General features: G+C 39.3%; 1 protein-coding gene across 1 annotated transcript; it reads right to left on the bottom strand.

The window, feature by feature from the left end:
- Positions 1 to 240: 240 nt before the first annotated feature.
- On the bottom strand, positions 241 to 79,182 carry LOC124552570 (DNA (cytosine-5)-methyltransferase 1-like). The gene is made up of 12 exons (XM_047126892.1): positions 79,119 to 79,182; positions 67,208 to 67,404; positions 50,903 to 50,996; positions 50,658 to 50,809; positions 39,932 to 40,063; positions 39,652 to 39,854; positions 24,941 to 25,071; positions 17,545 to 17,675; positions 17,258 to 17,445; positions 14,071 to 14,296; positions 467 to 583; positions 241 to 369 (listed from the first exon to the last, which is right to left on the bottom strand). The coding sequence occupies exons 1-12, from the start codon at positions 79,177 to 79,179 to the stop codon at positions 274 to 276; spliced, it is 1,728 nt and encodes a 575-aa protein (XP_046982848.1). The 5' UTR covers positions 79,180 to 79,182; the 3' UTR covers positions 241 to 273.
- Positions 79,183 to 121,896: the final 42,714 nt, after the last annotated feature.

Raw genomic sequence — 121,896 nt, 5'->3', positions numbered from 1 at the left:
ATTAAAGAGTTCTGAGAGATACAAAATAAAAACTTTGAAATAATCAGGATGGAAAGAAAGTACACCTTACTGTTCACACCTTCTATAAATGTGTAATATCATCTTCCTTTCTTAATGGTTTACATAAATGCTGCAATTTTACACTTGAAAACTGCATTGACAGTTCCTTTGCAAATCCTTGCCTGGTCTATCTTGTGTCATCTTTAATGTCATAGTGTTTTATTATCAATGACACCTAAAGCAAAAATGTAATTAAATTTATAATATTCTTGTTCATTCGCTGCACTGTCTTGCTGTGTGAATTACCAAGCATTTTGCTATTTCATACCCGACAGCAGCACTCATTGGTGGTGGGACAGCATTTCCAACCTGAAATACAAAAGTATATGCTTCAAAACCATGAGCACGCACCCATGCATCCAGACACACACACATTGGAACATTCATTAACTCCATACTTTCTTACCTGACGGTACTTATCTGCTATTGATCCACAGAAAATAAAACTATCAGGGAAGCCCTGCACTCTAGCAAATTCTCTAACACTCATTATTCTTGACTGTTTTGGATGAAGAACCCGGCCCTGAAAATTGATAATGTGCAATAGACCAGTATAATTGCATGATAGGACAATATTTGATCTATGTTGTGATGATGTCAGGTGCTGAACATGAAATATTGTTTTGAATCATACATGTGAAGCAACAACAGCTTAACCTACACAACACAAGAGATAAAGGCCGTGGTCCATGGAATTCTTCTATTCCTAACATTTCGCCCAATACTACGTTGGACATCTTCATAGGTATGGCTGGTCCTCCTGAGTCCTGCTGACTGACGAGTCAGGCATTGGTGAGCGGCCTAAATACCGAGGAAAGTGGGCGTGGTCTAGCTTGCACTTAGTAGCAGAGAGAAAACTAGTCAAGGATAAAATGTAACTATCGATAATAGTCCGTATAAACATGAAGATAATTTTAATAGAAAAGAAGAGGCCTTGAAATTAAGAGAGATATGGACAGTGGCATTACAGAATCAATAAGTGATTTTTATCTATGATGGACTATTATCGATAGTTACATTTTATCCTTGACTAGTTTTCTCTCTGCTACTAAGTGCAAGCTAGACCACGCCCACTTTCCTCGGTATTTAGGCCGCGCACCGATGCCAGACTCATCAGTTGGCAGGACTCAGCAGGACCAGCCATACATCTGAAGATGTCCAATGTAGTATTGGACGAAATGTTAGGAATAGAAGAAGTCCATGGACCACGGCCATATAACCCGGAAGAATTATCAACAACAGTACCATCCGGTCGTGAAAGCCTTCATTGTATGACAAGAGATACTTCAAAAGAGCTGGAGGTTCAGCCTGGAGTTGATATACAGGATGATACATATATAAAACAGAAAACAAATAATCCTCAGAAATTAAAAACAATTGTTTTACACATGTAGCCACTTCCTTGTTTAAACTGAGGTGATCAAAGTCAAGGGATAATGATATGCACATATACTGATGGATGTAGTATCATGTACACTAGGTATACAAGGGAAGTGCCTGGTGAAGCTATCATTTGTACTAAGGTGATTCATGTGAAATAGTTTCCAACATGATTATGGTCACACGACGGGAGTTAACACACTCTGAATGAGGAATGGTAGTTGTGAGGAATGGTAGTTGGAGCTAGTTGTAGGGGACATTCCATTATGGAAATCATTGGAGAACTCAGTACTCAGAGATCCACACAGTCAGGAGCGTGCCCAGAATGCTAAATTTCAGGCATTACTTCTAAGCACAGACAACACAATGGCCGATGATTATCACTTAATGACTGAGAGTAGCGAAATTTGTGTAGAGTTATCATATGACAGACAAGCAACATTGTGTGAAAATATAGAAAAGTCAGTGTGGGACATACAACAAATTATCCTGTAGGACAGTGTGGCAAAATTAGACATTATTGGGCTATAGCAGCAAACAGTGCAACATCACCTGTGGTGCCTCTCCTGGGCGCAGACCCTGTGAAAACCTGTATCCAAGCTGTCAACAAGGCACTGTGAAGCTGGTGTTCATAATGGTGTGGGCTGTGTTTATATGGAATGAACTGGGTTCTCTTGTCCAACTGAACCAATCATTGATACTTTAGCTACTTGGAAACCTTCTATTGCCATTTGTGGACTTCAGTGTTCCCAACCAATGATGGAATTTTTATGGATGACAATCCACCATGTCACTGGGCCACAATCATTGTGATTGGTTTGAAGAACATTCTGGACAATTCAAGCGAATGATTTGGCAACCCAGAGCACCTGACATGAATCCCATTTATGGGACATAATCAAGAGGTCAGTTTGTGCACAAAATCCCGCTCCGGCTACACTTTCACAATTATGGACAACTGTAGGGGCAAAATGGCTCAGAATTTCAGCATGGGACTTCCAACAACTTGTTCAGTCCATGCCACATAGAGTTTCTGCACTATGCCAGGTAAAAGGAGCCTTCACTTGGTATTAGGAGGTATCCCCAACTCCTTTCTCCTGTTATCATACATGGAGTTTTAGCATTGTAAGAGTAACTGTAAGTATGACTCAGTGGCTAGTGCCACATATGAGCCCAGAAGTCTCGGTTTTGGTTGCTGGCCAGTACTAGGATTTTAATCTGTCTCTTATCACTTCTTTCATCTCTGAAATGTTTGTTGATGTGAGAAATGCCAAGGTGAACCAGGGTTTAGAGTTCTCATTAAACTGTCATATCCCCCTATAATCGGCAGTTTAAAAGCTGGAGGAAGGCAACAGGACAATGCCTAGTAGAGGATGTTCAAAACAATTTTTGGCTAATGAAAGCTTTGTGTTAGAGTAAATGACATATAAAAGAGCCACCAATTTTACCAGGTGTAGAAGTATGAAACCAGAACTTTGTTGCAATAATTACACACCTGTTGTTCGAAACTGATAAACGATATTTTATTCAAAATAATCTCCATTGCTATTTATATTTCTCCCACCTCTCTGGTGAAGAGAAACGGCTTTCTGCATCACATTCAACTGTTCCACAAGTTCCTGTTGAATTAGAGTATCACCTCCATCCAATAAGGCCTGCAATTCATTGTCTTTGAACTTTTTCAGTTGTTTCCCATGCTCATCAATTCTTGCATCAAAATCACCTATTTTGAATTTTTTGAACCACTTGAAACATTGTGCTTTCCCAAGAGCATGTTCACCAAAAGCTTCAACAAGCATTTGATGCAATTCTGCGCCAGTTTCCTTCAAATGATAACATAAAATCAGTGCTGTCCGCAGATCATTGTTCATAGGCACAAAACTTGACATGTTTACAGGTTTGAAACATATACCAGTGTACAGAACTTGGGTTACTGAGTGTTGACATTCATCATCAGCCACTACAGGAAGCAAATGGCACTGCAGATGTGGTCTCATGGGCCCTACACTGACGGCTAGCACCATCTATAGGGAAATTATGGTTTCATACTTCTACACCTGGCATATTACACAAAAATTTGTTTCCCATCAATTTAAGGAAATATTGAGATTTTATTGATATTACTCCAATAACTTGATCCACCAAGAGTGAAAATAACAAGGGAAAGTACATTTTTACAGACTACTGGACGTGGGACTCAAGCTTGTACAAAATCTGACTGACAGGTAAGGAAGCACCCGCAAGACATGGTCAGATGTCACTGTAACTTCATACATGTTGACACCATCAGCTGTCATGTAGCTTATTAGAGCTGCATCTCTGACAGCTAGAGTGGCCACCACATTGCATTACTGCTGTTCATGTTTAGTGTTTTCACCAGCCCTTGTAGGGTATATAAGGGAGGTGGGGGAAGGCAGGAGCAATGTCAGATGTTGAGTGATCGCTGTGGATGACATGAAGAAGCACTCATATGGATGTTTCAGCACGGGCTGATCTCTGGTATCTCAGAACCACTTCTGCTATTGATCTGTAAATTATTTCATGCACTCCATAATACACACTGTTGCAACAATAAATCTTGAGTGAATTGGAAACCTCTAAAAGGGAGTACTAATTTTTTTTTTGACAGTGTATGCTATTAGCTGCCTCCAGCCACCAATCTTCATGAAGTGTTGATTCAGCATATGTTTCATGAATGACAAAAAAATTCCTGAATAGGACATTTCAAGGTTGTTTGCTTCTGTACCACAAACAATTAGGGAGTATATTTCTGCTCACAACCCTTTGACTGCTACGGGTGTGCTCTCTGCATCCCAAGCTGAGTGCAGCTCTGTTGTAGTGGGGCTGCTTACTAAATACTGATACCTGTGATGAGTGGTGATGTTCTGGCCACAATGAAATACTTTAAGAAAACTATTCACTGAAACAATTTGAGTTTTGTACATCTTACAGTCCAATATCTTTGCTCAATAGGACTCAATTCCTTTTCATTATTCCACATAGTTACTGCACTGCAGCAAGTTAAGTAAAACATGTACACTACTTTAAAGAGTTTGCAGATGTAAAAGTACAGTGCATTAACTTTGTGTATGGTTGATTTTATCTCATACACTTCAATGTATAAACCATAAATAAGATATCAAAATTTTACTTAAAAATGAGAGCAAAATGATATCTCAGTTCATTCTCAAATTATTGATTTTTATATGTGATGGACAATTGCATGCAGTGTGCCCAGTTCTGTCCATAAGTACTTGCTGGCTGCTATGAAATACTTACCATTCAATTTTAAGAAAATTATTTGCTGAAAACATCTGATTTTTGCCCATCTTTTAGTCTGATAGTTTCACTCAAAAAAGGACTGAATTTCTTTTGATTATACTCATACGTCATAGTTACTCTACTGCATCAAATGAAATATTATTTAAAATTGAGAGCAGAACAATATGTCATTTATCTTTCAAACTATTGGTTTTTATATTTGACGGATAGTCGATGCACCCATTTCTGTCCCTGTGAATTGGGAATCATGTGGTCATAACAACTATTATTTCATAAACAGTTCAAGATATCAAAACAAGGTCTTTTGCAAATTATAGCACACAAAGAGGCACATATGTTACATGATAGATAATCAAAACCTTTTTATTTGCCATGGTGTGAAGTAACTTGTCCACAGCCATGTGAAGTTAGTGGTACAGGACACATAAACATGTCAACAGTGCTTCAGGAAACCCCAGGGGCCATGCTTAAACAAGTCCTCATCATCTGGGGGACGACGGGGCATGACGAGTTAACTTGTTCATAAAGGTGGTTTTACATGAGTGACTTATTGATCAAAATCAACTACTTGAAGTGTGTGCACCTTTTGTACTTGTGTGCAAATCAGCAACCAACCATGATGCATGTGTGTCTGTGCTGAATGTGGAGTTCTACATTTCTGAATATGCTGCACCCTGCACTTGTGCAGAGACAGGGGATTTAGGAAGCGTCTGCTAACACTGGGAGTTACAACCTATTCTGGTCGAGTTCAGTCCTATTACAGAAATGGATTTTGTGTCTTCTCAAGCTTTACTGTGTTGTTTTTGTGGCACACTGAAAAGTTACACAATGTCCTGGTATTTTTTCCAATTAGTGTTCTCCTACGAGAGAGATAAAACATCTGAAAGCAAAAACTATTTACATTTTACAAGGAAAAAACTACATTATACATAAATAAGAAAATAAATAGCTAAACATGTTTTAATGAAAAGTATTTCAACAGTGAAAAAGTCAAAATTATTGGACAAGAAAAATAATTTTGTTGTTGTTTGACACTTAGCAAGAAAATGAGATACAAAGGATAAAGCAAAGATGTGTTATTTACTGCATTTTACATATTGTCTGATGTGTTGGCAAGCATATATTTTCTCAAGCAAATAAATGTACGTGTTCAAATGTTTGGATGATACTTCTTGCCGGCCGGTGTGGCTGTACGGTTCTAGGCGCTTCAGTCTGGAACCGCGTGACCGCTACGGACGCAGGTTCGAATCCTGCCTAGGGCATGGATGTGTGTGATGTCCTTAGGTTAGTTAGGTTTAAGTAGTTCTAAGTTCTAGGGGACTGATGACCACCGATGTTAAGTCCCATAGTGCTCAGAGCCATTTGAACCATTTTTTTGATACTTCTCCTACTCTTCAGTTCTCAGGAATGTGAAGAATTTACCACACGACCTCTGACATGAACTTCCACTATCAATTCTTCTTTGGTCATTAATAACCTCTATTGTCACAGCTCTTTCCCACATTTTGTTACTACGGTTGATATTTCTGTAAAAAGCATAATCCTTCATAACCTCACTTTCTCCATTCACATGCCAAACTCCACACCAGACAGCTTTTACTACACCGGCAATTTTGGTGCCAATGTGTGAAAGAAAATGACCACTCAACACAGATGAGACTCAGTAAGGGAATAAAATGCCAGAGGTATTGCAGTTGACACGTTTGTCTTGAGTAATCAACTGAGACCAAAAAAAAGATTGTATAAAAGGGGCTTAACAGTTAAATGGGTAAGGGTCATACCACATACTGATGTTGAGAACGATAAAAATGAGTTTGAGATAAAATACAAGGTTTAATCTTTCAATGGTTTTTTTCCCTAATAAACACCTCTGCAAAATTCAATAAATTTCCAGTTTTGTCTTAGTAACGATATTGGTGGAATCACATTCTGAGTACTTAGGAATCTGAAACTTCATATAACTTTTATCTCGTGACACCTTTGTCTTTTAGACAGCTACTATTTCTAGTACCCAGACTCAGACAATCTTCATTCCTTTAATATTTTCCTACTAAATTACATTTTTCATGAACAACACAGCTAGGTTCCTTGCGTACAAAATTGGAATAAGTCTCAAATTATTAAATACACCACTGGCTATTAAAATTGCTACACCACGAAGATGTGCTACAGATGCAAAATTTAACTGACAGGAAGAAGATGCTGTGATATGCAAATAGTTAGCTTTTCAGAGCATTCACACAAGGTTGGCGCTGGTGGCGACACCTACAACGTGCTGACATGAGGAAAGTTTCCAACAGATTTCTCATACACAAACAGCAGTTGACTGGCATTGCCCTTGTGAAACATTGTTGTGATGCCTCGTATAAGGAGGAGAAATGCATACCATCTTGTTTCCGACATTGATAAAGGTCGGATTGTAGCCTATTGCGCTTGCCGTTTATCATATCGCGACACTGTTGCCCGTGTTGGTCAAGATCCAATGACTGTTTGCAGAATATGGAATTGGTGGGTTCAGGAGGGTAATACAGAACACCGTGATGGATCCCTTGTATCACTAGCAGTCGAGATGACAGGCATCTTATCTGCATGGCTGTAACGCATCATGCAGCAGTGTCCTGATCCCTGAGTCAGCAGATGGGGACATTTGCAAGACAACAACCATCTGCACGAGCAGTTCGATGATGTTTGCAGCAGCACAGACTATCAGCTCGGAGACCATGGCTGCGGTTACCCTTGTCACTGCATCACAGACAGGAGCGCCTGCAATAGTGTACTCAATGACGAGCCTGGGTTCACGAATGGCAAAACGTCATTTTTTTTTTTTTTTTTTGATGAATCCAGGTCCTGTTTACAGCATCATGATGGTCGCATCCGTGTTTGGCGACATCGCGGTGAACGCACATTGGAAGCATGTATTCATCATCGACATACTGGCGTATCACCCGGCATGATGGTGTGGGGTGCCATTGGTTACACATCTCGGTCACCTCTTGTTCACATTGACGGCACTTTGAACAGTGGACGTTACATTTCAGACGTGTTACGACCCATGGCTCTACCCTTCATTTTATCCCTGCGAAACCTTACATTTCAGCAGGATAATGCACAACCACATATTGCAGGTCCTGTACGGGCCTTTCTGGATATAGAAAAATGTTCGACTGCTGCCCTGGCCAGCATATTTTCCAGATCTCTCACCAATTGAAAATGTCTGGTCAATGGAGGCCGAGTAAATGGCTTGTCACAATATGCTAGTCACTACTTTTGATGAACTGTGGTATCGAGCTGAAGCTGCATGGGCAGCTGTACCTGTACATGCCATCCAACCTCTGTTTGACTCAATGTCCAGGCGTATCAAGGTCGTTATTACGGCCAGAGGTGGTTGTTCTGGCTACTGATTTCTCAGGATGTATGTGCCCAAATTGCATGAAAATGTAATCACATGTCAGTTCTAGTATAATATATTTGTCCAATGGATACCTGTTTATCATCTGCATTTCTTCTTGGTGTAGCAATTTTAATGGCTAGTAGTGTATTTCACTTTTATACACATTACTTTTTACACATCTTCCCTCAGACAAACTTCCTCTCCTTTCCTATCAACACTTTAGCAGAGACTGAGAAAGGAGTATTGTGGGAGTAACGGATGTGCTGCAAGAATAATTTCCATTTGCATAGTTCATAAAAGCCGGTACTGTGGAGAAGGATCTAAATGGCACAGGTTGTGGATTAGCCATTGAATTGGAGCATGTTATGCTTAGCTGCATTTTCTGTCAGTGGGTGGTCAACCCTACTCTAGGTCACAGTTTGGCGGTGGCTATTCATTCAGGTTGACAACTAGTTGCACACAAAAAACACTGTGCAGAAATTTCAGCTGAACAGGTACACACTGTCTGTTCAAAAAGTTTTGGGATTGATTTTATTCTTGCTATATACACAAAATGAGTGCAGGAACTGTGGTGGCAGGTTCAACTAACAAAACTAACAACTGTAGACAACATAAGTGCATTCAACCAGTCAGTTGTGATCAGTCAGTGTTATGTACTGAACATGCAACCTTACTGTGTCAACAATGTTCTGTCACAAATCACAAAAGAGAAATGTCTGCACAAATTTGTCTCGTGTACCTTGACTGCTGAACAAAAACAGTGATATGTAGACACCTGCTATGACCTGATTGAAATACAAAATGCAGACAGTTATCTGGTGAAGTCACATTACTCTAACCACCACCTAATTTTGACATTACTGTGCAATAACCACTCATCAATGGCAGGTAGCAGCACTATCCTTTCAACAATTGTTACAGGGTATTTGCTTTCAAAAGTTTCATGCCGTACATGCCAGTGGCCACATGTCCGATGGAGCATAAAACATGATTCATCTGAAATGGTCACCTGTCACCATCCAGTGCACATCCAGTTGCAGTATTGACATGCAATTCCAACTTTCATCACCAACGAACAGTCATCATAGGTACATGAACAGGGCACCTGCTGTGGAGGCCTATATGCAGCTATGTTTGCTGAATGTTCTGTGAGGAGACAGTGTTGGTAGCCCCTCAGTTCATCTGGGCTGTCAATTGCTCAATAGTTACACACCTGATCACCTGTACACTTCTCCAGAGCCGTCGTTCATGCCTGTCATGTATGGCGCATCGTGCCTTGGTTTTCTCAGTGCCAGTTTTGGATGGTGGCCATTTTTCCATGCACAGTATACTTTAACCACAGTGATACACTAAGAGTTTACAAACTTAGTCATTTCCGAAATGCTCCCACCCTAGGCCCGAAAGTCAATTATTGTGCCTTTTGACGTCAGATAAATCATTCTGTTTCCACATTTTCCATGTCTGCTGATATGCTTTGTGTAGCCTCCACTGGTAGTGCTGTTACTTGCCATTGACGAGTGGTTATTGCACAGTAACATCAAACTTGGGCGATGGTTAGAGTAATGTGATTGGATCAGGTAATTGGCTGCATTTTGTATTTCATTCAGATCATGGCAGGTGTCTACATACCCCCGGCTTTATTCAGCAGTCAAGGTACTTTCTTTGTTTCTTTCTTGGGCCTTTGTCCCACTCCAACACGGGGTCAGCTCTGTTATGACGGATGTGGCAGTGCTAATTGCAGAGGGTGGCCAGATACCCTTCCTGCCACCACCCCGAACCCTCTGGGATGGAAGTAGTGTACCCCAGCTGTCTGCATCTAGTGTAAGTCATGAAATAGTGCGAACGTTTTTCATATGTATGTGAGTTATGTAACTGAGGCAGAACTTGGGGACCAGCCCAGTATTCACCTAGCAGGATGTGGAAAACCACCTAAAAACCACATCCAGGTGGGCCTGCATACCAGCCCTCGTCGTTAATCCACCGGGCAGATTTGATCTGAGACCGGTGCGCCTACCCGAGTCCAGGAAGCAGCGCATTAGCACTCTCGGCTACCCTGGCAGGTCCAGCAGTCAATGTACATGGGACAAATTTGTGCAGACATTTCTCTTTTGTGATTTGTGACAGAACATTGTTGACACAGTAAAGTCACATGTCTACTACTTGTGGCATTTCCTGCATGATCTTGTCATTCTGAAAGGCACAATGGATCAACAAAAGCATGCATCTATAACTGATGATCACGTCCATCCCTACATGCAGTTCATTTTTTTCTCAACACAATGGCAACTATCAGCAGGACAATGCAACATGTTAAACAGCACGCAGTGTATGTGCATGGTTTGAAGAGCATCTGGATGAGTTTACTGTACTCCTCTGGCCACCAAACTCAGCCGATTATAACTCAGTCAAGAAACTGTGTGACTACCTAGAGTGGGCCGTTTGCACTACAGATCCTCAACCGAGAAACCTATCACAGCTGGCCACAGCAGTGGAGTCAGCACGGCTCCGTATTGCTGTCGGTGCTTTCAGAACCTCACTGACTTTCTTACTGCTTGTCTCACAGTGGTCCACACTGCAAAATGTGGTTATTCAGGCATTTGAAAAGTGGTCACATTAATGTGACTAGACAGCACATTTTCTGGAAAAAAAATGATCACAGGTGACAAAACACAGTGTTACAAATACTAACAAAGAGATAGAGGGGCTGGTCAGTACTTACCTCAGCTCAGTACAGCCTATAGATACACAAAACAGAACAGAAAATTTTTATCCAAGATTTCAGAACTTGGTTCCCTTGTCACAGGAAGTGGATTCAATTACTGACAATCCAGGTTATGAAGCAACAGGGGAAAGGTAAACAGGGAGGGTAGCAAAGAAGGTGCATGGGTGCCAGAGGGAAGCCAAAGATATTCTACTGTAAGTACTGTGCCAGCTTCAAACCAAAGAGGTAAACAGGTATATAGTATAAAGATAAACACAACTATGTAGGATGAAAAGATGCATGAATCACTAAAGAGGAAAGGGAAAGAGGAGAAGACTGAAGAGTAAATGGGAGTGAGGTTGGTTAACGTAGGTTCAGTCCAGGGGGATGGCGGGATGTGTTGGTGTGCAAGTTCCCACCTCCGCAGTTCTGAGGGACGTGTTGGATGGGAGAAGCCAAATGGCACGTACAGTGTAGCATGATCCTAGGTCCCTAGAATTATGCTGGAGGGCATGCTCTGCTACTGGATATTGGATATCTCCTAGGCAGACAGTTTGTCTGTGCCCGTTCATGCGCTCAGCCAGTTTAGTTGTCATCATGCCAATGTAAAAAGCTGTGCATTGCAGGCATGTCAGCTAATAAATGATATGTGTTGTTTCACATGTGACCCTGGCTCGAATTGTGTATGTTTTACCGGTAGCGAGGCTGGAGTAGGTGGTTGTGGGGGGGGTGCATGGGGCAGGTTTTGCAGCGGGGTCGGTTACAGGGATAGGAACTGCTGGGTAGAGAAGGTGGTCTGGGAATATTGTAGGGTTTGACAAGGACTTTATGGAGGTTGGGGGGGGGGGCGACAAAACACCTCTCTGGGTGGTGTGGGGAGAATATTGTCAAGGAATGATCTTATTTCAGGACTTGACTTGAGAAAGTCATATGCCTGGCGGAGTAATTTTTTGATGTATTCGAGGTCAGGATAATATTGGGTGACAAGAGGGATGCTTCTGTGTGGTCTTGGGGGTAGGAACATTGTTGTTGGATGGAGAGGAATGTATTGCTTGGGAGATACATTTGTGGACAAGGTCTGCAGGATAGTTGTGAGAGAAGAAAGCACTGGTCAGGTTATTGGTGTAATTGTTGAGGGATTTGTCACTGGAGCAGATACGTTTGCCACGAATACCTAGGCTGTAGGGAAGGGAGTGTTAGATGTGAAATGGATGGCAGCTATCAAAGTGAAGGTACTGTTGTTTGTTTGTGGGTTTGATGTGGACAGAGGTGTGTATGTGAGCTTCAACAAGATGAAGGTCAACATCCAGAAAGGTGGCTTGGGTTTTGGAGAAGGACCAGGTGAAATTCAGATTCGAAAAGGAGTTGAGGTTATGGAGAAAATTAACGAGTGTTTCTTCACCATGAGTCCAGACCACAAAGGTATCATCTATAAACCTATACCAGGCCAGGGGAAGCAGCTGTTGGGTCTTCAGGAAAGCTCTTCCATGCGGCCCATGAAGAGGCTGGCATGCTATATACCTCTTTACTTCTGTATGCATCCTCTTTGGTTTGAAGCTGGCACAGTACTTATAGCAGAATATCTTTGGCTTCCCTCTGACACCCATGCCTCCATTTTTGCTACCCTCCCTGTTTACCTTTCCCCTGTTGCTTTGTAACCTAGGTTGTGAGTAACTGAATCCACTTTCCCTTCTTCCCCTTTTTTCCCTCTCTCCTCCTTGACAAAGGAACAAAGTTCCGAAAGCTAAGATAAAAATTTTCTGTTCTGTTTAGTGTATCTATAAGCTGTACTGAGCTGAGGTAAGTACTGGCCAGCTCCTCTATCTCTTTGTTAGTATTTGTTTCACATCTTTATATGAGATTTTCCATAATCATTTAAAAGATAGTGTTATCGGCATGAACCAGGCACGAAACAATATAGTGCAGAAATTCACATGAATGATTAATGCTCTGATGACATAACCAACATTCAAGCCAATCTGATGGGAGAACTGAACAAGATCACAAAGAAGGCCTTTTCTGACTGTTTCTCATGGTTGTATATACATTCTGTGCATTGTAGGGAAGTGTGGGCAGACAATGTAGAAGACATGAAGCATTAAAACCATCATCTCAACATTTCTTTACTATTTTATTAACCCAGTCTCATAACTTTTTCAATTGATGGGGTATGGCATTGTTCCTTTCAGAGGTGGCCTTGTCCCTTATGCAACACGATAGGCCTGTGATGCGAGAGGAATAGAATGAGCTGAGTAAGTGGGTCTTCCACAGCGATATCCTCGACTGATGTAGCAAGGGGTTGGGAGTAGAAGTGGCACAGGGATGGAATGGGTGGGCGTAGAATGCCACTTTAAAAGGGGTGGTGGTCAGAGTTGAAGGAGGTCACATGTTGGACAGAGGAGGGCCAGGTGAAGTGAATGGGCTCTGATGGCTGGGGAACTGCAGTCCTGGTACTGTGTGTTTAACCAGCCTAATGTAGCTGCACGTGCGTGTGTGTGTGTGTGTGTGTGTGTGTGTGTGTGTGTGTGTGTGTGCTCAAGCTCATCTGAAAGCTAGCAAAGTTTTCAGCCTTTCTTGTGTGTCTGACAGCTACTTAATCCCTCTGGAATTTGATGAGTTGTTATCTACATTCCTAAATTAGTTATATATCATTTTACAAACTGTTATTTTTATATAATTTTTCTTAGTACATTGCATTATTTCTTTGCATGTAACTGATAATGGTACATAAGCCGAAACTGCAATAGTACAATGAAAACAGTTACAGCTAAAAACTGAAAATGACATCACTTAAGAATTTATAGAGGCTGCAGATGCTTATTACAAGATGAAACAAACTTAAACAATGAAATCTATCTAAATAGATTGATAGGTGCAGCAGATGGATGACTAATTAGATCATCAGCCCTGTACATCTGATTCTGTACATTTATACCAGGCTTACATTAATTATTTTCTCCATGAAATGTCACATAATATCCCAAAGTATGGCATATGAACACATTATGCACACTTATTAAAAATTCTAGTATTATTTCAATGAATTCTGACTGGATTTCAATGCTTTTTATTTATGTACCAAAAGCTTAATGGGAACTTGAAAACTGTTGCAACTGACCATCTTGAGCTAACTTGACAGAGCAAAAATACCATCTATGTTGATTTTTATGGTTATGATAAATGAAAAAATATCAGTCACAGCACACAAACAAATAAACCAAATAAAATGTTTACTGAAGTTCAAAATGTGTGATACCTGTATTCCTGATGGATCTGGATTTGTTGTTATTGTGCTGAAGAAACCATTCCAGTTTACACGGCCAAACCTCCCTCGCCAGTTGTTGTGGTCATAGGCAGTGTGAACATAAGACCAAGGGATGAGTGTGTTATTCTGCTTGTATGCAGGATCACATTCCTTGCCTTCAGCACAAGGACAAACACCACGCATCTGTCCACTTCTTGGGTCATAGTTGGTATACATGCTGCAAGTAAAAGGAATATTTTGGACTAAAGCTTAATAAACTGCTTATAAATCAATTTTATTATTTTTATTTTTCATATGCGCACGCGCGTGCATGTGCGAGCGCGCCCGCACACACACACACACACACACACACACACACACACACACACAATGTCTCATTATATAAATCAAGTTGAACTTTCCACTGCACAGTACAATATCACAAATTCCCTATTTGCGAGGTACAGTAGCATTCAAAAAAATTATACAAAGTTTTTCACTCTTGCGTGTCATAAATCCTACAAGGTGTACAACTTTGCTTCTGCTGTTTTTCCCCAACATTTGACGCTTTAATGAAACAAATTGGTTACACATGTGATTTTACATCACTGGCCAGTACTTTCTCCCATCTTTCGGGCAGTATATGAATCCCATGTCAAAAAAATTGTTCATCTCTTGAAGGGATCCACAAATCGATCCAATTTGTAACTTCTTCATGAGATCGGAAGTGTAGGTCAGCCAGGCCATGCACCATTGACCTAAACAAGTGATAGTCAGAGGGAGCAATGTCTGTAGAATATGACGGGTTGGGTAGGACTTCCCATTTTAACATTTCCAAGTATGTTTTGTCCTCTTTTGCAATGTGGGGTCGAGTGTTGTCATGCTGCAAAATCACTTTATCTTGCCTCTCGCTGTATTGTGGCCATTTGGCTTTTAATGCTCTGCTCAAACGCATTAATTGCATTCGATAACAAGCACCAGTGATTGTTCCACTTCGTTTTAACACCTCATAGTACATGACGCCGAGCTGGTCCCACCAAATGCAGAGCATGATCCTGGAGCTGTGAATATTCAGTTTGGCTGTTGACATGGAAGCATGGCTGGGATATCCCCATGATTTTTTGCATTTAGGGTTATTGTAATGAACCCGTTTTTCATCCCTGGTCACAATACGATGCAGGAATCCCTTCTCTTTTTGCCTCTGAATCAACTGTTGACAAACACACAAACGCCGTTCAATGTCTCTTGGTTTCAGCTCACACAGGACCTAAGTTCCTTCTTTCTGAATCATGCCCATAGCCTTGAGATGTTTTGAAATGGTTTGCTATGTCACTCCCACATATTGTGCCAATTCTTCTTGGGTTTGATGTGAGTCTTCACTCAGCAATGTAGTTAGACCGGGAAAACCGAGGTAAGTGCCATTGCCAACAACCTAAAAAGCAGGCTAAGGGCTACGATCAGTTTTAGTTGAGCATATAAGACCAGAAAGATGGACTGAGCAGTATGTGCTGGCCCACTGGTGAGGTTAAAGTGGGCTGAGTGGCACAAAGCTTTATAATTGTTTGCAGCGAGTGGCAGGGATTTTACCCAGACTGGAAAACGTAAGAGACTGGAAGACTGTCAGAGTGTTAAGCACCTAAGGTCCTTAAAAATGTATGAGAAATGTAGCACCTGAAAATCCATTTTTGGTTGCTACGCTCCAGCCTGAGGACTTCTTTTATTTTAAAAAATCAGCTGATATACATATTAACACAACAACAATAAATATTTCAAAATTTAGTTTGAGTCAATTGTCATCAAGGCAAGAACAATGTTTAGTGAACTTGAAGAGCAGAGCACCTACAAGATTTTCATGAAAGGAATTACCACTGACATAATAAATAACTTTGTTTTATCATCACAACAATGTAAAAACAACTTGTCAGCTGAAAAGAATGTGGATCTGCTACAGATGCTGCAATATTTGAAAGTAGCTAATAGCACATTTTTTGAACACTAAATCAATTTAAATTGCTTTGTGCTCTAGAAAATGAAACCAAGAATTAAAAATAATTTAATCTCAGGACAGTGTACCTACAAAACATATCTAAAATTTTTATTATTGAAGAAAAAAGAAACTAATAGCTGTGTGAAAGATAGATTGCTGCTCACCATATAGCAGAGATGTTGAGTCACAGACAGGCACGACAAACAGCAGCCAGAGACTGTGGTCATGTGTATTTAGCTGTGTTTGCGTGTGTGTGTGTGTGTGTGTGTGTGTGTGTGTGTGTAGTTTGGAAGGAGGAAATCTGGCAGAAAGCTTATGTGTTTAGTAGTCTTTTTGTTCTGCCTGCCTGTGACTCAACATCTCCAATATACGGTGAGTAGCAATCTGTCCTCCTCATAATATTGTCATTATTTCATCCTGGAGTTTTCATTATTTGCTTGAGATTTCTTTCATTGGTATTTACCTCATTTTTGCTGATACCTTTACGGTATTTAGCATGTTTGGCATTTTCCTGAATAAAATACATATTTTCATTGATAAAAGAGAGAGAACTTCAAGCATATCACAATAGTTGTGTGACTCTTTACTGTAGACAATAAATAAAAAATAATGTTGAGGTTTTTCATTAAAATATTTTTGTCAACACAAAAAAAACTGAATAACTTGGAATCAGTTTTCAGGAAAGTCACTCATCTCAAAAACAATCCTCCTTAAAATGAGAGAACTATTTTCTTGTCATGCTCTGACCAGTGGCATTATCCCCATGCATGCAGCAAATGTTTCTGGCTGCCTCTGCTGCTTTCACCCCTCTATTGAACTCAAACAGAAGAATATGAGGGAAATGTTTTGATTGCTGCAGCCAGCTCTCCATTTTATAGTGTCAACATCGCCACTCATCCCCAAGTGACAAAATGACAATATGTAAACTCTTATAGGGACAGTGAACTACATATAAAAAATGACAATCCATAAATAAATCCATTGCAACCAGAATACCAACATGCAAAACTAAAATGTTATGAACATTATGTGTCAACCTAATACATAATTCCTTAATTCTTTGAAATTAGAACAAAATTAGTTACATCAGCATAACTGCAACCTACAGTTGATTACTGAAAATAAAGCTTGAAGTATGTAAGTTAAAATGTAAAAACGTGACATTAAATAAATAGGCAGAATGTAACAATGTGAAATAGCTGTGCATCTTACAGTTCCTTCAGGTAAGAGCCATCACAAAGCCGCATGGCAATATTCGGCAAATCCCTCCAGTCAGCTCCTGCATTTTTAGGGATATTTGCAACACGTGCTTCATTTAGAGGGTTCAACTTCTTGCAGATGTGATCTCGCAACATCATCATATGACAAAATTGCACCTTCTGTTTCTCATTGCCACGGACCTTACAAGTAATGCAGAAAAAATTACAGAATGTAGTAAGAGGTAATTACAACTCATAAAATATTCTATACATTTTCTTTTCATAACTAACAAAACATACCAAACGCTGGAAATGTGTCAGTGGTCTTTTCTTGTAATGAATTTCACATTTATCATGCCCGTTTGGAATTTCTGGAAGATCAGAAAGAGCATCACGCACTGTTATAGTGCGCATTGGGGCTGAATACATCCGATTACAATTTGAGTAGTACTGTGAGAAATAAAGAACAGAAAAGAAGTTCTACACACAGAAGTAATACAAATAAACAGATAATATAGAACAGATCAACAAGATATCAGTTTTATTAACTGTGACACAATACGAGAAGTATCAAAAAGACAACCTCCATCAAAAATGCAGAACAGAATTCAAGAAACTGAAATAAAATTTAAAAAACTGATTCAGAATGGAGTATTAAAAATTGCTGTTGAACATGGATGGAAGCAAATGTCAGCTTACAAGGGGACTGTCTTCCCTGAAGAGTCAGATGTGCAAAGTTTTCTGTGCCCTTGTTATCTATAAATGAACAAGTGTGTTGTTTATTAGTGTCATGTCACAGAGTATGATTCAGATCATGCACAGGGATGTAGTTTTATACATATTATGGCATGTGTTGCACAAATATTTATTTGTATTGTATTTGCCTGAGGTACACCTTGGGTGGCGTGGAGTTTGCCGAGAAATGCATTTGCATCACAGTACATACGGCATGGAGCCACCAATACCGTAAGAACTGCTGTATAAAGGGCCCCCTAGAATAAGGAATGACTAAAATCATTGCCATTTCAGTGCTGCCTGTGTTGTTGACCTGACTTACTCTGTTCATCTGCAGTGATTTTTTTCGCTGGTGCTGTTTTGTTCTTGTTTTGTCTATTACAATTGTAACTTTAAGTGAACAATGTGCAGCTGTGAAATTTTGGTTTCCAGTGAGTAAAAATGTTTCAGACACTGTTTTAATGTTGAAAAAAGCTTAAAAAGTTGACACTAATAGAAAAACTCAAGTGTACAAGTGGTTTACACAATTTAAAAATGGTGACATGTCAGTTGATGACAACCTTGTTCTGGATGTCCGTCAACTGCCCAAATTGACAAAAACATTGAAAAAACATGAGATCTTGTGCTCACAGACTGCTGACAGACAACTGATCAACTGCAAGAGATCAGTGGGTATCTTGATCCTCGGTTCAGTGAATTTTAATGGAAGATTTGGGAATGAAAAGGATTGCTGCCAACTTTGTTCCTCGGGTTCTGACTGACAATCATAAGGAACATCGAGTTGAAAAGTGTCATGCTTTGAAACAACAGCTTGAAACTGATCTAGATTTTCTGTCAAAGGTCATTACTGGTAATGAGTCCTGGTGGTATAGTTACAACCCAGAAACAAAGCAACAGTCAAGCCAATGGGAGACATCATCATCACCCTGTCCTAAAAAAAATGTCGTCAAGTCAAATCACACAACAAAACAATTTTTTCATGCCACAGGAATAGTTCATTTGGAGTTTATTCCCCCAGGTCAGACCATCAATCAAACATTTTATTTGGAAGTTTTAAGAAAATTGTGCAATAGTTTTCATCAAAAAAGACCTGATTTGTGGCACACATGAGACTGGTTCTTCCACCATGACAATGCACCTGCACACACACAGCCATCCCTGTTACATAGTTTTTGGCTAAAAATTGCATGGTTCCATGGCCCCATGCACCTTACTCACTTGACATGGCTTGGTGCAACTTTTTCTTATTTCCGTGCATGAAAAGGGGAATGAAAGGACACCGATTTAACAACATTGAAGAAATCATTTCGGTACCCCGTCTTAACATTTAGTCTTATAGGTCCTTTGAGGTTCACATTGTAACCACAATTGAGTATAAATCTGAAAGCAGAGTTGTGAATTTATGATATTTAGAACTGAAATCACATTTGTTACAACAGCCAGACTAGAAGTGCCTCCTGGAGGGAGATTGCTACTATGTAGATAAGCATCAAATATTCCAGAATATGTATCTATTATAATCAAGGAGGGGAAACAGCAACAGATGATTCATCATTTTAGATATCTTGGCAGTGTTATCTGCAATACTGGTTCTATAGACAAAGTAATCACTCAAAGGATTCAAGCAGGTAGTAATTTCTATCAAACAGGCCCAATATGAAATGAGAAAGTAGCACTAATGTGTAACAGAGGCATCTATGAAACCTATTGGTAGTGAAATATTGGCCATGAAAAATATAGAAATTAGCAGAATTCAGGAAGCTGAGATGAGTTTTGCTCGTAGCACGGTAGGAAGAACATGGAGGGATGGAATCCAGGCTGAGGAAATCTGTAAACATGTTCAAGTTATAAGACTACAAGACAAAATAGCCTTGCAGGGGCTGAGATAGTATGGACATACGCAACACATGTACGCTAACAGGCTACCGAGACTAATGTACAATCTAAGACTCAGATATAAAAGATCAAGAGGGCAACCAAGATTTGGGTACAAGGATATAGGAAAATCTGACATAAAGCAGAGAGGACACAACTGTGACAGCCTCAAAGAATGACAGAAGTTCAAGAACCATAACTGGTCAAGACACCTCAGATGCTGACCCATCAAATAAGATGCAATCAACAAATTGAAAAACCATAAAGCACCAGGATCAGATTGCATAACTGCAGAATTGGTTAAAAATGGGGACAGAAATTGGTCGAGGTAGTTCGCAAAGTGATAACTGAAGTATGGAACTCAGAGATGATACCTGAAGAGTGGCAGGAGTTGATTCTGATCCCAATTTTTAAGAAGGGCGACAAAATGGATTGTAGTAATTATAGAGGGATATCGCTATTACCAGTATGTTCCAAAATTTTCTCGAATATCCTGCTAAGTAGGATTACATCATATGCAGATGAAATTGTGGGGGATTACCAAGCTGGCTATTGAAGGGACAGATCAACTATAGACCAAATATTCACCCTGCGTCAAATTTTGGAAAAGAAGAGGGAATACAATAAACCAGTTCATAATCTTTTCATAGGTTTTACAAAAGCATATGATTCAGTATTGCAGTCAAAATTGTACCAAATTCTTTTGGAACTTGGAATACCAAAGAAGTATGTTAGACTTATAGAAGCAAGTTTGAAAAACACAAAAGGTAGGGTATGCGTGGGGAAACTGGAGTCAGAAGAATTTGTGATAAAGAATGGACTTAAGCAGGGAGATGCCCTGTTTCCGCTACTTTTTAATTTAGTCCTAGAATATATTGTACGAATGGCAGCAGATAATTCAGAGGGTGTGGAGTTAAATGGAAATATTAAGATATTAGGGTATGCAGATGAAATAAATTCATTAGCGATAGGAAAGAAGCTGTAACAGCAAATGTGAATGCGTTAATCAAGGCTTGTGAAGATGTAGGCCTAAGGATAAGTGAAGACAAAACTAAATACCTGGTTACTACTAGAATGCCAACAGCAGTAGATCAGGAAATGTTAAGAGTTGGAGACATGCAGTTTGAAAAAGTGAACACATTTAAGTGTCTAGGCGTGGACATCACTTCGAGAAATGAGATTGAATCCGAACTGAAGAAAAGATTACGGGCGGGGAAATGCATGCTACTTCTCACTGAATAGATTACTTTCATCACGGATATTGTCTAGGAGTTTAAAGATTAGAATATACAAAACTATTATTCTACCAGTTATGCTGTATGGGTGTGAGACTTGGTCTCTCACAGTGCAAAATGAAAAGCCGTTTTGAGTATTTGAAAACTAAATTTTGAGGAAAATTTTTGGAGCAAAAAGAGATGACATTAGCGCAAAATGGCAAAAACTGCATAACAAAGAGGTTCACGAACTCTATTCAACCCCTGACATAATCAGTATTATTAAATCACATAGGCTGCGATGGGCGGGTCACATAGCTCGAATGGATGAGGGCAGGGCAGTGCGCAGAATACTGGTCGGGCAATTAGAGGGGAAAACGTCCTGTGGGGAGACCGAGGCATAGATGGGAGGACAATGTGGAGGATGATTTGAGGAGCTTAGGTATTGAAGGTGAATGGAAGGAAATAGCCCAAAGACAGGGACAGATGGCGAAAATACGTTGCTGCGGTAATGGACTCTCAAGTCCGGTATGACCAGTGAGTGAGTGAATGATCAAATAAGATGGAATGACGTGGGATATGGTGAGGACCAAATTTTTATATTGATACTATAACTAACAGCGACAATTCATGGGTATGTAGCAAGGTGGCGGAGCCTCACTGGCCTTGCTAAAATCACACTGATTAAAAGCAGTGGTACATCAAAAACAGTAAGAAGTCCAGTTCTTCATTCCTTTGGCTTTAAAAGTATGCCCAGCAGACTATTCTCTTTGCCTTTGAAACAGAGCTAGTGTCATTTATGTTTATTTTTTATTAATTTATTTACAGCACGTTTTATCACATTTATGATGCAGGACTTGTCAAAATACAAGATAGTATACAATTTTAAATCCAGATATGTAGAAAATACAGGCACTTATAAGTTATGATATTACATGTAGACCAGTAACTTTCTTATCAACATATCTTGACTGTAATTGGTTCAAATGGCTCTGAGCACTATGGGACTCAACTGCTGAGGTCATTAGTCCCCTAGAACTTAGAACTAGTTAAACCTAACTAACCTAAGGACATCACAAACATCCATGCCCGAGGCAGGATTCGAACCTGTGACCGTAGCGGTCTTGCGGTTCCAGACTGTAGCGCCTTTAACCGCACGGCCACTTCGGCCGGCTTGACTGTAATTAACTATCATTTCCACAATATTACTTATGCCTATTATCTATGCTGATTAAAGGTCCCATGTGCCTGACATAGTAGCTCCATTTCTGGCAACTCATAAGTATAAGATTCCTTTCTGTCTCAGTGTAATGAATTAATTAAGTTGGATACAAATGTGCAAACACAAGAGTAGAGAGTAGGTAAATGGGGATAATGCAGTGCAGTTTCAGTCTTGTGAGGGATGTGGTTACTGCACAGTGCTAGGATATAATGGCTAGTCTGATACTGTCTGCCACCAACTGCAAGGTTTGTGCACTTATGTGATTTTTTTCACTTTCAGAAGCACTCTGCAGCAGAGATCTTTCACCAGTTGTGCCCTGTGCATGGACACAAAATTATGAGCAACAGCATGGTCTGATGATGGTTCAGGATGAACCATATTTGTGATGAAGACCATAGTGGCTTACTGCCCCAGTGACACAAGAACTGAAGGAAAATGTGCTGCAAGCAATTTTGCAGAACCAGCACTTCATGATTTGAGAATTCTCTCAATTCCTGCAGCTGTTGCACGCAATTGTGCCCCAATAGCTCAGCTTTCAGAAAGTATATGCAAGATGGGTGCCAAGGCAACAGACAGATGAACACAAAACCAAACATCCAGTCACAGCAGTAGGCAGTAGAAGAGATCCTCAAACGTGTTGTTACTGGTGATGAAATGTAGGAATAGCATGGCACACTAGAAACAAAACAACAGTCCTTGCATTGGCAGCATTGTGGTTCACCTGTGAAGACCAAATCCAAGCTATCTCTGTCAAAAATCATGTGCACTGTCTTCTGGGACCAAGGTGGTGCCCTCCTGGCAAGTTTTTACCATGAAGGGAGACTGCTATTGCACACCAACAATGTATAGGACAGTAGAATGGTTAAAATTTACATAGACCCTGAGCAAAGCTATCTCACTACATTACAGCAATGTCAAGATGAAGTGGTTACAATGAAAACATTTCACCTTGGAGACTGTGTCAGGGCAAAACACAACATTGGCATTTCTGGTGAGCCAGGCAGCAGCCTACAGCAGAATGTAGTGGGCCAGAGCAACCAGACAGGGTCACATCACCTTTGTTATGTGACAAAAGAAAGGCTAAGGCAAATGCAACAAATGGTACCAAGAGCTTTTATGAATTATTTCTACACTCTAACAGACTTATTAAGCAAGCATGGCAGAAGGAAAACTGCTGATACCTTCATAATAGCAAGACCTATGATGTGGTCACAATGAATGATGTTGGGTAAACTTTAGCCTCTATCTCACTCCATAAATACCCCAGCAGTTTAGCTCATAAGGCAGTTGGTCAGAGGGATTGATGGCATACATAATGTTCACACTCGATTTCCTCATTGCAGAAAATTGACATCTTGCAACGCACAACTCTGTTGTAGATTTCCTGCAAATTACTGACAACAACAGCTGCTACTCAGAGAGATGGGTATCAAGCCATAATCACAAATCACCAAGTTCAACACCACAGTCTGCTTCTGTAACAGATGGGAGGACCTGGAGCTCTTTCCATCCCACCAGGGTCAAGACACCAGCGTTCCACACATTCCAGCAGGCTGAACAGAGCATTCCTGGATGGCACACAAATATCATCAAACTTCATGGCTAGACGGCAATTATTATCATGGTATAACAGACAATGAAGAATGGTGGTGAGCGGGGGGAGACAGAGCACCTCCCAAGTCAGTGTGTGTAAGTTACACACCCGCCATCACTCACTGCTGTGGCATCATGGTACAGCCAGTACTGGGGCCACCAAAACAGCAAACCACCAGTGTCACAGTGTGCAGTGTCAGTTGCCTCAAGCGGGGTGAAGGCCACTTATGATGCAATTCCTTGGCGGGCATTGACAGACAGTGCCAACCATGCGTCAAAATGCTACCTGTATGTTTATGGAAATGAATAACTAATTTTGAATCTTCTTTCACTGTGCCTACCAGTGACCACAGGTCACTACCATCCCATCAAGGAAAACAGGCAAGGAGCTAAATGGGAGAGTGCCTCGCGAAATAAAACCAACTCTACTTATGCCCTCCCAACAGTCGCCTTTCCCACTGTAAATGCTGGTCAGTGTTGTCAGACACTGAAAAATTGGGGGAGGACGGTCCAGAACAGGAGATGTGGGATGTTGACAAGAGGTGTTACACTTGTGCACAACAATGCAAGGCCCCGTGCAGCCAACATCACACAAAATGTGTCGAATCAGTTCAGAAGGGAGATCTATGACTGCCTTGCTATGGTCCCGACCCCAGCCCAACTGACTTTCATGTCTTCCATCTCGTGAAGCTTTTTCTGGCAGGAAAACATTTCAACAGAGCTGCAGACTGAAGTGACTTTGTGGCTCCACACATTGGTGACAGTCTCTTACAACATGGGCACACAACTGTTAGTGCAGCACAATAAATGCCTCAACAGTGGTGGTGACTATATTGAGAAGTACCCAGTGAATTCATGTAAATATTCCTATAAACATTTCTCACTTAGTGATGTTTTGGCTTTCTTTACTGGTCATCGGATTCTGCTTTACGGACACACCTTGTAACATGTTTATTTAGAGGTGCCTGTTCCAGGTATTCATCACAACGGAAATTGTGTTTTCAGTGTGATACCTAATGATAAAGGTCTTCTTTTTGCACTAACCAATATATATACTATGATTTAGTAACACTTACTGTCTGTCCATTTACTGCAGCGTTCAGCTGACACAAACTTTGACTAAATGCGTGTGTCGCTTCTGGAAAGCTAGGCAGGAGCTCTCCAGGGGCTGCGGCAAGGAGTATTACCCTGGAAAACAATATATTTACCTTAGTGCGATGTTAATTTTATACTGAATTAAAGACTTTGTGGTACTGCAAGAAGATTACTTAATTTTGCTTTACTTTTTATATAGTTTCAGTTCAACAGATATCAAATTTTTGAGTATGAGTAGCAAATTAAAAGTATTCATTTCTGTCACATAACATACAACAAATTACAGTCTAACATCAAACAGGTTGGAAGTCAGTCCTCAAAGAAGTATATTCACATGATTTTTGGAGATGCAAGAAAGTGAATTAATTCAGAAGCATTGAAAAAATTTGATGTAGCTCAGACTGAATCGGCTATGATACTTGGCCGAATGTCTGTTATGTCTTCATTTATATTTCAAGTGATTGGTTTATTACTGAAACTGTTTTATCACAAATCCTTTACAATTGTTATACAACATAACACAATGAAAAAAAAACAGATTTGCAAAATTATCAGCTAAAATTTTTACTGCCCCTGGTTTGTTTCTTTCTTGTCCAGCTCAATACTATTTCTGTTTACAGATTTTTTATGTTTCAGTCACAGTATACTCAACATGGACAAGTAAATGGAAAATCACAGAGACATATGTATGGACAAGTAAATGGAACATCACAGACACATATTATTAAACTTTAAAAAGATGAAGTTTTAAATTTATTCTCATGAAATGCTAAGAACTACTCATGGCATAAGCAGCAGACACATTTTGTCAGTTACTGTCATGATTATTATTGCAGCACTACACATCATGATGAATTTAGACAGTCATTAAACCCGATGCTGATTCCACAAAAGTTTACATCCTCTGTGCAGACTAATTAAAATGAGGCTACAATGTAGACCAAAATGACAGCTATTTCACAGTAATTATGAAAGGCATTTGATAATTATAGAAAGTAAAACAAAAATTAGGAAATACAGTTACTTTCAACATTCAAAACCAGTATATCATAACTGCTTCATTAGAAAACAGTGCAAGTAAGACGCAACATCAATTTGCTTTGAGCCTTCACTTGTATGTCAGGAAGATAATGTGAAGTAGGTAGCTGCTGCATGAATGACTTACACATACATTCTGATGTGTATAATATTCACATATAAAGAAATATAGAAGTAATTTCTGTAAGAATGACTTTGAGCAGGTTAACACTAGGCATAATTTGTTGTTAGTATACTTTAATAAGTTGCCTGTAGTGCCTGCTTCTGCCAGTTAATGCAGAACTTGACTCTTTCTAGATCCATGTACAATGTGCTTAGGCTATCAGTTTCCTCAAAACACTTCTTGTTTATCATAAACCTCAATAATATATGAATATATATTTTTCACCAGTACAATTTAAAAAATTAAATCTTTTGAAAACCAATATTTACCAAATTTAGCACAATAGTTATGTTAGCATATTTTTTCTGAACTCAATCACCTAATTTACACTGGTGTGCAAAACTAGGATGAAAGTAACTTTAGCATGATGTGTCCACTACAAAGGAATGCAGATCAACAAAACTTTGATTATACATAGGTATACATAAGGAGAAGTGCTACCCAATAGTACAGAAAATAACTGAAAGAAATACATAAGGAGACAAACAGAATGACACTTTTACTCAAAGACAATGATTTCTATGTATTACGGTCTCGTGGACATTACAAAACAAAAGGTGGGACATGGTCCTTAATAGTATGTATTATCTCCATGGGTGGCAATGCATGCTCTGTCATGTGCTCCCATGCTGTCCCTGAGGTTCCTAAGGAGTTCTTGTGGTAGGAAGTTCCATTCCTCAACCAGCATATTGATGGCTGGTGGATGGTTGAGAGAGAGGAAGAGAAGTAAAAAGGTTGTAGGTACGATGTGGAATAGCACGCTGTGTAGCTGTGTAGTGCTGGAATGGGAACAGGGGAGGTGGTAGGTGGGTGAAGGACAGTGACTAACAAAGATTGAGGCCAGGAAGGTTACTGGAACATGGGATATTCTGCAGGGAGAATTCCCACCTGTTCAATTTGGAAAAGTTGGTGTTGGTGGGAAGGATCCAGATGGTACATGCTGTGAACCCATTGAAATGAAGAACTTCATGTTGGGCAGTTGTTTCTCAGCCACAGTTTATTAGTGGCCATTCGTGCAGATAGACTGCTTGTCAGTCATCGTGCCAATGTAGAATACAGCACAGTGATTGCAGCTTAGCTTGTAAATCACATGGCTGGTTTCACAGGTAGTGCTGCCTTTGATGGGATAGGTGATGTTAGTAACTGGACTGGAGTAGGTGTTGGTAGGAGGATGTATGGGACAGGTCTTGCACCTAGGTCTATTACAGAGGTGTGAGTGATGAGGCAAGGGGTTGGGAGCAGGTGTTGTGTAGGGATGGACGATGATATTGTGTAGGTTTGGTGGATGGCAGAATACCACTGTGGGAGGGGTGGGAAGGATAGTGCATAGGACATCCTTCATTTCAGGGCACCCAGTATGCTTCCCCACGTGGCATTTCATCAATCCCCATGCTTACCCTGCTATCCCTCCCCCTCTCCACCCCAGCCTCCTCTTTACCCCCAACACCCAGACTGCTTCTCCCATCGTGCACTGCTGCTCACAATCTGGCCTCGGCAGCCAGAGACAGTGGTCATGTGTGTGTGGTTCACACTTGCATGAATGTGTGTGTGTGTGTGTGTGTGTGTGTGTGTGTGTGGGTGTGTCTATTGTCTATTTCAGAAGAAGGCCTTGGATGAAAGGTTAATTGTTTAGCAGTATTTCATTGTGACTGCCTGTCAGCCAACATCACTACATGATGAGTAGCAATCTATTCTTTTCATAATACTTTTATATTAATGCTTTTTAGTTAAACTGAGATTCAGAATGTCAGTTCATGGAATATAGTGTTCTGTGGTTACATGTACCACTGAAATGTGAAAAATCTGTTGCATTCGTTAACTTGTCAGAACTACTCTTACCCTCCATCACCAAAGTTAACTTCACTTAGCCTTGCACTCATTTAACAATTGTGCAGCCAACAGAACTGAATTGACATACGAGATAAATAAAAATAAAATGAAATAAGATAATACACCAAAAATGCATAAAATAAGAAGAGTGTTTACTGAACAGTACTGATGAGATTATTGCTGAACAGCAGTGTTAACACAGAAATATAGTGTGGAACGACACTGTAAACAGACAGCATAACTGGGTGAGAGCCACAAGATGAAAGAGTGGCTGCAGGCTGATACTTCACCCCAGATTGAGTGTGAAGGGAAACTAAGGAAACAAACAGAATAACACAGGGATTATTAAGTGTTGTGGGTAGTGTCAGTTCTGTATTCAAAGTGATAACAGAGAAAGATCTGAATAGAGAGAGAGAGAGAGAGAGACAGACCTTTCAAATGGGAACTCATGGTGTACCACATTCAGTAGTACTATGTGCAGATTTAAGGAACACTTATACATGTGTTAAAGATGACATCTATAAACAAAATTCCGACAAACTAAATGAAATATGCAAACAGGAGAAACAGATTTACACTAATGCAAGTAGGAAAGTGACTGAAGGTTCAGAAGTGTGCAAGGATTCATTCACACCACCATTGAAAGGGGTAGTCAAAAACAGTTGACAGTGTAGTGGACAGTTTTGAAGGGAAAGAGAGGGTACAGATGGTGGTATGGCACAGACAGTAGCAGCAAAATTAAAAGTTCTAGAGAAAGTCTGGCCCAAAAGGAGAATATAACTAGGCAGCAAAAATTCTATTAACAAAAAAAAAAAAAAAAAAAAAAAAAAGAGTATGATTACACAAATTATCTTACAAATTTTCTCTAAATCGTGTATCAGTGTGCCTCTTTACACAGTGTTAGGACTGTGTATGAAGTCTGCTCAAAAAATTCTGGAACTTTGTCCACAAAATTTTTCTACATTTACCTTTTGCTTATTGTGCACGATCTACTTTGAAATACTCTCCTCCACAATTTATACAGGGCTCCCAATGTCGTTTCCCCTCCCGGCAGCATTCTCGGTACGCCTCTTGCTGGATCATGTGAAATGCCATCTGCGAATATTATTTGTGTATCATTGCAAATCTTCATCCTTTCTATGGAGTTTTTAACTTTGGAAATAAAAAAATATCCACAGGGGCCAGGTGTGGAGGGTATGGAGGACATGGCAGCACAGTGATTTTGTTTTCTGTACAATAGTCAAGCACCAACAGGGATGAATGTGTGAGTGCCATCATCATGATGCAAGAGCCACAAATTGTCTCGCCACATTTCAGGCTGTTTCCTTCTCACATTTTCTTGCAGGCATTGCAACGTATCCAAATAGTATCATTGACCAGCACTTTGTCCCTGTGGCATGAAATCATGATGAACTAATCCTTCAAAGTCAATGAAAAGTATCAGCATGGCTTTAACATTTGACCTGACCTGGCAAGCATTTTTTGGTCTTGAAGAACCATTCCTGACCCATTGTTAAGACTGAATCTTGGTCGTGGTCCACAGACTCACATCTCATCACCAGTTATGACTCTCTTAAAGAACATCTTGTTCTCATTAGCATGATCCAAAAACTCTTCACAGATTGCAAGGCGAAGGTATTTCTGGTCTGGGCTTATGAGCTGTGGGATGAATTTGGGGGCAACACAATGCATTCCAAGATGCTGTGTCAAGATTTCATGACATGATCCGACTGAAATGTTACATTATTCTGCAATCTCTCAGACAGTCAGTCTTTGATTGGCATGCACAATTCCTTTGACGTTCCTGTCATGAGTGTCATCAGTAGACATTGAAGGGCATCCTAAACAAGGGTCATCTTTAACTTCTGTCTGGCCATTTGTAGCACCAAGTATGGCTAAAGCACTCATCGCTGTAGGCCTCCTGCATCATTTGGTGTGTCTCTGTAAAGGTTTTCTTGAGTTTCACATAAAATTTAATGCAAATGCATTGCTTCTCTAACTCTGCCATCTTGAAATTCACAAACTGTATGACACAACATACTACTCAATACAGCACTGAACAATAACTAATAGACATACAACAATGAAACTTCTGGCAGTTACACATTAAACACAGGTGTGCAGGGATGCCAAATGCATTTCGCTCCAACACATCATTGGCCCAAAATTCCAGAATTTTTTGCACAGACCTTATTTGCTGCACCATTTTCAGTTCTAAAACAGTTTCTGGTTATTAAGTGACCTTGGCGTGCATGCAGTTCAAACCTTATCAAGAGGGCAGTGTATTGCATGAAAATTGTGAAATTATTATCACATTTACCCATTTTTTGCCAAATTCCTCACTCAAAAAAATCAGTGTCATCTAATCTCAGACGGAACTGTTTACATTGTTTCATTCAACAGTAGTATACATCCAGATAAGGGTCAGTGCCATACTAATGTACCTGTGTCACCTCTCATCATAAGGTATGATGGGGGTAAAAGACGGTGTGTCAACAGCTGGTTCTACATCGTCAGTGTGAAAACAAGAGGAAGAATACATCACTGGAAGAGAGATGAAGGAATACTGTCACATCAGTGTAGATGCTACATGCTAAGTGGTTACGATTAAAGTGCTGGCACACACAGAAGTCCAGTGTGGGCTGTAATTGTTCTATGATAGCAGAACTAGTTAGATATTCTAATGCATTATAGCTGAACAGATTTCTGTTGGAAAAAACTTAGTTCAAATTTTGACCAGCACGTGCAGACCTGGTGGTTGGAATGCGAGAAAGACATATCAAAATGTTTCCATATGTAATGATTAGGAATGGAATTTGGGCAGGAAAAGTTAAACAAGTTAGAAAGGCATAATGTTTACTTTATTATTCACTGCTGCTTTCACAGTTTCTTCAGTATGAGCATCAGAGACATCAAAAAGGTGCTGTACAGTGCCAGATTTGCACCTGGTGGCCAAATTGGAATTAATTTTTCTCCAGCGTAAGTCAGTTCCATATTAACACTTTGGCATATCTACCAAGTTTCACTGCTGTATAATAATTACAGCACACAGGACCTACATGAGTAACTGCACTTTAATTATAGTCAACCAGTAATTACTCAGAAAAAAGCAGATGGGTTCTCAGGTCTCACTATAACAATCACATCAAAAATTGCAACATATTCTTTGGTGTGACGTCATAAGCGCGTGACTGCGTGTGAGATCGCTCTCTAAGTTTTCATCTATTTTTAGGTTTCAGATATATATTTTAACTGTTTTTGTGATAATATTTACTATATAAGTGACTTATTAGTGGTTTCTTTATTCACCTCTGCATTTCTTGTGTTGTGGCCTGATATTTGTGAGTGTTTCGTATCGAGCAACTTAACCTCTTACCCGTGTTTACATTCTGCGCTGACCAGTTGCAGCTGTAGCGGCGCATCGAAAGCTAAGTACTAATTAATTGTTTGTGTATAGTAGTTTATTTAGGAACTTTAGTAGTCTTCAACCGGTGTTCTTGGTGTTTTCCGGTGAAATAACTTCAGAAGAAATTTTTGCGAACTGCTTTCAGTTTCGTTACTGTCATTAGACGTTTGATTTTCTTTCTGTGTTAGTATTTTGTTATATTCTCATTTGTTGTTGATTAATACTGTCAATAATAGTAGTTACTTCCCTTGTAGAGCAAGTTTGTGATAATTGTAGTCAGTTTTTAACATCTTCTTATTGTAGTAGTGGAACTTAGATAAAGTTGTTTTCTTGTTTCAATAATTGTAAAATTTTACCATGAGTGAGAAGTGTGGGCTTTGCCATAGGTTCGTGAGTAGTGGATTGCGGTGTGAGACTTGTTCGAAGTATTTTCACTGGGGGGAATGCAGTGGGGAAGCCAGTGGGCATTCTGGTGAGATCCTCTCCTGGAACTGCAGGTTATGTAGCAAGAGTAAGTTGATAGAGGAGCAGGAGCGTAAGATCTGTGCCCTTCAGGTGCAGTTGAAAAACGCACAGGAGGAGCTAGATAGGATGAGGAGGGAGAAAGGGGTTGGGGAATGGGAGCTGGCTGTTGGCAAGAGATCTGCTAGGAGAAGGAGATTTTCAGATAGTTTTACTATTGGTGTTTGTAATAGATATGACCAACTGTCAGAGTCTAGTGGAGAGGAATCTCTAGTAGCTGTAGATGTAGGAAGTATGCAGCAGACCTCAGCAGTTACGGTGGCTAGGACAGTTGCAAAGTCTAAGAGAAAGAAGAAGGTTCTGCTGTTAGGTAGTTCTCATGGTAGAGGTGTAGGCCAGCAGTTGCAGGAAGTTTTGGGGAGTGAGTACCAGGTCACCAGCATTGTGAAGCCTAATGCAGGATTGGCTCAGGTGACTTTTAACATAGGGGGGTTATGTAGGGATTTTACTAAGGAGGATCAGGTAGTGATTGTGGGTGGGGCTGGTAATAGTATTGATAGGGATGGGGAGTATGACATAGATGGTGACCTGGAAAAGATAGCCACTCAGACTGGCAACACGAATGTGCATTTCGTGGGACTGTTTCAGCGTCACGATCGGCCTCATCTTAATACAGCCGTCAGGCGTAATAACATGAGACTTGGGGGTGCGCTGATGACAGAAGGCATGAGTCACATTTCAGTGGTGTCGGTGGAGTCCATCAGTAGGACAGGTTTCACTAGACATGGCCTGCACCTCAACAGGTATGGGAAGGGGAGGTTGGCAAAACTTATAGGTGACAGCATAGGTGGGGGTGGTGGGATCACTCATGGCAAAATTCCGGTAGTTGTGGGTGTTAGAGCTGTACCTTTTTTAGATTGAAGTCAGCTGATAGGTATTCCTGCTTAAGGGAAGTCTCTCTAACAAAGAAACCACTTTCTACAAAGCTTGGGTATCTGATTAATGAGGGAATTAGTATATTTCATCAAAATATACAAGGTATTAGAGATGAAGTTAGTGAACTGCTTATAGATGTTGACTCTGAAATTATTGGTATATCTGAACACTTCTTAAATAAGGAGATAATTCAGAGGCTTCCTTTACCAGGATACAGGTTGGCTGGCAGCTTTTCTAGGAGCTCTTTGCAGTGTGGGGGAGTAGCCATGTATGTGAAAAACGGTATCCCATTTGAGTCAATTGATGTTTCAAAGTACTGCACTGAAAAGGTGTTTGAATGTTGTGCAGGTGTGGTTAAATTTAGTGGAGCTAAACTTCTTACTGTTGTTATTTATAGATCCCCAGACTCCGATTTCACAACATTTTTGCTAAAGCTAGAGGAGGTTCTTGGTTCACTTTATAGGAAATACAAAAAGTTAGTTATATGTGGTGACTTCAATATTAATTGTATAAGTGATTGTGCAAGGAAAAGGATGCTGGTAGACCTCCTTAATTCATATAATCTTATGCAAACCGTATTCTTTCCAACGAGAGTGCAAGGGAACAGTAGAACAACCATAGACAATATTTTTGTTCATTCGTCATTATTAGAAGGGCATTCTGTTAGCAAAAAGGTGAATGGCCTTTCAGATCATGATGCACAAATTTTAAGTCTAAAAGATTTTTGTGCTGCAACACATGTTAAATATAGTTACCAACTTTTTAGGAAAGCTGATCCAGTTGCTGTACAGACTTTTGTAAACCTTATCAAGGAACAAGAGTGGCAAGATGTTTATAGTGCTGATACAGTAGACAATAAATATAACGCTTTCCTCAAGACTTTTCTCGTGCTCTTTAAAAGTTGCTTTCCGTTAGAACGTTCGAAACAGGGTACTAGCACAAACAGGCAGCCTGGGTGGCTGACTAAAGGGATAAGAATATCTTGTAGAACAAAGTGGCAATTATATCAAAACGTTAGAAACAGTCAAAATCTAAATGCAGCAGCCCATTACAAACAGTATTGTAAGGTGCTTAAAAAAGTTATTAGGAAGGCAAAAAGTATGTGGTATGCAGATAGAATAGCTAAGTCTCAGGATAAAATTAAAACCATATGGTCAGTCGTAAAGGAAGTGGCTGGTCTGCAGAGACAGGTCGAGAATATAGAATCAGTGCGTAGTGGGGATGTCCGTGTTACTGATAAGTCGCAAATATGTACAGTAATTAATAATCACTTTCTGAATATAGCAGGTGAACTAAATAGAAACCTAGTCCCAACAGGGAATCATATAGCGCTCTTAGAAAAAAGTGTTCCGAGACTGTTACCTGAAATGCTCCTCCATGATACTGACAAGAGGGAGATTGAGTTAATAATTAAATCACTAAAGACCAAGAACTCTCATGGATATGACGGGGTATCTAGCAGAATACTGAAGTATTGTTCCACGTATGTTAGCTCAGTACTTAGCCATATCTGTAACTTTTCCTTTAGGAGAGGTCGGTTTCCTGACTGATTAAAGTACTCGGTAGTGAAGCCACTTTATAAAAAGGGAGACAGGGATAATGTTGACAATTATAGACCTATTTCTATGCCATCGGTGTTTGCTAAAGTTATCGAGAGGGTTGTATATACAAGGTTACTGCAGCATTTAAATTCACATAATTTGCTGTCAAATGTACAGTTTGGTTTTAGAAATGGCTTAACAACTGAAAATGCTATAGTCTCTTTTCTCTGTGAGGGTTTGGACGGATTAAATAAAAGGTTGCAAACGTTAGGTGTTTTCTTTGATTTAACGAAGGCTTTTGACTGTGTTGACCACAAAATATTACAGCAGAAGTTGGGGGAGTAGCTTACAGTTGGTTTGCCTCCTACTTTAATAACAGAAAGCAGAAGGTAATCCTCCGCAATATTGAGAGTGGTAATGATGTTCAGTCCCAATGGGGCACTGTTAAATGGGGCGTTCCCCAAGGGTTGGTGCTGGGGCCACTGCTGTTTCTTATTTATGTAAATGATATGCCTTCTAGTATTACAGGTGATTCAAAAATATTTCTGTTTGCTGATGACACCACCTTGGTAGTGAAGGCTCTTGTGTGTAATATTGAAACATTATCAAATAATGTAGTTCATGATATAAGGTCGTGGCTTGTGGAAAATAATTTGATGCTAAATCACAGTAAGACTCAGTTTTCACAGTTTCTAACCCACAATTCAACAAGAACTGACATTTTAATCAGACAGAATGGGCATGTTATAAGCGAGACGGAACAGTTCAAGTTCCTAGGCGTATGGATAGATACTAAGCTGTTGTGGAAAGCCCATGTTCAGGATCTTGTTCAGAAACTAAATGCCGCTTTATTTACCATTAGAACAGTATCTGAAATAAGTGACATTTCAACACGAAAAGTAGTATACTTCGCATATTTTCATACGCTTATGTCATATGGTATTATTTTTTGGGGTAATTCTTCTGATTCAAAAAGGGTATTTTTGGCTCAAAAACGGGCTGTTCAAGCTATGTATGGTGTAAGTTCGAAAACCTCTTGTCGACCCCTATTCAATAGTCTGGGAATTTTGACATTGCCCTCACAGTATGTATTTTCTTTAATGTCGTTTGTTGTTAGCAATATTAGCTTATTCCCAAGAGTTAGCAGCTTTCACTCAGTTAATACTAGGCAGAAATCAAATCTGCATGTGGAATGCACTTCCTTGACTCTTGTGCAGAAAGGAGTGCAGTATTCTGCTGCATCCATTTTCAATAAGCTACCACAAGAACTCAAAAATCTTAGCAGTAGCCCAAACACTTTTAAGTCTAAACTGAAGAGTTTCCTCATGGCTCACTCCTTCTATTCTGTCGAGGAGCTCCTGGAAGAGCTAAAAAATTAAGCAAACTCCAGTGTTACATTCTTGATTTTCTTTATTTAAACTAACGACTTGTCGCCTGAATATGTTTCTTATATTTCATTTTATCTGTTTCTACAATTGTGTTATAATTTCATGTATTGACTCGTTCCATGACCATGGAGACTTCTCCTAAATGTGGTCCCATGGAACAATAAATAAATAAAAATAAAAAAAAAAAGAAACAGCAAACTAATAGGTGCGGAAGATGTGTGTGAAATCTCCACCAGCAATACAAATTTATTCACAGCGATATAAAAAAATACATCAATTTACAATGCTTACAGTCTAAAATGACCATCAGTTGAAAATGACATCATGCAGGTGGCTACCATTTTCCTTCAGATACATTTCAGCCTTTTATGGAAATTTGACATCACATCTTGCAGGACTGACACTAGAATTTGATTAACTTCCTTCCGAATAAGATCCTTCACTCCTGGATGGTGTGTGTGAGTCACATCAGAAGATCTGAGATTTCTAATGAACCCACAGAAAGTAATCACATGTCAGAGGCAAGGAAATGTCTCCTTCTCGAAGATGAGATGAGAAGGAAAGATGTTCTGTACTACATTAATGGAATGTTGCGAGGTACGGTTTGCAGCCCCATCTCATTGGAAGAATGCATTCACAGTTACAGGAAGGTCGGTGAACTGTCACACATGGAAATGGTTTGGCTTGTGAACACAATGTTCTGCATAACACCGAGCAAGGTGGCGCAGTGGTTAAACACTGGACTCACATTCGGGAGGACGATGGTTCAATCCCGCGTCCAGCCATCCTGATGTAGGTTTTCCGTGATTTCCCTAAATTGCTCCAGGCAAATGCCAGGATGGTTCCTTTCAAAGGGCACGGCCGACTTCCTTCCCTAATCCGATGAGACCGATGACCTCGCTGTCTGGTCTCCTTCCCCAAAACAACCCAACCCCCTCTGCATAACAGCATTGCCGCAGTTGTCTTCAAATAAATAAGGCTCTGTGATGTGGAATGATGATATGCCACACCTCATTATCACTTTCTAACTTTCATGAAATACAATGTTGAATCAAATATAAATCAATTTTTGTTCCTAAGCATCAACAATTCACAGGGCCTGTCTCATGCTTCTAGTATTGTTTGGTGGGACTGTTAGGAGTGGGGAGAGCCAGCCGTTACATACTCCCAACTGCTACATCAGCAACACTCATGATGGCAGAGCAACAGGTGCACCCCTCCACTGTGCAGCACATAACTATAAAATTTCTTGTTCATGAAGGAGTTCAAGTCCTCAAAATTTTCCAGATACTGACTTCATAGTTTGGTGACCACACATTGTCAAATACATGTGTGTTTGCCTGGCATAAAGAGTTCAGGTAAGGATGAGAAGATGTGGAAAATCAGCAATACGATCACTGTCCTTGGACCAGCATTAGAGAGGAAAACATTTGTGCAGTTTGAGACATCCTTCAAGGTGATTGATGGATGAGAGAATCATAAATTGCAGAACAGGTCAGGATAAGCTACAGGAGCTGTCAAGTGATCATCACAAATGATCTACAGTTCCATAAAGTGTGATCCGAATGGGTTTCTCACTTTTTGACCAAATATAAGAAGTTGAGATATTTGAAGGTCTGTCAGAGACTTACAGCAAGGTTTGCGAAAAAAGGCAATGCATTTTTGAGTTAAATTATCACCTGTGATGAAATGTGGGTCCTCCACTACACTCACAAATTTAAAAGAGGCAGCAAGGTATGAGTGAGGGAGGGGGAGACAACTCCAGTGTAAGCCAAGACTCGACTGTCATTTGGTAAGAATCTTTCAACTGTGTGTGTGTGTTCTCCCCACCACCCCCTTCCAGCCAGGACTCATTGATATTTTACATGAGCAATTCGCAAATGTAAAAAAAAATTGTAAATCTATGGTAAGATCTTATGGGACCAAACTCAAACCTCGATGGGGGGAGCCACGCGGACCATGACAGGACGCCTCAGACACCACAGCTACCCCACATGGCAATGTACAAATGATGCTGTGCACTACTGCATGCTGTTGAAGAAGTTGAGGAATGGATATCGACATAAAAGACGAGATGAACCAATTCAACAGGTCATCCTCCTCCATGACAATGCCTCATACTGCAGCTCTAATGGTCTTCAAACTACAGGAAATGCATTAGACTCAACTCCAACATCCCCCTTACAGCCTGCATCTATCATGCTGTGATTTCTGTTTGTCTGTACCACTTAAAGAAGCTCTAGGAGGGCACCAATTTCAAGATGATGAGGGCACAGTGGAATCCACTGGACAGATGGCTCCTGATGCAACCAGCTTCATTCTACAGTGCTGTGATAAAAAAAACCTTCCTTCTCATTGGAAAAAATTTATTTATATTGGGAGAAACTGTGTGGAAAAATAAACTGTGATTGCTTTTTGTTTTTCAATAACTGAATTTTTAAAAATAAAATCCCATTTATACTTGATTCACGTTAGTATTTCAGGTTTTTCCCATGGCCAGTATCTAATGGTTTGCTTGTTAACAAATCATAACAAAACTGGCCTCTTGACTTATGAGCAAATTGTTGCAAAGACCTGAATTGTCACTCATGAGTTCCAACCGTTCACAGCAAAAGTATAGTCTCGTTGGGAGGTCCTCCATATTCAGTTTTTGCACTATCCAAATTTTGTATGGGTTTTATTACAGTTCCTTGTGCAATATTTGCCTTACATTGCAATCTTATACATCAGGTTCCAGTGCACACTTGCATGCATAATGCGTGGGACTTCGGCTGAAGGCTTCTTCTACACTCTGGCTTCCCCATGTGATCTGTACTTCCGTCCTTCCTTTGCACCAAGTCACCTGCTTCCTCACAGTTCTGTACCCATATTTTCATAACATGTGCTAACAGGACTGAAGCACTACATGTGATCTTGTGATGAGCATGAAATACACACAGTGTGGCCACATAGCTCTTATTGGTTTTCTAAAATGTCTTCATTGCAACAGTGCGTTGCTCACCAGTCCACAATGTCATCTTAACTGAACATTGATATTGGGGTCAGTAGCAAAAGTTTGTTGTCCCAGTTTCTGATTCCTAATGTAATGTATTTCCAGGGTTGCCAAATTGCCCATTTCACTCTTGCACCTGTTAATTGTGGCAGCCATGATTCTTCATTGATGTCCATTTCACTTTCAGTAATTTCAGCTGTGAACTGTGCTGTTGGCATGATAATGATTACGAACAGTGATACCACAGATAGCTAGCTTAGAAAGTAAGCAAAAAAAGGAGGTGAAACAAAAATTAGTGTAAACCATTTCTTTGTGTTTAACAATCAATGAAAAGCACCAGTTTGCTTTTGTTCTACAATATTTGTGTTTGTGTCTTTGTGTTTATTTTATTTCTCCTTCTGTTATAAAAATATAGACTATCAGTAAATTGCATAAGTTTAGAACAGGTAAAATTTTAACTTGTTTAAGCAGATTATTTCTAAATCAGTAAAACAGTATGTAATTCTGATTAATCAGAAGATGTTGAAAATAAATTTTTCATAAGGAGCCTCTTGAAAAAGGGGGTTGTCTTATATTCAGGGTCTTCTTGCATTTGGTTAATACAGCATTCTAAATACAAATAGCTTACATTGTAGCCCATTCAGTAACTATACGTATTTTCTTCTATTTACAAAGGTGAAATTGGAGTCCTAGCAGATTTCATACCCTTCATTTTCTGAAGTATACTTTCTAATAGATATTTTATAGGAATGAATGTTAACACCAAAATATTGTCTGTGTACACTTACAGTAAATGCAAACTGTTTTCTTAATTACAAAATAAACGTTAAGAATTCAGTTTATTTACATGGGGAACTACTGTACTTAATTAAATTATGAGAATGTAACTACTCCTGCTATTGGGTGAGTATACTGACCTCTTTCTGCTCTGTGGCACACCAAAATTCCCTGCCTGAAGTACTGTGAATGTACACTGGTAACCAATCTCCAGCAAGGCTCTAAGAGTCAAGTTTAAAACCACACTCTGCTTAAATGCTACAAAATTGCGAACATTCTCCATGATAACAAATCTTGGCCGGTAATAATCACAGTATGACAGGAAAGATGCAACCAGAGAATTCTGAAATGAAAAGTTGCTATGTGATTTTTGGTAACAGATTTCGTGTACTTTACATAATACACTTTATATATACAAACCTGGAAACGTGAGTATAGTTTTTCGCTAAACCTATTCATTCCACTGAAACCTTGGCATGGTGGTCCTCCACATATCAGGTCAACTTCTCCTTTTTGTGGGAGCTGCTGACGTTTACTATTTTCTATGCCTCCCTGAAATGAACAATACTGTAAACATTTCTTTGTATCTTAGTGAAATGATATCCTCTGTCTCTGAAGTGACAGTGTAATTCATGCCTGCGTCCAGTGGGAAGTCTACCAAGAAGATTTCTTCTCCATAGATGAACTTCTTGTCTGGTTACACTAAATATTGGGTTAGTGCTTAAAAGCATTTTTCCATTTAACAAACATAACAGATACACGTAACAGACACTGTAGTCACCAATAATATATTCTCCTTCACTATTTATAACAGTCAGCCAGTGTTGGGGTAACTTTTCAATTCCATGGCTGTTAAAATGACATCACATGGTTCTAAGATGAGGCCATGATTGGAGGTCATTTTCATCCATGTATGAGCTTCCATGAAGGTTTTTCAATAAATAGTGGAAAAGGTTAAGCTCTGAAGGTACAAGATCAAATGAATAAGGTGGGTGCAGAGTGACTTCCCAAAAACTGCTCTATACTGTTTTTTATCAGTCTAGCTGAGTGCAGCAGGGCGTTATTGTGGAGTAGCATCACTTCACGCAGTCTCCCTGGTCATAGTTCCTTCATTGTGTCTGCAAGATGTCTCAGTTGTTAACAATAAATGTCAGCAGCAATGATTATGCCTTGGGGAAGCAATTAGTAGTGCAACACATCATCACTGTTCCATAAGATGCATAACATTATCTTTTGTGGATGCTGGCTAGTCGTTGTACAGGGAATAAAGTGAAATTTGTACATAGTCTTTGTACATGGATCATTGTGGATTAATGTGTTTAAATGATCATCAATTCCCGAATGTGGAGGGCCACAAACAGAAGAATATGGCAGAAATTTTCCGATTTCTCCATTTAGCACTCCATTTTCTAGCATCTGTAGCTCCACTCACCATCTCCAAATTTCAAAATGACAATATGAAAACTCAAATAGCAACAGATAACTACAAATAAAAAATGACAGTTGATAAATAAGCCCATAGTGACTGGAATATCAAGAGCAAAATAAAAATGCTATAAAATTATGTACCAATCTAATAAAATTGTGTGTTTCTGTGTGTTTGGGGGGGGGGGGGGGGTTATGCACTGGGATTGGATAAATATGTCTATGTAACAATAGGTAGCCAGAGAATCATTTAAGGGATAGAAATCACAAAAAAGTTACATATCACAACAAATTATTATTATTATGTGTATGACAAACTAACTGCCAAACATAAATAGAAGTATTTTGGAGATTTCATAAACAGATTTCTTTAATTTGGCCTGACATGTACTCATATATAGATTATTTGGGATGAAAGTATAAGTAAAAATGATGTGTATACTTCGCCCACAAATTTCATTCCTTATGGGAAGTCTTATGAATAACAAAGGTGAATACTACATGTCAATAATTGAACTAGCCCAAATATGGCTATGTAGACTGTGTTTCTTATGTATTCAGAATGTAACAAATGTTTTTGCAGAATGTATAAACTCTTGCAAATTTCACATACATTCACCTCATGCAGAAATAAACCTTCGGCACTCTTATGGCTAGGTCACAGATTGCACTTGGTGAAGCAATCAACTACCAACAGACTCTTAATTAATAACAAATTTAACTGGTCCTTGGATCTTTAAAATTACATTATTAAATAAACTTTTGTGGAGATGCTGAGTTGCAGATGGGCACAACAAAAAGACTGTCAGAAAGTGAGTTTTGGCCAACAAGTCCTTTGTCAAAAATAGACAAAACACACACACACACACACACTCTCACACACATGACAGCAGTCTCTGGCAGCTGGAGCCCGTCTCTGGCTTTTCATCAGTCTTTTTGTTGTGTCTATCTGTGACTCAGTATCTCCATGACATGGTGAGTAGCAACTATCATAGCAACTATCATTTTGAAATGGATTTTCCATTGTTTCATTTTAAATAAACTTTTGGCTATCTCAGAACTTCACTGGTTTCTGAAAGCAACATTGACATGTCAAAATGAAAAGAATTTAATGGACAGTTAGGACATATAAATTAATTGAAAATTCAGAATGAAATGCAAATCTCTACATCAGAACATACCACTACTTCTGAATAGGTATCAAGTTGTAGACAGACAGGCTGAAAAGAATGATTACAACCTGAGTTTTAGGGTGTAGTCCATCTTCCAAGAGCTATAACACACACATACACACACACACACACACACACACAGAGAGAGAGAGAGAGAGAGAGAGAGAGAGAGAGAGAGAGAGCGGGGGGGAGAGAGAGAGAGAGAGATGTGGAGTGTCTAAGAAGTTACAAACAAATGTTCTTTATTGCCCTTCAAAATAGTCGCCACCCACTACACACATTTCTGACAACGTTCGTACAGCTTCTGGAAACTATCAGCAAAGGCCTCCTGGGGAATCGATCACAGAACAGCTGTCACCTGATCTTTGATGGCATTTATGTCTGCACAACATTCACCTTTCATGGCTGCCTTCAAGCAGAAAAACAGGAAGAAGTCCACAGAAGCCAGATCAGGGCAGTACAGAGGGTGTTCAAGAACAGTTACCATCTTCTGCACCAGGAACTGGCACACACAGGTTGTGCAGTGTGCAGGGGCATTGCCATGGAGCAGCATCCATTTTCCAGTCCTGTGCCACCCTGGCCAAACCCACCAGATACACTGTAGCAAGTGGTTCAAAACAGACTGGTTAAACTAGCATTAATTGTTTTACCTGCAGGAACAAAATCCTTGTGGATGATGTCATTGTTGTCGAAGGAGGCAATCGACAGTGTTTCCACCTTGGATTCTTTCAGCCGGCTTTTGTTTGGTCATGCAGAAGACAGTGAATAACATGACATCGATTGTTGTTTTGATCCTGAATCAAACTGGTAGCACCAGGTCTCACCTCCTGTGACAATGGTGTTCTGAAGCAATGGATTTTGGGCACACATGGAAATTAAATCACCAGACATTTCCATTTGTTTTGCTTTCTGCTCATCTGTGAGCTTGTGGAGCACAAATCGGGAGCAGATCTCCCACTTACCCAAATCATCATGGATGATGGTGTGCACGGTGTCCTTGATAATGCCCAATTCCTCCACAATCAATCTGAGATTCTGTCACTGATCTTGTGCCAGCATTTGTCGCACTTTCCCAGTCTTTTCTGGGATGGCCAACCAAAATGTCTCTCATCCTAAGTTGCATTTAAACCATTCATAAACACATTTTCCGCTGACAGATTTCCTTCCGAACATCAGCACTAACATTCCATGTGTCTCCATTGCAGTCTTCCCCAATTTGTAACAGTAATTGATGTTTACTTGTTGCCCCATTGCACTGTGACACTTCCTCTCACACTGACTACGTGCAACTGGTCGCAGTCGTTTTACACAGCCAGTCACATGCAGTGTATCAATTCTCTTCAAGTCTCTGAAGACCCATGTGCATGCACATACACACATGCAATAAGTTACCGTTCAGATATGACACCATTCACTGAACTTTTTAGACACACCACATACTTCAACTCTGTCAGCAATGAAATCTTGTTGATGATCTGGCAGTCTAAATTCATGTACTCAGATTTTTGGAGGTAATGCTGTTATCTATAATGTAGTATTATCTGTAAAACACAAAATAATTATTCAAGCAGATCTTTATAACATTTCAAAACAGTGCAAAGTTTGACAGCTTGCTTCAAATGTTCAAAAATGTAAAAATTTTGCACTTCACAAAGTGCAGAAATATAGTATGACTATAATACTTATGATATGAAAGCAATAGATTGCTACTCACCAGAAAGATAAGACGCTGAATTGCAGACAGGCATGATGAAAAGACTGTTAGAAATGAGATTTTGGCCAAAGCCTTCTTTAGAAAAGATAAATACACACACACAGTCACACAAGCAGGAACAGCACATATAGAGGTGACTACTACCTCTAGCCACTCTAGCCAGATTGTCTGATTACATTAGAATGTGACTATGTCATCAACAATAAAATACATGGTGAAATCATTATCTATTTACTTATTTTATCACTATGACTGAAGAGATCAATAATGCAAGCAGGCCCTTTTGTTTTGCAATGAGACAACAGAGTGTACTACCAGCGTTCATAGCCAAATTATTTCACATTGTTAAAAATACTTTGTGTGCTAGCCTACATACCATAGACCATCAAATTACTGACTACTAAGAGGTAGCCAGTATTCAGGCAAAACTGGATCGGGACACGGTGGTGTAATGTTACCAACTGCCAGGCCTTGTACCTATGTTCTGGATTACATTCCAGAGCCCTTTGCAATGTCTTACAAAGTTAGAACATAGAACTCTGTTGATAGTGATCTGTCTGCTGACATAGGTTTCATACTCTCCCTTCACTCACCATCATATACAGCGAACATGACACACACTATATGCACCCATTATAAATGCTTATACTCAGCAGATATGCAGATATGCTTTAGATGTAACTCACAAACATCACATGTAAAGGAGCCATTGTGCATGGAGGAAGCATGTCCATTCCAAACAGGCAGCTGAGTAATGCCTCCCAGATGTCCCAGACAAAAACACCATAAAACTGTTTCTTCATTTTCTCACCAGGCATCGAATGTTTATCTGAGTTTGGTAATATACTGTTGCTGACACGTCTGTCAGTCTTACATGTCACTGAACATGTTGTATATCATCAAAATGTATCTATTATGTATGAGTGAAGCATAATGACTACATTTCAACAAAAGGTTCAGTGTGTTGAATAGTTTATTCAGATCAAATCGGATACAGAGATTCAGAGGAATTTTCAAACATTATACAAAGTGACAACCCTTGTGAATGTCAGTACGATGGTGGTACAGGAATTTTAGGTAGGCAGGAAGCATCGATGTGAAGCATCGTACTGGTTGACAGAGAACAAGTGAAACCGACACAAAATGGAAATGATTGGCCATTTGACATTAACACCAAAAATTTGTTCAGAGGTCATCACATGAGCTGCAAAATCCCTAGGGTGACTGTAAATGAGGTCCTTCTGAAATGTTTACAGATGTATCCACACTGATAGCAACTGTTGCACCCACTGAAACAAGACAACAAGCTATAAAGTATGCAATTTGCTGTGGATGTTCTTGAATGTTTAGTGGAGGATGGAGATTTTTCAAACAATCCAGCATTTTCTTGTGAAGCAACATTCCACATGTGTGTTAAGGTAAACATATACAATGTTCGTATTTGGGACACAACAATGTAACTGCCCAAAAGTAAATGTTTGGTGTTGTTTGAAGGTTCACTGCATTGTGGGACCTTTTTTTTCACAGAAAATAGTTAATTCTAACACTTATCATACTGGAGCTGTTTACATTACAACAACTGCCTGGCCACCAAGATGCAGTCACTTTCCCACAAGATGGTGCACCGCCGCACTGATCTTGGATTGTTCAAAATGTTCTAGACTGGTTGTTTCCAGGCCACTGGATTGGAAGGGATGGTCCAATTCCCTGGTATCCTAGGTTTCCTGGTATTGCACCGATAGACTTATTTCTATGGGAGTAGTCGAGGACAGAGTCTGGCAAACACATATCACCTACATCAATGATTTAAAGAACTAAATCACTGATGCAAGTGTAGATAGAGCTCAAATACAGACTGGCTGTTGTGGATGCCACCAAACATGCACATGTTGAAATTGACTGAATGGCATAAAAACTTTGTGAGATAGTGTGCCCCAAAAGTCAACCACAGTGTGAATATCTTAATTAGTTTGGATGCTACAGCACATTAAACTTGTACTGTATCTTTTCTTTTTTTGGAAATTGTTAATGATATAATTGTGAGCTGTACTAAAAATTATTCCATGAACAGTTTCCAACATGTCTTTGAAGACAAAGACCTATCAACTCAGCATGGTACAGAAGTAAGAACCACAACAAAGGAAATTACTTTTTTATATTATGAAGTTTATTTCTTTTTTATTTATTTATTTGTTTGTTTGCTGTCCATATAGCAATCAGTTTTCGGACACTGTCATAAATTTTAGTTCATGTATACAAAGGCTAGTTGACATACATAAGTGCATACACTGATATAAATAGTGAAGGTCAGAAATTATAATTTTTTGTTGCAAAAACAAACTTATGCTATATACACAATTTTACAAAGGGATATTACAACTTGAAATCTTCTGCCGAATAGCATCTTTTCTCTATTAATAAATGCTTAAGTTTATACTTTAAAGTGATTAAATTAGCTTTCTTGAGGTCAGATGGAAGTTTGTTATAAAATATGGTTTCTATTGTATGTGGACTACAGTCTGTAGTCTTTTTTTACTTGCAATTCTGTGAAATTTTCCCTTCTCCATATATAGTACCTATGTACATTACTGTTTGTTACATTATAGTCTCGATTTTATTTCACAAACATTAGTTCTTGCAGGACGTACATAGAATAGATGGTTAATATTTTTCATTTTCTGAAGAGTTCTCTACAAGGCTCTCTCCTGTTTACCTCAGCTACCACTCTTACTGCCTTTTTTGGTAGTCTGAAGAGCCTGTCTTCTTAGACAGTTGATGCCCCACCCCATACCTCGATACCATACTAAAGATGTGGCTGTATCACTCAGAAGTATATTTTTCTCAAGCTATCATGGATAGGTTAAAGTTAGATATAGTGGGAATTAGTGAAGTTCGGTGGCAGTAGGAAAAAGACTTTTGGTCAGGTGAATACAGGGTTATAAATACAAAATCAAATAGGGGTAATGCAGGAGTAGGTTTAATAACGAATAAAAAAATAGGAATGCGTGTAAGCTACTACAAACAGCATAGTGAATGCATTATTGTGGCCAAGATAGACACGAAGCCCAGGCCTACTACAGTAGGACAAGTTTATATGCCAACTAGCTCTGCAGATGATGAAGAAATTGATGAAATGTATGATGAGATAAAAGAAATTATTCAGGTAGTGAAGGGAGACAAAAATTTAATAGTCATGGGTCACTGGAATTCGAGAGTAGGAAAAGGGAGAGAAGGAAACAAGTAGGTGAATATGGATTGGTGGACAGAAATGAAAGAGGAAGCCGCCTGGTAGAATTTTGCACAGGGCATAACTTAATCATAGCTAACACTTGGTTCAAGAATCATGAAAGAAGGCTGTATACATGGAAGAACCCTGGAGATGCTAGAAGGTTTAAGATAGATTATATAATGGTAAGACAGAGATTTAGGAACCAGACTTTAAATTGTAAGACATTTCCAGAGCCAGATGTGGACTCTTACCACAATCTATTGGTTATGACCTGTAGATTAAAACTGAAGAAACTGCAAAAAGGTGGGAATTTAAGGAGATGAAACCTGGATCAACTGAAAGAACCAGAGGTTGTACAGAGTTTCAGGAAGAGCATAAGGGAACAATTGACAGGAATGGGGGAAAGAAATACAGTAGAAGAAGAATAGGTAGCTTTGAGGAATGAAATAGTGAAGGCAGCAGAGGATCAAGTAGGTAAAAAGACGAGGGCTAGTAGAAATCCTTGGGTAACAGAAGAGATACTGAATTTAATTGATGAAAGGAGAAAATACAAAAATGCAGTAAGTGAAGCAGGCATAAAAGAATACAAATGTCTCAAAAATGAGATCGACAGGAAGTGCAAAGTGGCTAAGCAGGGATGGCTAGAGGACAAATGTAAGGATGTAGAGGCTTATCTGACAAGGGGTAAGATAGATACTGCCTACAGGAAAATTAGAGAGACCTTTGGAGAAAAGAGAACCACTTGTATGAATATCAAGAGCTCAGATGGAAACCCAGTTCTAAGCAAAGAAGGGAAAGCAGAAAGGTGGAAGGAGTATATAGAGGGTCTATACAGGGGCAATGTTCTTGAGGACAATATTATGGAAATGGAAGAGGAGGTAGATGAAGATGAAATGGGAGATATGATACTGCGTGAAGAGTTTGACAGAGCACCGAAAGACCTAAGTCAAAACAAGGCCTCGGGAGTAGACAACATTCCATTAGAACTACTGACAGCCTTGGGAGAGCCAGTCCTGACAAAACTCTACCATCTGGTGAGCAAGATGTATGAGACAGGCGAAATACCCTCAGACTTCAAGAAGAATATAATAATCCCAATCCCAAAGAAAGCAGGTGTTGACAGATGTGAAAATCACCGAACTATCAGTTTAATAAGTCACAGCTGCAAAATACTATAGTGAATTCTTTACAGAAGAATGGAAAAACTGGTAGAAGTCGACCTCGGGGAAGATCAGTTTGGATTCCGTAGAAATGTTGGAACACGTGATGCAATACTGACCCTACGACTTATCTTAGATGAAAGATTAAGGAAAGGCAAACCTACGTTTCTAGCATTTGTGGACTTAGAGAAAGCTTTTGACAATGTTGACTGGAATACTCTCTTTCAAATTCTGGAGGTGGCAGGGGTAAAATACAGGGAGTGAAAGGCTATTTACAATTTGTACAGAAAGCAGATGGCAGTTATAAGAGTCGAGGGGCACGAAAGGGAAGCAGTGGTTGGGAAGGGAGTGAGACAGGGTTGTAGCCTTTCCCCGATGCTATTCAATCTGTATATTGAGCAAGCAGTAAAGGAAACAAAAGAAAAGCTCGGAGTAGGTACTAAAATCCATGGAGAAGAAATAAAAACTTTGAGGTTCACCAATGACATTGTAATTCCGACAGAGACAGCAAAGTACTTGGAAGACCAGTTGACTGGAATGGACAGTGTCTTGAAATGAGGGTATAAGATGAACATCAACAAAAGTAAAACGAGGATAATGGAATGTAGTCGAATTAAGGCGGGTGATGCTGAGGGAATTAGATTGCGAAATGAGACACTTAAAGTAGTAAAGGAGTTTTCCTATTTGGGGAGCAAAATAACTGATGATGGTCGAAGTAGTGAGGATATCAGATGTAGACTGGCAATGGCAAAGCTAGCATTTCTGAAGAAGAGAAATTTGTTAACATCGATTATTGATTTAAGTGTCAGGAAGTCGTTTCTGAAAGTATTTGTATGGAGTGTAGCCATGTATGGAAGTAAAACATGGTCGATAAATAGTTTAGACAAGAAGAGAATAGAAGCTTTTGAAATGTGGTGCTACAGAAGAATGCTGAAGATTAGATGGGTAGATCACATAACTTATGAGGAGGTATTGAATAGAATTGGGGAGAAGAGGAGTTTGTGGCACAACTTGACTAGAAGAAGGGATTGGTTGGTAGGACATGTTCTGAGGCATCAAGGGATCACCAATTTAGTACTGGAGGGCAGTGTGGAGGGTAAAAATCGTAGAGGGAGACCAAGAGATGAATACACTAAGCAGATTCAGAAGGATGTAGGCTGCAGTAGGTACTGGGAGATGAAGAAGCTTGCACAGGATAGAGTAGCATGGAGAGCTGCATCAAACCAGTCTCAGGACTGAAGACCACAACAACAACAACATGAACTTCATTGCCATCACACTTCACATTTTCAAGTTTATCACTAACACCTCTTTCAGCAGTAATTTCATTTGACTATCACTCATAAATGTGCATGATTTTTGTAGTGATAACAGTTCATAATATTTGTAGATGTTAGTTTTTTTCATATTCATATTTGGAACAGTTTGGCTATCATGTGAAAGTATACATGATTTTTTGATGGATCACATGGGTAGGTTTTTCACATCTCTCATTAGGACTTTAATTGTTAGTTGAAGACTACTTACATTATCATTTAGCTTTCTGGTTTGATCGCTACAACTCATGCACGTGCTACTTTTACTGGTATAATTTTCACTTTTTCATGTGAACACTAAGTGTGTCTATACAAGCAGCCAACAAGGTGTCTTCTCATACTGTGGTAAATTTATGCAGTTTTAAACTGATGAGATATAACTGTGTAATTGGTTAGTTAGTTTCATGTTCCAGGAATCATCTGTATGATAAATTATAATGATGTGGAATGAGCCAGTTTAGACTGACATTACACATTCAATTGTAGATATGGCTACATGCTGACCATTTAAAAGTTATTTTTTATTTTTTTTTATATATACAGATGTTACTTAGTAATTCCTATGAACAATCTTTTACACATTATAATAATAGAAATTCTTCTACAGAATAGATGGAGATATCAAGGAGAAACTTTTTCATCTTGTTTTCAAATTTTACTTTGCTGCATGTCAGACATTTTATATTACCGAGTAAGTGATCAAACATTTTGGTTCCAAAATTGTGCACCCCTTTTTGGCTAAACACAACCACACTGTGCAGTAACATATATATTTTTTTTTCTTCTAGTATTGTAATTATGTACATCATTGTGGCTTTTAACGAACTTTATGAAGGAATAAATGTTTGGCAAAGCAGTGGTTAAAACAGATGTCTGCAAGGTGATCATGGGTGAGTGCCACATATTATTCTTATGGCATGTTCTTGAACTATGGGCTTATTTTCTCACAGATGAAATACCCCAGAATGTTATTCCAGATGACGTTATTGAATGAAAATATGCAAAATGTGTCAACTTACTGATTTGTCCCTCCAAAAGATGTACTATGATTAAACGAGTATGTCTATACCTCTAAAACTCCAGTCTAATTATTTAAGTAGGGTACCTACACTGTTGAAATGTTTACTCACATTCATTACAAGCTGGAGCAACAAATTGCAGTCATCCATTAAAACAGTGCAGTGTGGATGATTACGGCTGAAGGCTTCTGCAGCAGCCATATCTTTTTCTACTGCCCAGCATATTTCAGCAACACCTGACTGCTGAAGACCATATGAAAGACCTAGTAGGAGAGAGAAGGAAAGGAGTTCATAATAAATTTCAGGGGTCATGAATGACATACTTTAGCTGCTAATGACATACAAATATATGCTACCTCCACAACCAGCAAAAATATCCAATGTTCTCAACTTCCTGTTAACATCTGGCCAGTATTTCACCTCACTTACATCCATCCTACACTGGCTGCCCTGCAAAACAAGAAATGGAAACAGATCTTATTAATATTGTCACCATCAAGACTTGATGCTTGCTGCAATGTTAATACACAATATTAGCCCTTTCATGGCTACAGGCATTTGTAGAAAGCCCAGGTGGCTATCGGCAAACACGTATACAGAATAAGTAGATTGTCCAGAGAGCTATGGGCATTCATATACAGGGTGGTCCATTCATAGTAACTGGGCCAAATATCTCGTGAAGTAAGCATCAAACAAAAAAACTACAAAGAACGAATCTCATCTATCTTGAAGGGGGAAACCAGATGGCGCTATGCTTGGCCCGCTAGATGGCGCTACCATAGGTCAAACGGATATCAACTGCATTTTTTAAAATATGAATCCCCCTTTTTATATTACATATTGTGTAACACGTAAAGAAATATGAATGTTTTAGTTGGACCACTTTTTTCACTTTGTGATAGATAGCACTGTAATGTTTGTGACTATTACAGCGCCATCTATCATAAAGCGAAAAAAAGTGGTCCAACTAAAACATTCATATTTCTTTACGTACTACACAAACATGTAATAAAAAATGGGGGTTCCTATTTAAAAAAATGCAGTTGATATCAATTTGACCTATGGCAACACCATCTAGCGGGCCAACCATAGCGCCATCTGATTGCCCCCTTCAAGCTAGACAAGTTTCGTTCTTTGCAGTTTTTTCATTTGACACAATATTTCGTAAGACATTTGGCCCGGTCATGATCAATGGACCACCTTGTATACCAGGCAGGTAGGAACACCTGACACCTAAGAGCACTCATGTACTCCTGGGTATGGGAGCAGGTAAACTTCCACAATAGAATAGTGCCTCGCTATTGTCAACATTTCATCATTCTGGATGCCAATGCTATCACTATCTGCTCTTCTTCTTAACATTGGAAAGCACTACATTTGTCACCTACTGCTGGTTCCTTTCTCCTTATGAGCCAATCTAATAAATATAATTTGGTTTTCTAATTTCCACAAGACAAAGGCACAAATATATATAATCAGGAGGACATGAATTATCCTAATGAACTGACATATTAGATGTGATTCTTAAAGCTTTACTGGTGTACTGAATATTCTGAGGTTTTAGCATTGCAGTGACTTCTTACCACAATATTTAGGCTGGTAACTGACCAGCTATCTTCAGGTGAGTGCCTGCCACTGGAGATTGCTAGCTCACAGTGTCAGCTTTATAGCAAAAAATGTCATGGAGACACATGCACATTACTGGCTGTCACAGGCGCATCCTCTATTGAAATCAGCACCCTCTCCCAATACTAATACTATTCCACCTGTGGTGCGCAGGCACATTACAACTGTGTGTCCACCCCATATCACAATGTGCACTTGTGGTGCTAGAAACAAACATCAGATGTCACCAGATCTGTCATAATGAATAAAATGTTTTCTCCCAGAAGAAATTAAAGAGATCTCGATGAGATCGTTTAGGAATTCAGTAATTAAATAATCTGTGGAAATATCTCTAACACTAATCTGTGGAAATATCTCTAACACAAGATCTCATAAATCGTGATGATGGCTTTCAACTGGACAAGGTTTGGATCCTGTGATCTCTTTAATTTCTTCTGAGAGAAAACATTTCTTCATAATGACCCATCTGGTGCTATATAATGCTCCCCCCCCCCCCCCCCCCCCCGCCCCTCCACCACCACGAGCACACATTCTGACAGAGGGTAGGCGTGTAGTTTCACCTTTACGCATGTGCCTATACACCACATATGGAACAGTATTTGCAGAGGGTGCAGGTTTTGACCGAGGATGCTCCTATGATAGCCACCAATGCACACACGTGTCTGCACCAAGTTTCGCTATAAAGTCGACACCGTGAATGAGCAGTCTCCAGTGGCAGACACTCATCTGAAGATGGCTGGACAGTTGCCAGCTGAAATATTGTGGCAATAAGTCAACATGATTTGGTGGCTCAGATGTTACAAAAGGAGAACAGTGCAGCAAAATAATAAAATATGCGCAATTTCTCAGCAACTCCTGCAGCCATACAAAACTGCAAATGGTATGCACTGCCAAGCAAATGAAGCTTCATTTCCTAATCTACAAAGTACACATGATACAAACATACATAATCTGAAAGGGCATGAATTATCCTATAGAACTAATGTATCAGATATTGAAAAAAGCAAACAGTGCAAGAAAAATATGTACAGTTTCTCAATAACACTTGATGCCACACAGAACAGAAGATGGTCTGAGTTTTGGGTGTCTTTGCCAGGTACTGCTCACTTTGAAGATATGTATCTTGAAATGTATTTGTCTGATGTCAAAGAAATTTTAATCGGTTACAGGCACATATGTTGGTTGTGTAACTCTCTAGCTACAGGATTTTTCAGTCCCAAATAAAAAAGTTCTTATAACCTTTCTAAAACAACTTTCTCTCAGCCCAGCATAAACTTATAATAGAAAGCTTGGATTAGTGTTGAAGCTTTCTTTCGTCGTTATCTGAAACTGCAACTACTGTGACCATACTGTGTGATACTGATTTTGTAAAGAGTATTGTTGCTGAGTGGTTCTATGCATTCTTGAAAGTGCTACTAGTCCACAGTGCCCATAGAGTACAGTGCTCCTGAGGTTGTGTCGGCTGGCAGCCCACCAGTCGCATAATATGTTCGCCCCCATCAGCCAGCTGGGCAAGCAGGACACTCAACCTCAACAGCTGCAAAAGGGTTAATATAGCTGAGATTGGCTCACAACTTGTCAACTAATGTGTGTGTGTCTCACAGTGTGTTGATAAACTGTAGTACCACTACATTACAGTGTGTATGCACACTATGTCTGAACTCTTGCAGCAATTGGGTAAAGCTGTGAGCAATAAGAATAAAGGACAGGCAATGCTACAAGCTGAGAATTTGGGTCAAGTAGCACATGCAGATAACAAAAGCAGCTAAAGTGACCACTCACATAAAGTACACTCACATTTTTTACGCTCAAATGTTATGACTTTTTGGAGAATGAAAATCTCCTCTATAAAAATCAACATGGATTCCACAAAGAGAAATCTTGCAAAACTCATCTCGCTCTGTTCCTCCACGACATGCGCGGTGCTCTCGTTAACACAGCTCAGGTTGATGCTGCATTTCTCGACTCATTTGACACTGTCCCACACTATATTTAGTGAAAAAAATACAAGCTTACTAAGTATCAGACCAGGTTTGTGACTGGATTCAAGACTTCCTCGCAGGTAGAACTCAACATGTCACCCTTAATGGATGAAAACCTACAGATGTAAAGGTAATTTCCGGACTACCCTAAGGAGCTGTTATAGGACCATTACTGTTCATAATGTAAATAAATCAACTAGTAAAAAGTGTTGGAAGCTATTTAAGACTGTTTGTAGCTGATTCAGTTGTCTATAAGAAAGCAGCAATGCCAGAAGACTGATGAATGATGCAGGCTCTGGCAGTTGATCCTAAACATAAATAAATGCAACATATTGTGAATGCATACGAAAAGAAATCCACTACTCTATGACTGCACTATTTTTCTGGAAACAGTATCTACTGTGAAACATCTAGGAGTAACTATCCAAAATGATCTTAAGTGGAATGAGGGTTGCCCAGAAGTAATGAACTGCATTTTTTTTCTCAGCCAAAAACAATGCCACAAATGCAAAGTAATTTTTTCATAATGCGGGTCTACAGTCATAATATATTTGTTTAAAGTCACTACCACCATCAATCATGATTTCGGCTTCAAAGTGCCATTATCAAGTGTTATAAATTGCCTAAGATGGCATACTGTCATATTAATAGTGTATTTTAATATGACAGTGTAAGTGTAAACGTAACACTGTAAATAAACAACAGTCTAATGGCGGTACTGACTTTAATGAAGCAAATGCAAAGCACTATGTATGTATTATTTGAAGTCTCCTGAGTGAGTGTGCCAAGCTTCCATCACTTCTAACAGATAGTGTAGCTGCAGGACAGTTTCAAAATGAAGCTTTTATGTGATGTACATTACAAGCAATGTGCCATCATTGAATTTCTCACTGTAGAGAAAAAAACTGTTGGGAATATTCACAAATGCTTATGCAAAGTCTATGGAGCATTTATTGTTGACAGAAATACAGTTAGTCACTGGGCACAGAGGGTCAGATCAGAGCAGCACATACTGTCATGGGATCATTCATTTGACATGAGAGGATTGCAGAGATGCTCAACAAATTCCAATGGAAGACACTACAAGAGACACACTGTGCATCAAGGAAAGGTTCAAATTGGAATCTAAGGAGACCACTTCTTGGAAAGAGTCAGACAATGTACTACTTCTGTGGTATCATCCAGAGATCACAATTCCACACCAAAGTTGGCAATGCGTATCTATGGTCGGTTGGTTGATTAGGGGGAGGGGACCAAACTGTAAGGTCATCGGTAACATGATCTACAGTGGCCGAAATTGACAGAGGAACAACACAAACAGCACAGTCCAGTCAAAGGGTAAGGGACAACATGCAAACAAAGAGTCAAAAGGGACATCAGGGCAGCAGGAAGAGGAAAGAACAGGACAGGGGTAGGTAAAAACAAGGAGACCAAGAGGCAAGGACAGACCAGCTAAATACAGATCACCGTGAGTGGAGCACCACAATTACAAAGGGGAGCAGGCCATTGCAGAGTGAAAAACTGTAGGTCAATCTAGTACGCCCAATACAAAGACAGAGTACGGTAGATACGGTAGATTCCCACCAGGAGAGGCAGAGGGAAGAATGTGAGATGGTGGAAGTCTCCTCGATGGCATGAAGTTTATTAGACAGGGGGCAGCCTTCCGAGCATCTGCCCACGATTGAGAAAAAAGGTATTTCATGTAAAGCCACAAAATGTGAATCAAAACTATTGACATTGATGAGGGCTCACTGCAACTCAAAATGACACGTGAGAGGCATTCCTGAAGACGATGCCTCCCCTCTCACCGTAACAGCACCCTCAAACTGAGGTTAATACAGTGCTGAGCATTTGAGAGCTCTGCCCCAGTTCGAGATAGTGTCATCAAGTAGAACAGTGACAATCGTTAAAGTTTCTGATGAAATGTACTTTGTAAATTCTACTCAGAATATCTTTGGCTTCCCTCTGGCAACCATGCCTCCATCCTTGCTACCCTCCCATTTTCCTTTCCCTGTTGCTTCATAACCTGGGTTGTGAGTAACTGAATCTCCTTTCCCTTCTTCCCTTTCTTTCCCCTCTCTCCTCCCCGATGAAGGAACATTTGTTCCGAAAGCTAGGAATGTAAATTTTAAGTTCTGTTTTATGTGTATCTATCGGCTGTACTGAGCTGAGGTAAGTACTGGCCAGCCCCTCTATCTCTTTGTTAGTATTTGTTTAATCCACAATTATGGTCAGATGAAAGTAGTATCACCTCATCACAAGAAATGCTGATGACGATCAGAGTTTAACTGGCTCATAATCCACACCAGCTGCCTGCCTGTTGCATGTGTCGTTTTTCTAAATTTTGCTGCTCTGCTTCTAGTCACTTGTATTGTGTGTCCTATAACATGTCATTTCACCACGTCTGAACCACCATGGGAAATGTCTCTAACCAATTTTCATTGTTTCACATGCAGCTGCTTGCTGTCAGCCAACTGATATCCTTACTACACAAATGAGTAGCATTGCCATCAGTAGCTGCTCCAAAATTTAACCTGTACCACAGTCAGGGTGAAGAATGATCAGACTACAAGAAGCAATTTTAAGCCAATTTCCTACCTAAAAAATAACAGATACGGAGTGCAATGCTTACTTTTTGTACACCGTTGGTCCTGAAGTGTAATGCCTTGCATTAAACTCTGTGGAGAAACTGTCAACAGCTCCTGGAACAGTGTTAATACAAAAATTCCCTTCTACATACTATTTAGATGATACTGTCATCACAGTTCATATGCCTCTTGATCATTTAGCAAATTTAGACTGTTGTTTAAAGTTCTTCCAGGAAGGATTGAACTATTTAGGTTATGTAACAAATGCACAGTGTAAACGCACAGCTACATCGTACTCAGCTGCCATAAGAGATGTTCCTGCATCCCATGATACTAAGGAGCTATAATCACTCATGGGGAAGTTCACCTATTACATAAAATTTATTCCTAATGCTGCACAAATTCCTGTTCTACTTAACTGGCTGCTCCAGAGTAATGCTCATTTTGTATGCTCCAAAGAATTCCAGGATGCATTACAGCAATTGAAAGAGGCATTGTTAAGTTGTAGGTGTTTGATTCACTTTGTCCCAGCTAATCCTGTCATGTTACCCGTGGATGCATCTTCTTATGGGATTTGTTCTTCTGAGAGACTTATTGCTTTTGCCTTCAAAACTCTTCACAAAGTGTAGTTTAACTACAGTCAGCCTAAAAAAAGAGGCTCTCATCATTTTCTATGGTGTTATGAAATTCCACCAGTATTTGTACTGTCTGAAGTCCTATTTGCTGACACATCGTCAGACTTTTACAGCCTCGTTCCATTTTGTCAAGCTCATCCCACCTTGGACAGCACAAAAATTGTAACATTGGGCTCTGTTAATTGTTTAATTGTCAGTATAAGTTGTTGTACAGGCCCACTGCCCAAAATTCAAATGTTGACAAGTGGTTTCGGTTAGTGTTAGATTCATCAGAGGAATCATACTTTCAAAGCTGTTTGCAGGATATTGAATGTCTCCAAAATTTTCCCCTTGATGTTCAGTGTGTAGCCACTGCAACTGCTTCTGTCTCAGCTCCTCAGGTTGTTTTGTAATACATGTGCCATGGGTGGTGATGCAGATTGAAAAGAATCCTCCAACCAGTGGCACAATTCTGTTTCTCAAATCATCACACACTTTTTGCACAAACAAGTGTTCTGCTCTTGCAAACAGAGAATGATGATGTGCATGTTGTGATTCCCCAATCCCTACAGTGGGAAGTTCTGCCTTTCTTGCAACAAGGTCATGGGAGCACAGTTTGTACAAAGCAACTCACCTGCCATAATTGTACTTGGCAGGGCATGGATGCTCAGATTGAACAAATGACCAGTTGCCATAAAGTTTTTGCAAAAAATCAGCCAGCTCTGCCACAACATCCATCCAGACTGTGACAGCACATTCACATTGATTTCACCCTCGGGCTGAGGTCATTATAATGTCGAGCTAGTGAGACCTCCACCCCAGTCTGAGACCTCAGTCACAGCAGTCAACATCATTGAATAGGACAGTGATGAAATGTACTTGATATGTGTTGTGTTTTGTACTGCAAGAGAACAGTTTGTTAATCTGTGCATCAAGTGATGCTTTGTTAGCCCATGACATTCATAAATTATCTAGTACTCCTGTGGCTAAGAAGTATGTCGAAGTTTAGTAAATCTTTTATTCATTTATATAATAAAATTAACTAATACTTCATGTGTTCTAGGTTGATGTGCATTCTCCCAGAGCAATCAAAGAACCCACAGTAGTAGTTTCACCTGATCGTAAAAATTTCCTCCCAAATACATCTCACAAACTGACCACAGTGAGAAAATGCAAGAAATTAAAGCCAATACATGATGATCATTCTCCACAGACACAATTGTCAATCGAAACAGGGAACAGGGGAACAGTCAGTGGTATGAGAAGTGCCATCCGTTACACACTGAGAGATGCTTTGTGGAGTACTGACGTAAATGTAGAATGCAGAACAATGATTTACTGCTGAACACAGTGTGGCACCAGTCATTGGCAGTCCACACTTTCCAGTCACGGCACCATTCCAAATGTAGCCATTCATGTTGTGGTGTTAATGGCAGCTTACAAATGGGGTGGTAATTCCCCAGTCCAGCTGCTTGTAGTCTCCAACCAGTGGAGTGGGACACCATGGACTGTTGCACAGAGCCAATGGAATGCACAGGTGTGAAAGGGTTACAACATGCTCGGTGCACGATACATCAAACCTTTCTAACGGAGATCGTATGTGATCAACCGAAATCTTGATGGTGGCGTGCACTTGTGTCCTTGTGCAGTCCGACATCGGGCTACTGACACACCTCAAGACCTGTAAATCTGAATACTGCACAATTCAAACAGCCAGCTGAACGGAGACCCACAATGAGGCCTCTTTCAAACTCGGCCAGGTGCTGATAATGCTGTCTCACATGAGTACATGGCATCTTCATACCCTTCACAGTGATCAGTCAAAAACATGTGACATTGCTTACACTCCTTATATATCTTACCAGGATTGATAACAACACTAAACATTAACAACGCTACTGTACTCTGGAGGATATTCTCGCTTTTGTAGAAAACTGCAGCTTTAACCATATATGTATCAGCCAACGGTGTGTACATGTACAAAGTCAGACCGAAATCCAACCATGTCATCTGGGTGCTCCTCTTTTTAACAGATAGTGTAAATAGTTTTTTACAAAAAACTGAGGCATCAGAGTTAAAGCAGCCAGTGGCTTACTCAAACACATTACACTGTGAATAAACATTGCCACAGTGGTAGTGTGGGAGTAATGCTGTCAAGCAATGCTTTTTAACAGTTGTGCTATGTAGAGCATTGTCACATGAATGTGCAATTTCTGGAAATGCTCCACTGTTAACAGTCTACATTTGTATTCTGCAAACCACTGTGACATGCATGGGAGAGGATATGTCCCATTGTACCGGTTATTAGGGTTTCTTTCTGTTCCATTCCCGTGTGGAGTGCTGGAAGAATGTTGTTTGAATGCCTCTGTGCATGCTGTAATTATTCTAATCTTATCCTCACAATCCATATGTGAGTGACATGTAGGGGATTGTAGTATATTCTTAGAGTCATCATTTAAAGCTGGTCCTTGAAACTTTGTTTACGAACTTTCTCGGGATAGTTTACATCTATCTTTAAGAGTCTTCTAGTTCAGTTTCTTCAGTACCTCTGTGACACTATGCCATGGATTAAGCAATCCTGTGAACATTACTGCTGCCCTTCTCTGTGTACATTCAAATATCCCCTGTTAGTCCTGTCTGGTATGGGACCCATACACTTGAGCAGTATTCTAGGATGGCTGGCACAAGTGATTTGTAAGCAACCTCCTTTGTAGATTGGTTGCATTTCCCCAGTATTCTACCAATAAACCAAAGTCTACTACCTACTTCACTCACAACTGACCCTATGTAGTCATTCCATTTTCTATCCCAACAGTGTTACACCCAGCTATTTCTATGAGTTGGCCAATTCTAATAGTGACTCACTGATATAGTAGTCAAAAGATACCACATTTTTTTATTTTGTGAAGTACACAGTTTTACACATCTGAAGATTTAAAGCAAGATTCCAATCTTTGCACTACTTTGAAATCTCATCAAGATCTGACTGAATATTTATGCAGCTTCTTTCGGATAGTACTTCCATTATAGATAACCTCATGATCTCTAAAAAGCCTGATATTACTATTAATATTGTCTCAAGGTCATTATATGCAACATGAACAGCAAGGGTCACAACACATTTCCATGGGGTGCACCCAAAGATACTTCTACATCTGATGATGACTCTCCATCCAAGATAACATGTTGCACCTGTACCACAAAGACCTCAGTCCAGTAACAAATTTCATTTGATACCCCATATGAATGTACTTTTGACAATAAGCATAGGTGTGGTACTGAATCATATGCTTTTCAGAAATCAAGAAATACTGCATCTAAATCACTGCTTTCAGTATAACATGAGAGAAAAGTGAGAGCTGGGTTTCACATTATTGATATTTTCGGAATTCATGGTGGCTGACATTAAAGAGGTTATTCTGTTCAAGATACCTTGTTATGTTTCAATTCAGAATATGTTCTAAGATTCTACAGCCAAAACATGTCAAGTATATTGTATTAAAACAAAGATGAGGCGACTTACCGAACGAAAGCGCTGGCAGGTCGATAGACACACAAACAAACACAAACATACACACAAAATTCAAGCTTTCGCAACAAACTGTTGCCTCATCAGGAAAGAGGGAAGGAGAGGGGAAGACGAAAGGAAGTGGGTTTTAAGGGAGAGGGTAAGGAGTCATTCCAATCCCGGGAGCGGAAAGACTTACCTTAGGGGGAAAAAAGGACAGGTATACACTCGCACACACGCACATATCCATCCACACATACAGACACAAGCAGACATATTTAAAGACCAACGTGGAATGTTTCCTTCTATTATACAAGTATATTGTATGATAGTTTTGTGTATCACTTCTACTAACCTTCTTGCTGAGGGATGTGACATGTGCTCTTTCCCAACCCCTGGCCATGATTTTTTGTCTGAGGGACCTACAATAGGTTACATTTAGAAGAGGGGCTAACTCAGCTGCAAATTCAGTATAGGATCTGAAGGGATTCCATTGGGCCCCTGAACTTTGTTAAATTTTAACAACACCTCTGACACTAATACTTATTTCATTCATCTTTTCAGTGGTGTTAGAATTAAATTGGCAGCATTTCTCCTGGGTTTTCCTTCAAAAAGGAACATTTGAAAATGGAGTTAAGCATTTGAGGTTTTGCTTTGCTGCCCTCAATTTCAGTTCCTGTCCCATTTGCTAGGGACTGGACACTTACTTTGGAGTCACTAATAGCCTTTACAAAGGACCAGAATTTCTTTGATTTTATGAAATGTCATTTGACAACATTCTGCCATGGTAGTCATTCAAGGCATCACACATTACTCTCTTGATAGCCAAATCTGCCTCATTCAGCATCTCTCTATCTTTAGCCCTATGCTAATTATTACATACTCTCTCTTTCTTTAGAAGTTTCTTTACAGTGACTGTATACCACAGAGATTCCCTCCCATTATCAACTGTTCTACTGGGTCCTTATCTGTCCAGTGTTTAGTCAACTATTCTTTTAAACTCGAGCCAGAGTTCCTCTGCATGCTCCAGCCCTGTGCTGAAAGTTTCCAGTTCCTCACTGAGGTATGACACTATTGAGTTTTTATCTCATTTTTGAACATATATATCTTTCTGGTTGTTTTGGTTGTTCTTTGTACTTTGGTAATCATGGCTGCCACAACTGTGTTATGGTCACTGATACCAGTTATTATGTGGGCATCCTCAAAGAGGTCAGGTCTCTTTGTTGCCAGTAGATCCAATATATTTCCATCATGAGCATTGTTTCTAACTATCTGTTCTAGATAGTTTTCAGAGAAGGCAAATAGTAATGTTTCGCAAGATGTCTTATCATGCTCACCACTAACTAAACTTTAATTTTTCCAGTTAACTGTTGGATGATTAAAGTCTCAACTGATAATTACAGTGTCAATGGGAAACTTATGTACAAGTGAACTGAGGTTGTTTCTAAAGTTTTTATTTACATCAGGTGAGGAGTCTGGTGGACAGTAGAAGAATCCAATTATCATTTTATCCCTCCACCGACACTGACTCTTGCCAAATCAGTCTCAAATGCAGCTTCAATTTCTATCTCAATGGATTTGAGTTACTTGTCTACTGTAACACATACACTCACCACCATTTCCCATTTGCCTATCCTTTCAATATACACTTAAATTTTCTTCAAATATTTCACTGCTGTCAATTTCCGGTTTCAACCAGCTTTCGTATCTCATATTATGTGAGCTTCATTGCTCTTCATGAGCACTACAAACTCTGGCACTCTGATGTGAATGTGTCTGCAGCTTATCATTGGGATTGTAGTATTGGAAGGCGTTTCTTTGACCTTACACTGATACTTCTGGGTTTCCTACAGTTACTGCTATCTGGATTCAATGAATCTAAAAAATCCTTGTGTGCACCCCACACACAGTCAGCTACCTGCGTAGCAGTCTCTGATGTGTAGTGCACACCTGACCCATTTAGGGGAACCCTATAGTTCTCAACCCTATGGCACAAGCCCAGGAAGTCACAGCATAGCTTATCACAGAACCTCCAAAGTCTCTTTGATGATTTGATTTGATTTATTTCATGTTCCATAGGTCCAACTGTGTTGGATACACAAGGACGTGGAACGAGTCAGTTTTTTACAAATACAATCTGATAATCTTATAGCATATACAGAAATTTGAGTACATAATTATATAAAAATTTATACAGTAAATTCTTTGGGCAGCGATATAGAAAAAGAAAATACATATTTTCTTAGAATCATTAAAACACTAAAGAAAACAGATACGGAGCACACACAGTTACAGAGCTCAGGTTAAATAAAATTCATAGTGGCATTATGTCAACTTGTATTATATAATATTAAAATATTACAATTTATTTAGTTAAAAATTCATCTAGACTGTAAAAAGCTTTTTGTAGCAAAAATATTTTTAGAGCTTTCTTAAATTCACTATTGTTGTGCTGCATTCCAAGTGCAGCTGCATTTTGGCTGGTGCAATGTATTACAAGGCAGTGGACAAATAACTTTAAATTAAGCCTGTTGATTATAAAACTTTGGACACAGCTGCTAAGGTTCAGTGACCATGTCAGAATTATATTAGAACAAATAAGCCCTCAGTCACAATTATTAAGTCAAAACTGACCAGGTTTCGATGCTACTATAAGCGTCGTCTTCAGAACCCTTGTTGCAACCCTTGTTCACTAAAGTACGAGCAGCCCTTAGCTTTCCGGCTTAAATCTTTTTTAATATGTAACTTGTAAGTATTGCATCCTTTTCCAGTCAGTACAAACTTTATTTTTTTAAGGTATTATATACCTAATATGTTTTAGAACAGTTAGCCTAATTCTGAAGATGACGCTCATAGTAGCGTCAAAATCTGGTCAATTTTTACTTAATATTTGTGACGGAGGGCTTATTTGTTCTAATATAATCCTGTTGATTATCTTTTAATCTGTGTTGAGCTAAAAAGTTGCTAATTCCCTATAAGAATTGAAACAAATACACAAAACAAATTTATATTAAGGCAACACAAAATTCTGTTCTAAAAGTTTTCTAAAATGTTTTGTGGTTAATTATAGTTGTTAGCAAACTGGAGAAAAAAGTAAATTTATGAAAAATGCTGATAATGTGCAGGGCTACTCCTCTTTAAGGGAAAGCTAGATGTAATACAGTGTATTAATTATAAAATCTGCTCAATTACTAAATCACAAATGTCAATTTTCTACAAATTGGTCATAGATCATGTGTATAGGACATTGGTAGCTTCCGAAAATTCTCAAAAATGCACATTTATTTTTGTTGATATACAATGAAATTCTGGGGTGATGTATTCTTTGGCAGAACTGTGAACTGAAAATGCTGAATTGCTATGAAATAAATTATGTATCCAACACGTTCGTATTGGTAACTTACAAAAATATAGTGTCCAAAAAATCTCAAAAATAACCTATTTCTCACATAATTGTACAATGAAATTAGAGAACGATTGTTCTGAACAAAGACAGGCCTACTGTTCTCAGAAATTTTAAAAGAGCACAATTAAGTTTAAGCCTATAAGTGAAAATAACAGTATGAGTTTATTGTAGCACTTGCAAACATCTGAAATTTCACAATATGTAACAGTACAAATGGGTATTGATACAATCAATGAAACATTATGCAGGAGCAATGCAAACAGTAAATATGCAAATCTAGAACTTCAAATCAGACCACGAGTCTTGTATGTCGTGTGCACATGGTCTCACACTTAGGAAACTTTCGAAGTCGGCTTTTATTTTCGCTTAGCTTGAATCTAGAACTTCAAATCAGCACATGAGTCTTGTACAGCTTGTATGCATGGTCTCACACAAAGGACATGCCTACTGCACAGATTTTTCACTTAGCTGATTCTGTGGACACTTCTACATTGACATGCTGAAGAAGAACTCCGCAGAATGAGTTTATCTCAGTCAAAATTGCTAAAATGTCAGCACCAACATAGCATGTCTTCTGCCTGTTGCAGCTAACAATGCTAACAATATTGGAGGGTTCACTATTACTAGTTTTACTCCCCATTCATCACGTGAAAATGATGCTGTTACTATGGCTAGATCTTCCATTCACTTTGCCTTGTAATGCAAAGAATATATCTAAGAAACAGCAATACTAAAAACAGCTGTACAGCTTTTGCTGAGACTTTGAAGAAGCATGACCATGAAACACCAAACATGGAACAGACATGAGACTTATTATGCAGAGCAATGGCAACAGAGAGCTAACTTACAACAGAAATTTGATATACAAAAAGGTCCTTGAACAAGAATGCAATGAAAAACCAGATTAATGTAAGCAATGAGCTAGTGATATTGTAATCTACTAAAACAAAACAGAGAGATAAAACAAAGCCACATCCAGGTACCTAATAACACCGACCCCCCTCCACTCCACTCCCCTCCCCTCCCCTCCCCTCCCCTCACACATCAATGCTATTTCCACCAATATACAGGGCCCAGAAGAATGAATAGCAGCATTTGAGTCACATAATATGGTGTTGTTGTCGTGCCTGCATGAAATAAGTATCTGTGAGCTGCTCTATGGAAGGGTGGACATTTGTAATTGTAGTCTTGCAGGGATAAGAACAATGAGCACTCACCACTGAGGTTTATTCAAAAAATAACATGTCTCCCATCATAGTGCAGTAACTCTTTTGTCACCATTTTGAGTTGAAATGACATGATAAAATTCTGGATCATTGATCAATTGTACAGTGAGTGCAACAATTTATTAATACTGTATCTAGTAGAAGAAGAAAATTCCAGGGCAATGAAGAACACAGAGGACCACGGTAAGAGTGGAGAAGACAAGTCAAGGACTCACCTGAAGGCCTCACCATTCTGCTGCCAGACACACCGTGGTGCCAACAATGCCAGATCACTCCTTGCACTTGTACAGAAACTAAAAAAACAAGATAAAGTTGTACAACTAACCTTCACGTGGAACTTTAATTACTGATGGCAGATGATGTCCATTTTCATGTAGACACTGGTGTAAATAAGCAGAGCTACCGGTAATGTGTACCATGTAATCAACATAATCCTCATCTGCTGCATGAGAGAACCCTGCACTGTGAATGTGTGACTGTGTAGTGCAGTGTGGCTTTGTTTGGCACCATGAGTCCATATTTTGATAAGGATCTACAGTACAGATTACTAGTGATGACTGGTTTGAATGAACAACAACATTCGGTTCCAACAGGAAGGGCCAACATGTCATTTGGCCTGCCCATCCGTGAATGTCTCATGGTGTCATTTTCCTGGTTTCCCAGTTCAGAGACATTCATTGGGCAGCATGATTTGAGGGCCCCTGACTTCTTATGGGGATACTTAAGAATGGAGTCTGCGCTCCCCCCCTCATATGGTGGCTGAAATGAGCAAAAGGAATGGAATGGAATAGAAAGGCAATCATTTGTATGGTGGTCTACCGAAAACCAAGTAAAGGGCATATATGATTTGTAATGGCATATAGTTTTCTTTGTTTTCAGTGTGTGTTTCAATAATTCTCTCAATTTACTACCAGTTTCTGTCCTTTTTATATACTACTATTCATTCTGTCAGACTCCGTGTAAGTACCAAACACATGTGTATTGGAGAGGACTACAGCGGGATGAAATGTCGAAAGATAAAGTATTGGAGAAAAGAGAAGATTGGAAGATTCAGGAGGAAGAAGAAGAAAAATTAATAGCTCCTACCCAAATTCCCCCTCTTTTCTCAATTCCTACCTCCCCCCCCCCCCCCCCCCCCCCCTCACCACCACCACCACCACAGAACAACAACAAACTAACTAAAATTGGAATGCATACATCCACCAAAAAATAAGAAAACGACAATAGAAGAACACTTTGTAGGAAGTAAACACAAAGATTATACACACGTTTTTAAAAACACACTTGTGAGAATGTGAAGCGTATGTAGGAAAGTGTGCATAAAAATTCATAGGCTAAGACATGCTGGACTGTGCAGGACACCACAGTTCCACAAGGGCACATGAGTAAAGAAAAAACTATATGAATTTGTAAGTGGAACCAAAAACTTTTAAAACCCAGTATAATCTGGGCACCAAAAATCTGTTTTCAATCAGACAGCAGCAAAAACCCTATAATATAGAAACACATTTAGCACTATTTTATCCTGTATCCTTTACATACATATATCAGGTATCAAAATATGTATGACATATTTCTGGGGATACTTTGAAATAAAATTACATCAACCAAGCAAAATTGCTTATATACTGAGAAGATTCTAACAATCAATTATGTGATTAAGATACAGCAGAACATATACATTATAAACAGTATGCTGTGTTATCTGTACCTTGATTCGCTTTCCAAGAAGGGATGCTTCTCCTCGAGGTGTAGGCCTACTGAATGTCTTTGTCGATGAATTAAAAGTTTCTGTGAAGTAAAATCTGTCTGGTCCTTCACATGACCACTTCATTACTGGTACAGTCAAGTTGTTACTGTACACCACACAGCATTTTCCAACAACATTTTCAAAAGACACTATGCACTCTATAACAAACACACAAAAGGTGAACAGTACACATAAAAAAATTCGTATGTATCTATGTAAAAAGGGACATAAAAATAGCACACTAATAATTAGATAATAATAAACACTCAAGCAGTAATCAAGAATGGGTTGCACTTGTGTTCTGTATGTGGTCTCATTTACAGATGAATCACACTTTCCCAAATTTTTTCCCAGTAAATTGATTTCAACCATTCACATTCCCTACTACCGTTCTTACATGCTTGATCCATTTCATATCTGTTTGCTACATTATGTGTGTGTGTGTGTGTGTGTGTGTGTGTGTGTGTGTGTGTGTGTGTGTGTGTGTGTATTTAATCAGTGTTACTGTGTCAAACAACACACAACTAATGCTGTGTCCAAACATTATGGGATTGTTTTTCCTACTCATCTGCATCAACTTACATTTTTCTGCCTTTAGAGCAATCTGCCAGTCATCACACAATTAGAAATATTGTCTAAGTCATTTTGTATTCTCCTAAAGTCACTCAACAATGACAACACCCTCCCGTATACCACAGCATCAATGATAAACATACATAGATTAGTGCTCATTCTTCAGATCATTAGACTGTTTATGTGTATGGTAACTAACAGCAGTCCTATCACCTATTCCCAGGGCAGTCCTGACAATACCCTCGTCTCTGATGAACGCTCGCCATCGAGGACAACATACCGTGTTCGATTACTTGAGATGCCTAAGAGCTACTCACATAGCTGGAAAGCGATTCAGTAAGCTCATAGCTCCATTAATAGTCTCCTGTGGGGCATCATGTCAAATTCTTTGGAAATCTTAGGACATGGAGTTCCCTCATCACCCTTCATCCTCCATAGGATATTGCACGATAAAAGGGTGAGCTGCGTTTCACACGAGTAATGCTTTCTAAAACCATGCTGACTTGTTGACAATTTTCCCATCCATGGAAATGTATTATATTCAAACTGAGAATATGTTCAAAAATTCTGCAGCAAACCAGTGTTAATGATAATTAATTTTGCGAGTCCTTTATTTTACTCTTCTTACATATAGTAGTCACCTGCACCTTTTGCAGTCGCTGGGACTTCTCACTGGATGAAAGATTTCTGATAAATGCAAATTGAGTAAGAGGCCAGTGGGAAAGAGTACTTTCAGTGAAATCAAACTGGAGTTCCATCTTTCAGTCCTTCTCCACAACAGGGATGCTTATTTCTATACTCTTCATACAAGTGTCTGTATGAGGGTAATATGAAGATACGTTTGTATGATCCTTCTGTGTGAATGAATTCTTAACTGCAAAACTTAAATTGGCTTTCCTTTTGTTGTCTCCTTCTGCCACACCAGACTTGATAAGTGACCGGATGTATGCCTTCAACCTGCTTAGCAATTTTACGTAGGACTGTAATTTTCTCGGGTGCTCGGCAAGATCTTTTGCTGAGGTATGATGGTGGTAGTTGTCTGCAACCCGCACAAATCTTTTTACAGACGTGTGTATTTCTTCTAAATTTTGCCTATTGCTACCTTTGAATTGAGAGCACAACAGTCTGTTTTCTCAACAATTTCTGAACATTGTTATTAAACCGCAGTCGGTCTTTTCTTTCTTTAATCCATTTACTTGGTACATACTTCTCCAGAGCAAGATTTACAATCTGTTTAAACTTTGTACATAATTCCTCTGTATCTATCATACTAGAACTAAATGGTGTCTGTTCATTTTCTGAGAGGGATGCTAACAACTACTTACCTGCTCTTTTTAGCCAAAATACACTCCTAGTCTTCTTAATGGATTTATTAACTGTAGTAACCCTCATTGGTATGATGACTTTATGACCATTAATCCCTCTCTCTATACTGTCACACTCTATACAGTAATACCTGTTTGAAGCTACAAGGTCTAAAATATTTCCGTAGTATGTATACTGTTGAACTAGCTGCTCAAGACAGTTTTCGGAAAATCCTGATGTTTTGCCTGTCAATGACTCCATCTGAGATAATACACTATGACCTCATTGTTGAGGAATTCCCAATCCAGTTACAAATTTAATTTGACATCCTGTGTGATCACGTTTCCATAATAATCACTGGTGTGGTACTCTGCTTGGATGTAAAGAAATATTACACTGAAGAGCCAAACAAACTGGTGAACCAGCCTAATATCATGTAGGGCCCTCGTGAGCATGCAGAAGTGCCGCAGCACAACATGGCATGAACTTGACTAATGTCTGAAGTAGTACTGGAGGGAACTGACACCACAGATCCTACAGGGCTGTCCATAAATCTGTAAGAGTACGAACGGGTGGAGATCTCTTCTCAACACCACGTTGCAAGGCATCCCAGATATGCTCAATAATGTTCATGTCTGGGGAGTTTGGTGGCCAGTGGAACTGTTTAAACTCAGAAGGACATGTGGGGTGTAACATTGTCCTATAAGAATTGCCCAAGTCTGTCATAATGCACAATTAACATGAATGGATGCTGCTGATCAGATAGGATCATATTCTTACATATGTGTCACCTTTCAGAGTCATATCTAGACATGTCAGTGTTCCCATATCACTCCATATGAACATTCCCCACACCATGATGAAGCCTCCACCAGCCTGAACAGTCCCCTGCTGACGTGTAGGGTCTATGAATTCATGAGGGTGTCTCCATACCTATACACATCCATCCACTCGATACAATTTGAAACGAGACTCATCCGACCAGACAACATGTTTCCAGTCATCAACAGTCCAATGTCAGTGTTGATGGGCCCAGGTAAGGCATAAAGCTTTGTGTCATGCAGTCATCAAGGGTACATGAGCAGGACTGGCTCCAAAAGCCTACATTGATGATGTTTTGTTGAATGGTTCGCATGCTGCCACTTGTTGATGGCCCAGCATTGAAATCTGCAGCAATTTGTGGAAGGGTTGCACTTCTGTCATATTGACCAATTCCCTTCAGTCACCATTGGTCCTGTTCTTGCAGGATCTTTTTCCAGCTGCAGCAATCTTGGAGAACTGATGTTTTACCAGATTCCTGATATTCACAGTACATTCATGAAATGGCCGTATGGGAGAATCCCCACTTCATCGCTACCTTGGAGATGCTGTGTCCCACCACTATTGCACCCACTATAGCACCACATTCAAACTCACTTAAATCTTGATAACTTGCCATTGTAGGAGCAGTAACTGATCTAACAACTGCACCAGGCACTTATTGTCTTATATAGGTGTTGCTGACTGCAGTGCATTATTCTGCCTGTTTACATATCTCTGTATTTGAAAACGCATGTCTATACCAGTTTCTTTGTCACTTCAGTGTACATTCATCTCATAGCTTGAGCTATGGTTTTGAGGATGCCATGTGAAAGATCATGGATTGAATCTTGTATAGCAATGTTTTTGCAATTCGAACCAGTGCAATGCAGGAGGTCGTTCTCTTCGAGGTACCTCATTATGTTTAAATTTTGAATATGTTTAAGATTCCATATCAGATGGATGTCAGAGATAGTGGACGGTAGTGTTTGTGGATTACTTCTGCTACCCTTCTCTAGACAAGTGTGGCCTGTGCTTTCTTCCAACCACTGGCTAATATAGGCGAAAACACAGCTACAAATTATATATAAAATCTGACTGTGCTTCCATTGGACTGTCTGACCTAATTCACTCTACATGATTTGATTTGTTTCTCAATGGCAGTGACTGTAATATCTGCATCATTCTTTTTTAATTAGTTTTTCTATGTTTGGATGATGCTGATACTGCAACTGTTGTTCAAAGTCATTCCAGTTGCTTAACTGATACATTATTAAGTCTATACAAAGTATTTCAGCCTTTATATTAGGTCACTATCAAGTGTATCTGACACTGACAAATGTTAATACATAATATGATAGGTATATAGATTCTTTTTAATAACACGAAATGAGAAACAATGCTTATGTATGTACAGCACAGTGCAGAAAGAAAATACAACGTATGTTACACTGTAGAGGTGCAACATCAAATGACAAAGTACAGTAGAAGTAAAGTGAATTAAAAAAAAGTTTTTTATCCAATAATGTCAAGAGAAAAATTGGTGTGTCATAATTACAAAAACTGTACAATCTGATATCTTAAAATTGTTAACATTGTTTAGCTTAAAGGGAGTTATCATTGCACATTTTTAAAATAAAATGCTAATAGTAAATAATAAAACACTAAAATTCAAGTAGATTTTAGAAATTTTCATGCCCAGTGACAAATTTATGCTCATTTGAAAAATGCCAAGGGAAAGACTCTTAACAAGCAATGCAGATTATGGAGCACCAATTTCCTGGATATCTGCCTCCAAGTTATTGTCAACTCCATTTAAAAATACTCTGCTACAGGTAGTAGCAGTTGTTTGTTGTATGTTTGTAAACATACTTCTGTAAGCAATCGATGATGCATACCAGCTGTGCTTGAGCTCTCAGCAGTTCCCGGTGAAACAAATTTTACTCGTTATGGATACCTTTAACCTCTACTTGGAAGCCTCATTCATTGCAACTATTTTACACTTTTATTAATTGCAAATAATTACTTCCAGTATTTAGTTTGAAAAACATGCAATTGTAACTCTGAAACATGTCAGAATATAGCTCTTTTACACTAAAGCGTGTCCACAGTTTTTCAGATTGCGCATTTTTTATAATTATGATATGCCCATTACCTCATGATGTCATTGGGTGGAAAACTTTTTTTAAAAAAATTTTGACTTTTACAGTTTTATCATTTGCTATTAGCATTTTACCTCTAAAACATACCATGTAATTTTGAAACATGTTAGATAACTTTTTTAAGCTAATCATATTAATAGTGTCAAAGTATCAGATTGTAGAGTTTCTGTAATTACAATGTGCCCATTTCATTGGGCATGAGACTTCTTCTGTTTCTAATCGTTTGACATTGCTTCTCTACAGCATAACATAAGTTGTATATCCTTTCTGCATTGTACTGTACATGTATAAGCACTGTTTCCCATTTCCTATTATAAAAAATGGAAATAATCATCACACACAGCTGGAAAAAAATTAGTACACCCCTTTGGAGGTTTTCAATTCACTCAAGGTTTTTGTTACAGCAGTGCACATGGAATACATGAAAATATTACATTTACAAATCAATAGCACAAGCAATCCTCATGTTGACACACTCATGTTAGTATGTGGTGTAGCCTCTATGGGTGACAATGCATGTGCTGACTCTGGCATCAAGTAGATCATACAGACGGTTAATACTGTCCTGGGATATGTTTCGCATGCCCACTTGACCTGTTCAGGAAATTCTACAAGAGTTGTTGGTCGACGAGTTGCACCAGTCATTTCTTATCCCATTGTATCCCAAATGTGCTTGATTGTAGACAAGTCTGGAAATTGTGCTGGCCAGGGAAGTTGCCACACATCTTGCAGAGCACATTGAGTTTCACAGGCAGTGTGTGGGTGAGAGTAATCCTGCCGGAATGACAAATCACCTTCCTGTTGCAAGAATGGCAAAGAACAGGTCTACCAACAATCTGCATGTACTGAACACTGGTCAGTGTCTCCTCTAAAACCAGCAAATGTGAACAAGAGTCATAGCTTGTTGTACCTCAGACCATAAGGTCTGGGGTGAGGTCAGTGTGTCTCAGATGAATGGACTCTACATGACAGAACTCACCAGATCTACATCGTACACACAAACAGCCGTCACTTGCTAGTAGGCACAATCTGCTTTCATCACCAAAGACTACAGCATACCATTCCATTTTCTGTTTGATCCTCTGAACCCACCAGTCAAGCCATGCACATCAATATTGTAGCATGGATGGAAGACAGGCCAGAGGTGTATGTGCCCGTAGCCCCACTGCTAATAACTTGTTTGCAACTGTTTTTGTTGATACGTCTGTGCTCACAAGCCTTCTTGTCTGTACTGTGGTAGTTGTACAATCTGCTGCAGCTGCCCTTATAATACAACAATCCTGGCGGGCATCTGCGCTGCATGGATGTCCAGAACCTTGTCTACAGGTGTGACATTGTTCACTTGACCACTGAAACCTGCATCATTGCATCACTAGTACGGCACGTCCAATTTGTTTGGCAATTCTCTGAAAGGACTATCCCACCACTTTGAAGCCCACAATTTGGTCTCTTTCAAACTCACTCAGTTGGTTGTAGGAAGCATGAGTGGCATGGCTGTTTGCTTGCTTCACATGTTTGCACCACACTGATCCTTCTGGTTTTGAGCATTTCCTATTAAAAAGTAGACACAGATTTCACTCCGGTAGCTATGCCACTATGCTATCTGTAGGTGGATGACACTGACACTATTATCAGTACATCTACCATTGCCCAGAAGGCATATGCCATCGTGAGATAAGTAGATGTCATTCTACCACCTGTACAGCCTTTGCAGTGTAATTGGAATTAACAAAAGTGTAAAATAGTTTCAGTGAATGAGGCATACAAGTCAGACATACAGGTATGGCCTCTAATGAGTAAAATGCAAATCAGCGGGAACTTTAAGAGCTCTATTATAGCTTGGGTGCACTGTCAATTGGTTACAAAAGTACATTTACAAGCAACTAGCTACAGCTGTAAGCTTACAGAATACCTTTAAAGCAAATTGTCAATAACTGGGTGGCAGATATCCAAGAAATTGGTGCTCTTTAATGTGCACAGTTCATTAAGCACCCTTTCCATCATTGTTTTCATGCGAGTGTAAATTTCACACGGGGCATGAAACTTTTTAAAATCTACTTGACTTCTACTGTTTTATCATTTACTTTTCACCATTTTGTCCAGAAAATATGCAATGTAATTTCAAAAAATATCAGATAAGTACTTTTAAGCTAAACTTTTTTAAGGCATCAGATTCTGCAGTTTTTATATTGCAAATGCCCATTTTTCTTATGATGCCTTTGGACACAATACTTTTTAAAATCCACTTGACTTCTATCATTTTTATCATATACATTGCTTCTCTACAACCCAACATACTTTATATATTCTTTCTGAACTGTACTGTACATATATGTAAGCATTGTCTCACATTGAAATGAAATGAAATGAAGTCCCATGCTTCTTTACAGAGCGTAGGGGAACTATGCGGGAGACCCGCACCGCCTTACTAGGCAAGGTCCTAATGGGGGTGGTTTGCCGTTGCCTTCCTCCGACCATAATGGGAATGAATGATGATGATGAAGACGGCACAACAACACCCAGTCATCTCGAGACAGGAAAAATTCCTGACCCCGCCGGGAATCGAACCCGGGACCCCGTGCTCGGGAAGCGAGGACGCTACCACGAGACCATGAGGGGCGGACTTGTCTCACATTGCCTGTTATTAAAAAAAAAAAGCATTTATAGACCCATCATAGTATGTATTAACATTTCGTAGTTTCAGATACACCTGATAATGGCCTAATATAAAGGCTGAAACTGGTCATGTGTGCTTAATAAAGTTCTAAATAAACAACTGGAGCTGCTTTTCATTAATGTTTTATTTTCACAAATCTAAGATCCCATACATTCACAGGTATGCAGTACTTGTTTTAAGCACCTTGTAACATGTGTTTTAGAAGCCAACTTGTGACATTGTATGTGGATCCTTCCCATTTGTTGGTTTTCTACACCCAGAAACAACTAAATTTTTTTGCTGATTTTTACTTTATTTTCAAAAAAATTATCTAATGGTACGTAAAATTTACATAAAAATCTCAACTAATTATTTACACTTAACTTCACTGGAATTTATTTTTCAGATTTACAGTATATGTTGACTGTTCCAATCAAACTGATGTAACTGACCTTCATTGGGGTACTTATAATTACAAATTACAGTTAATTGTATCTACAGTTCACTACATGCATAAAATCTGCGAACCAACCAATATATTCAAGAAATGTGGTCTACACTATTCAAAAGTTAAGCATTCCAAATTACCAGCAACTTATTTTAAATTACCCAAAACTAATTATCTTATGCAATAATCGAACTTATAGATTGGTCAGAAAATAAAAGGTACAGATATAGTTTCTAGACCCCTTTTATTGTTTTATATACCTTTTATTTTCTAACCTGTCTATTCCCTACCCCTCCATCCCCTACCTTCCCCTCACGTGCCACCCATATATAATGCACTTGCCTTTTGCTCATATTAGTTCTTGCATGATGTTTTATCCGTAATTCTGCTTTGCTACTATCCTATCTTCCATCTTTAAGCACTCTGGTTTTAAAACTGATTCGTGCAGGCCCCAACAGTCTGTCTTACCTCCTCATCATGTCCGGTAAGTCTCCCCTGACCTGGATTATGGGCAACTTTTCCATAGTTCTCCCCATTTCCTAAACCTCAACAGTCATTTTCCATCATCCCTTTCCCTTCTTCTTCCAACCCTTTTGTCAGAAGATGAAGCTGCTGGTTCTGGAAGCTTGCACATTTTATTAACTTTCATACAGGTTTTCTCCTACCGCCAATTGGTGAGTATATTTTTTTATCTATCCAATTATATTATAAAACTGGCAGTTCATGCATTGTAAGACCTACATTTGAGTGCACTCTTAGTGTTGATGCATGCCACAAATATGTTCGTTCTGTATGTGAAAATATGCACACCACCCACTTTGAATCTTGGGAATCCTAATAACTTTTGAGTGGACTCTACAAACTAATTAATGAACATTTTAAATGGACTGTGTTGTGATACACATTAAGTTTGGAATGTCATTGGTACCAGAGTGAGGTTTTGTTGGATACGGTGATGTTTATTAGCGATTGAGTTCATTGAACTGCCCCAGTGTATAGTACTACCAAATTACTGCAGGTCAATGCTTGTTACAAACTGCACTGATTTTATGTAAATGTGTTGGGTGTTTTTTGATGCTGCAAAAGAACAGTGAACTTCACAACTGGATAGTGACCTTAAGGTATTGTAGAGTCTATCCTGATGTGTGTGCTAATTAGTCCTTGTACACCAATGTGCCAAAACTTTGTGACCATGTGTTTAATACCATATTGTTCCACTTTTCAACCAAAGTACATCAGAGATTCTGCTTTTTGCATGAAACCTACAAATCCTTGAAAAGATTCCAAAAGTATGTGGCACCAAATGTCTATGCACAGGTCAAGCAATTCTCGCAAATTACGGAATGGTGGTTTGTGGGAAAACAGCTGGTGCCTGATATGTGTTCCAGTGGCTACAGATAAGGGACATTTGCTGGCCAAGACATCAATGTGAGTTCACTATAATGCCCCTCAAACAACTGTAGCATAATTCTGATCTTTCAACAGGGACAGTTATCCTGCTGGAAGATGTCGTTGCAGTGAGAGGATACATCAAGCAGGAAACGATCCAGGTGGTCCGCAATAAGCTGCTTTCATGGTGCCTTCGATTACCACCACAGTTTCCATGGAAGCCCAGCTCATTGTACCCCGTATAGCATAACTCTGCCCTCACTTGCTGGCATCTGTGGCACGGTGCATGTTTTTTGCAGCCATTCACCTTGATGACAGCGTATAAGGACCCAGTCATCGATCTGGTGCAACAAGAAATGTGATTCATTTGACAGGCTACACATTTCTATTGACCCACACTGAAAACTTAGTAATTCTGTGTCCACTGCAATCATAACTGATGACATCGTAGGGTCAACACAGGAATACTTAGTGACATGGAGCTCCATGTTCAACATTGGTCTGGTGTATTCTGAAACCCTTGCACCTGCACCAGCATAGTATTCCATCATCACATCTGTCACAGATCACTGCATATCCTGGATTATACAGTGGGGGATCCTCCAACCTCTACATTTTTTGGTGAGATGTGGTTGTCCAACACCATACCTCCTACTTGTTATTTCACCATTCTTCAACCACTTTCCATAGGTGCTCATGGCAGTTGTACACCAACATTTCAGAACTTCTCATTTCCAGCCACAGCACCATAACGATATGCTCTTTGTTAAAACTGCTTATATACAGGATTTCTGCAATTGCAGCCCATGTCTTCACTATAATGACTGCCCACTCATGGCTCTTCCGCTAACATTCTTTCCTTACTGTGACACGTGCCCACAACACCAGCAGGAGGCATTCAACCTCACGGTGGGCAGTGGTCACAGATTCTCTGACCTATACATTTCTTGATGAGATGTGGTTGTCCAATACCAGATGGCCTACTCATTATTTCACCATCCTTCAACCACTTTCCTTAGGTTCTCATGAAGGTTGTACACTGACAGGCGTCCACCCCGATAGCTGAATGGTCAGCGTGATGGACTGTCGTCCTAAGGGGCCCGGGTGCGATTCCCGGCTGGGTCAGGGATTTTCTCTGCTCGGGGACTGGGTGTTGTGTTGTCTTCATCACCATTTCATCCCCATCTGGTGCGCAGGTCACCCAATGTGGCGTCAAATGTAATAAGACCTGCACCAAGGCGGCCGGACCTGCCCCTGAAGGGGTCAAATGCTCATTTCCATTTTTCCACTGACAGGCAACCATCTTTGCCATTTCAAAGATTCTCATTTCCAGCCAAAGCAGTATAACAATGTGGCTTTTGTCAAAACCATTAATATCAGTGGATTTCAGCATTTGTGTCCTGCATCTTCACTATAATGACTGCCCATTTGTCTGCCCTTCATTTACATTCTTTCCTTACTGTGTCACATGCCTGCAACACCACCAGGAGGCATTCAACCTCACAGTGGGCAGTAGTCATAATGTTTTGGATTAAAAATTAAAAGGAAGGTCAGCATTGGCTGTAATATTGATGATTTATTGATAGCAGAATCGATTTTCAATCACATAGTGATCATCTTCTGTGCTGTGGTGTACAAATTAAACTCATAGGCACTGGTATCAAGTTATTATCAGTAACCAAAACTGAAAAACAATCACAAATAATTATTTGTGATTGTTTCTCAGTTTTGGTTACTGATAACTTGATACCAGTGCCTATGAGTTTATTATTTGTGATTGTTTCTCAGTTCTGGTTACTGATAATAACTTGATACCAGTGCCTATGAGTTTAATTTGTACACCACAGCACTGAAGATGATCAATATGTGATTGAAAATCAATTTTGCTATCGATAAACCATCAATATTACAGCCAATACTGACTTTCCTTTTAATTGAACATACATGGTTGTTGTGCACACAGCATTCCATGGAGTCGTCAATCAATAATGGTTTGGTCCATCAGTGTATATCTCATTAACTGATCATCACCTTAATGAAGTATGCTAAAGATGGATAAAATCGTTAATCAGTGAAACTAAAATTGATGAGTTCTGTGTATTATTGAGTAGAAACAATCTAATAGCCACAAAGACTTTTACAGCTTTGTTTCATCAGTGAAGTGAATAGCACTACTTAGGGGCCTCTAAGACAGGCAGCATCAGGTTAGATTCCTTCTGTTACTACCTCTATTTATAGCCAGCAAACTGCAGAACTTCAGGAATCAAAGATACATAAGTATATTTGGAATACCAAATGTGATCTAGTACAGTTGTCAGCAGTAAGGCCAAAGCATGAGGAGTCCTTATTACAGTCAGGGTCTATGTCTTAAAACAAAGTAACAGAGCAAAGTAAAAAAGACATAATTGTTATAAACAACAGATATTGGAGGATTCTCAGATAAATGGAGGGAGGAGCTAACATGCAACACTGAATTCTTTTTCTATGTTGTTTGTTATCACAATACAATGTGAAACTCTAACAAAAATATGAATTACTAACCATCGTCACTCCAATACAACTTGTTAAGATCTGCTTTTAAGACATCTTCTATTTCATTCATTACATTTTCTGGCCTGTAAAACATTTTTACTCTTAATTTAATATCCTTTGCACAGTTCTCACTATTTTCTACAAATATGCATGTAATAAGGCCAATACAGAATGGCTCAGGTGTGTCTTCATTGGAACCCTTAATGCCATCTTCCATCTTTCGATAAAACTCTGTGTAAATATCTTCATTTACCTTCAACAAATAGAAATGGATATTGTAAAATACATTTAAAATGATTCACTTTCTCACTAATAGTGAAAAACATGGATTTAAAGTAGTTTACAACAGTATGAAATGAATCCCAATGAAAACATAATTCACTTTCAGGATATCAGAGCAAGTGGCAGTAGTTCTTTTGTAAATTCTTTACAAACATACAGGCTTGTCAGAAACAGTCTGAAAAGCTTGTAAGAGTGTTGCAGGGTAGGTTGTGCTGAGAAATAATTGTCAAGGAAAAAATTGATATCTTGCACTGTTTCTAAGTTAATTAACATTGATATTAGTTAATTAGGTCATTGTGCATGCAAATTTGAGCTGCCCACCAGAGATGGTGTCATGAAATGTGTTCTCCAATTGGTTTCCTAAAACCACAGTAGAGAGCGATACAAAAACTGGACGTGGGACGGCATTAAGGGCTGAACCCGAGCCAAAGGCAGAGCTGTCTCATGTGCATAATCTACACTATGAAAACAACCCACATTAATTTAATTTGGTGGGCCACTTGAATTTGTGCACAAAATGGCCTGGTTGGCTAACTTCAATGCTCGGGACATTCTACCGTGCAACACACTTACCAGGTTTTTAGACTGTTTCTGGCCATCCTGTGTAAAGGCACAGCAGAGTTTAGCTGTTATTTGATATAGTGTTACTCAGCCACATTGTTATGGGCTTTGAATAGCTTCAATATATCCTTGAACTCTGCAAACACTACTTCTATCACAGACCAGTCTGCAGGTAATCAAAAGAAGTTGCCTTTAAGTGCATAAAAAAGTAAACCCTTTATTGTATACAGAACATCCTGATGTTTTGATTGCAGGCTACAATACAAGTCAGTTTCACAAAAGAGTCAAATATGGAAATACAAAGTCAAATATGGCACCTACTAGCCTTGAGAGTCTGTGCAATGCCCTTTCTCTGAGTCAGGATGATAGTTTAACTTCTGACTACAAATTTCACTGCACACTTTAACTTTTAGTAGGCTAAAGGCTAAGTGAATGCTATGCGCTTTCTAAAGTCAGATACTTGACTAAATAGAGCTGATATATCATGACCTTTTGGTAATATGATGGGTTACTATCATGAAATCAAACACTTCATTTTATATTTCGATACAGATGTATATTTCAGCACAGGCATCTACATGTGTATATACAACATGTCGCATAAGCAGACTGAATGGTCTGAAACTTTTTGTCCAAAGAACTTCCGAGGAGGAGAGAGAGTCCACATTGCAGGTCAATGTTTATATCGACGCCACACAGCCCTCCAACCCCTGCAGTACGGTGTACTTGTGATTAGTCCTGGGGAGTAGCATCTGCGCCATATTCGAGGATGTCCTGGTGTCTGGGAGCTAGACCATTGGTACCTCCACGTTGTGCAGCAATGAAGTCAGTGGTGGCACATGAAGTAGTAGGTTCATCACAAAGTTCTGCATACGGCACGGCTGGGTGAGGTGACAGCTGGCTCGAGAGAAAGCCATTGGTCTGAGGTGTGGAGAACAACGAAAGTGCAGAGAGATGATTCGAATCTCACCAAGTGGAGAGATGAAGGCATGTGGAAGGGCAGGGTCACAGTGTTGAGGGAGGACGAACCACTGTAGTACCTTGACTTCCAAGTGCTCATCTGATGACAATGGGTTTGGGTCCATCAGGTGGATGAGGACGTGGCAGTTATCTACTACCAAGGAGATGTCTTCCACGTGCTGTGGAAGAACTGAGGCATGAAACGTGATAGTAGGAGGGTCGACTCAGTGTGGGTGGTGTGGGTTGGAAAACCTGCATACGGAGGGTCACTTGAACTGTCTGGGAAACCAGTAAAAGAAGAGTCGCTGGGGCTGGACACCGGTGAGGGACCATGAGTCTGTGACTTGTGCCGTATCATTCAAGGAGTCTGAAACATGTTGGGGGCCTAGGTCATCATCCATGTTGGGAGACCCTGATACCAGAGAATCGGAGTCCATGCTGGGTCACCACTGTGGGAATGTCACCCAGGCCTTGACACCAACCATGTCAGATTTTGATGAAACTTGGTACAATTACTTCTTTTATCATCCTGAAAGCACTTGTAAAATTTTTTTGCTCTATCTCTTATAGTTTTTTTTTATAAATTTTTAAAGTTTTTAGATTTGGCATTGTTTCGGCAGTCGGAAATCGTAACTTAAATGTGTCCTCACAACTAAAAAAATGTGTATGTTAAAGAATACTCAAGATATCAGTATGAAATTTCGGAATAAGTTTGTGTATTATACCTAAATGTTAAAAAAATTACCATAAAGATATATTAAAATCTTCCAAATTAAAAAAAATTACAAGTAGTTTTTTTTTTTTTTTTACAAAAACTGCAATATCTAGAGTCTCAGACCTGATAGAAAGCTCAAATTTGCTTTAAAATACTCTTAATTGTATAGGCTATTAGATAAAAGAAAAATTATGTTGGCTTTTTAACCTGTTCAATAGTTATCTAATTTTTTAAATAATATTAATTATATTTTAAAAATAAAAAGTATCAAGTGACTTAGGCACCAAAAATAAGTTTTTGTCTTCTTGGAGTAACAATGTATGCTTGGATTTTGTTTTGTTATTCCTGTGTTTTGAAGTAAAAAATTATTACAGTGTTAAATAGTGCTTGGATAGTATGTTATTAAGTTTATTCGAACTTTCAGTAAGTACTGTTACTTAGTTTACAGAGATTCTTTACCAATATCCTATAAAAGTAACCATAACAGTAATCAGACCAAAAGTGAAATCAGTATGTCAGATATTCAAACCTGTAGCGTAGGGTTATTTAAAAAATCTGACTGTTTCCAAACAACCTACACACCTTCAAAAAAGTTACAACCGGTACCTGAATTGAGTGAGGAAGAAAAAAATTTGATCCACTTACGATCTGGAATTAATCTGTGTGAATTTAAGAATATATGTTCACACCACAGCTACTACTTTTTAAATGTTTTTGAAAAGTATCAAACAACATGTGTAGACCCACTAAAAATAAACACAAAAAGCCCATCAAAAGTCGTTGAGAAGTGTAGGCTTGGATCTTTCTAAACAATTACTGACAAAAAATAGTAGCATAAAACCTGGACAAAAGCTTTGCTCAACATGCCGCAACTTTTGTGAGGAAAAATTAAAAGTTGAAGTCAATGAAAGTGAAACAGATGATGAAGTCATGGTTGAATTAGAATCATTGGAATCCAGAAATGAATCCCTCATACAAACAAACATTGCTCTTGATAATTTAGGTTTAACACCGATAAAGCTTCATGACTTGTCAGAACAAAGTAAAGGGTCTTATTTTAAAAGGAAGGTTAGTAGTATTGAAAAGACTGCAAAAAAGGTGGTTTCAAAAGCATTAAAATATGATGCACCAAGTTCTGATGATGACGAAGAAGATACAAGTGTGGTTGAGAAAGCAAAGGATTTTGATGTAATGATTTCTCTTATGAAAGAGAAGATGTCATCTGTTGGAGGTCTAAAAAATCCAGATTCTGACCTTGGCTCCAGATTCTTGGAGTCGAAATAAAGTGATGAAAGATTTTAATGTAAGTGAGTACATGGTGCGACAAGCTAGAAAGCTAAAATCTGAGAAGGGTATTTTGAAAACTCCTGGTCCAAAAAAAGGTAAAACTCTTTCTGGAAATACAATAAGACTTGTAACAGATTTTTCTGAAAAGGATTAAAGTTCCAGAGTGCTACCTGGAACAAAAGACAAAGTAAGTGTTCAAAAAAATGTGTACATGCAGAAAAGACTCATTTTGTGTAACTTGAGAGAACTCTATTATTCTTTCAAATGGGATAATCCTGAGGTAGAAGTAGGATTTTCAAAATTTTGTTTCTTGAGACCTAAATGGTGTATCCGTGCTGGTGCTGCAGGCACACACACTGTATGTGTATGCAGTATCCACCAGAATGTTAAACTATTATTGGATGCTGTGAAAATTGAAGAATCTTATAAAGACCTAATTAAGATGCTTGTGTGCAACACGGAAAGCCAAAACTGCATGCTACATCATTGCAACAGCTGTCCTGAAAATGCTGCACTAACTGAGTACTTAACTGAAAAACTAAGTGAAGATTATGATTTAGAAGAAGAAATTGTAATCAGTCAGTGGGTTAACACAGACAAGGCATAAATGATCAAACAGTCTATCAGTGTTGAAGACTACATTTCTTTATTGGTTAGGTCAATGGAAAAGCTCACCCCGCACTCGTTTATGGCAAAATCCCAATCAGCAGCCTTTAAAAGATTGAAAGAAGACCCGCCACCCAAAACAGCAATTATTGTGATGGATTTCAGTGAAAATTATTCCTTTGTTATACAAAATGAGATCCAAAGTTACCACTGGAATAGAGGTGGTTGTACTCTACACCCAGTTGGAGTTTTCCTAGGAAATGAGGAAAACAATGTTTTTGTTTCCAACTTTGTACAAAAAGAAATTACAAAGTGGCTGTCATTACATCATACTGACATTGACTCAGTTCACTACTTTACAGATGGTTGTGCTGGGCAGTACAAAAATAGAAACAGTTTTAAAAATTTGACTGAACACTTGAGAGACTTTAATTTGAAGGCCCAACACTCTTTTTTTGCAACAAGTCATGGGAAGTCAATTTGTGATGGCCTAGGAGGGACTATTAAAAGAATTTTAAGGAAAGCCAGTCTACAGCTTTCAGATGAAGAACAAAGAATGACAGCAATCAATGTGTACAAGTTTTGTGAAAAAAATATTGAAAACATTCATTTTCACTTTATTGACAAAAAAGAAGCTGATTTGCTACGGTTAAAACTAGAAAAACGTTTTTTCAGCAACCCGAACCATTCCTGGAACAAGAAGTTTTCATAACTTCAAACCACTTCCAACAAACAACCATGAAATTAGAAGGACTACAGATAGTGTAAAACCCTCCTTAGTCTTTTCTTTCCATTCTTCTTCTGATTGGGTTCGTGTTGAACCATGCAAATCATGATGGTAACTGGTACTTTGGACAAGTAAAAACAATATTCAATGATGAAGAAGATGCAGAAATTCTATTTCTACATCCTTCAGGACCAGCTGCATTATTTTATTGGTCTGAAAGAGAAGATTCTTGCATAGTGCCTTTGGAGCACATAGTCTGTGTAGTAGACGCACCTCAATCAAGCGGCACTGGAAGAATGTATTACTTCAAAAAAGACTGTATCAAAAGAACTGAAAGCTCTTGGATGAAGTGGGAAAACAGTTTGAATCAGCATTAATGTTTATTAAAAAGACAAAATTACTCAAAAAATTCAATGTTTCAAGCAATCAGTTGGGTTATACATAAGTGTTGTAAGAACACTATCTTTGTACATAATTCTAATGTAATCTACTATAATTAATAAACATGTTAAAAAGCCATCATTATTTTTGTTTTATCAAGTAGCCTATATGTTTAAGAGTAAATTAAAACAAATTTGAGCATTCTATCAGGTCTGAGACTCTAGATATTGCAATTCTTATAAAATAAAACGTCCGTTAAAAAAAAGAAAAAAAATACATATACATTTTTTTTCATAGAAAATATTAATATATTTTAATAGTATCATTTTTATCTTCAAATATGTATAATAAATAAACTTGCTGCAAAAATTCATGATGTTATCTAAAAGAGTTTTTAAGATAAGCAATTTTAAAGTTTTGAATACAAATTAAATTTACCATTTCCGAAGGTTCGGAAAATGCAAAACATAAAAACTTTTAAAATTTATAAAAAAAAAAAAACTATAAGAGATACAGCAAAAAAAAATTGCAGGTGTTGTCAGGATGGTATTAGAACCATTTGAGCCAAATTTTATGAAAATCTAAGAAGGTGGGTGTAAAATTTATTTTTTATTGGGTGATTTGATATGGAATGACCCTATCCCAAAATCAAAGACTTCCACTTTATATTTCGATACAGATGTATATTTAAGTATAAGCACCTACATATGTATGTACAACAAGTCACATAAACAGACTGAATCATCTCAAACTTTTTGTCCAAAGAACTCACGAGCAGAGTGAGTCCTCATTTGCAGGTCGATGTTTATATCAATGCCACAACCTGTATTATAATCATATACACACAGGGAGTACTAATTGTCTTGAACATTCATGACAACTTTATACTGGACAGACATTGAGAAAGTGGTTGTTGGTCCATCAATAAGAAATTTCTACATTGCTTTCTAACAAGAGCAATGGCAGTAAAAGGCAGGTCTCTGGGTATGAAACCTGGTTCAGAAAAATTTTAATGTTCAAATTAAGCTGAGAGCAGAGACCTCACAAAAACTAGGATTATCAAAAAGTACTCAGGTATGATGAAACATGGTGGCTTTATGAAATTAGTTCTTCAGGGGCACTAACGCTAATGTGTATGATTCATTATATGTCTCTACTTGACATTACACTGAATAGGGTATATGATGTGGCATCCTACTTCTTATTTATCATTCTGGCTTCTATAATAATTTACAATTTGCCACTCTGTTTGTATAAATGTGGCCTTTGATGCACAATGGCAGTAACTCAATATGCAAAAGGAAGTACTGCCAATGAACAGATCACTATGTAGAAGAGGAAAATCCTTACAGATATTTTACAGTTATTGGATTATTATGAAAATACATCAACACAGGTGTTCTTATTTTCGAAACATTTATCATAATTTTTAAAATACAAGGGTAATCCACAGATAAATTGCTAGTAAAAGATTTGAAAAATGTTGTGCAGAAAATATTAATAACTTACAGTGACACACTGTCTTTGCAATTACTGGTCAAGTGCTAATAAAATTATACAAATTACCTCTTATCTGCAATAACATGGATATCTGGCACAAATATGTGTAACAGCTGCACGTATTGCAGACATGTTAATTTCTTCACATAAAAATTACAATCCTTTGTACAATAATTTGTACACAAGACTAAAATTACCAAATTTAATGGAACAGATAGCAACAAACAGCTAGATCAAGAGAATATGAGATGTTAGTTTGGTATTCTCATGGTCTGTGGATCATAAATCCAACTTCTTGCATTTGTGTTCTTTCATTGGCTATAAGAACAAAATGATATAAGCTGAAGAGGAAAAGAGGAACACACATTTTTATAGGCTGTGCACTGGATAGGAACAGAATACCAAGGGTAAGATGAAGAAAAGGCAGTTCCACAGTATTTTACATGAGTGTGTATAGTGCTAAACATGAAATAAATAAGAATGTCAGAAGAAACTTCAAAATAATAATAATATTATAATAAAAAGACAGAAATATCAACAAGCACACTTAAGTATAACACCAAATCTCAGATGGCTGTTATTAAAATAAAGTTTTCTGTGATCAGCCATTTCCTATTCTGTTTACATCTCTTGAAGCATAACATATCTTAAGGATTTTGTAGTGGTAGGTCGAAGGGGGAGGAAGATCTAAAGGTAAACAGACTCAGGCACAGATCAGACAATTTTAATGTCCTTCACTGGAATGTACAGTGTTTATCTAATAAGTTGGAAGTAGTGGAAGATGTCATAGAGACTTATCACTTAGATGTAGTCTGTCTTGTAGAACACTGGTTAAAGCATGATGAAATAGATCTATACTGCCCTGAGGGCTACACCCTAGTTGACAAATATTGTAGAACTAATAAAAATCATGGTGGGTGTGTTATATTTCTAAAAAAAGGGATTAAATATGAACCAATAGCAAAAGTTAAAGCATTATCTCTAGAAATGTTATGTGAAATTGCAGCTGTTAGGTTAACAGATTTAAATTTAATAGTTGTAGCTTTGTACTAAAAAAAAAAAAAAAAAAAAGGAGTACCCGTGGTCTAGGGGTAGCGTCTTTGATTCATAATCAAAACGTCTTCGGTCCCGGGTTCGATCCCCGTCACTGCCTAAATTTTGATGAATAATCAGCATTGGCAGCCGAAGGCTTCCGTCATAAGAAGTCAGCCTCATTCTGCCAACGGCCTTGTCATACAGGGCGGAGGAGCGGATAGAGGTTCAGGGCACTCTCTTGTCCTAGGGGTGGGAAATTGCCCCTAAAGGCGGAAGAATCAGCAATGATCAATGACATGAGGATGCAGAAGGCAATGGAAACCACTGCATTAAAGACACGTAATGTGTATCCACAGGACATGTGGCCTGTAATTGAAGAAGTGTCATGATGATCTCTCCATTGGCAAAAGATTCCAGAATAGTCCCCCATTCGGATCTCCGGGAGGGGACTGCCAAGGGGGAGGTTACCATGAGAAAAAGATTGAATAATCTACGAAAGGATATCATTCTACGAGTCAGGGCGTGGAATGTCAGAAGCTTGAACGTGGTAGGGAAACTAGAAAATCTGAAAAGGGAAATGCAAAGTCTCAATCTAGATATAGTAGGGGTCAGTGAAGTGAAGTCGAAGGAAGACAAGGATTTCTGGTCAGATGAGTATCGGGCAATATCAACAGCAGCAGAAAATGGTATAACAGGTGTAGGATTCGTTATGAATAGGAAGGTAGGGCAGAGGGTGTGTTACTGTGAACAGATCAGTGACCGGGTTGTTCTAATCAGAATCGACAGCAGACCAACACCGACAACGATAGTTCAGGTATACATGCCGACGTCGCAAGCTGACGATGAACAGATAGAGGAAGTGTATGAGGATATTGAAATGGTAATGCAGTATGTAAAGGGGGATGAAAATCTAATAGTCATGGGCGACTGGAATGCAGTAGAGGGGAAGGAGTAGAAGAAAAGGTTACAGGAGAATATGGGCTTGGGACAAGGAATGAAAGAGGAGAAAGACTAATTGAGTTCTGTAACAAGTTTCAGCTAGTAATAGCGAATACTCTGTTCAAGAATCACAAGAGGAGGAGGTATACTTGGAAAAGGCCAGGAGGTACGGGAAGATTTCAATTAGATTACATCATGGTCAGACAGAGATTCCGAAATCAGATACTGGATTGTAAGGCATACCCAGGAGCAGATATAGACTCAGATCACAATATAGTAGTGATGAAGAGTAGGCTGAAGTTCAAGACATTAGTCAGGAAGAATCAATATGCCAAGAAGTGGGATACGGAAGTACTAAGGAATGACGAGATACGTTTGAAGTTCTCTAACGCTATAGACACATCAATAAGGAATAGCGCAGTAGGCAGTACAGTTGAAGAGGAATGGACATCTCTAAAAAGGGCCATCACAGAAGTTGAGAAGGAAAACATAGGCACAAAGAAGGTAGCTGCGAAGAAACCATGGGTAACAGAAGAAATATTTCAGTTGATTGATAAAAGGAGGAAGTACAAACATGTTCCGGGAAAATCAGGAATACAGAAATACAAGTTGCTGAGGAATGAAATAAATAGGAAGTGCAGGGAAGCTAAGATGAAATGGCTGCAGGAAAAATGTGAAGACATCGAAAAAGATATGATTGTCGGAAGGACAGACTCAGCATACAGGAAAGTCAAAACAACCTATGGTGACATTAAAAGCAACGGTGGTAACATTAAGAGTGCAACGGGAATTCCACTGTTAAATGCAAAGGAGAGAGCAGATAGGTGGAAAAAATACATTGAAAGCCTCTATGAGGGTGAAGATTTGTCTGATGTGATAGAAGAAGAAACAGGAGTCGATTTAGAAGAGATAGGCGATCCAGTAATAGAATCGGAATTTAAAAGAGCTTTGGAGGACTTATGGTCAAATAAGGCAGAAGGGATAGATAACATTCCATCAGAATTTCTAAAATCATTGGGGGAAGTGGCAACAAAACGACTATTCACGTTGGTATGTAGAATATATGAGTCTGGCGATATACCATCTGACTTTCGGAAAAGCATCATCCACACAATTCCGAAGACGGCAAGAGCTGACAAGTGCGAGAATTATCACACAATCAGCTTAACAGCTCATGCATCGAAGCTGCTTACAAGAATAATATACAGAAGAATGGAAAAGAAAATTGAGAATGCGCTAGGTGATGATCAGTTTGGCTTTAGGAAAAGTAAAGGGACAAGAGAGGCCATTCTGACGTTACAGCTAATAATGGAAGCAAGGCTAAAGAAAAATCAAGACACTTTCATAGGATTTGTCGACCTGTAAAAAGCGTTCGACACTATAAAATGGTGCAAGCTGTTCGAGATTCTGAAAAAAGTAGGGGTAAGCTATAGGGAGAGACGGGTCATATACAATATGTACAACAACCAAGAGGGAATAATAAGAGTGGACGATCAAGAACGAAGTGCTCGTATTAAGAAGGGTGTAAGACAAGGCTGTAGCCTTTCACCCCTACTCTTCAATCTGTACACTGAGGAAGCAATGATGGAAATAAAAGAAAGGTTCAGGAGTGGAATTAAAATACAAGGTGAAAGGATATCAATGATACGATTCACTGATGACATTGCTATCATGAGTGAATGTGAAGAAGAATTAAATGATCTGCTGAACGGAATAAACAGTCTAATGAGTACACAGTATGGTTTGAGAGTAAATCGGAGAAAGATGAAGGTAATGAGAAGTAGTAGAAATGAGAACAGTGAGAAACTTAACATCAGGATTGATGGTCACGAAGTCAATGAAGTTAAGGAATTCTGCTACCTAGGCAGTAAAATAACCAATGATGGACGGAGCAAGGAGGACATCAAAAGCAGACTCGCTATGGCAAAAAAGGCATTTCTGGCCAAGAGAAGTCTACTAATATCAAATACCGGTCTTAATTTGAGGAAGAAATTTCTGAGGATGTACGTCTGGAGTACAGCATTGTATGGTAGTGAAACATGGACTGTGGGAAAACCGGAACAGAAGAGAATCAAAGCATTTGAGTGGTGCAATAGACGAATGTTGAAAATTAGGTGGACTGATAAGGTAAGGAATGAGGAGGTTCTACGCAGAATCGGAGAGGAAAGGAATATGTGGAAAACACTGATAAGGAGAAGGGACAGGATGATAGAACATCTGCTAAGACATGAGGGAATGACTTCCATGGTACTAGAGGGAGCTGTAGAGGGCAAAAACTGTAGAAAGACAGAGATTGGAATACGTCAAGCAAATAATTGAGGACGTAGGTTGCAAGTGCTACTCTGAGATGAAGAGGTTAGCACAGGAAAGGAATTCGTGGTGGGCTGCATTAAACCAGTCAGTAGACTGATGACAAAAAGAAGAAGAAGACTGGAGGCAATTCAACAGATGATTTTGTTAGCAAGTTAGTGTCTTTATGTGAGACAGTCTGTAAGTATAAGTGTAGGATACTAATCTGTGGAGATTTCAATTTGAATTTTCAGTTGTCCACTATCTATAACTCATATGTAAATAATTTATTAAATTCTTTTGGTCTTTATATTACAACCACTGAAATAACAAGGCCACATTATAAAGGTACTGGTACCTGTATTGGCAATATATTTGTATCAAATGAGTTAATGCATCTCAAGTCAGGGATAATTAAGAACTGAGTATCTGACCACTGGCCACTACTTCTTAGAACAGATATAACAAGAAATTGTAACACTGACTCAGTGCACATGGCAGGAAAGAAAGTATGTGTGGTCAATTATGATAATCTAAATATGTTTAAGTCCCCGTTTTTGGGTTCTCCGTAGATGACTCTGTCAATATTGTCTCTGATGCTATTCCTTATGCTCAACTGGATTCCTTGTCGACGACATTTTCGTCCCTTTTTCTCCTGGGTTAGGCCGTGCAAACGACTTTGAAGCTCATATCACGCTCAAACCCACTGCTCGGCCTAAGTTTTTTCGGGCTCGGCCCATTCCTGTGGCCCTTCGTGATCGGGTAAAATGGGAGTTGGATTGTCTCACTACTTCAGGGTCTTGCTTCCTGTCACTTCCAGTGAGTGGTCCTCTCCTGTTGTTGTCGTTGTTAAGCCAAATGGTGATATTCGTCCCTGTGGCGATTTCAAAGCCACTGTAAATGCTCAATGCCTCATCGACACTTACCCTATGCCCCGTCCTGAGGAACTGTTCACTAAACTTGCTGGAGGCCAGTATTTTTCTAAAATTGACCTGTCAGAAGCTCATCATCAACTTCCTCTCGATGCTGCAGTTTCTGGTCCTTAACACGCCTTTCGGCCTCTATCAATACCAACGCTTGCCATTCGGGGTTGCTAGCGCCCCTGCTCTTTTTCAGCGGTTCTTGGAACAATTATTGCTCCCTGTCCCTGGGTGTATCAATTACATGGACGACATAGTTGTCACTGGCTCCACCACTGAAGAACATCTTCAAAATCTCCGCACACTTTTTCATGTCTTACAGACTGCTGGTCTTAAGTGTAATCTTCAGAAATCAAAATTTTTTCATGCATCTATCACGTACTTGGGGTTTCAACTCTCTCGGGATGGTATTCGTCCGCTTCAGCAAACTGTCGCTGCGATCGATGCCCTTCCTCGCCCTACATCTGTTAAGGAACTGCAGGCCTTCTTGGGGAAAATAGCATACTATCACAAGTTTTTACCATCTGCGGCTTCGGTGGCTCAGCCGTTGCATCGTCTGTTGCATAAAAACGTGCCTTTTCACTGGTCCGCGTCATGCGATGCAGCTTTCCAGAAATAGAAGACTATACTGAAACAGGCCCTGTGCCTGGCTACTTATCGACCTGGCCAACATCTTGTTCTTGCCACAGACGCCTCTCAATACGGGGTCCGCGCAGTCCTTGCGCACCATTTTTCTGACGGTTCGGAACAACCCATTGCTTATGCCTCCAAAACCCTCACGGATGCCCAACAAAAGTATTCTCAAATTGAGAAAGAAGCTTTGGCCATTATTTATGCTCTTCATAAGTTTGGTGTTTTTCTCTATGGCTCAAAATTTCATCTTATTACGGATCACAAACCACTTGTTTCCTGGTTTCACCCATTTAACGTCACTTCCCGACAAGGCTGCACACCGCCTCCAGCGTTGGGCTCTTTACTTGTCTCGTTTCAATTATGAGATTCATTTCCGGCCGACGGCTCAACATGCAAATGCTGATGCTCTGTCTCGCCTTCCCATGGGTCCTGATCAGGCATTCAATAGGGACGAACTTTTGTGTTTCCACCTGGATGTTGCCGAGCAGCGCGTTGCGGACGGGTTCCCCATCACTGGGGACAGCTGGCGGCTGCTACAGGTTCTGACCCTACCCTCTCCCGGGTATTCAGACGGGTTGGCCAGATCGCCTATCCGCTAAGACTTCTGATCCGCTGCAGAACTACTACACTTTGCACTACCGCCTCACGGCTAGGGATGGTGTTATCCTCCTTTCCACTGACAATGCTTCGCTGCGTGTTGTGGTACCTGCATCTTTGCGTGCTTCGGTCTTGCGCCTCCTTCACCAAGGGCACTGGGGTGTGTCTTGCACAAAATCTCTGGCGCGCCGTCATGTGTACTGGCCTGGCATCGACTCTGAAATAGCACACATGGTCGCTGCCTGCGGCCCTTGTGCGTCACAGGCCGCTGCCCCGAAGTCATCTTTGTCACCGTGGCCTTCGCCTGAGAAGCCCTGGGAGCGCATTCATGCTGACTTTGCGGGACCCTTTTTAGGTACTTATTGGCTCCTCGTAATTGACGCCTACTCTAACTTTCCTTTCATTGTCCATTGCACGTCACCTACCACCGCGGCAACCACCAGTGCTCTCGCCCGCATTTTTTCTTTGGCAGGCCTCCCCTCTACTCTTGTTACTGATAATGGTCCGCAATTTGCCTCTTCCGAATTTGCGGATTTTTGTGCTCGTCACGGCATTATGCATGTCATGGCCCCGCCGTTCCATCCCCAATCCAAAGGTGAGGCTGAACGACTGGTCCGCACATTTAAGGCTCAGATGCGGAAACTTCTGACTTCTTCTGCTGCTGATGATGTGCTTCTCCAGTTTCTGGCATCTTACCGTTTTACTCCCGTGGGCGACCACAGCCCGGCTGAGCTCTTACATGGCCGACAGCCCTGCACGCTACTTCATCTTCTGCGGCCTTCCACCTCATGACTGTGGGTGCCTTCACTAGACCGGTTCACCGTCGACAACCTCGTCTGGGTGCAGGGATATGGCAGGCGGCGAAAATGGAGCCCGAGCCGCATCTTACGACACTGTGGCAGATGCCTGTATGAAAGCCAGATAGACACGGGTGTTGCAGTGCGTCATCCAGACCAGCTTCGGCCTCGTGTGCCAGCAACGCCTGTTCCAAATGCCGCTACACCACCTTCGGCTCTACCTGACGCTCGGTATCTTGGCATCTCTCAATACTCACAACGCAGCCCTCTCACCGTCATCACGATGCCAGCACCAGAACGGACGCCACCAGGAGACGTGCCCATGCAGGAACCGGATGACCATCCTCTGTCAGAGCAAAACTACTCGCCCCCTCCTACAACGGACACCGACACATCGCCCATGTCTCCTGTCATATCAACTGGACTTGCCGCAACGGGCAGATTGGTGAAGGGGGCCCCAGCAGATTCGACCCCTACGTCTCCTGTCATCTCGACCCGTTATCATCGGGGACACTTCCGTCCGTATGGGAAGCCTCCTCCTCGAGACTTTACGGCGAGTCAAACAATGCCTATGGACATTAGCCATCTCCAGGACACCTCCATCAAGACGAGTGCAACAATTTCAAAGGGGGGAAAGTGTTGTGACTCACCGATCATTCAAAGCACCGCCGCGCAATTACGTGCGTCCTCTACGTGTGGCGCTGTCTGCCAGCCATGCAGCAGCTGCGCCTCCTAAGCGGCCAGCCGAGTAGCGGCCGCTAGACTGGGACTCAGTGCTCATTTGAATGCTAACGTGTACACATGTCTTGCTTGGCAACTTACTCTGTGACTTACATGTGTTGTGTCGTTCTGAAATATATGTGTTAAACTTGACGTTATAACATACATGTATTTTGGAAGCTCAGTTCCCAAAGGCACTAAAGTTTGTTAAAGTCACTCCAATACACAAAAAAGGCAGCCTCTCAAGTTGTGATAATTTTAGGCCTGTTTCAATTGTGCCAATCTTGTCTAAAGTGATAGAAGCTATATTAAATAATCAAATAGTAAAATACTTTGAAGAAAACAAAATCTTCACTGATAGTCAATTTGGTTTCAGATCAGGTTTAGGAACTGTTAAATCTGCCTTATCACTTTTAACACAGTGTGTGAAGCAACTAGAAAGCAAGCTAGTGGTTCAGAATAAACTCTTTGATTTATCAAAAGCTTTCGACACTTGTGTCTCATGAAATCTTATTGAACAAACTGCAATTCTATGGCTTTACAGAAAGTCCTCTGGAATTGATAAAATCTTATCTATGTAATAGAGTGCAGAAGGTGGTTTTTAATTGTGCAGAATCAGATTACTTACCTGTGGGCATGGGTGTCCCACAAGGTTCTGTACTTGGCCCAATTCTATTTATTATTTATATAAATGACTTACCATGTAACATAGTTGGGCCGTCAACTAGGACTTACTTATTAGCAGATGATCTTGCAGTCTGTATAACTGCAGAAACAGCACAGAAGTTGAAATATGAAGCAGACCAGTGCACTGTCAAAGTTGAAAATATGTGTAAAGTTAATCCCCTTTGTGTCAACCGAAAAAAAAATAAAAGACCTGTATGTATCGTGGAATAATAACACTGAACTTGAGCAGAGCTCAGTTGCTGTTAATTTTCTTGGAATCTCAATTGATTCAAAATTATCCTGGGGTAGCCATATAGAAAAAGTGGGAAGCAGCACTAAACTGCGCGTCATATATCTTGGCGGCCGAGTTTAGGTTCATTCTGCGCATCTGACGTTACAAAACACAGTCAGCCAATGAACAGAGAACGACATTGCCAGATCTCGACAGCAGTGCAGAGCACGAACGAGTGTCTTCAGTTTTAGAAACGTTCAGTCATAAATAAAGTAATAGAACAAAAGCAATGTCTTGATAGCAGACTTTCTTTTACAGAAAGTTTGGAAAAAGCATTCTTTATACCAATTGCTTCATATTCTATTAATTAATTAAACCACACAAGCAATAAGACTCCTAATTCAGGCGATAGCAAGGAAAGGTGTTTGTTTCAATCTCACGAACTGCTTTTTTGCAATAAAGAACAGCGGTAATTGTTTATTTCCTATTGTACTTCGACGAAGCGTGAGTAATTCATAGTCATACCAACAGTGTTTATAAGTAGTTGCGTGAGGTGCTAGAGTCGTTATGGAGTTACTCTATTTGATGAGCTGAGGTAGTGGAACGGTTAAGGTTTTGGGTTGCCAAGTGAAAGGTTATGAGTTCAAACCTTGTGCGGTGCTTAATTTTTTCTTTATTTAAAAACAATATTGGAGTGCCTTACTTCACGAATTTTATTCGTTTGAATGAAATTTCTAGTGCTTTGCCTCTTCATTAACGTTTTCGCTGCTGCAGACACGTGCTCCCCGCATTCCGCGCTGTGCGCGATTTTGTCATCACTGCACTTCTCGCCTGTGCAGACACATGGTGTTCCCACTGCTTTGACACACTTATCATTCGATTTCACAAAAACTATTTGGCCAAAAAATTTGATTTTTACACGTCTTCTTGCCTGATACCTTCCCCCCATGAATGACTTAATTTTGTTTTGATGTGCAGCATTAAATGTAGTAAACCATTGCACGAAATTTTGAAGAGTTTGCAGAGGTAAAAGTCCATAGCGTATACTTTCCGTATGGTCGATTTTAGTTGCCACAATGTTGAGAATGAAATGTGGACAAGATACCTAAATTTCATATAATATTTACTGTATAACAATATCTCATTTAATTTAAGTACCACATAGGTGTCGTATGTAATATTGAGAAATATTCCGTCTTTCGCGACTGTAATAAAAGTTTTATATACACACGGCGTGTTTGGCTTTACTTTAAAGCACTTCCATAGGTGAAAGGTATGGCACATACACAATGGTATTCATCTTCTATTTCTTGTTTTTGTTCCACAGTCGCAGTTTTACCAATGGTATTGAAATATATCCCCCTTCTGCAACTGTAATAAGCGACTTATTTAGACCAGACGCGTTTCTCTCTTTTGAAGCATCATAAGAGGACTGTATTTTGTGTCCTCCATTGCCAAGTCACCTTTCGTAGTTTTGTGCTGCGGTAGCACAATATTCAACGTTTGTGTTGGCTCATCAGTGTTTTAGCAAATAAATGCTGTTTGTGTGTGCCACACACAAAATTATATTTGACATAGCTCAGAGCACTTCACTGACAGACGGTATATTCAAGTCCTAATGTTTTTGTAAGTCCACAGTTTTGTTTAATGTATTTTGTCTACTTCCTTTTGATTGATTGAAGTGCTTTAAAATAAAGCCAAACGTGCCCAATGTAAGTAAAACTTTTGTTACAGTCGCGAAAGGTGAAATATTTCTCAATATTACATACGACACTTATGTGGTACTTAAATTAAATGAAATATATAGGTATCTTGTCCACATTTCATTCTCAACATTGTGGCAACTAAAATCGGCCATACGGAAGTATACTCTATGGACTTTTACCTCTGCAAACTCTTCAAAATTTCGTGCAAAGGTTTACTATATTTAATGCTGCATAATAACTGCGTTGAACATCGAAACAAAATTAAGTCATTTACGGGGGGAAGGTATCAGTCAAGAAGATAGGTAAAAATCTAATTTTTGAGCCAAATAGTTTTTGTGGAATCGAATGATAAAGAGTGTCAAAGCAGTCGGAACACAATGTGTCTGCACAGGTGAGCAGTACAGTGACAAAATCGCCCACAGCGCGGAATGCAGGGAGCACGTCTTTGTAGCAGCGAAAGGGTTAATGCGGCTGTGGTGGCTTTACTTCATGAACTGCGTGCTCCCCCCTACACGTAAGCTTGCAAACTATGCTATACTATGGCGCTGCTTCTATTGGCGTGTGCGTCATGTGCAACTGGCAACGCAGCAATCTCCAGCGTCTGGGCGGGCATGCGCGAGCCGCCAAGATAAAAGAATTGAACTATAGCAAAGGAATATTTGCTCTAAGGAAGCTGCGTCTTTGTCTAAACAGCCCAGTACTTATAGTGGTTTATTTTGCTTTAATACACAGTCACATTTCCTATGGTACAATACTGTGGGGACATCAAAGTAAGGCAGCTAATGTCTTCAAACTACAAAAGAAGGCAATAAGACTGATATGTAGCTTGGCACCCAGAGCTCACTGTAGGCCAAGCTTTAAAAAATTACAGATTATGACCCTGCCGTCAATATTTATACTACAGTGTGTAATGCATATTAAGGAAAACTATCCGAGTTATCAACAGTATGATATGTGACATAATTATAACACAAGAAACAAGCAGGACCTAGTTACTTTCCGATGTAACTATAAAAAAACATAAAAGTGCTTCTTATACAAGTCCATAAAATTTTTTAATGCCATATCCCAACATATCAGGGATCTTCCAATTCAACAGTTCAAAAAAAAAGTAAAAGAATTTCTTCTTGAGCTCAGCATTTATGAAACTGATGAATTTTTAAGGGAGGCAAAGAATATGGTATGACTACACTTTGTGATCAGTTTTTATATGCTTCTATATATGAGTAAGTCTGTAATTGGCTAAATTTACTATGCAATATCAATTTGTACCAGAAGTTTCTCTGCTTTGTTTTTCTGTGGAGGTACCACAATTATTTATGTAATATTTATATTGTGTAATATTTTTCTTGTTTTTGTAATTATTTGTGTAACATTTATACTATGTAATATTGACTTTTGTAATGCCTCAGATGATCTCTGAGGTCTCTACAACAATAAAAATCAATCAATCAATCATCTTCATTCCCTAATGCTACAGCTACCAGTATTATATGAAGATGGTGATATCAATTTTTCATTTGTTATGTTGAAAAAATAATCGTTTACTGTGTAGAAGAGAAACAAAGTGACATATAGTTATTTATTTAATCCGTCCACTTTAATTTGTTTTTCCACTAAGTGCACTGCACACAGAATCTGGGTAGAAGATCTTCATACATATTGGTTTTACAACTTACAAATTAATTTCATTACATTTTTCAAAATAAATTGGATGTCATGTAATGAATCAATAGAGCAATGGTTTTGTTTACATATACTGTAGACTTACTTCTTACTTGTAGAATTACAAACGGATGAGTTACATATTTTCATGCAGTAAGTTCTGTTAGATTACTGAGTAGAAGCTCTACTGAACAAAATAAGGACCACAGATAGTTTTAAACAAATAAAATAATAGTAGAAGAAAAAGGACATTTCATTCAGAATCAGATTTTATGTGTCTGGGTAATATCTTGTACACCTTTTTCCTGCAAGATGTACACCTTTTCTGCACAAGGTTGTGTCTCAATAAGTAATAGATGTCTCTGATCTGGTATTATAATCATGAAGACTTTCATTTTGGATAAATAAATTTTCTTTCATCAGTACACTTTATTTGACATGCATAACTGCTTCCAATGTACAAAAGCAGGGATGGAAGCGTTTTATTTCCTTTAAAAAAAGGTTTACTTTCTTTCCTACTGCTGACAAGTTTCATTATTCTTTTAACTGTTTTTTATTTCCTGAAAACAGTTTTGGTCTACTCTATAACCATCTCTTCCTCTGAAAGAAATGCATAACACAAACTTTAACAGCTCTCTAAAGATATTGGTCATCAGTTATGTCGTATACCATGGGCAACACCATGACTTATTGACACACTCCCTGGATTGACATCATGTCAAGAGGGTTTAAAAAGAGTAACCCAAACCTGCTATCTCAAGCTTGTAACTGCTTCAAGTGTCTGATATGACAGATACACTGGCTCATTCTGTGGCATCAATTATTGGCTGTTTACCTGGACTCACCAAGACCTTATTTTGGCCAACAGTATTGTAGTAGCATTAAGATAACCTTGTTTGAACTCTGTCTTATCATTTGCATGCTTATTCTGTGCAACATGACTAGTGTCAATAAAAACTGTTCAAGAAAACATCCTTTTACAGTCTGTGCAAAATTTTTAGAAAATTATATTGTAACACACTGATGAATGTAGATAATCAAGGTTTATGACTGTCATTATTGATGAACTAGTTTTGTCACACAGAGTTCTTAGTACATAATAGTATAAAATGACAAATGAACTCCAAACCTTTAGTAACAATCTGTAATAAAGTGTGTTAACGTACCTTCCTCTTGTCTGGTTTATCATAGAAGGTAGTGCACAGATTTCTTAATTTGAAGGACCTTGGTTGAAGGTACACAATGGTTCCTACTTGGTACTCTGTATTCCTCCATCTAACAACTCTGTACTGTACCTGTCAACAGAGGAAGAGATCTCCTAACAATCTGAAGTAAAACAATTGCAATGTAACAAGCACATGTTAAATGAAAAGAAGAAGATGAAGGAAACAACAAAGAAACTCTGCATTGCACCACTCAACACTGTATCATTCAGCATTACCAATACAAATATTTCTGAAATTGACAGAATGTAAGCTGAACAGAATTCTAGTGCCTTCTGATGAGAATTTCATGTCACAAGCACAACTCCCAAGGAACAGAAAAGCACAACTCCTAAGGAACAGAAGTTCCTTATAGTAACATTTTTACACACAGTTGGATAATAGAATGCATTTTACTAAAAGAAATCCATATATTAGAAGTATTGCTGTAATACCTAAAAGCATCATAGAAGTTTTTTCCTTTGTTTCTTTTATGACAATAGTGTTTGCTTGTATTTGGACACATTTCTTCCACAAAAATGGTCCAAATTTTAGTTTTAGTCACTTCTGAATCAAAAGACATGTTTAATTCATAGCACGTGACCATAATGATAACTTTTTTCATCTTTTCATTTCTTCATTTAGTATCTCATTATTTTAGCAATTTGGCTACTTCTGTGACACTACATGGCAATCATCATGAAAATGAAACTATGCACATTTTCATATAAATTCACTCAAAAGATTCCTTCCACCATTGCAGTATGTTGGGATAATTAGTAAGAATATTGGTTATACAGTATCCCAACCATTATGAAAACGCACAGAAGGGATATCTATACTACGATATAAAGACAAGTCATTGTTTAATGTTGCTACCAAAAATATTCTTGGCCAATTTACTTCATATTTTCACACAATGCTCTAATAAACATTTGGACAGGCATAGGTATATATATTTTTAAATATATATAAAACATATAAATAGGTACATCTATCTGTACTTACTGTATAGAGAGAAGTCATTGTTTAACATCATTACCAAAAGTTTCAAAAATTTGTTGACTGATTTACTTCAAATTTTTACCCAATATTCTAATAAACATTGGGATGGACACAGGTATATACCTATAACATTGTTAGCAAAAGTCTCAAGAATATTAAAGAAATATGTAGCCTATGTCCATCTGAAAGTTATTAGAGTAGCATGCAAAAATTTGCAGTAAATTTATGGATTGTGTGTGTATGTGTGTGTGTGTGTGTGTGTGTGTGTGTGCGCGCGCGCTACTATACAAAGCCAAGATGATGTTCAGAATTGCTACCAACTAACTCGAAAAGTTCTTGACTATCTTAATTCAAATTTTTTTATGTTACTCTAATAAAAATTCAGACAGAGATAGGCTTCATGTTTTTTTAAACAACAATGTATAGGCTATCAGTTAAAGGAAACTGTGAGAAAGAAAATACTGTGCTGTGAAAATGCTTGTTTTAGTTTTCTTTCTCACAGTCAGTTTTAACAGGAAACAGGAAGTTTGTATTTATGACTAATCAGCTTACGATTAGAATACTACTACGGAATCCAAATCATTTGAAAAATTGTGATCCTATCCATTTGCAAATTACAACTATGCAAAAAACTGTCATTGAAGCTACAATCCCCATAGATCCAGCAGGTGAAGATGTCTCTCTCACATATCAACTGATTTACCCACTCATTTTAAGCAACTTCAGTTCTCAATCAAGGTTTTGTTTGCAATAGCAATAAATAAGGCTTGGAGTCAGAGTGGGAGGAAGAGGATATGAACAGAGAGTGGGGGGGAGGGGGAACTGGGGAGGGGAAATGGACATAGAGTGCGAGAAAGAGAAGATGGACAGAGAGAGAGAAAGGGGGGGGGGGATGGAGATGAGGAGAGAGAGAGAAAGAGAGAGAGGAATTGATGGACAGAGAAAGGGGGGAGGAGGTGTAGGATGGAGAGAGAGGGCAGGAAGAAATGGACAAAGACAGGGCGAGGAGGAGATGGACAGGGAGAGGGCACAAGAAGGGGATTAGATTATATTCTAAAGCATATACAGTCATGAAGAACAGACAGGTTTGCTAGTGTTTTTATGTGACCACAGCTGAGGAAAGGAGATACTTTAGGAGGAAAGGAGACAGCTTAACAATTAATGGAAGTGCTGAGTTGTTGACAGACATATAAATAAGAAAGAATACTATACTGGCTTTTGGACATCTACACACACACACACACACACACACACAGAGAGAGAGAGAGAGAGAGAGAGAGAGAGAGAGAGAGACACAGACATGCACACACCTGTTAAACTACATGTTGCCAGCTGAACACACAGCGACAGGACAGCAGTTTGGGTAAAATTGTTGAGGCTTTGTATCTGGTGAGGTGGGTAGAGAGACATAGAGGTGGGAATTGTGAGGAGGGGATGGGAACAGGTAGCTAATGGCTCAAAGAGGAGGCAGCAGGTTCATGGGATAGGCATGTGACACACGAACACTGGAGCTGGTGAGTTTGTGCACTGCACGACCTCAGTGACGTACAGTTGTGGATTGTGAGGGGGTGACAGAACAGAGGAAGGGCAGACTGTGGGTAGAGAGTGCAGGTGCAGTGGATTAATGGAGATTGGGCCAGGAGAATTGTAGAAGTGTAGGATGTGTTGCGTAGTTCATTACCACCACTGATTTTGTCCTCTAAGTAATGTTGTAACTGTATTTCAGTGAAAAGTTCCAAAACTCAGATTATGTTACTTTGAAAACATGTGACAGAACCATTAAATAGTTGAGCCAGATAATAAAATATAGAGCAACAAGTGAAAGAGAGAAATGAGGCTGAAGAGGGTATACCAGCTAATTTCGTGATGATGTGGAGTGTGTAACATACCAGTGTAGAAGCAATGATGCAGTAGTAGTAGCACAGAGGCCTGCTAGTCACAAGGGCACGGAGCTACACCACAAAGAACTGCATTAGAACACAGTGTGTTGCATAGAGGAGTACAGGAATTATCTGTGTGGAAGGCACTGTTTGACAAAGACCAAATGTCCACCACAGATTGGCTGCAGCTCACAGCAAGCAGCCCAGTGGGAGGGAAGTTTTCTCCAGGGTAGGCAGGACAGGAACAATTTAACATCCTTAAATAGTTGTTAGACACAGATGGAGATTCAGACAAAAGAAAAAAGACAGAAAATCCACCTAGGGCCATGCTAAATGTAAAAATCAGCCCTATTGTGAAAAACAAAAAAGGAAAACATTACAGTTGAGCTTCATCAGAGAATGAGATCTTACTTATAAAGATTACATCAAAAACAACATAGCAACTTTCTCCATGCTGGTGACTTAAGATCTGAAGTTTTGTAGTGACCATAAAATGATTAAAATTTTGTGTCAACAACATTTCAATTTTACTTACATTGCCCGAGTCCTCGCTTATCAGAGTTTAAATACAACCATTGTGTTTTTAAATTCTTTTCAGTGATTTTGATCTGTGCTATCTTCAGGTTGACAATGAAATAGTGCCACACTGGTGGTTTCCCAGACATTGTAAGGGCAATGACATTGCATGCCCATGTCACCCTAACAGACTGAATGCTATCTGATGAGGAGTTCTCTCAATGTCATAAGGTCACTATTCACAAATCACATCAGCTCCCTTACCTCCTGCAATAATGCTAGAAGGTGATAATTCACTTCCTTCTACATCTACCTCTACACTCTATAAACCACTGTGAAGTGCACAGCGGAGGGGACATTGCACTGTACCAGTTATTAGGGCTTTCTTGCATTCAATTCATATATGGAGTGCAGCAAAAATGATTGTTTAAATGCCTCTATGTGTGCTGTAATTGATCTAATCTTGTTCTCACAATCACTATGGGAACAATATGTATGGGGTTGCACTATATTCCTAGAGTTATCATTTAAAGCCGTTCTTGCGATTTTGTTAGCAGACTTCCTTGGAATAGTTCCTGTCTATCTTCAAGAGTCTGCTAGTCCAGTTCTTTCTACACCTAAGTGATACTTCCCCATGGATTAAACAAATCTTTGACCATTTGTTTTCCCCTTCTCTATGTACGTTCAATATCCCCTGTTAGTCCTATTTGAACAATGTTCTAGCTTGGGTTGTACAAGTGATTTGTAAGCTATTTCCTTTGTAGACTGACTGCATTTCCCCAATATTCTGCCAGTAAACTGAAGTCTGCTACCCGCTTTATCCACGACTGAGCCTATGTGATCATTGTACTTCATGTTCCTCCTCTAAGTATTACACCCAAGTATTTGTACAAGGAGTTTGCAGATTCCAACTCTGACTCACTTATGTTCATAGAATACCATGGTTTTTTCATGAAATACACAATTTTACATTTTTTTAACATTTAAAGCAAGCTACCAGCATTGCACCACTTTGAAATCTTATCAAGGTCTGACTCAGTATTTATACAGCTTCATCCAAACTGTATCTTGCTGTAGACAACTGCATTATCTGTGAAAAGTCTGAGGTTTCTATTAATACTGCCTGCAAGATTGTCAATATACAACATGAACTGAAAGGGATGTGACACACATCCCTGGAGTACACCGGAAGTTACTTTTACATCTGTTGATGACTCTCCATCAAAGATAACATACTGCGTCCTCACCACCAAGAAATCCTCAATCCAGTCAGATATATCACCTGATATCCTACATGATCAAAGTTTTGATAATAATGCAATTTTTTCATTATCTCCATTTTGCATTAAAAACATATTTTTCCTCCTTTCAACATTGCTGTTGACAATGAAAGGGACTGCTTTCAACAGTCACTGTCGGTCATCCAATGTGGTACATACGTCAACACTGACATAGCAACATCCATAATGATGCTGCTGTCAGTGGCTGTGCAGCTATCGTGGCACCTCCTTCCACTGCTCCTCACACATTGCTGGCAGGTGCCAAACTGGAGAATTTTGGTTAGACACAGCATATCTATGTTGGATGGCTCTGGCAACTCAGTTCAGAAATAAGGGTGTAAATTTTGACAGTCAACTTGAGGTGGATGTTATGGAAAGATATCAGGTCCAGATCATTCCACAGTGACAAAAACAGCACTATGCACAGATACAATGGACCAACCTTGTGGTTCAGCCAGCAGATACTCACAATCCAGCATCAACACTGGCATCACACTCATACTCCCACAGTGCCTGAAGGACTGTCTGACAGTGTAATGGTGGGTTACTGAAAGCACTGTTATGTGACTTCTGAAGAGGATGTTTTCCCTCGATTGCCTATCAACTATAAAGTCTGTTACCTCTTCAAGAGGGGGTATGGAATATATTATAAATAACCCTCTCTCAAATGCAAATATTGCTTGTGATTACTTATGTTTTATGAAACACATGGGAAATATATCAGAACAACTTGAAATGAACTTAACACTAGCAGCAGCATTAAACTACTTCAGTTCAGTCATTACACACTGCTATTTCATATTGCGCAAGTAAAAATGAAAGAAGACTTTTTAACAAAGGAAATGATGACAAAATAAGTCTTTTTTATGGGGTAACAAAAGTAAGATGTTATCTGCAGATAATAATTGGTGTTAACACAAGATAGAGTTTTTTAATATTTCTGTGTATTCAAGTGACAACAGATAAAATTCTGGCAAATACTGGATGTCTGGAAGTCCAAAGTAAGTATTTAACCCACAATGCTTGCTGTATGTACAATTATCATTTAATACATACCTGATTCATTGAACTGGAGGGAATCTCTTCTTCAGCCACTGGAGTTGTGAACACCTTTTTCTGCTCCACTCGCTTACAGGCATTACAGTGCCTTGAAAATAACAGCACAGGTTAATGGTGCAAACTTTCACACAAAACTCACTGTGACACAATGAGTGGTTAGCTACAAGTTTTTCTTGCCTTATGATGTAGCAATGTACCTGTACTGAACATGAGGTAGCATGTGATAGGAGCGCATTCAAGTGGAGGTGCTCAGGGGGTCAGTGCTGGGGCTACTACTGTTTCTTATATATATATATATATATATATATATATATATATATATTGTGTATATAAATGATATGCCCTCTAATATGAAAGGTGATTCTAAAATATTTCTATTTGTTGAGGGCAACTTAGACAATTTATCAAATAATGCAATTCAAGAGAGAATTTCATTGTTTGTAGAAAATAAATTGATGCTAAGTCAAAGTGAGACTCAGTTTTTACAGTTTCTAATTGACATTTTGATTACAGAGTTCTGAACAATTCAAATTTCTAGGTGTCCAGACAGAAGTTTAGCTGACTTGGAAAGACTATACTGAAGATCTTCTTCAAAAACTGAGTGCTGCTGTACTTACAATTAGGACAGTATCTGCAATACAGAACAAAAAAAATTACTCTACTTTGCTTAGTTTCATTTGCTTATGACACATGGTCTGATATTCTGGAACAACTCTTCCCATTCGTAAAGGATTTTCTGGATCAGAAATAATCAGTTACAGAAATATATGGTGTAAGTACTTAAAACTCTTGCTAGCCCCTGTTCAGAAGTCTGGAAATTTTGACAACAGCCTCACAATATATACACTCTACAACAAAAGAAAAGACACACCATTAAGGCATTATCCGAATGGGACACAAATCAGTAGATGTGATGTAAACAAATGACTACAATTTCAGAAAAATTAGATGATTTATTCAAGGGAAAGAGCTCCACAAATTTAGTAAGTCAATAATCATTGGTCCACATCCAGCCCCTATGCAAGCAGTTATTCGGCTTGGAACAAAATATAGTCAACATACCGCTGTACTGTAAGCAAGCTGCAGATGACAAACAAAGGGGCCATGCTATGAAAACATGTGGCACCCCGGACCATCACTCTTGGTTGTCGATCTGTTCAACATGTGACACTTAATTTGGTACCCCCATTCTGAGCCATCTCCAGATATGTATTCAGCTGGGGATCCCATTTACTGGTGTAGAATTGTCTTCAATGATGAGTTCCACTTTGAACTGTGACCTGAAGACTGGTGAAGATGTGTCTGGAGATCCCCAGGACCGTGGTGGGATACTAACCTGACTGTCACCCTCCATGCTGACTAACAGCCAGGAGGGATGGCCTGCTGTGCCATATCATTTTATAGCAGCAGGGCCCCTTTGTTTGTCACTCATGGCATCCTTACAGCACAGTGGTCCTCTGATGATATTCTACACCCTGTTTTGTAGCCCTTTGTGGGAAGCTATCCTGGGCTTACGATCTAACAGGATAATGGCCACCAGTACAAGGCAAAAGTTTCTATTGCTTTTCTGAAAGGTACACTGTTACCACAAACATCTACTTTCGGTTTGGTTGTGAGGTTGGTAACACTCTGAAAGTTTATGAAATCTGCAGCATCCATTTTACAGACTGGAATGCTGAAACCAAAGAATGTGAGGTTATGGTGGAGCATTACTTCAAGAGCTCCCAGCTTTAATGAAGAAATGGCCATAAGTGTAGCCAGTGAGCATTCCTACAGCAAAGTGACATTGTGCTTTGGGCCCTTATAGAAGTGAATATCAGAGAAATCTCTGAGAAAGATTCCCACAAATGTTTGTATACAGAGTGCAGTGATACAGCATTAATAAAGCTGGTACACTGTAAGATCAACAGATGTCAGGAACATGTATACATGCTACAATCTGAACACTGACAATGGTGTACTTTAGATCCTCCAATGATGAAAGGAAGATTCTGTCCCATCAGAAAGAAGGGCTGACAAAGAGCTAGATGGCTGGACAATGGGCTGACTAATCTTCCCAAAATGAAGATCTGATGATGAAACAGAAAAGCAGAGAACAAAGATGTTCAGAAGCAGATTGTTGAGGAGGCTAAGAGCCATCAGCTGCTGCAGTGCTGAACAACAACAACAAGAAAAATCTTTGTTAATATGAGAAATGTTCAGTTGCATCATGGTTCAGATTCATTGTTAAACTGTAGGCTGTATAACTGGCTATATAATTCAGTTCAGAGACCAGAGTAAGACACTGGCATAAAACATCCATTAGGACCATGCCTAGTACACCACTGTGGTGTTCAAATCAACCTTCAAACTGATGGCAGCTTTACTTAAGAACACCCAACAAGTTAAGTTTCTACATCTACATCTATACTCTGCAATCCACTGTGAAGTGCATGGCATAGGGTACATCCCATTGTACCAGCTATTAGGGTTTCTTCCCATTCCATTCACGTATGGAGTACAGGAAGAATGATTCTTTGCATGCCTCTGTACATACAGTAATAATTCTAATCTTATCCTCACAATCTCTGTGTGAGCGATATGCAGTGGTTGTAGTACATCCCTAGAGTAATCGTTTAAAACTGGTTCATGAACCTTTGTTAGTAGACTTTATTGGAATAGACTCTTCAAGTGTCTTCCAGTTCAGTTTATTCAGTATCTCTGACACTCTCCCATATATTAAACAAACCTGTAACCATTTGTCCTGCCTTTCTCTGTATACGTTAAATATCTCCTATTAGTCCTATCTGGAATGGGTCCCACACATTTGTGCAAACAAGTGATTTGTAAGCAATCTCCTTTTTAGTCTGACTGCACTTATACAGTATTCCAACAGTAAACTGAAGTCTACCACCTGCTTTACCCACAACTGAACCTATGTTATCATTCCATTTCATATCCCTATGAAGTGATACACCTAGCTACTTGTATGAGTTGGCCATTCCAACAGTGACTCATTGATATTATAGTCGTAGGATACAATGTTTTTTCATTTTATGAAGAGCAAAATTTTATATTTCTGAACATTTAGAGAAAGTTACCAGTCTCTGCACCAATTTGAAATCTTATCAAGGTCGTACTGAATATTTATGCAGTTTCTTCCAGATAGTACTTCATTACAGATACCTGCATCATCTGCAGAAAACCTGGTTTTACTATTAATACTGTCTGCAGGCTCATTTATATACAACATGAGCATAAAGGATTCCAACACACTTCCCTGGGGCACACCTGAAGTTACTTCTACTTCTGATGATGACTCTCCATCCAAGATAATACACTGCGTGCTCCCTACCAAAAAGTCCTCTATACAGTAACAAATTTCATTTGGCACCCCATGTGATCATACTTTTGACAATAAACATAGATGTGGTACTGAGTCAAATACTCTTTGGAAATCAAGAAATACTGCATCCACATGGTTGCCTAGATCAAAAGCTTTGAGTACGTTATGTGAGAAAAGTGCGAGTTGGGTTTCACAGGATCGATGTTTTTGAAATCCATGTTGGTTGACACTGAGGAGGTCATTCTGTTCAAGATACTTCATTATGTCTGAGCTCAGAATATTTTCTAAGATTCTACAACAAATCTATGTCAAGGATATTGGATGGCAGTTTTTGTGAATCACTTCTACTACTACCCTTCTTGTACATGGATGTGACATGTGCTCTTTTCCAACTCCTGGCCATGGTTTTTTGTCTGAGGGATCTACAATAGATTATAGTTAGAAGAGGGACTAACTCAGCTGCAAATTCAGTATAGAATCTGAAAGGATTCCATTGGGCCCTAGAGCTTTGTTCTATTTTAACACCACAGACACTAATACTTATTTCATTCATCTTTTCAGTGGTAAGAGGATTAAACTGGTGGCAATTCTGTAGGGTTTTCCTTCGAAAAGGAATATTTTAAAATGGAGTTAAGCATTTGAGGTTTTGCTTTGCAGCCCTCAATTTCAGTTCCTGTCTCATTTGCTAGGAACTGGAAACTAACTTTTGTGCAACTCGCGGCCTTTATGTATGACCAGGACTTCTTTGGCTTCTGTGAAAGATCACTTGAGAATATTCTGCTACGGTAGTCATTGAAGGTATCATACATTGCTCTCTCGGCAGCCAAATGCATTTCATTCAGCATCTCTCTATCTATAGCCCTACATTTTGTTTTACACCTATTATGCAGTAATCTCTGTTTCTTCAGAAATTTCTTTACTGTGACTGTATACCATGGAGGTTCCCTCCCATAATCAACTGTTCTACTGGGTACAAATATATCCAGTGTGTGGTCAACTATTCTTTTAAACTGGAGCCAGAGTCCCCCTACATGCTCCTGCCCTGCCCTGTACCGAAAGTTTCAAGTTCCTCACTGAGATATGATACTACCAATTTTTTATATTGTTTACTGAACATACGTATCTTTTTGCTTGTTTTATTTGTCCTTTGTACATTGGTAATCATTGTTGCCAGAACCGTGTCATGGTTAGTGATACCAGTTACATTGTGGACAGACTTAAAGAGGTCAGGTCTATTTGTTGCCATTAGATCCAATATATTTTCATCATGAATGGGGTTTCTAACTATCTGTTCAAAGTAGTTTTCAGAGAAGGCATTTAGTACTGTTTCACAGGATGTCTTGTGACACATACCACTAATAAAACTGTAATTTTCCCAATTAACTGTTGGATGATTAAAGTCTCTACTGATGGTTATTGTGGTGTCACCGCCAGACACCACACTTGCTAGGTGGTAGCTTAAATCGGCCGCGGTCCATTTAGTACATGTCGGACCCGCGTGTCGCCACTGTGTGATCGCAGACCAAGCGCCACCACAAGGCAGGTCTCGAGATACGGGATAGCACTCCTCCCAGTTGTACGACGACTTTGCTAGCGACTACACTGTAGCCTTTCTCTCATTTGCCGAGAGACAATTAGAATAGCCTTCAGCTAAGTCCATGGCTACGACCTAGCAAGGCGCCATTAACCGTATCTGAAGATAGTCTTATTCATATTATCAAGAGCGATGTACCACAAGGATCGAATAAAGTTAAGTATTCGAGGAGCTGCATACTTTTCTTATTAGCTTTCACTACTTATCCTGTTCCAGAAGTCACACCCGTCTGCATTAGATAGCGTGCATAAAGGCCTCCTCTATCTACAAGGTGTTGGCACATTTACCAACACATCAGTTATAGTTTGATTGAGGAACTTACCATATTTACTTGAATCTAAGCCACACTCAAATCTAAGCCGCACCTGAAAAATGAGACTCGAAATTAAGGAAAGAAAATTTTCCCAAATCTAAGCCACACCTGAAATCTGAGACTCAAAATTCAAGGGGAGAGAAAAGTTTTAGGCCGCACCTCCAAATCGAAACAAAGTTGGTCCATTGTAATATGAAACACAATTTAGGTCGAATGAATGACAATACAACTACAGTAGTTTGGTTCGAGTTGTAAGCTTAGCAGTTAAGCTTTACCAGGTAGCCATTGCTATGCGTCAGGTGCTCCGTCCGTATTTATACGGGTACCCTTCCTTTTTCACATGCTTCGTCTGGTTTGAATTGACTGCTTATTTTTCTTTGATCTGATAAGTGCCATTCTCTTTGTCATAGGTGTTTACATCACTCTAAGCTGAAAATGCATTACTGTACTGTGTCATGCATTGTTTGTCGCATTCTGATAATGAGTGTTTACGACCTGTCGCCGCTTGCGGCATGGTTTACTTTTGTGCACGCTACCGGCGCTTACAATTAAAAAAAGAGAGAGAGGAATCATCTCATTAGTGAAACAATGGCAAGAGACTGCTATTTGTTATTAATTACACTGCTGCTTTCTTTGTTAATGATCAATAAGAAGCAAATAATAGACTGCATATGATGGAAGATGTTCTGAACGAGAGTTTAGCGAAAAATTTTCTCCATTTGAAAATCTTTGCAGGCCCCTCTTTAGTACATTACATTCTGCACAGAATTTAGAATTATCTTAAATTTAAAAATCTAGTCAATTGCCGTGCTTCATTTTGGACTGTATCACTATTAGGCATAAGAATAATATGAATATAAACATGACATGATATGTATATTCTTCCGTGTTTGCTGTGGTCTCACTCTAGTTTCGTAGTTTATTAGGCAGACAGGATTTAATAGTTTATTAGGAACACAGGATTTAAATGAGATAGCAGCAAACATGAAACAACACATGGAAAAATGTTTATATTTGTATTATTCTTATGGTGAAGAGAATACTGCATGTGATTCACAATGCATAAATGATCCTATTAGCAACCCTCTCTTCTCACAGGTAGGAAAAAATTCAGAACATAGAGTTAGACATATTGACAAACATCCCAAACAGTCATGCCAGTCAGATTTTTGTAGTACATTGAAATGCTGCTACATTCGAAGATGAACTATATGGAATTTGTATTTACTTCGTTGGATATTGTATGAAAATGCAGCGATCGAAACTCGGGGCGGAGAAAAAAGTTCATCTTCCACCTTTTTTTTAAATTTATTTACTGACACAGAGGTTTTGGCGCCAGTACTTATCTTTGTGCCTGCAAAGCATGCCTGTGTAGCGCTACATATATTCGACAGCAGAAGTTAGTTGTGACGGCACCTACCAACATTTTTCAGAACTTCCGCTTGCTTTGCATTCGATTCTAAGCCGCAGGCAGTTTTTTGGATTGCATAAACCAGAAAAAAAGTGCGGCTTAGATTCGAGTAAATATGGTATGTACAAGTGAACTGAGCTTTTTTTCTGAAGTTATCAGTTACATCAGGCAAGAGAGGGATTCAATTATCATATTTTTCCCACACCTGATACTGAATCTTGCCCAAACCATCTCACATGCAGCTTCAATTTCTATTTCAGTAGATTTGAGTTTCTTGTCTACTGCAATAAATACACCACCTCCATTTCCCGTCTGCCTATCCTTTCGATATACGCTTAAATTTTCCCCAAAAATCCCATCCCAATCAATTTGTGTCATTTGAATGTGTATTATATGGGCAGTGTATTTCAATATATAGTTTATTTTAAAAGTTGTTGGTGGCTTAAAGCAATTGAAAAGGGAACGTTCTGTGACAGACAGACACAAAAATGGGAGACTTCTTATTTTGTTTATTAATTTAGATTCAGGTTTGACTACTGAAACTTTTTCTACAAATTTATTCACAAAAATGCAAGTGACATGTTGGATGAAAAAATTACCTGCAGGTCTGGACACATACAGCTGATAGCTTCAGCCATAGAAAAACAACTGTCACTAATCTTATCTAGTAAGTTTATTTCTGCAACCATGATATATTGTTATTTTTACAGTACCTGGTTTTCACGGTCATAAAATTGTCAAAGTATAAGGTACCACTATGACCTAACCATATGCAATTGTTGCAATGACTCAGAAGCTACAGGGAAATAGGCAACAAGCCAGCATGAACTCATGACTGCCAACCAGCACTTGTGTTTGGTAAACATATGGAGATTGCACTGCAGTATGTTCTGCAAATCTGTTTGACACCACTTTTCTATAGCAAATGCCAATGGCATTGCTGTGTCTGATCACAAAAGTTGAGCACTCTCATGCTGGGCTAGCATTCTGATGGGTCACTGTCCGGGTCTGCTGAGTGCTGTTGGCAAGCGGGGTGCACTCAGCTCTCATGAGGCCAATTGAGGAGCTGATGACTGAGAAGTAGAGACACTGGTCACAAAAACTGACAATGGCCAGGAGAGTGGTGTGCTGACCACATGCCCCTCCATATCAGCATCTGGTGACTCGTAAAGGTTGAGGAAGAAAGGTGGCCAGTTGGTACCATTGGGCCTTCGAGGCCTGTTTGGACAGTGTTTGTTTTTTAACAAAAATGTGCAGTGCCCAGAAGACGTGCTCAGATGACAATGTAACTTTGCACACATACACACTGTCAGCAGGTATGTAAACAATTAGAGTAGTATTTCTCTGTGGTAGGTAGAATGGCAACCTGAGTGCAACACTGTTGTTCAAGTTTAGTGTTGTCACCAGACTGCAGACAGTATGCAAGGGGTGTGAACCCATCAAATGTCAAGTGATCACTGTGAAGGACACAGAGATGCCATGTACTTGTGAGAGACAGTGTTATCGAGCCCTGACAGGTCTCCACTTGGCCAGCTTGTCAAATCGTGCGACATCCTGATTTGTGGAGCATTTGTGTGTGGCAGTGGCTCATTGTAGGACTGCACGAGAATGTGAGGGCAGGCATACTCATTGCAAAATTTCCAACTAAAGACACTGACCACCACAAGGGAGGACCGCCATATTGTGCAGCAGACACATATCAACTTTTTTTCATCTGCACCTGCCATCTGAGAACAAGCAATGAACTCAGTGGGGCATTCTGTGTCATCCAGCACTGTTGGTCAGAGACTAGCAGCTGCTGGACTGGGGAATCACTGTCCCACATGTAGGCCACCATTAACACCAAATCACAAACATTTGTGTTTTGAGTTGTGCCATGACTGGGAAGCACGGCCTACTGATGAATGACATCAAAGACTCCCAATTTGGCAATATCATTGATGAATGTCATCAGCGAGTACAGCACCAACCTGAGGAGAGGTCTCAACCTTCCAGTGTTATGGTGAGACCTGGCCATTTCACTACTGGTGTCGTGATGTGGTGGGTCATTGCATACGACTTCAGGTCACAGCTAGGGACTCTGATAGCACAACAGTACATTGTAGACATCCTACATCCTCATGTGTTACACCTTGTGCCACAGAGTCATTGCGCCATTTTTCAAAAGGATAATGTTTTTCTAGAAATGGAATGAGTCTCTACGAACTCTCTGTGTGATGTTGACGTACTTCTGCGACAAGCAATATTCCCAGAGCTGTTCTTAATAGAACATGTATGATACCAGCTTGGGCACCAACTCCATCACAGAGCTAGTATCTAGGATACCAATGACCAGATTGAAGCAGTTCTCTTCACATGCAGACCGAAGCTACTGTGTAAACATCAACACTGTCGACAGGTAACACTACGTGCATACCCAATACATTTCCAAGAGAAAGTCAGATACCTCAGTGTCTGGCGGGACTGGAACTTACATGGTGGCACTACACTGAAGACACTGCCAACAGAGTGCACGCGAAGCTCAAACAACTCTACCCAATGCTTAACAAGAAAGTACACTGAATAGGAAGGTGTCAAGGTCCATATATGTGACACTAACTAGAACTCTGATGATGTACACAGCTCCTGTCTGGGGATACGCAGCTCCTACATGCCTGCACCAGCTGCAGATCATACAGAACAAAGTGCTATGCATCATTAGCAATGCTCCACAATACACACACACTGTGGCTCTTGACAATGAATGCTGCCTTGAAAACCTCAAGGAAGTACTTAAAAAACACGCCATATGACTGTACGGAAACTTGACACACTCGAACAATCCTTCAATCCTTACTCCGGGAAACTGTGAACACAACCATAGGTGGAAGCATAAGCGGCAAAAGACTCTACTAGGTAGAGTGTAACCGCCTATGGCAAGCCAATGTACACCCGCAAACGACAACATCAGCAAGCCCCTGCATATCAGCAATGTTGGCTGGATATGCCAGTCGGTATTAATGCCAACCAACAGGCTACAGCAGGGAAACTGGCAAGCTTACACACTGATGCACAAACAAACCTCCAACATTACCCTACACTGTGAATCTGATATATGACCTATTGGACACAAAATGATGATGAACCTAATTGTTACAGGGATGCTGATGCTGACTGAGAAATCAACACCAGCATCCAGTGGCAGCTGCTGAGTAACACCACCTCTCAGTGACATAGATATCGACTTGCACGAAACCCACTACTAACAAAGGCTACCCTTGCATGACTTGTCGCAGGCAGCAAGAAAACTACTACTGCTCTTACAACTTGACCCAACTATCGCAGAGGTTTTTTTTTTCCCTTGGCTCTTGCCTTGGCACTATTTTCCCTCTGCCCTTCAAACTGCTACCCTTGATTCAACTTTCAACCCAATCTATCTCCAGATGAGTGCAAATTAATGGTTAACCTTAACCAGACGTACGCAAACATTGCAGTACCCACACCCTGTGAGACCTCAATTTTGTGAAAACTAACCCTTATGCAGAGATGGCAGTAGACCTTTCATGTTGACCATCATGCCAGAGGGGGCGTGGAGGGGCTCCACCTCTAGTTACAACAGTTGTGGATAGGCTTGCCTTAGGAGAGGATGCAATTGGCTTATGACTCCTTCCCAATTGAAACAGTGCACACATCCAGGGCAGTGGGAGTGCAACATCATGCTGATAAGTAGGCTCAGACTGTGAACTTCTTTGTAAATTTGACTGGCATTTGTAATCACTGGAATAACAGCATAAACCATGAAGTTTCATTTTGGTCCTTCTGCCTGCTTAATGTTTCAGTTTCCTTCCTCAGGCAGTGTATTTATGTGGCTTGCATAATCCAAAATAATCTATAAGAACTGGACACAATTTATCTGGTTTGACACCCATTCAATTTTTCTGTGTGTATATCATGTTTGGAGTGTGGTAGGATGCCATTTTTTCCACACTCAGTGATACAAAAATCAGTGAAACATTTGTGTGTTCAACTGCCATCATTATCATTCATTTTAAGTGATGTGATGTATATAGTGGATGTAACAATACCACGGAAACCACTCACTAAATATTAGAGGTACTGAGTCATCAATAGGCTCGTAAACAAAACTGAAAACTGGCTAACTTTCGGACAAATCATTTTTCATGTTAGAGTACACACAAATGAACATCAGCTATACAGCTACACTGTGCTGGCTGAATACAGAATGCCAGAACTACAATTCTGCTGGATGACTGAGATGAAGGGTTGTGTCACATGAAGCTGGAGAGGGGAGAAATGAGGTGGGGAGAGGGAAGGAAGATTGAGGAAAGGTGGCTGATGGCTTGGTGGAAGCCAGTTGGTGTATGGGGTGGAAATGTAGGATAGGATTGTGACACACAGTGTAATGGTTCTCTATTTATGTGACTATTATGGCACTCCAACCCCAGTTCTTGATACCAGTAATATCGTACTACTTTTCTGCAAAGTAACAGACATATTTTTGTGACAATATTCACATTTGGTTTTATTAATGTATAGGTACACCAATGTATCGATATATTACAATGATATGGTTCTTGCATGTATTCATTTCTGTGAGACTTACTTGTAACCATTTTGGCACGAATGCACACAGAGCAGTCTTTGTTTCACTTTGCAGAAGTTATGTTGTTATTTCACTTTGTAAAAGAACAGTCAAGTCTTGTGTTTGGTTAAAGTGGAAATTAAATATATGAAGATTGATACAAAACTGTTTCCTTGATGATGTGACAATTAAGAAGTAGTATATGTGAATTTACAAGAAGTTCAATAAAAATGTGGATCGTGAACACCAAGTCAAAAATTACTACCATACCATTGTTCTGATCTGGAATTGTTTGATCATTAAGAATTTCCTGAAAAACACATTTGTTAGATCTTCAAATATTGCTAAAATACAGATCTGGACCTTCTAGCAGTCAAAGTGGAATCACCCTAGAATCAACAAGATGAGCCATAACAACTTCGACGAAATCTACGTGGAAATCCATTCAAGATAAGTGCCAAATTAATGACTTTTTTCCAATGACCTCATTATTTCCATTCTGACGATACCATCCACAGTCAATAACTTTGCTGTTGCCCAATAAAGTGAACATATGCTACGTGAGCAACATTATTAATCTGATTTCTGATCTACTTTGCAAGTGGTGGTATTGTTAGAACAGGCAGCAAATGATGATAATGGCATGGAGTGAAGGTGAGACAGAACAAAGGAAAAGGAGACTGTGGGGAAGAGGGTGCCAAATGATGATGATGACATGGACTGGACTGGGAGGAAAAGATAGAACAAAGGAAGGGGAGACTGTGGGGAAGAGAGTGCGGCAAGCAGAGTGACATGGTGTAGGGTGGAGGTAGTTGTGAGGCTGGGGGCTAGTGGAGATTGAGGGGAAGAAGATTGTGGGAGCAGAGCTGTGCTGCAAGGATAACTCCCATCTAAGTAGTTCAGCAAAGCTGGTGTTTGCCATTTAAATGTAGAATGTTGTGTTCAGAAGCATGTTCCCACGTTGGGTAGTCATCTCTGCTCTCTGCCACAGTTTGGCAGTGGCCTTTCATTTGGGTGGACAGCTGATTGGTGGTCGTGCCCATGTAGGATGCTCTGTGGAAACTGCAGCTGACATGGCTCCTTTCACAGGCAACATGGTCTCTGATGGAACAGGATAAGCCTTCGACGAGGCTGGATAAGGATGTGCTGGATGGGTGTATTGGGCAGATATGACACCTGGGTCTTCCACAGGGATGTCAGCCCTGTGGCAAGGAGTTAGGAGTGGGAGTGGCATAGTGAAGGACCAGGATGCTATGTAGATTGGGTGGCTGATGAAATGCTACTTTAGGAGGAGTGGCAAAAATTACAGGTAGATGTTCTTGAAATCTGGGCACACTGATACTCCACAATGATCATTTCATTTATGCTGTATGAATTTAACATAGCAGTTTTATTTTTCAAATACATTCCTAGACCAAACAACTATCTCACATTTGGACTGGGCCTCCATGTTTTGTTTGTGTCATGTTTCAGGCTCCATACTTTGCAAAAGCTAGTATGGACTTGGGATGTATGATTTCAGTTTCCATTTGTTACATAAGTCAGTGTAGTTTCCTCATCTTTGAAGTGAAATTTAAATAAATTATATTAAAGCTGATAAAATGCTAAACTTATGGCAATTTGTTGTATACTGAAAACCAATTTACCTGAAGTCAGTATCTCCAGTAAGCTTCTCTTCCAAATAGTCTTCAAAGCGTGCATTTTCTCTGTCATACCTAAAATTGCAAATTTTTATGGAAAGTGCAATATAACAAATAATGAAATTATTAAGTTGTAAGAGAAAGTCTTATGTGGAATAAGTAAACAATAAACATACAATATAAAAGAAAGAAGGTTACTGCTTGCATTTTGCAGCAAAAGTTACCTTTCCAGTGACAAGGTGATGTAGCGAAATCCTGGATGACCTGAATATATGCAACTCAATATATGCTAAATGTAACTCACTCACATGAACAGTGGTCAAAATTCTGGCAATAATTTCATGAAAGAAATTCATGTACCAAACCTCCAAAGAACCTCGTCAACAGTTACAAGACCACAGATATGTTAATTACATTCCTATCTCTGCCTCCATAGACGTGGAGTTATCAATCTTAGATCTAGTTGACTGCACTAATGTTGCCATTCTCCCAAGTGTTATGCAGCAGTAGCTGGCAGCCAAATTCCTAGGATGCCTTTTAACCAATTTCTGTATCTATGTACACATAAAGCTCTCTAGAAAACTCTAACAAAAAGCCTACTCCGAAGATGTCAGCAACAACAAGCTGCCAGGTTTGTTTATAGATTTTCTTAAAGCAGTCATGCGTGAACTAGAATTTTTCCCCCCTCTTTCCAATTTACTGCCAGTAGACATTCATGCATAGTTGCTCATGGTGTGTAAGATAACTGCTTTTCTTTATTTTCAACAGTGAAGGAATGGGGGACAAAATTAAAAGTGGCCATACTTCTATCGATAAATGATCCACGTGAAAAATGTTCCGTGTAAGATTTTGGTTATGCTTTCATTGCATCTATGTCAAACCAGCAGCACCATGAATACTGGCTGGATCTGTCTGCACATATTTTGTATGTCAGCTAGTAGATATTTCCATTCCTCTTATCCCTCTAGGTAATATACATAAGTTTGGTGTAATAACCATGTGATTAATACAAATAGTTCTACTGATAAGATCATTTTTAAATATGTATGTAATTGCAATATTGTTAAATGTGGTTATGAAGGTAATGTTGAATTATGAGAGCCATTACAACTGAACTATGACTTTTTCTTGAATGGCTAAATTATCATAAGACTTTTCCCACCGGAGAATATAATCAGATACATCTAATAGCACATTTTTGCCAAAATATTTGAAACTAAGCTTGGGCATCAAAAGCAATCGTGCATAAGAACAACAAAATAGAATTCCTGACACGAAAGAATGCTTCTCAAGCATTTCCCGTGTCAAGTTAAAAACAGCTGTGGTACCTCAAAGTGAATAATCATTTGTTGGCAGGTCGATAGACACACAAACAAACACAAACATACACACAAAATTCAAGCTTTCGCAACAAACTGTTGCCTCATCAGGAAAGAGGGAAGGAGAGGGGAAGACGAAAGGAAGTGGGTTTTAAGGGAGAGGGTAAGGAGTCATTCCAATCCCGGGAGCGGAAAGACTTACCTTAGGGGGAAAAAAGGACAGGTATACACTCGCACACACGCACATATCCATCCACACATATATATACACATTCTGCTTGTGTCTGTATGTGTGGATGGATATGTGCGTGTGTGCGAGTGTATACCTGTCCTTTTTTCCCCCTAAGGTAAGTCTTTCCGCTCCCGGGATTGGAATGACTCCTTACCCTCTCCCTTAAAACCCACTTCCTTTCGTCTTCCCCTCTCCTTCCCTCTTTCCTGATGAGGCAACAGTTTGTTGCGAAAGCTTGAATTTTGTGTGTATGTTTGTGTTTGTTTGTGTGTCTATCGACCTGCCAGCGCTTTCGTTCGGTAAGTCACCTCATCTTTGATTTTATATATAATTTTTCCCATGTGGAATGTTTCCTTCTATTATATTGAATAATCATTTGGCTACAAATTACAGATGTTTGATGCATAAGATGGTTCTCTTGCCATTGTTTTTCTTTTACCTCATACCCTGGTGGTGAAACATGGAATTCATTTATCATAACAGTTCAAAACTCGCTGTAGACTGATTTTATGATTACCTAGATTAATCTTTATCATTCTGATCTTACTTAATGAATAACATTAAGGTTGGAATAATTATACCATTGGAACCACATCATGCATATTAGCAGAATATTCTGGATATTATAAGTGGGAAGAATTTACAGTTCAGCTATCCAAACTTATGTAGGTTCATAGGGTGAGTGTGACATGGGAGTAGTTAGTTACAGTGCAGAAGATATAGATGTGTACTAGTAGGAAAATAATTCTCCCTCCATTTCTCCCACCCTCCCTCTCTCTCTCTCTCTCTCTCTCTCTCTCTCTCTCTCTCTCTGTGTGTGTGTGTGTGTATGTGTGTGTGTGCACATGTTGGGGGGGGGGGGGGGGGGGGGGGGGAGGCAGTTATTTTACGGGTTAATGTATGATCTCTGTCTTATGATGTAGGACGTAAAAGTGACAATACTATCAAAAGGATAGATTGCTACTCACTATATTGCGGAGCTATAGAAGTAAGCTTGCGGCCAAAAAGGTCTTCTTCCAAATTACACAACACACACACACACACACACACAGACACACACACACACATAAATGCAACTTATGCACACATGACCACTGTTTCTGGCTGCTGAGGCCAGTCTGTATGTTGTCTAATTTGGAAAAAGGCCTTTTGTCTGAAAGCTTACTTGTTTGACAGTCTTTTTGTTGTGCCTGTCAGCAACTCAACATCTTCACTATAAGGTTCTTAGCAATCTATTCTTTTCATAAACCTGTCATTATTGCTTCCTGGATTTTCCATTAGGATGCAAAAAGTGTCAGTTGTTTGACTGATGTTGTTGATAATAATGTATAATATCAGGTTTGAAATCGGATGCAGTATCTTTGATATTGAGAAAGTCTTAGCAATAATTAACAAAACATCTCGTGTAAATTGAAACTATTCTGATTTCACCAAGAAAGTGACAAAAATTACATGGAAAAATTCTTTTGAGGAGTTCAAATCTACAGCAGATCCAAATTTTGATGGTGACACTGATAGAAGTAATTCACGGTCTCTGGAACAGGACATTGGTTATCTCTCAAATTGCACCAGAAGAAAACCTTCTTTGTGTGTTTGAAATAATGAACTGTGACTGAATTTGTAACTAAATTAATTTGATTCTTCAACAACATTTGCAATGGAAGCAGAATGTTATTGCAATGTTATAATGAACCAGTTAGAGAATTACAGAAACATTCACTGCTTTTGCCACCAAAATGTTTCACAAATTTGATTCAAACATAAGAGTCAAAAGTCAATCACATTCATTTATCCTCATTAAAAGGTAGCCAAAATGAACAGAAATATTTAAATCTCGTTGTGAGCAACAACAATCACATAAAATCAGTATATGAATATAATGGTGATATCACTACTGAGTATCCGTACAATTTCCATAAAATAAAAATAGATGTGAACTTCCTTACCGTTTCTGGCAGTAGAATGTTCTCCCATTATCAATTAATGGAGAGCCATCACTTGATGAGATGCCACCTATTTCCCTCCAGTTCTTGGGAACTGATCTATAATGTACAACAACTTTCCACTTAATTAGTGAAATTCTTGTGTTTTCACATTCATCGACTACAAAAAGTTCGAGAGGGTCAGCAGCTCTTCCAACAGCTGTGTCCATACCTCGGCTGGTAAATAAGAAAAAACAAACAGAAACATATTGTACACCCAGACTAGTGA

The sequence above is a fragment of the Schistocerca americana genome, chromosome 10 (genome assembly GCF_021461395.2).
Source record: "Schistocerca americana isolate TAMUIC-IGC-003095 chromosome 10, iqSchAmer2.1, whole genome shotgun sequence".
In the NCBI taxonomy this organism is placed as follows: domain Eukaryota; kingdom Metazoa; phylum Arthropoda; class Insecta; order Orthoptera; family Acrididae; genus Schistocerca; species Schistocerca americana.
This window is presented reverse-complemented; position numbering and strand designations above follow the sequence as displayed.

What these genes read in the sequence shown, in the direction of transcription:
- LOC124552570 (XM_047126892.1), bottom strand. Translation starts at nt 79,179, where the DNA reads ATGAATGAAATAGAAGATGTCTTAAAAGCAGATCTTAACAAGTTGTAT. An exon ending in GTTGTATTGGAGTGACGATG is followed by an intron (nt 67,405 to 79,118) that starts GTTAGTAATTCA and finishes TGTTTGTTATAG; the next exon opens with AGTGCATAGTGTCTTTTGAA. An exon ending in AACTATACTCACGTTTCCAG is followed by an intron (nt 39,855 to 39,931) that starts GTTTGTATATAT and finishes TTTTCATTTCAG; the next exon opens with AATTCTCTGGTTGCATCTTT.